The 125,000-nt window shown below is 39.8% G+C and overlaps 1 protein-coding gene across 1 annotated transcript; it reads left to right on the forward strand.

Moving 5' to 3' along the window:
• The first annotated feature begins 40,019 nt into the window (after positions 1-40,019).
• mchr2b (melanin concentrating hormone receptor 2b) lies at positions 40,020-79,895 on the forward strand. The gene is made up of 2 exons (XM_062043758.1): positions 40,020-40,581; positions 79,170-79,895. The coding sequence occupies exons 1-2, from the start codon at positions 40,190-40,192 to the stop codon at positions 79,807-79,809; spliced, it is 1,032 nt and encodes a 343-aa protein (XP_061899742.1). The 5' UTR covers positions 40,020-40,189; the 3' UTR covers positions 79,810-79,895.
• The last annotated feature ends 45,105 nt before the right edge of the window (positions 79,896-125,000 follow it).

Below are 125,000 nucleotides of genomic sequence, written 5' to 3' on the forward strand. Positions count from 1 at the left end.
GTCCCATCAGATTCCGCCCGAGAGTCAACCTGGCAGGGGTTGAACCAGTCGTCTCATGGACATTAAGGGCAAACCGGAATTCAGGCAGCCACTTATCCCAGTCTTGATGATGGTTCCCTACGAAGGCGGCAATCATAGTCTTGAGGGTGCGATTGACTCGTTCTGTCATGTTGGTTTGGGGGTGGTAAGCTGTGGTTAGTTTATGGGTTACCCCCCAGGATTCGCACAGACGGGACATCAGTTGGCTTGTGAACTGTGGCCCTCGGTCAGACACAAGATATGTGGGAACTCCCCAGCGAGTGAAAATGTCATTTTTGAGAATTTGGCAGACCTTGGGAGTTTTGGCGTCTTTCAGGGCAAAAAGCTCTACCCACTTGGAGTAGTAGTCCACCACCACCATCAGCACAGAGTTCCGGTCCTTACTGAGGGGAAAAGGTCCCATGAAGTCCACCCCCAGCATCTCTCCTGGGGCGTTGACAGTAGAGGACTGGAGTTGTCCAGCTGGCTTGTCGTTGGGGTTTTTGTATTGTTGACAAGTCCTGCATGCTTGGACGTGACTCCAGACGTCTTTCCTTACTGTCGGCCACCAAGCTACTTCCAGAATCTTCAAGAGCGTCTTCATTCTCCCCAGATGTCCTCCGAATGGACTGTCATGAAAGTAGGCCAGGAACTGCGGCACCAGAGACAATGGCACTACCAGCTGATAATTGAAGCCGCCATACTTAGATGGTACTCCCCGGTACCACACCCCTTGCTGAAGTTGATAGTGGATCCGGCCAGGTGTAGGTTGGTCAACAGAAGGTCCACATTCCAGACATGTTGTATCAGTTTTTTGAGCCTCAGAAAGATCTTGCAGTGTGCTGGGGAGATCTGACCAGTAGGTTTTCGGAACAACAAGGCAAATCTTCCCTTCTGGTGATTGGGGTGCCCGTGACAATGCATCCGGTACCACATTGCAGCAGCCCTTCTTGTAATGGACTCTGAATGTGAATCCCTGTAGTCTCAGCGTCCATCGTGTAAGTCGGGACGAAGTCTTAGGGCAGTTGAATGCCCCGGCAAGAGCACTGTGGTCCGTGAAGACATCAAAAGTTGTTCCCTCGAGGAAATGTCTCCACTTCTCAACTGCCCACACCACAGCCAAGCACTCTTTTTCGGCAGTGGAGTAGCGGACTTCAGCTCCTTGGAGCGCTCTGGAGGCAAAGGCAATTGGCCGTTCTTCACCTTCAAGGCGTTGCATCAGGACCGCGCCAAGGCCCAAGTCACTGGCATCACAGTGAACCTGGAAACTGATTTGTGGATGGGGCTGAGCAAGCACTGGTGGAGACTGTAAAAGGGATTTGAGGTGGTCGAAGGCCTCCTGGCAGGTAGGACTCCACACCCAAGGAACATCCTTCTTCTTTAGTTGGTTTAGAGGAGACGAAATGTCGGCCAGCCTGGGGATGAACTTGTGGTACCAGCCGACCATGCCAAGAAACCTCTGAAGACTCTTCAGGTCTGTGGGAGGGGGGTATGCAGTTATTGCTGATATTTTTTCCGGATCTACTTCCACTCCTTTGCCTGATATTAGGTGTCCAAGGAAGTTGAGCTGATCTTGAAGCAGGTGGCATTTCTTGATGTTGAGTGTAAGGTTTGCTTGTTGTAATTTTGCAAACACCGCTTCAAGGTCAAGCAGGTGTTGTTCTTCTGTTTGTGAAAACACAATGATGTCATCAATGTACACGAAACAGATCCTTCCCCTAAGCTCACCCAGAACTGTCTCCATTAAACGCTGGAAGGTCGCCCCAGCATTGCGCAGTCCAAATGGCATGACTTTAAATTGATATAGGCCCAGATGTGTGATCATGGCAGTCTTTGGCTTGCTATCCTCATCCATGGCAACCTGCCAGTAGCCACACTGCAGGTCAAGGGAGCTGAAATATTTTGCACCTTGCAATGACTCCAGGATCTCATGTATGAGGGGCATGGGGTAGGCGTCATGCTGGGTTTTGGCGTTCAAGCCCCTGTAGTCCACACAGAATCGGGGTGTTCCGTCCTTCCTGGGTGTCAGAACAACAGGAGAGGCCCACGGAGATGTTGATGGCTCTATCACTCCAGTGCTGATCATTTTTTTGATTTGTTCCTCGATTATTTCTTGTTTTTGACTGGACACTCTGTAAGCCCGCTTCCTCACAGGCATCTCATCCATGGTGGTGATTTGATGTTTAATTACCCTGGTGGCCCCAGTAGTCTCAGTCCACACAGTTGGCCACTTCTGCAGCAGTGCCCATACGGGTACCGAACCCGCGACCTTGGCGTTATCAGCACCACAACTATTAAATAAAGAAAAAAAAAAAAAAAAAAAAAAAAAAAAAAAAAAAAAAAAAAAAAAAAAAAAAAAACAGAGTGGTGGCCCGTACGGGGGAGCGGGCTTAGTGTATCATTGATATCAGCGGCTCATATTTTCGTTGTTTTTTTGCGAAACACGTTAAGGGGAATAAGTAGTACATAAACATTATTTGTCTTGTTAAATATAAATGTATATTGGGTTCACTTTTTTCCTAAATAGTCAGCAGTGTGACACACACTCCTATTGTGTCACCATTTTTTCTACATTGTTATATATATATATACATATCTATTTTCTGGTACATAAATACATACCATTTTTTTTATACATTTACACACATAGACACTTACATATACGACAGTTAATAAATACTTACACATAATTAGGTTAATTGGAGCAATGTCAACCAGCAGCCACTCCCTAATGGAGGAAGATGACAGACAGGACTTTGCTGATGCAGCCCAGGACTCAACTCCGCCCCTTGACCCTTTCCGCCATGTCACCAGTAGGCCCAATCCAAATGGTGTTGCTGAGCTGACTAACTTGCTGGACTCTATGTATTTAGAACAGTCCAGACAGGAGGCGGCAGCAGAGGAAGAGGATGGGGTGGAACCAGAAGCTGTCCTGGAGCAACTTCTAACGCTGCAACAACGAGTGGACATTCTGGAGAACCGACTCACAGAAGCGGTCGACAGCACCCTTAACCGGGAGGATGGACTTAGGGCAGCGATGGAGGCCATGGCGGCAGGGATGAAAGCGTATGTGGACACGAAGGTGCAGAACTTCGACCAAGCTGTCGCAGCATGTCTGCGTCGAAGAGATGAAAGGTGGGGAGAGGAATTGAAAAATACCCTTGCTAAAACCCGAAGGTTTTGGCGACCAGCTAGCTTCTCCACTCCTGCAGCCGCCATACCAGTCCGCCACCACCCGCCTGTCAGAGACATCACCTTCCCTATTACACCTGCTGTCACCATCGCACCTGCTGTCACCACCATCGCACCTGCTGTCACCGCCATCACACCTGCTGTCACCGCCATTACACCTGCTGTCACCGCCATTACACCTGCTGTCACCGCCAGACCACCCATCAGGATGGAATTTCCCCAGTTTGGAGAGTCCAGAGGCTCAGCCGATGTCACCGATTTCATCGAACAGTGTGAAAACTTTTTAGCACTCCGCCCTCTGAGCGATGCTGAGCTGGTGGGAACACTCAATGCTGTCTTAAAAGGTCCTGCCAGGAGTTGGTGGGCGGCAGCCCGCAGTACCATAACCAGCTGGGCTACATTTAAGCAGTCTTTCCTGGAAGCCTTTTTGCCAACTGACTACCAATCCGAGATTGAGATGCAGCTCCACTCCATTCTTCAAACTCCTAATCAGTGCTTGCGAGATTTCGCATATGATTATCGTGCCCTCTGCCTGAAGTGGAGACATGACATGGAGGAAGCCGAGATCGTGCGTCGCATACTCGGTGCCTGCAATCCCAGGTTGGCCAGTAGTCTACGTGGAATCGTGACAACGGTAGAACAGCTGGTCAAGGTGGGATCCCTGATTGAACGAGATTGGACAAATAGTAAAGACTATTGGAGTCGTGTCCAACAAAGCAACCCTCCAAAAAGATCTGGCAAGAAGATGGAGCATGGGCCGAGTCGAAGTGGGGCCGACCTTGCTGCTGCTATGGGCGAACAATCCCTCCTGGTGGTCCCTATTAGCATGCGCGGCTCTAAAGGAGATGGAGTCCTGGACTCCGGATGCACGTACTCACTAATGAGTCATACGCTGTGGAAGGCTGTGAGGAAGTGCGGCGAGGTTCTGGAGCCAAGCGGCATTCCAAAGTTTGTCATGGCAAATGGACAAATAAACCAAGCAGTTGGAAAAGCCACCCTGCTCCTCAATCTGCATGACTGTCATACCACCCTACAGATTCATGTGATGGCTGATGGCCACTTATGTATGCCCTTGTTGTTAGGTCTCGACTTCATGACCACATCACAAATGGTACTCAAACCTCATCTCAGGAGGTATGTCATGCCCGGAGGGAGAGAATTCAAATTTCTCCCCAAAGGCAGAGAAATGCTTCGCTGGACTCACCCTGGTTCCTCCATTAATTTTTACATGGCCATAAATGAAGAACCCCAAGTTAATCAGTCTGCCATCCCCCTCCTCGAATCCCAACCTGAGGTGGTGCGACCACTGCTGCAGAAGTGGCCAACTGTGTGGACTGAGACTACTGGGGCCACCAGGGTAATTAAACATCAAATCACCACCATGGATGAGATGCCTGTGAGGAAGCGGGCTTACAGAGTGTCCAGTCAAAAACAAGAAATAATCGAGGAACAAATCAAAAAATGATCAGCACTGGAGTGATAGAGCCATCAACATCTCCGTGGGCCTCTCCTGTTGTTCTGACACCCAGGAAGGACGGAACACCCCGATTCTGTGTGGACTACAGGGGCTTGAACGCCAAAACCCAGCATGACGCCTACCCCATGCCCCTCATACATGAGATCCTGGAGTCATTGCAAGGTGCAAAATATTTCAGCTCCCTTGACCTGCAGTGTGGCTACTGGCAGGTTGCCATGGATGAGGATAGCAAGCCAAAGACTGCCATGATCACACATCTGGGCCTATATCAATTTAAAGTCATGCCATTTGGACTGCGCAATGCTGGGGCGACCTTCCAGCGTTTAATGGAGACAGTTCTGGGTGAGCTTAGGGGAAGGATCTGTTTCGTGTACATTGATGACATCATTGTGTTTTTCACAAACAGAAGAACAACACCTGCTTGACCTTGAAGCGGTGTTTGCAAAATTACAACAAGCAAACCTTACACTCAACATCAAGAAATGCCACCTGCTTCAAGATCAGCTCAACTTCCTTGGACACCTAATATCAGGCAAAGGAGTGGAAGTAGATCCGGAAAAAATATCAGCAATAACTGCATACCCCCCTCCCACAGACCTGAAGAGTCTTCAGAGGTTTCTTGGCATGGTCGGCTGGTACCACAAGTTCATCCCCAGGCTGGCCGACATTTCGTCTCCTCTAAACCAACTAAAGAAGAAGGATGTTCCTTGGGTGTGGAGTCCTACCTGCCAGGAGGCCTTCGACCACCTCAAATCCCTTTTACAGTCTCCACCAGTGCTTGCTCAGCCCCATCCACAAATCAGTTTCCAGGTTCACTGTGATGCCAGTGACTTGGGCCTTGGCGCGGTCCTGATGCAACGCCTTGAAGGTGAAGAACGGCCAATTGCCTTTGCCTCCAGAGCGCTCCAAGGAGCTGAAGTCCGCTACTCCACTGCCGAAAAAGAGTGCTTGGCTGTGGTGTGGGCAGTTGAGAAGTGGAGACATTTCCTCGAGGGAACAACTTTTGATGTCTTCACGGACCACAGTGCTCTTGCCGGGGCATTCAACTGCCCTAAGACTTCGTCCCGACTTACACGATGGACGCTGAGACTACAGGGATTCACATTCAGAGTCCATTACAAGAAGGGCTGCTGCAATGTGGTACCGGATGCATTGTCACGGGCACCCCAATCACCAGAAGGGAAGATTTGCCTTGTTGTTCCGAAAACCTACTGGTCAGATCTCCCCAGCACACTGCAAGATCTTTCTGAGGCTCAAAAAACTGATACAACATGTCTGGAATGTGGACCTTCTGTTGACCAACCTACACCTGGCCGGATCCACTATCAACTTCAGCAAGGGGTGTGGTACCGGGGAGTACCATCTAAGTATGGCGGCTTCAATTATCAGCTGGTAGTGCCATTGTCTCTGGTGCCGCAGTTCCTGGCCTACTTTCATGACAGTCCATTCGGAGGACATCTGGGGAGAATGAAGACGCTCTTGAAGATTCTGGAAGTAGCTTGGTGGCCGACAGTAAGGAAAGACGTCTGGAGTCACGTCCAAGCATGCAGGACTTGTCAACAATACAAAAACCCCAACGACAAGCCAGCTGGACAACTCCAGTCCTCTACTGTCAACGCCCCAGGAGAGATGCTGGGGGTGGACTTCATGGGACCTTTTCCCCTCAGTAAGGACCGGAACTCTGTGCTGATGGTGGTGGTGGACTACTACTCCAAGTGGGTAGAGCTTTTTGCCGTGAAAGACGCCAAAACTCCCAAGGTCTGCCAAATTCTCAAAAATGACATTTTCACTCGCTGGGGAGTTCCCACATATCTTGTGTCTGACCGAGGGCCACAGTTCACAAGCCAACTGATGTCCCGTCTGTGCGAATCCTGGGGGGTAACCCATAAACTAACCACAGCTTACCACCCCCAAACCAACATGACAGAACGAGTCAATCGCACCCTCAAGACTATGATTGCCGCCTTCGTAGGGAACCATCATCAAGACTGGGATAAGTGGCTGCCTGAATTCCGGTTTGCCCTTAACACCGCTGTCCATGAGACGACTGGTTCAACCCCTGCCAGGTTGACTCTCGGGCGGAATCTGATGGGACCCCTGGAACGACTGGTGCACAAAGCTCCACCACCACACACATCTGCATATCACACCATACTTACACACACACACCTAAAGGCGGAAGCGGAAAGTGACGTCACTAACCACCTGGAGCACCTGTCAGACGCAGTGTTTTTTGCCACGGAGCCACTTCTTGGAATAATCTGCCTTTTGACTTTTTTGGTGTGCTTTCCATTGGCCTGTGGAGAACCGGGAGAACAGGGACTCTTTCCAGGAGGACTTTGAGTTGGATGCGCAGTCTCGGTACCGTGAGTACACTGCTGCGGCTTTCAAACATTCATCGCTTGCCCGTACCATGTCACGTACGTAACTTTTGGGACTTTGGGGAAATATATGTGTTGTATGAACTTTGGGCTGTGGGATTTAGTGTGTTGTGTAGGTGTTTGATTTATATTGGCGGGTTATATGGACGGGAGGGGGGAGTTGTTTGCTATGCGGGATTAATTTGTGGCATATTAAATATAAGCCTGATCGTTTTGTGGCTAATAGTTATACATGTCTTGTGTTTATTTAATATATTAATCATTCCCAGCTGAATATCAGGTCCCACCCGTGACTCCTTAATTGCGTAGTGGCAAAGACACCCGGGGAACTTGGGTGCGTTTGTTACAAAGGATTGTACATTGCTTCAACAATCGAAAAAACTGTTCTTATTTTCTTTTTTGATTTGTTTCAGAATTTTGCGTTTTTTTGATTTTTATTACATATGGCAGATTTTAATACAAACAAAAAAGGGTTGATTTTCATTAAATATTACCATAAAATTGGATTTTGTGCTGTTTTCTTTTTATGAATTTTTAGTTTTCCAGATAAACACAAACATCGAATATATGTTCATCCAAAATGCAAATAAACAAAAAAACAATGTGTGGTTATCTGTGTGATGACAAATTGAACCGGAAGCAGTATTTTAGCTTTTCCTTTGCATTCAACATGTTTTTAGCATAACACTAACATCTTTGTTTCAGCAGGAGTCCTATTTAAAAAAAGTGTCATTAAATAGTTGTCCAACTTTTGTTTCAGAAATGAAATAGAAAAAATGGCCCGAAATGTGTTTTTTGATTTGCATTTAAGAATTGGAAATAGTATGAACCACCTCTGTGGTTGGGTCAGCATTTTTGCAGTTTTTGCAGTCGGATGGCTTGTTTTGGTGTTTTTTATGGCCATCATTTCTAACGAATTGGGCATTCTGGTTATTGAGCTACACCTAACTCACTCGAAAAAAATAGATTGCTACTGATATAAAGGATTGCTGGTTGGAATCCAGCTTCCACCATCCTAGTCAGGGCCATTGTGTCTTTGGGCAAGACACTTCACCTGCCTTGCTCCCAGTTTGTGGCGCTGCTTATGTGGTGAACCATCAGTCATCAGTGCGCCTTTTACTGAAAAACAAATCCTTTTCACCCCCGGGTACAAATAAAGTTGAAAAAAATAAAGAAATTTAAAAAAATTATGACCAGGCAAACCCAATCAAAGAAGTCAGAGGTCAACAACATAAATGAACATGTATCCTATGCAGAAACAATATGTAGTGTCTTCAAGTTCAATTACGTAATAATATGAAAAAAACATGTCTTTGACAGTAATTGTGTGGAATAGGTCTGACTGGAACATTTGTCTCACCATCTTGTCCCTGGCTGCGAGATAACAAACATATTGTGCACACTAGTATCTTTGGACAATCATAAGACCTGCATCTGCAGCTCCCGCGGGTATGCAGCAAGACAAATTCACATATTGTGATGAATAAATTCCTTCAGGAATAAAGCACACATCTATTCTGGTTTTACAAAAACATCACTGTGCTCAACCGTGGAGACATCACAGCAATATGCATATTATATGGCATTTTCACCAGCACAGACACAATGCCAATAGAACATCTCAGCTCAACTACAAGGACGGGACAGAGGCGATAAGAGTTGATTTACCAATGTGAAGCAGTCAAGCTACTGGGATAGTGTAATTTCCTTAGTGTGCTTGAAGTTTTTATTTATATGTTAAGGAATAGCTGTAGACATATCTCATGTTTCCTTGTACAACATTTGTGGAACATATTTTATAACAAACGCAACCAAGTTCTGCGGGTGTTGCTACCAGTACGCTAATGAAAGAATCACGGTTAGGACCCGATATTCAGCTCGGAACGTAGTGTTGTCCCGGTACCAAAAATGTATTTTGATACTTTTTGGTACTTTAATATTTTTCTGAATAAAGGGGACCACAAAAAATTGCATTAATGGCTTTATTTTAACAAAACATCTTAGGGTACATTAAACATATGTTTATTATTGCAAGTTTGTCTTTAAATAAAATAATGAACATACAAGGTCAGTTAGAATAAAACATAATGTCGGATGTAGAGAACATACAAACCCTGTATTTATTGAATCAAAAATATTGAGATTCAATGATTTTGTGCATTTCTAAAACTATGTACAAAGCAAACTATAACCTGCTAACCAAGAATGTACAACAAGAGGAGAAATATAACCTTAGAGAAAAAAATCTCATTTAAAACATTTTTATGCATGTACAACACTTAAAACCTTTAGTATATCAGTATGTGGAATTTAGTAATGGAATAGATTAAGCAAAGAAGTCTAACAAAGTAACAAGTACCAGAACAAGGAAATGGGATAAAATTGCTATGGTATGAAAAGGGGTACGATTAAATAAGATCTGCTTCTTCCTACTCCTTTTCGGACGTGCTGTAATGAAACAACTGGACATATGTGATGCATTACTTTGTATCGTATGCATGTTCGAAATAAACTGAAACTGAACTGAACGATATGATCCAGTTTAATCAAGTTTTCAAACTCAAAGTGCAAAGACAAAGAATCCTGATAAACATCTTGAACCTTATTAAAAAATAAAAAAAGATTATCTAATTCATCTCATTATGTGAACCACAATTTACTTAACTATTTATTTACTCATTGCTATGTTTTGCAGGAGAAGTTGAGATGGCACAGACACAAGGGGGAAGTAAAGCTCTATGTTTTATTTATAGGTATATATGTAAAATATATATAATACTAAATAAACTAGAGAATGGAGTGTGACTAATTTAAAAGTGTGTGTGTGAGGCTGTGTGTGTGATTAGCTGTAGTGTTTTACCAAATGTTGAATGAGGAGAAGGAACAAGGCATGAAGGCAGTCCGTGGGGCAGGCAGATGATCCAGGGCGAGAGAGAGGCATCAGAGTCCGTGTCCATGCGAGGGGTCGAGGATCGAGGGTGGCAGTCCAAAGTCCAAAAGGGAAGTTGAGGCACATAGCTAGATCACGCGGGGACGAAGGCAGATTGCTGGGGAGGACGACAGGAAAGAACAATGAAACACTGAGGGGAAAAAGCAGAGAGAAAGAGCATAAAGCTGGGTTGTCAGCTTACGGTACAGAAGACTAAGTTCCGGCGAGGATCCTTGGGTCCACTGGTCTAAATACAGCTTGCCCTAATCAGTCCCAATTGTGTTGATTGCTGATTGCCCACATGCGGCCAGCGCGAGCAGGGGCGTGTCTCGGTGCGCTGCCAGCGGAGGTGCCGGCAGACCCAGCTGCCGGACACAAGCGGGGTTGAGCCCGTGCCGTGACACTCATTTATTTATTCATCCACTGTTTGTGTTACAGCTTGAGTACAAACAAATGGAAAAGGGGTAAGATTAAATAAGCTCTGTTTCTTCCGACTCCTTTTATGGACATGTTGCAATGATAAAGTGGAAATATGTAATGTGCTATATTGTACCGGTATGTCTGTTTGAAATACAATTATTACCATAACCATTCAGGAATAGTCCAATCAAAATTAATGAGAGTCTTTGGCCCTGTCTACATTAAGCCGGATAACTCATTAAACAAAGAATTATTTAGCCTAAGCCGCGTTTCAGCCACACTAAACCATCGTTTGAGGTCCCCCTCCTTGGATAATTTTTTACACGGGTAAGTGCGCCGTCTATTTCTTGGATCTCCGGCTCTTAACTCCGTACGGACTCATTGATCGTTTACAAACTGAGTTCGTAGAGGAATTGACGCCAGAAAGACCGCGCCCCACACAGGAAATGACGTCAGAAAGAACACGCCACAGCCAGCTTCATAATAAAGCGGTTTCGGAACTTGGAGCTAACCACTGGAAATATGGAGGCGAGTCATCCAGACATGCCCGTGTTTCTCCTTCTTCTACATGTACAGACACTTGTGGAAATCACACATGAATACCTTAAGAGAAAGCGATTGCAGCTATTTGGGATACAACACTTCTCAGACGGCAAGAGAACTTTCCAATGTCCAGGTCAGCTGTGATTCTACTTACTGAAAAACTGTGTCCATTTGTCAAAGGGGAGACAACGAGAATGCGGGTTCCTGTGGATGTGATAAAAAATGTAGCGTGTGCTTTGTATTACCTGGCCGTAGAGGGAAGACTACGGAAAACGACGAATGCTTTTGGACTGGCAAAGCAGTCAGTTATTGTCCGCCATGTATGTCGCGGACTCAACGTCTAGGTCCAGAGTATATAAAGTCACCAAAAACGAATGGACAATGAAGGTGAAGGCAAACGAGTGAGGAGTGTCCTGACCAGATATCTAGATCCCTAGATTGATAAATGTAAAATTATCTTTATCACATTGTGTACTTTCACGTGTCCATGAAAGATTGTATTAATTTATGATGGCTCAGGTGTGTTCACTACAATAGGGCCCCACAGCACACTGGATTCCAGTTTATTGAAATACCACAACACTGGATATTGTTCAGATAAGTTAAATTTAATAACTTGCACACAAAGCAACACTGGAGGTGACTATGACGTGTGCATTTTCCACGCATGCGTACTAGGTCTTAAACGACCATTGTGTGTATGTGGATAAGGATAAGGTTAGGTGGGATTTACCCTGGATAACCTTAGTGTAGAAGGGGCTTTAGAGTTTGTGTTTCTAGAGTGTCACTGAACTCATCACACTGCTACAGTAAGTCAAGAGTCTTCATTAAACATCAAAGTGACGTTAAATATTTCATCCATTTACATTTGTCATTTGTACGCATTTTGCATTGTTTTCTGCCTATAAAATAGTAAACAATCTTTAAAGAAAAGTGCTTTGTGAGAATATGTTCTGGGTGTCTGGAACAGAGTCATTGGATTTGCATTATTTCCCATGGGAAAAATTGTTTTCGTTTCCATACAATTGGGACCCTTTCAAACAGATTACTAAAGAAAACTGTAACCATAAACAGAGCAGCTACAATACGGCTTTTACACAGTTTTATTCACCCAGGCCCGAATAGTCATTCTTAACTTGATATTTTAACAGTGTTGCCATAATTTTTTAGGATTTTTGAGGCTTTTTCTATGCAGGGTAGAAAAGCAATGAGGAACCCTACGAGTGGCTAGTAAATGAGGTACAGTGGATAACAGACTGCTTCAAATAAAATAGTGAAATGTTGTGTTGTCAACATGCCGCTTTCCTTTTCATCACAGCTCAGTGGGCTGTGTTTACTGTTTGATCACGGAATGCTGGTGGAAATATTTATTCTGCCTTTTAAAGGCCTACTGAAACCCACTACTACCGACCACGCAGTCTGATAGTTTATATATCAATGATGAAATCTTAACATTGCAACACATGCCAATACGGCCGGGTTAACTTATAAAGTGCAATTTTAAATTTCCCGCTAAACTTCCGGTTGAAAACGTCTTTGTATGATGACGTATGCGAGTGACGTCACTAGTTAAACGGAAGTATTGGTACACCTTTGAATCCAATACAAAAAAGCTCTGTTTTCATCTCAAAATTCCACAGTATTCTGGACATCTGTGTTGGTGAATCTTTTGCAATTTGATTAATGAACAATGGAGACTGCAAAGAAGAAAGTTGTAGGTAGGATCAGTGTATTAGCGGCTGGCTGTAGCAACACAACCAGGAGGACTTTGACTTGGATAGCAGACGCGCTATCCGACGCGCTATCCGACGCTAGCCGTCGACCGCACAGATGATCGGGTGAAGTCCTTCGTCCTTCCGTCGATCGCTGGAATGCAGGTGAGCACGGGTGTTGATGAGCAGATGAGGGCTGGCTGGCGTAGGTGGAGCGCTAATGTTTTTATCATAGCTCTGTGAGGTCCCGTTGCTAAGTCAGCTTCAATGGCGTCGTTAGCAACAGCATTGTTAAGCTTCACCAAGCTGGAAAGCATTAACCGTGTATTTACAGGTCCATGGTTTAACAGTATTGTTGATTTTCTGCCTATCCTTCCAGTCAGGGGTTTATTTATTTTGTTTCTATCTGCATTTAAGCATGATGCTATCACGTTAGCTCCGTAGCTAAAGAGCTTCGCCGATGTATTGTTGTGGAGATAAAAGTCACTGTGAATGTCCATTTCGCGTTTTCGACTCTCATTTTCAAGAGGATATAGTATCCGAGGTGGTTTAAAATACAAATCCGTGATCCACAATAGAAAAAGGAGAAAGTGTGGAATCCAATGAACCCTTGTACCTAAGTTACGGTCAGAGCGAAAAAAGATACGTCCTGCACTGCACTATAGTCCTTCACTCTCACTTTCCTCATCCACAAATCTTTCATCCTCGCTCAAATGAATGGGGTAATCGTCACTTTCTCGGTCTGAATCTCTCTCGCTGCTGGTGTAAACAATAGGGAAATGTGAGCAGCACTCCAGCTTGTGACGTCACGCTACTTCCGGTAGGGGCAAGGCTTTTTTTTATCAGCGACCAAAAGTTGCGAACTTCATCGTTGTTGTTCTCTACTAAATCCTTTCAGCAAAAATATGGCAATATCGCGAAATGATCAAGTATGACACATAAAATGGATCTGCTATCCCCGTTTAAATAATTAAAAAAAATTCCAGTAGGCCTTTAAGCCAAAGAAGACACCTCTGAAGGGTGGAATGAGGATCAGATAATTTGTGTTTTCTTGTCAGGAGGGGCTGAAAGGTTTTTGCATACTCAGCTGTGGAGACAAAAGATGTCCGTAACAGACTTGTGGGGTGTGGCGCCAAGACCTACACATCCACCCTGATTGGTATTTCACTTGAAAGTCGAGTGCCCTGTTATGTCCAAGGACACACGGACATCCACTATGTGCACACACAACTTGTATTTACATAATGTGACGGTGTGCTCTTTTCACGCCGGAACGAGGACGCACCTGCACGCTGACAGCGGAAGCAAGCAGGCCATCACAACGACAATGTCACTTGTGACAATATCACTTTTTGAGTGGCACGTAGTCGGGTGTGGACGACAACGCGAGACCCAAGCGTGCACACAGTAGAGACTCAACGAGCACTTGGCTGTTGTCAGGGCGTCCCGTTGAGTTCGGTCAAAGGGATGCGGTACGTTCAGATGACACCGGCTTTGCGAAGGTCAGTGGACCACTCCAAGTGTGGACTTGTTATTTAATCATGGAGTTGTTAAATCTACTAAGTTTCATTAGAGATATGTATTGGATATATATATACATATACTGAAACATGTTTAGCGTGAGATATTGTTAATTATTATCTAGTTGTGTACATTAAGGGTACTTTTTCCTTGTCAGTGGTATGCCCGAGGGAGGGGCTTGGACTATTTAAGGGAGGCTGCTCCTTCAGTCGGGGTGGGAGTAGGTAAGCAGGTTGGCTGTGTAGAGTTGGAGTATAGTTGTTACGTTCGACGGGGGAAGGAGACGACACAACGACAGGATAAAGCTCAACAGGTTTATTGAGCTTAATTATGTGTTGGGGTCATACTTGTCAACCCTCCCGATTTTCCCGGGAGACTCCCGAATATCAGTGCCCCTCCCGAAAATCTCCCAGGGAAACCATTCTACCGAATTCCTCCCGATTTCCACCCGGACAACAATATTGGGGGCGTGCCTTAAAGGCACTGCCTTTAGTGTCGTCTCTCACCTGAAAAGGAGACTTTTATATATGTCTCCGTTATCCATAGGTTTATCTATAACCCATAAAGTAGGCAGGCACGGAGTTATTTCTCAGCGTGTGTTTATTCCAGCCGGCACGTTAATACACTGACACACAACATCCGGATTCCCATCATGCATTGCTTCAAAACTACGGCAAGTAGTAATGTCCAAAAACATGACAGAGACGAAGTAGAAGAACGAAGAAGAGACATGGCGACGACGAGTAAGAAGAAGAAGTACGCATGCAAGTTCCAAAACGATTGGAAAAAATAATTTCAGTTCATCCAGGACAGCTCGAAGGGGAAGGGGTATGCTGCCTTCACATTTTGTAGATCAGGGGCCGTACTTATCAAGCTTCTTAGAGTGCCATTTTACACTTAAGTCCTGAGAATTTGCGAAATTTAGTCCTACTCTCAAACTTAAGAATAAAAGCTTTTTATCAACGTTCTTAAAGGCCTACTGAAATGAATTTTTTTTATTTAAACGGGGATAGCAGATCTATTCTATGTGTCATACTTGATCATTTCGCGATATTGCCATATTTTTGCTGAAAGGATTTAGTATAGAACAACGACGATAAAGATTGCAACTTTTGGTATCTGATAAAAAAAAGGCTTGCACCTACCGGAAGTAGCGTGACGTAGTCAGTTGAACATATACGCAAAGTTCCCTATTGTTTACAATGATGGCCGCATGAAGTGAGAGAGATTCGGACCGAGAAAGCGACAATTTCCCCATTAATTTGAGCGAGGATGAAAGATTTGTGGATGAGTAAAGTGCAAGTGAAGGACTAGTGGGGAGTTGAAGCTATTCAGATAGGGAAGATGCTGTGAGAGCCGGGGGTGACCTGATATTCAGCTGGGAATGACTACAACAGTAAATAAACACAAGACATATATATACTCTATTAGCCACAACACAACCAGGCTTATATTTAATATGCCACAAATTAATCCTGCATAAAAACACCTGCGTGTTTGTTATGCTAGCTCCTAGCTCCTCTGCTAGCTCCTAGCTCCATAGAACACGCCAATACAATTCAAACACCTGATCAACACACACAATCACTCAGCCCAAAAGACTGTTTACCTAACCCAAGGTTCATAAAGCTTATATATTTTTAAAAAGTTACGTACGTGACGCGCACATACGGTCAAGTTATCGAATGTTTAGCAGCCAAGGCTGCATACTCACGGTACCTGATATTCAGCTGGGAATGACTACAACAGTAAATAAACACAAGACATATATATACTCTATTAGCCACAACACAACCAGGCTTATATTTAATATGCCACAAATTAATCCTGCATAATAACACCTGCGTGTTTGTTATGCTAGCTCCTAGCTCCTCTGCTAGCTCCTAGCTCCATAGAACACGCCAATACAATTCAAACACCCGATCAACACACACAATCACTCAGCCCAAAAGACCGTTCACCTAACCCAAGGTTCATAAAGCTTATATATTTTTAAAAAGTTACGTACGTGACGCGCACTTACGGTACGGTACGTGTTATGCTAGCTCCTAGCTCCTCTGCTAGCTCTTAGCTCCATAGAACACGCCAATACAATTCAAACACATGATCAACACACACAATCACTCAGCCCAAAAGACCGTTCACCTAACCCAAGGTTCATAAAGCTTATATATTTAAAAAAAGTTACGTACATACGCAAAAAAAAGCCAAAGCTGCATACTCACAGTAGCACGTCTGCGTCTTTGTCATCCAAATCAAAGTAATCCTGGTAAGAGTCTGTGTTGTCCCAGTTCTCTACAGGCGTCTGTGTATCCAAATCAAAAGTCCTCCTGGTTAGAGTCTCTGTTATCCGAGTTCTTCCATCTTGACTGCATCTTTCGGGAATGTAAACAAAGAAGCGCCGGCTGTGTACTGTTGTGGCTGACTACGTTCGAAAAATACGTCCATTTCGCACCGACAACTTTCTTCTTTGCTTGCTTGGCTTCCTTCTCCATAATGCAATGAACATGATTGAAACAGATTCACGAACACAGATGTCCAGAATACTGTGGAATTATGAAATGAAAACAGAGCTTTTTCATATTGGCTTCAATGTGGAAGGCATACCCGTGTTCGTCGGGCTACGTCACGCGCATACGTCATCCTCAGAGGCGTTTCGAACCGGAAGTTTAGCGGCAAATTTAAAATGTCACTTTATAAGTTAACCCGGCCGTATTGGCATGTGTTATAATGTTAAGATTTCATCATTGATATATAAACTATCAGACTGCGTGGTCGGTAGTAGTGGGTTTCAGTAGGCCTTTAAGTCTATGAATCACTCCTACTCTCCACGATATTTAAGAGACCTTCAGAGGTGTCTTAAGTGGTTAGGAGTTGCCAGCAGGGGATGGCACTGAGGCGAGAGAGACGTGCGCGAACGTTCAGGGAACGGAACAATGTTTTTTTTTTTTTGATGACGAGCAGCTGATCAAACGGTATCGTTTAGACAGAGCGGATATTATTTTTGTCACAGATTTAATACTTTTCGATTCCTTGTTGATTTCTGCATGTGTCTGCAGTGGGCTAGTATATATAGAGCCACCCACACCAGTTTCAAATTAGTTGCCTAATTAATGAATTGGAAAGAAAATGTTATGACAGTATACTGTCATAACATTTTCTTGATGTAACGCCCCGCCGCGGCGGATCAGCTACCCGCCGCCGTGGCGGATACGTTCCTGAGTGCAAATGGACGCCGATGCGGGTCCGTTTCGCGGTTCCGTTCCGGAAAGCGCGATACCTGCGCGGGGGATCCGCCGCGGAGTGTTTTTGCTGTGTGGGTAGCGTATGTGTGTGGCCGTGAGGTGAGTGACGTCAGTGAGTGTGTGGGCGATAGAAGAGAGCGTGAGTGCCGGCGGGGACTAGTTTGTTTTGTATTATTTTGTAGTTTATTGTCAAAATATACACTCCCATTGTCCACTTAAATATTTCCTAGATATTTCTTTATTCTTAGACAACGGATTCCATTCTGTGATTGGTCATTTCTATGGACACAGAAATGACGTCACCTAAAATTCCGTTTACGGCACATAGTAATGTCGTAATTCAGCTCTGAGTGTGACACTTAAGATTCAGTCCTACACTTCGCTGAAAGTGTGAGTAAGACGCTTGATAACTAACTTTTAAGTGCAGCTTTCAGCGAAGAATTTATTTACTCTTAAGTCAACTCTTAGCAGACTTCTTAGGAGTAATTCTAAGAAGCTTGATAAGTACGGCCCCAGACTTCTCCATTGAACGGTGGCCGAACAGATATACTCATTCATGAACGGATTATTTATATATATATATATATATATATATATATATATACACTACCGTTCAAAAGTTTGGGGTCACATTGAAATGTCCTTATTTTTTTAAGGAAAAGCACGGTACTTTTCAATGAAGATAACTTTAAACTAGTCTTAACTTTAAAGAAATACACTATACATTGCTAATGTGGTAAATGACTATTCTAGCTAGGGATGTGCGTATCGATCCTGTGGTATCGATATATCGATACTCACACGCTACTCATTTGGCATCACTTTTCTGAAAAAAGTATCGATATAAACCAAAAAAATGGCGTGTCGGGGGTGCAAGCATCACTTTCAGATGTTTTTGATGACTTACTTAACTTACTATGTGCTGGGACACCCCTGTACCTGGCAGAGTATAGAGCTGGCCCAGTCACGTGACAGGAGACAGCGAATGAGCGTCGTCAACGTGCAACACACACACAGCCAGCCGACAGCGATGCAGCCAGGCATATCCAGTGTTGTCCAATTGTTGACTTAAAACAGGCATTGTTTTTTTTTTTTTTTTAGTAATGTTTACTGAATATTTTTGTTTAAATGATTATCCTAAATTCAAATAATTTCCACACAGGGGAATTTACTGTTAGTTAAAAATTGCTTGAGTATTTAGAACAAGATAAGAAAGAGATACAATTTGGAGATTCTTCATCTTTGCATTACAGTTTTATTTTTTTCCAAGAAAATCTTGAAATATATGATTGAATGTGATTTTGGTTTTAATCTGTAACATGATTTCTTACATTTTGAAAACATCAGCCTATTTCATATTTCATTAATTACTAATTATATCACAAACTTTAAGAAATAACTGCAGCTTCTTGCGATTCGGATTCGACAGTTAATTGGAAAGCCCTAATATCTAATTATTATTACATATAATATATAATTTTTATTATATATAATATTTAATTTATTTTTCATATTTATGTTATTTATTTTAATTTTACTTTTATTATATATTGACCATAATACATGTGGTATAAATGGTCTGTATTTGTCTTGTGATTTGTCTTAAATAATAATAGTAATAATATTTTTGACTGAAAAAAATTGCCAATAACAAATTAATGGTATCGGTATCGGTATCGGTATCGATGAAAATGCAAGAAAAAGTATCGGTATCGTATCGAATCCTAAAAGTGTGGTATCGCCCATCCCTAATTCTAGCTGCAAATGTCTGGTTTTTGGTGCAATATCTACATAGGTGTATAGAGGCCCATTTCCAGCAACTATCACTCCAGTGTTCTAATGGTACAATGTGTTTGCTCATTGGCTCAGAAGGCTAATTGATGATTAGAAAACCCTTGTGCAATCATGTTCACACATCTGAAAACAGTTTAGCTCGTTACAGAAGCTACAGAACTGACCTTCCTTTGAGCAGATTGAGTTTCTGGAGCATCACATTTGTGGGGTCAATTAAACGCTCAAAATGGCCAGAAAAAGAGAACTTTCATCTGAAACTCGACAGTCTATTCTTGTTCTTAGAAATGAAGGCTATTCCACAAAATTGTTTGGGTGACCCCAAACTTTTGAACGGTAGTGTATATAAGAAATACTTGAAAATATATACTACACCCCCTGCTAAGTTGTTCGTGCGTTTTGGATGAATTGTCCAAAAGTCCAGAGGGGCAAGGCAAGAAGGAAGTCCGTAAGCAGGCGAGGGGTCGAGGGCTGGAGAGAGGTGTCGAGGTCCGTGTTCAAGCGGGGGTCGAGGGTCGAGGGAAGCAGTCCAAAATCCGGACAGAAGTCCAGTGAAGCGAGGCACACAGCTCGATCACAGGAGACGGAAGGAATACTTCGGGGAACACAGCGCCTGGTGTTTGGACATTAGTAGATCAGGCCCAGACGGTATGTAAGAACCTTGTAAGATTACACTACTATTCACCGACAATATTCATAGTCTTGGCCGCCCCTGGGTCATTTGGGCCCCTCCCACCCACAGGGCATGATTTGTTCATGATGTACTTAATAATACTGTAATTATGATATACTGTACCTTACATGACTGCCCCCACATTCCCTGCAGTGTGACACAAATGAAACTATGAACTATGATGCCAGTGCTACAGTAAGCTCTTCTAAGGCAACAATTGTTGGTTTTTCTCATGTGTGATGATCAGATGATCCCGAAAAAATTTGCAAGTTGAAGATTTAATCAAGGACTCTTGATTATAACTATACGTGATTTGAAACTCGTCCGTGCTTGCTAATGTCTCTGTAGATAATGGGGGTGCTCGGGTTGCCTCACATTCGAGAGTAGGGGCAGACGCGAAACAGCGTAGAGCAAGAACAGATCTCACCTTAGGGCAGCTTGAGCGAAAGAATGCTCACTGATATTCCCTTCCACTTGTGATCTGAGTCCTGCTCCTGCACGGCTGCATCAAACTCCTCATCAGCCTCTGCCCAGTACAACTGATTGCAGGTTTTGCCAGGAGAAAGCTGCAAGTGAAATCACATCTTTATGATCAGGTTGTAAGGCAGCCTTAAGGGTTCCTTATAACCTGATAATGAATTAGTCTAATTGCCGGTGACAGCAAGAATCACTCCAATTTCCAACTAATTGTAATTCAGAGTGGGTGCAACACCCCTTGGCCTTTTATTAAAAAAAAAAAATAAATAGAAAAAAGCTAAACATAACTCCCATTTTGTACAATAACTAGGCCAACTAAATCCCCTGTATTACACTTGCAGAATTTAAAACATTTGAACACGTAATGAATGAATGGTCAATTGCAGTGCTATTCAACTGGGGGCCCGAGGGCCAAATCGGAGTTAAAGACTAGGGAGACAAACATTATTGCACACAATTTCTAAAAACGCTAGTGTTCCTGTTGTATGGATGAACTCGGACCGGAGTAAACACATTGGCAGGTCTTTGCATTGACATTTTAACCTTACTGGCAAACATAGAACATTCAGGTAATAACTTGTGATTTACACAGCTGTAACATTTTGGTGGTCACACATTTTTTCGTAATGCAATTTGTGTAACTAATGGGTTGCTGTTGCTTGTTTACTTCAGATGCAGTCAGTAGTCCTTTGTTCAACTTCTTTAGTTGTACTACTGGTGTTCCTCAGGGTTTCATTTTAGGTCCTCTCCTTTTCCATCGTTTGGGCTATTCCAGTGGTTCTTAACCTGGGTTCGATCGAACCCAAAGGGGTTCGGTGAGTCGGCCTCAGGGGTTCGGCGGAGGTCAAGACACACCCGACTCATCGTGTAAATATAAACTTCTACGGATACGGCAACAGCTGACTGGTTTGCAGGTGAGTAATTTGTTGTGAGTTTATGCACTGTGTTGGTTTTGTTGTTTGAACAAGGTGATGTTCATGCACGGTTCATTTTATGCACCAGTAAAAAAACATGGTAACACTTTAGTATGGGAACATATTCACCATTAATTAGTTGCTTATTAACATGCAAATTAGTAAGATATTGGCTCTTAACTAGTCATTATTAATGTACTTATTAATGCCTTATTCGGCATGGCCTTATTATAACCCTAACCCTCTAACCCTGACCCTAACCCTAACCAAATAACTCTAAATTAAGTCTTTATTACTTAGAATATGTTCCCTTAGTGTCCAAATAACACTAAATTAAGTCTTTGTTACTTAAAATATGTTCCCCGTACTAAAGTGTTACCAAAAACATATGACTTTGTCTTGAATTTGAAAAAAACAAACATTTTATTTTTCACTGAATGCGCATATGAAACTGGTGGGGTTCGGTACCTCCAACAAGGTTAAGAACTATTGGGCTATTCAAATAGTGGCCTCTGGCTGACCAGTGCAATGGATGTCGAGTGGATGTAGTTAATAGTGTGAGAGTCCAGTCCATAGTGGGGCCAGCAGGGGATCATCTTGAGTGGAGACAAGTCAGCAGCGCAGAGACGTCCCCAACTGATGCACAGATTAGTGTTCCACCCCGGGTCCTGACTTTGAACAGCTAGCGCATCATCTGTGGTTACCTGATAACCTCTACATGCAGGAGAGGGGGGCAGAGCAGAAAAGAGATGGCAGATCAACTGGTGTAAAAGGGGGGTCTATTTAAAGGCTAGAGTATACAAATGAGTTGGTATTTTATGACTTTTTTCTTAATACTTGTGTATAATTTTATTGTCATAATTGTATTGCATGATTTTTGTATCCCTTTAATTTAGGTAGCCAGGGACTGCAGATGGAAATTAGCTATTTAGCTATAATCTGGTACAGAACATATCTGTCTTTGAGCTTAATGTTTCTGTACATTGTCCCTTCAAATAAAGACAAAACTAAATGCTTCTACTGAAGCTCTTGTAACGCTGGCAAAACAAACAGATCAAAATCAAATGTCTTCTGTATGGATGCTAGTTCTTTGGAATATACAAAATAAGAACAATAGTGAAGAGAGAAGTCCGGCCCCTGGGTACTTCGCTTTCTGGAAATGTGGCCCCCAAAACAATTTATTTGATTATCCCTGGTCTATTAAAATGTTTGGTATGACCGGTCATGTTTTGAACATAAAAAAATAATTTAGGGATGTTAGCACCTCTTAAAATACCACTGGTGATCATAGTATCTTCTGGGGCAGGGTGGGCAAACTACGGCCCCAGGGCCACATCGACCTGTTGGTCTTTTTGATCCGGACCGCTAAAAAGATTCAGCAGATTTGAGTAATAATTAGGACCACATTAAATGTCCTGTAACACCAAGTAATTAATACAGTGGTTCTTAACCTTGTTGGAGGTACCGAACCCCACCAGTTTCCTATGCGCATTCACCAAACCCTTCTTTAGTGAAAAATAAAATGTTGTTTTTTTTCAAATTCAAGACAAAGTTATATGTTTTTGGTAACACTCTAGTATGGGGAACATATTCTAAGTAACAAAGACTTAATTTAGAGTTTTTTGGACACTAGGGGAACATATTCTAAGTAACAAAGACTTAATTTAGAGTTATTTGGTTAGGGACCCCGACTTAAATAAGTTGAAAAACTTATTCGGGTGTTACCATTTAGTGGTCAATTGTACGGAATATGTACTGTACTGTGCAATCTACTAATACAAGTTTCAATCAATCAATCAAAGAAAGGGTTAGGGTTAGAGGGTTAGGGCCAGAGTTAGAGGGTTAGGGTTATAATAAGGCCATGCAGAATAAGGCATTAATAAGTACTTAATAATGACTAGTTAAGACCCAATATGTTACTAATTTGCATGTTAATAAGCAACTAATTAATGGTGAATATGTTCACCATACTAAAGTGTTACCATGTTTTTTTACTGGTGCACAAAATGAACCGTGCATGAACATCACCTTGTTCAAAGAACAAAACCAACACAGTGCATAAACTCACAACAAATAACACACCTGCAAATCAGTGTGACTTCTGCTGTTGCCGTATCCACAATACGCCGATAGGGAAAAGTTTTTATTTACTCGATGAGTCGGGTGTGTCTTGACTTCTGCAGAACCCCTGAGGCCGACTCACCGAACCCCTAGGGTTCGATCGAACCCAGGTTAAGAACCACAAAATTTAAAAGGACTGCAGAGTGTTTGATTGATTGCACATCCCAGGTACACGTTTTCTACTGCTACTGCTCTGACAGCAGAACCAATTTGCAACAATGAGTGGGGCTAAAGAGAAGAAAAGTTGACAGCAGGTGTTTAATAAGGAATAGACAACTAAATACTTTTTCACCGAAGTCCCGTCAAAATCTGTGTATCTTACTTGCCAAGAAACCGTCACGTTTTTGAAGGAATACAACTTAAGTCGTAATTTCTCCACCAAGCACGCTAATTGTGCAAACAACCAGTCAATGCAACAACAGGCCGCTACTGCTCAGAAGTCAGAAGCTAATTTGCAGGCTCAGCAAAACGTCTTTATCTGACGAACTACCATCCAAGCATCAAGCACAAAGGCAAGTTATCTACTGGCATTTAAATTAGCCAAGAGGAGTAAGCCTTTTTCCAAAGGACAGTTTCTAAAAGAGTGCATGATGGAGACAGCAGGTGTTTCGTGCCCTGAGAGCAAGGGTACATTTGAAAAAAATAGCTTATCACGCAGGACAGTGACTCGCCGTGTGGACCTAATTGACGAAGACTTAACGAGCAATCTAAACAAAAAACAGAGTCATTTACATGATATTCTTTGGCACCGGATGAAAGTAATGACATTTGGGATACCACTGAGCTTTTGATTTTCATCAGAGGGATTAATGACAATTCTGAGATAACATAGGAAAAACACAAGGACTTACCAAATTTTCCGGACTATAAGGCGCACTTAAAATCATTTTTTTTTCTCAAAACTCGACAGTGCGCCTTACAACCCGCCTAATGTACAGAATAATTCTGGTTTTGCTTACCGACCTTGATGCAATTTTATTTGGTCCATGGTGTAATGATAAGTGTGACCAGTAGATGGCAGTCAAACATAAGAGATAAGTGTAGGCTGCGCTATGATGGCAATATGGCTCAGGCAAACAACATCAACATTTTATATGTTCTATTGAAAATATAGAACATTACACAAGGCGCTCAAAAATCTATCACAATGTTTTTGTAGTGGAATTTCTGCCCTTTTCACCTTTTCTATTTTGTTGTTTGATTGATGCATACGCTGGAAGGAGAAGATTGCCAAGCATGTAGAGTTGAGCATATGGTCGCCCTGACATTGTAGAAGATATCTTGATTGTTTGTTAATGCGAAGGGATCCAAGAATGTTGCAGACTAAGCGGATCCAAAACAGCTGGCCCCTGACCCACCAGGGAAACATATAAATAACCAAGTTAGACCAAGTCTGGCGCTTTTTATTTTTTTCCTGCTCAGGGACGCATCATCCAACGTCTAGTAGAGACCACCGTAGTTTCTCCAGAAAAACTGTCTGTGTGCATGGCAATTCAATCCAACCTTGTACCATTTGATTATGAGTAAATAAAACTCTTGTGATAAATTCACTTTTGTTCCTGTTTAAGACTTGGACTTTCTACTACATTTTAGTACCACTGGGTAAACTGTGAAGCCACACCGCTTGATGTTCTTGAACATACGAGTATTATTACGGTGTGTGTATAAGGTATAAGGTAAAACATATAATCTGGCGTTTTGTTTCGCAATATTATGCAAGAGCAACTTTTCTTACCTTTTGGTACTTGCCGATCTGTATTTGGGATCTGCATAAATCCTGAAAAATTGTGCGCGTCCGCCTTTGTAGTAGGTGCCGAAAGATCAAAAATAGACCATTCATTGGCCTTATAATCCGGTGCGCCCTACGGTCTGGAAAATACGGTATTTAACAGCGTGGCGGAAGTCGTCATGAAGCACAAACTGCCTTGGAGTAAGATAGCTAACGTTACTACAGATGGGTCGCCAAATCTACCAGGAAAAAACATGGGGGTTACTAAAAAGAATCCAGGAGAGGGTGAAAGAGGACAACCCCCAACACGAGGTAATTTTTTTACACTGCATAATCCACCAGGAGATACTGTGCAAATCTGTATCGCCGCTTGACCACATAGTGAAGCCAGTTATAAAAGCTTGTTAACTTTATTCACCATCGTCAGTTTATTACATTTCTTGAAGAGACTGACGCCAACCACCAGGACTTGCTTTACCATTCGACGGCGTGGCGCAGTCGGAAGAGTGGTTCCTGGTTCAATCCCCACCTTCTACCAACCTCGTCACGTCCGTTGTGTCCTTGAGCAAGACACTTCACCCTTGCTCCTGATGGGTCGTGGTTAGGGCCTTACATGGCAGCTCCCGCCATCAGTGTGTGGAAGTTTGTGTGGATGGGTGAATGTGGAAATAGTGTCAAAGCGCTTTGAGTACCTTGAAGGTAGAAAAGCGTTATACAAGTATAACCCATTTACCATTTACCATTACCATTCCAAAGTCCGCTGGTTAGATTTTGGGTAAAGCATGTCAACGTGTGTGAGAGCTAAAACAGGAGAATATTTCACTTTTGGAGCAACTTGAAAAAGCTGACACTTTCCCTGAGCTGAGTGACATCGATTGGCTTTGTGATTTATAGTTTGCTGTGGACTTACTGGCACACATGAATGAGCTGAATGTGAAGCAACAAGGCAAAGACCACTTTGTACATGACATGTACACAAAAGTCAGATCTTTCAAAACCAAGCTGCATTTATTTTCAAAACAAATGCCAAACAAGTCATTCAATCATTTTCCCACACTGGCTAGATTGAAATAGGACCCACAACATGTGAACAAATACAAGAAGTCACTAAATGACCTGCATGGAGAATTCTGTCGTTGGAAAAATTGACAAGTCACTCCAGCTGGTGTCCTGAAACGGTGCCACAGGAGCAGCAGTTTGATCTCCAGTGTGACTCTATTTTGAGGGAGAAGTTCCACTCGCTTAAACTGGATGAGTTTTATCTTCATTAGGCCAACTAAAAGTTCCAAACATCAAGAAGATGGCACAGAGGATGCTGGTGCTCTTTGGATCTACGTATGTCTGTGAACAGACTGTCAGTGTGATCAACACCAATAAAGCACCCCTCAGATCCCAGTTGAGTGATGGACACCTCAGGTCTGTTTTGAGAATTACCACAACAAAACAGACACCAGACTTTGACGCACTGGCAAAAAAGGGTGATCAACAACCAGGATGTGTGCCGACACCTACCAGCGTTTGTTCGGGAGGGGGAAAAGCTGAAGACAAGACCTTCAAATCCTGATCTAAGCCCATTGAATGCAGCCAGGGACTGGCAGATGCGAGTCGACTTAGATCAGAGGCTAATTTTCCCCCCGGTGATCGCAACGACCACCCTGCGTCCAGACCTCGTCCTATGGTCTGAAACCTGCCATATTGTCTATATCATTGAACTGACAGTTCCGTGGGAGGATGCCATCGAAGAAGCGTATGAACGCAAGAAGCTGCGGTACTCCAACCTTGCAGCTGAGGCACAGGACAGAGGCTGGAGGGTAAGGGTGCGCCCAGTGGAGGTGGGCTGTAGGGGCTTTGTAGCTAGCACAACATCAAAACTCCTTAGGGAGGTTGGAGTCAGGGGGCAGGCTCACAGACAGGCCATTAAAGAGCTGGCCAACACAGCAGAGAGGACGATCCATTGGTTGTGGTTGAGGAGGAGTGACACCAGCTGGGCTGCTAAGGCTAACACCTAATGGGACACACACACCCAGGGATTTGATCACCCTGGGGTGGGCCCTTCCTCAGCAGAGGGTGTCTTGTGGTAAGCCGGGCCGAAACACCCCGTGACGCTGAGGCACACAACTGAAGATGTGTCCCAATGGTGGAAAAGCCTCCCAGCAGTGTCACCTAGCCTCACTTAGGTATGTGGTCAGGTGCAAGCCTGGCTCAGGGAGGAGGACGCCCCTGCCATGCAGAGTCCCCAGGGATTGTGCCAACTAGTCCTTTCAACAAATTATTGAGGGAGAAGTTCCACTCGCTTAAACTGGATGAGTTTTATCTTCATTAGGCCAACTAAAAGTTCCAAACATCAAGAAGATGGCACAGAGGATGCTGGTGCTCTTTGGATCTACGTATGTCTGTGAACAGACTGCCAGTGTGATCAACACCAATAAAGCACCCCTCAGATCCCAGTTGAGTGATGGACACCTCAGGTCTGTTTTGAGAATTACCACAACAAAACAGACACCAGACTTTGACGCACTGGCAAAAAAGGGTGATCAACAACACTGCTCCCACTAAAAAAAATGTTTAAGTCCATCCGTCCATTTTCTACCGCTTGTCCCTTTTGGGGTCGCGGTGGGTGCTGGAACCTATCTCACCTGCATTCGGGCGGTAGGCGGGGTACACTCTGGACAAACAAATGTAAATGTTAACCATAATACAAATTGTATGTTTCTTTAAAGTTCTGATATACTGTTGTTGTATTGTAAACCTGAGGGCACTACAGACTGCGGATGCTTTTAAAAAAGGCTTAAAAACCCATCTTTTTAAAAAAGCTTTCTGTTAGATTTATGTGTGCTAATTCCAGCTATTAGACTGTTCTAGAGTTGTATTTTATTTTACTATTTATCTTACTTGTTGGGGACAGCTATTTGTTGTTATAGCTTTGTTTTGGTTTTGTTTGTTTGTTTGTTTTTTTAAATGCACTGTAGCACTTTGAGATTGTTTGTTCAATGTAAAATGCTTTTGCAAATACAAGCTATTATTATTATTATTTTAATAATAATTAAATAGACCATCTTTGAGAAGTCTACTCTTAGTTCCAACAGATATGATATGCTTTGAAATGCATCATTGGCCCGCGTATTAAATTTTTTTTTAAATTTTTTTTGTCCTGTCCAGCTACTCAGGCAAATCATATAGTTGATGTAGATGCCCATATCGACTGTACAAATTTACTTTACAAAAGAGAAGTGTGGGATACTTCTCTTGTTGCCTTATTTGTATTTGACTTTATTAAATTTGTATTTGACTGTGTTAAATTTTATAAAAGCCAATGTGGCCCCTGAGCCAAAATATTTGCTCACCCCTGTACTAGGGTTGTCCCGCTATCAATATTTTGGTATTAGTATTAGTATAGTATTTCGATAGTTTTTGATATGTTTTTGGCTTAATTTTAACAAAAAAATCTCACGATACATTAAGCATATGGTTCTTATTGCGCTCAAAAAACAATTTTAGAAGATTCAAATAAAATGTAAAAGGCATTCAACACATTAGGATTTTCTTATTGCAATTGTACAATTGTATACTTTACATATAGTTTGCCATAATCTAGGATTAGGTTATGATAGAATAAAAAGCTTTACTGACATTGTATTGAATCAGGGGTGTCAAACAAATTTTAGATACGGGTAGAAAAATCTACGCCCAAGTGGGCCGCACTGGTAAAATCACAGCACGATAACTTAAAAATAAAGACAACTTCAGATTGTTTTCTTTGTTTGAAAATAGAACAAGCCCACTCTGAAAATGTACAAAGAAAATCTGTTTTTTTTACACTTACATGTTGCGGTTAATAGTATTTATATCTTTGTTTGTTGTTATTTATACTTTCTGAATAAATTATGTGATACTGTTCATCAGTCAACTCATTGGTGTTAATTTTCAGTCTAACAAGATAAAAAAAAAAAATCAAAATCAAATTACAGGATGTTATTTACGTAGTTTGCTCATTTTACTCGACTGGTGCACTAACATCCTGTGTTTTTTTTTGTTTGTTTTTTTTTACATATGTAGCATCACCTACAAAGAATTGCTATTGCAACATCTAGTGGACACATTTAGAACAGCGGTTTCTTTCATTCGAAAATTTCGGCTCATTTTTATACTCAAATTCATCCCGCAGGCCGGATAAAACCTGTCCGAATCAGACCCGCGGGCCGTATGTTTGACACCCCTGTATTAAATGCTTCATGATTTATGGTCGCCACCCATGGTCAGTGCTTTCAGACAAATACAATCATTATTAAATACTAAAAACCATACTATGGCTAAAAATACACTTATAAGACATGTAGCAGGTAAAACACACATTGTTAAAGATAAAACACAAATTGTAGCAATTTGGTACAAAATTCAGTCAATTCACTTGCATTAGTTTTCGCTACATGGGCGGTTTGGACTGTGCTATAATATTTGGCATCAAGCCCAGCAGCTGTGCACAGCAGGGGAGCTAGTTAACTACATAACCTTTAAAGTCATTCTGCAGGTGTCGATGATTGTTATTAAAATATTTACCTAAGTTTGAAGCAAAGATTACTTTAATACTTTGATCACGCCGCCTCTGCCGAGGCATGTTTTAAAGCACTGCTTTTGTGTTTAAAGCGTCATCTTAAAACGTCATCTTGATCGATCGTTTTGAAGCCCGAATACCACACAATTACAATGCATTTGATTCACATTTTCTAACCCAGACAAACATTTTTAATTGTATTGCAACATAATTTTATATCTCGGGCTCCGGATGTTGAGATCACACATTCAGGCATACAAAGGCCATTGTGGCAGGACAAATGTGAGTGACTGACATAGTTTTTTCCGTGTGTTTCAGAGTCGTTCAAACCATGGTAGGCTGACGACATGCAACAAGTTGCCAGGACAAACAGGGAGTTGGAAAGGGAGCGCATTTAATTACATTCCCAACGAGCCCGAAAGATGGCATGAGGAGATTACGGCCATGAATCCAGCAAAAAAGCTCTCGAACATCGGCATAGTTATGGAATATCAGTTATGGCAGTGGTCACCAACCACCGGGCCGTGGCCCGGTACCGTTTTTTTATTTATTTATTTTTTAAATTAAATCAACATAAAAAACACAATATATACATTATATATCAATGTAGATAAATACAGTCTGCAGAGATACAGTCCATAAGCACACATGATTGTATTTCTTTATGAAAAAAATATATGTATATTTATTTTTTTTATTTCTTGTGCAGCCCGGTCCGTGGGACAAATTTTCAAGCGTTGACCGGTCCGCAGCTACAAAAAGGATGGGGACCACTGAGTTATGGGATATACTGCTTGCCACACTATAATATTGTGTATTTCATTATCTGGCATTATGGTTAATGGCAGTTTTTTTTATTTATTCAAAGGCGAGTGGAACCCATGTGTTAACAGGCTAACAAAAAGTAAAATACTTGTTGCTTGGCTACGAGCATTGAAAAAAAAAAAACATGTGAAATTGAATTAAATTATAGGAATGGATTATGTTCAATATTCCTGTGACTAAAACGTGCAGTAAACTCCGAAGGCTGGAAGCCATTCATTTTGGCTGCTGCTTCTCCTGTCGACATGTAAACAAAACTAGTCACGTGACAATCGTATCTCTATCGTGTAAAATATACGGCGTAAATATCTGAAGGGGGGGATTATTTTCTAGTCAATTTCCTTTTTTTGTGGAAATATTAAAACCTGGATGCTCTCAATATGAATTCCTGACAATAAATCTTTGTAACACACTTTTTTCTTCCTCCCGTAGACAGGAATGTAGATTGTTTGTATACTGCATTATTTAATTGGTTGACTGACTCGTTTAATTTGACTAGTTAATACAAATATTACATATAATTACTGCGGGGTCTCTGGGTTTGGATGAATTAGTATGGCCTTGATACAGTTTAGTCTGTTGTGCACATGGGACTTCCACTGAATGTCCATCCAATTTGCCTGTTCTACTGCAATTCTCTCCTCAGAATAGAATGTGATTTTGCCCCTTTTTAATCAGTTGTGTTAAATGCATTTGACAACCCTAAACTGAACGAGCCAATTGGTGTTTTGAAAGTGTTACACTGTGGCTATTACTATGCACTCAATGGGACCGGTAGTCTCCCACTGCTCTTTTGGCACGCTCATTTATTAGCGTTGTGATGAAGCGCATTTGAATTTTTTATTACACACTCAGCGGTGGCGCAGAATGTAGATTGGAACCACAGGCGTTCGTGTATGAATTAGATGCGAGTCGGAAAGGTGTCAGCCCCTTCACTTGAGTTTACTTCACCGAGAAGTATGGTGGCCTTTAAAGGTCATGTGGTAAAAAAAAGTTGAAGGCGTGTTAATGAAAATTCCTCGGTAATAAGTTTGATGTTTCAGCTGTTACACAGAAGTGTAATGTAGACTAAGAGATCTATCAGGTTTTACGGACAAGATTTGCTTATGTACTGATTCATTGTCAGAAGTGTTCCACTAAAGTGAGATCATTTAATTATAGTAGCTGTGTCCAAGGTTTACCCTTGCAGGAGTGTCCAAACTTTTTGACTTGGGGGCTAAAAAAATTTGGCCGGGGGCCGAAAACCGACTGCATGTAAAATAACTATATAACCTATACATATATACAGTACGTGTACATAATATTATAATATAATGTATATGTAATAATTGGATATTAAGAGTATGTGAAAGTTCTATGACAGCCTCCTTAAAGGCCTACTGAAACCCACTACTACCGACCACGCAGTCTGATAGTTTATATATCAATGATGAAATCTTAACATTATAACACATGCCAATACGGCCGGGTTAACTTATAAAGTGACATTTTAAATTTGCCGCTAAACTTCCGGTTCGAAACGCCTCTGAGGATGACGTATGCGCGTGACGTAGCCCGGGGAACACGGGTATGCCTTCCACATTGAAGCCAATACGAAAAAGCTCTGTTTTCATTTCATAATTCCACAGTATTCTGGACATCTGTGTTCGTGAATCTGTTTCAATCATGTTCATTGCATTATGGAGAAGGAAGCTGAACAAGCAAAGAAGAAAGTTGTCGGTGCGAAATGGACGTATTTTTCGAACGTAGTCAGCCACAACAGTACACAGCCGGCGCTTCTTTGTTTACATTCCCGAAAGATGCAGTCAAGATGGAAGAACTCGGATAACAGAGACTCTAACCAGGAGGACTTTTGACTTCGATACACAGACGCCTGTAGAGAACTGGGACAACACAGACTCTTACCAGGATTACTTTGATTTGGATGACAAAGACGCAGACGTGCTACTGTGAGTATGCAGCTTTGGCTTCTAAACATTTGATCGCTTGACCGTATGTGCGCAACTTTTTTTTGCGTATGTACGTAACTTTTTTAAAATATATAAGCTTTATGAACCTTGGGTTAGGTGAACGGTCTTTTGGGCTGAGTGATTGTGTGTGTTGATCAGGTGTTTGAATTGTATTGGCGTGTTCTATGGAGCTAGGAGCTAGCATAGGAGCTAGGAGCTGGCATAACACGTACCGTACCGTACGTGCGCGTCACGTACGTAACTTTTTTTAAATATATAAGCTTTATGAACCTTGGGTTAGGTGAACGGTCTTTTGGGCTGAGTGATTGTGTGTGTTGATCAGGTGTTTGAATTGTATTGGCGTGTTCTATGGAGCTAGGAGCTAGCAGAGGAGCTAGGAGCTAGCATAACAAACACGCAGGTGTTTTTATGCAGGATTAATTTGTGGCATGTTAAATATAAGCCTGGTTGTGTTGTGGCTAATAGAGTATATATATGTCTTGTGTTTATTTACTGTTGTAGTCATTCCCAGCTGAATATCAGGTCACCCCCGGCTCTCACAGCATCTTCCCTATCTGAATAGCTTCAACTCCCCACTAGTCCTTCACTTGCACTTTACTCATCCACAAATCTTTCATCCTCGCTCAAATTAATGGGGAAATTGTCGCTTTCTCGGTCCGAATCTCTCTCACTTCATGCGGCCATCATTGTAAACAATAGGGAACTTTGCGTATATGTTCAACTGACTACGTCACGCTACTTCCGGTAGGTGCAAGCCTTTTTTTTATCAGATACCAAAAGTTGCAATCTTTATCGTCGTTGTTCTATACTAAATCCTTTCAGCAAAAATATGGCAATATCGCGAAATGATCAAGTATGACACATAGAATAGATCTGCTATCCCCGTTTAAATAAAAAAAATTCATTTCAGTAGGCCTTTAAAGTTTTGTAATCAGTCAGAAATATCAATTAGCTAAAATGGGCCGAACATAGATACGTGTGGAACGAGTGTTTTGCATTCTCCCATCTTGCATTGTAATTAGGGTCGCAAAGGGGTGGAAAGTTTCCGGTAAATTTCCGGAAACTTTCTGGAAATTTACCACGGGAAGTTAAGCTCGGGAAGTTTGGAAATATTGACAATTTTTTCATTATTCAAAGTTGGACACCGTCCATGGGAATTAATGGGAATATATGGGAATTAACGGGGAATTACAATAATTATATATTATTGGGCACTTGTCTATATGCTGCTGCATCTTTGTGGCATTTTTTGACGTAGCTCTTTGCACAGTATTTGCAAATGTACACAGCCTTTCCGCCTACATTGGTTGGGGTGAAATGTCTCCACACATCATATGTGGCATTATAATGTTTGTATTTATTTATTCCTGTAAAACACTAATGCGATGCCACACACATATATAAATACTCAACTAAACAATTGGAGTAGTCTTTAAAAATATTTTACTGATGGACAAATGATTAGAAATAGTATAGATGAATAAATGAACACTCAATCAGCATGCTAAATTTAACTATAACCTACATTATTGTATGACAACAGAAAACTACACGTTTTGATTTAGTATTTAGTATTTACAGATCACAAAAAAGGTTATTTCGGATCACTAACGTTGTTAGCATAAATGAATGGGATTTAACATAGAGAAAATTAGCATCACGGCTAACAGACAAATATTTTTGGTTCATTATGAGACAGTGGTGGTACATAAACCTAGCTAACTAGAGATATTGGCCCCAAAATCATTTAACAAGTACAGAAACAGATAGCTAGCTTGAGTGGAAGTCTGCTGGAGTAGTCTGCAGTCATACAATAACAAGCAATTACACCTCTATTAAACTTAAATACCATAGATCAAATATAATTACCCCAGTAATATCATCAAAACGTACCTGACTGGATGACGTCCTTGGGCTCAAATACTAGTGTGGCCTCAACAGCCCTGCTGTAGTGTGTAGCATGCTGGGAATTATCTGTGCATGTGATGGAAGAATGCACTGCCCGAGCTCATCTAAGATAGACTGATGCAAAGTGGAAAAGTGTTCTGTGGTCTGACGAGTCCACATTTCAAATTGTTTTTGGAAACTGTGGACGTTGTGTCCTCCGGACCAAAGAGGAAAAGAACCATCCGGATTGTTATAGGCGCAATGTTGAAAAGCCAGCATCTGTGATGGTATGGGGGTGTATTAGTGCCCAAGGCATGGCCTACTTACACATCTGTGAGGGCATCATTAATGCTGAAAGGTACATACAGGTTTTGGACCAACATATGTTGCTATCCAAGTAACGTTATCCTGGACGCCCCTGCTTATTTCAGCAAGACAATGCCAAGCCACATGTTACATCAGCGTGGCTTTATAGTAAAAGAGTGCGAGTACTAGACTGGCCTGCCTGTAGTCCAGACCTGTCTCCCATTGAAAATGTGCGGCGCAATGTGGAGCCTAAAATACCTCAGCGGAGACCTCGGAATGTTGAACAACTTAAGCTGTACATCAAGCAAAAATGGGAAGTAATTCCATCTGAAAAGCTTCAAAAATTGGTCTCCTCAACACGTTTACTGAGTGTTGTTAAAAGGAAAGGCCATGTAACACAGTAGTAAAAAATGCCCCTGTGTCAACATTTTTGCAATGTGTTGCTGCCATTAAATTCTAATTTAATGATTTTTGCAAACAAAAATTAAGTATCTCAGTTTGTCTTTGCAGTCTATTCAATTGAATAAAAGTTGAAAAGGATTTGCAAATCATTGTATTCTGTTTTTATTTACGATTTATTAACACAACGTGCCAACTTCACTGGTTTTGGGTTTTGTATAGTATCCACAAAATTCAGTGATTACGTTGTGTTATGTGTGACCATGCCTGTTGACTTTTTGTATTGGTTGCAATTCTTTATGAGCTATGAGTAGGGAAGGTTGTTTGGTTAAATTCTGTGCTGTAGTCACCTCAATACACAATTATTGGTCATTGACCTGATTTACTTGTTCACAAGATGTTGGCAAATGTGCAGCTATAAGGCTGAAATGTATTTAAAATTCATTTGGAAACTCCCTGCAGGCCGATCCCTTATCAAATCCATGATGTCTCGCGGTCCAAACTGAGGACGCAGGCTGCCGCACTTGGCCCACGTGCCGTAGTTTGGACACCCCTGGTCTACGGCTTGGGACTTTCATGGGTAAATAAAAGTTACAAAAAAAATATATATATATATATATATATATATATATATATATATATATATATATATATATATATATATATATATATATATATATATATATATATATATATATATATATATATATATATATATATATATATATGTATATATATAATATGAAATAAAATAAGCACCAACACACTAATAATTAACAAGAATGTCTCACCAGCTTGTCATACTTCAACTTAAGACCCATCTTTTATCCTAGCAGGTATGATGGTATGCGTGTCAGAGGAGACGTACTGCAGACTAATGATGTTTGTGCAGGGGCTCAGCACACATGAGGAGGAGGGGTCCGAGGCTTTAGGGCAGTTTGGGGAGAAATTCTTACAAAAACTAAAATATACGCCCCGTTTGTTATCAAAACTACTGCATAGTTTCTCTTGTTATATTCTTATTTTTACTGTTATATTTCTATTCTTATTGTTGCTTTTTTCATTTTATTCTTATTGTTATATTTTCTATTTTATTTCCATTTATAGTCCCATTATTTAGTTTTTACTTTTTAAATTCAATCTTAATTCCATACTTTGCTGCTGGAATTTTAATTTTCCTGAGGGACCTCTCCTGAATGAATCCATAAAGTACTGTGAATGAACACACGTGGAGTTATGTACTTAACAAACAAAGGTGAAATAACTGAAAACATGTTTGATATTCTAGTTTCTTCAAAATAGCCACCCTTTGCTCTGATTACTTTTTCGCACACTCTTGGCATTCTCTCGATGACCTTCAAGAGGAAGTCACCTGAAATGGATTTCACTTCACAGGTGTGCTTGAAGCTCATCGAAAGAATGCCAAGAGTGTGCAATCCTCAAAGTGGAAAAGTGTTCTGTGGTCTGACGAGTCCACATTTCAAATAGTTTTTGGAAACTGTGGACTTCGTGTCCTCCGGACCAAAGAGGAAAAGAATCATCCGGATTGTTATAGGCGCAAAGTTGAAAAGCCAGCATCTGTGATGGTATGGGGGTGTATTAGTGCCCAAGACATGGGCTACTTACACATCTGTGAAGGCGCCATTAATGCTGAAAGGTACATACAGGTTTTGGAGCAACATATGTTGCCATCCAAGCAACGTTACCATGGACACCCCTGCTTATTTCACCAAGACAATGCCAAGCCACGTGTTACATCAACGTGGCTTCATAGTAAAAGAGTGCGGGTACTAGACTGGCCTGCCTGTAGTCCAGACCTGTCTCCCATTGAAAATGTGTGGCGCATTATGAAGCCTAAAATACTACAACGGAGACCCCCGGACTGTTGAACAACTTAAGCTGTACATCAAGCAAGAATGGGAAAGAATTCCACCTGAGAAGCTTAAAAAATGTGTCTCCTCAGTTCCCAATTGTTTACTGAGTGTTGTTAAAAGGAAATGCCATGTGGTGAACATGCCCTTTCCCAACTACTTTGGCACGTGTTGCAGCCATGAAATTCTAAGTTAATTCTTTTTTGCAAAAAAAAAAAAAAGTTTATGAGTTTTAACATCAAATATCTTGTCTTTGTAGTGCATTCAATTGAATATGGGTTGAAAAGGATTTGCAAATCATTGTATTCCGTTTATATTTACACTACCGTTCAAAAGTTTGGGGTCGCATTGAAATGTCCTTATTTTTGAAGGAAAAGCACTGTACTTTTCAATGAAGATAACTTTAAACTAGTCTTAACTTTAAAGAAATACACTCTATACATTGCTAATGTGGTAAATGACTATTCTAGCTGCAAATGTCTGGTTTTTGGTGCAATATCTACATAGGTGTTTAGAGGCCCATTTCCAGCAACTATCACTCCAGTGTTCTAATGGTACAATGTGTTTGCTCATTGGCTCAGAAGGCTAATTGATGATTAGAAAACCCTTGTGCAATCATGTTCACACATCTGAAAACAGTTTAGCTCGTTACAGAAGCTACAAAACTGACCTTCCTCTGAGCAGATTGAGTTTCTGGAGCATCACATTTGTGGGGTCAATTAAAAGCTCAAAATGGCCAGAAAAAGAGAACTTTCATCTGAAACTCGACAGTCTATTCTTGTTCTTAGAAATGAAGGCTATTCCACAAAATTGTTTGGGTGACCCCAAACTTTTGAACGGTAGTGTACATACATAGGTACATACGCTCCCACATACATACACAAATACTGTACATACATATACACTCAAAGTTCGTACATCTACACGCACATTCACTGTACAAACATACATACACACATACTGTACATATACATTCACTGTACAAACATACACATACTGTACATATACATTCACTGTACATCTAACACAATTTCCCAACTTATATGGAAACAGGGTTTGTATGTTCACTATTTTATTTAAGGACAAACTTGCAATAATAATAATAATAATGATAATACCTGGGATTTATATAGCGCTTTTCTAAGTACCCAAAGTCGCTTTACATGTTTAAAAACCCGTCATTCATTCACACCTGGTGGTGGTAAGCTACTTTCGTAGCCACAGCTGCCCTGGGGTAGACTGACGGAAGCGTGGCTGCCAATTTGCGCCTACGGCCCCTCCGACCACCACCTATCATTCATTCAACATTCATTCACCGATGTGAGCGGCACCGGGGGCAAGGGTGAAGTGTCCTGCCCAAGGACACAACGGCAGCGATTTTTTTGGTAAGAGGCGGGGAGCGAACCTGCAACCCTCAGGTTTCTGACACGGGCGCTCTACCCACTACGCCAGGGGTCACCAACCTTTTTGAAACCAAGAGCTACTTCTTGGGTAGTGATTAATGCGAAGGGCTACCAGTTTGATACACACTTAAATAAATTGCCAGAAATAGCCAATTTGCTCAATTTACCTTTAACTCTGTTATTATTAATAATTAATGATATTTACACTTAATTGAACGGTTTAAAAGAGGAGAAAACAAGAAAAAAATGACAATTACATTTTGAAACATAGTTTATCTTCAATTTCGACTCTTTAAAATTCAAAATTCAACCGAAAAAAAGAAGAGAAAAACTAGCTAATTCGAATCTTTTTGAAAAAATAAAAACATTTTTTTATGGAACATCATTAGTCATTTTTCCTGATTAAGATCAATTTTAGAATTTTGATGACATGTTTTAAATAGGTTAAAATCCAATCTGCACTTTGTTAGAATATATAACAAATTGGACCAAGCTATATTTCTAACAAAGACAAATCATTATTTCTTCTAGATTTTCCAGAACAAAAATTTTAAAAGAAATTCAAAAGACTTTAAAATAAGATTAAAATTTGATTCTACAGATTTTCTAGATTTGCCAGAATAATTTTTTTGAATTTTAATCATAATAAGTTTGAAGAAATATTTCACAAATATTCTTCGTCAAAAAAACAGAAGCTAAAATGAAGAATTAAATTAAAATGTATGTATTATTCTTTACAATAAAAAAATAAATTTACTTCAACATTGATTTAAATTGTCAGGAAAAAAGAGGAAGGAATTTAAAAGGTAAAAAGGTATATGTGTTTAAAAATCCTAAGGTTGTATTTTTTCTCTAAAATTGTCTTTCTGAAAGTTATAAGAAGCAAAGTAAAAAAATTTATGAATTTATTTAAACAAGTGAAGACCAAGTCTTTAAAATATTTACTTGGATTTTCAAATTCTATTTGAGTTTTGTCTCTCTAAGAATTAAAATGTCAGGCAAAGCGAGACCAGCTTGCTAGTAAATAAATAACATTTAAAAAATAGAGGCAGCTCACTGGTAAGTGCTGCTATTTGAGCTATTTTTAGAACAGGCCAGCGGGCTACTCATCTGGTCCTTACGGGCTACCTGGTGCCCGCGGGCACCGCGTTGGTGACCCCTGCACTACGCCATGCCGCCCAATAAGAAACATATGTTTAATGTACCCTATTTTTTGTTCAAATAAAGCCAATAATGCAATTTTTTGTGGTCCCCTTTATTTGGAAAAGTATCGAAAAGTACTAAAACGGTACCAAAATATTGGTACCGGGACAACACTATAGGACTAATAGAAACACAAATGGAAAACACTGCCACATAAAGTAGTATTCCCATCTCTGACCTGGCTGCTCAGTACAATATACATGTTTACACTTGGTACCGGTATATCTGCACAACACTAGTGCTAAATAAATTGTATTAATGGAATGAATGGGGGAATAAAAACAACCTCTTGGAATACTTCTTGGCTGATTTGCATGATTTGTCCAAGAGCCATGATGATGTTTTGAAGGGAGGGAACTTTTTGCGAGGCGCGTCTGGTGTCACAATCCAACCAGCGCGCCTCTGGGTTGTGTCGGCCACTCCACTGTTGGCCCCCACAGAGATAAAAACATGCTCTAGAGACCAGCACAGTTGGATTCGATTAAATCGCGCCTGTTTCTCAATTGCGCAAAGAGGACGAGAGAAGGACCAGTGGAGAGTTGCCAGCTGGACGCGCCGTGCGCACTTCCACCCAGCACAAAGACGCGCGGGAGGACCTTAATCAGAACGCCAAAAAAAAAAAAACCAGAAAAGATGAACGCCACGGACATTCTCTGCCCAAACAACTTCACCGAGCCGTCATGTGGGAACGCCAGCTTCCCCCCGTACAGCTACATCGACATCACCACTTTTATGCACATCTTCCCGTCTATTTACGGCATCCTGTGCTCGGTGGGAGTCCTGGCCAACGGACTGGTCATTTACGCAGTGGCCGCCTGCAAGAAGAAGATGGTGTCGGACATCTACGTGTTGAACTTGGCCATAGCGGACATGCTCTTCCTGCTAGTGATGCCCTTCAACATCCACCAGTTGGTCAGAGACAGGCAGTGGGTCTTCGGGAACTTTATGTGCAAGGCGGTGGTTGTGGTGGACGTCAGCAACCAGTTCACCACCGTGGGGATTGTCACGGTGCTGTGCATTGACAGGTAAGTCCACTTCAAAAAAAAGAAAATCAATTTCACTGCTAATTTCAATAATGTAACTAGTTTCCATGATCTCGTCCTTAAAAGAATCATACAATTAATAATGTATTGTGTATTTAGGACAGGGGTGTCAAACGTATGGCCCGAGGGCCGGATCAGGCCCGCAAACAGGTTTTATCCGGCCCGCGGGATGAGTTTGCTAAGTATAAAAATTTACCTGAAATTTTTGAATGAAAGAAACAGCTGTTCTAATGTGTCCACTGGATGTCACAATAGCAATTCTTTGTATCTTTGTAGATGATAAAATGGCAACCAAGGTAATCAAAAAGGTTAACCAACGAACGAGATTTCTCTACAGAATTTCCTCTCTGGTCAACAAAAGCACCTTGAGGATTCTGGCGGGAACTCTCGTTCAACCCTTTTTCGATTACGCATGCACCTCCTGGTACCCTAGCACCTCCAAAACCCTCAAATCTAAACTCCAAACATCTCAGAACAAGCTAGTCAGGTTACTTCTAGACCTCCACCCCAGATCCCACCTCACTCCTACCCACTTCTCTAAAGTGGGCTGGCTCAAGGTGGAGGACAGAGTTAAACAACTTGCACTGAGCCTAGTCTATAAAATCCGCTACACCTCCCTGATACCGAAGTACATGTCAAACTACTTCCTTAACGTAAATGACCGCCATAACCACAACACCAGGGGGTGCTCCACTAACCACGTTAAACCCAGATTCCGAACTAACAAAGGTCTTAACTCATTCTCTTTCTATGCCACATCAATGTGGAATGCGCTCCCAACAGGTATAAAAGAAAGGGCATCTCTATCCTCCTTCAAAACCGCTATAAAAGTTCACCTCCAGGCAGCTACAACCCTAAACTAACACCCTCCCTCCCCGTATTGCTAATAATCAAATGTAAACAATCAAATGCAGATTCTTTTTCTTATGCCTTCTGATCTCTCTCTCTCTCTCTCTCTCTATGTCCACTACTTGATGTCCATATCCCCACCCCCCCCCCACCCCCCACCCCACCCCCCCTCCACACTCCTGATTGTAAATAATGTAAATAATTCAATGTGATTATCTTGTGTGATGACTGTATTATGATGATAGTATATATGATAGTATATATCTGTATCATGAATCAATTTAAGTGGACCCCGACTTAAACAAGTTGAAAAACTTATTCGGGTGTTACCATTTAGTGGTCAATTGTACGGAATATGTACTTCACTGTGCAACCTACTAATAAAAGTCTCAATCAATCAATGATGCTACATATGTACAAAATAAACCACATGATGTCGAGGAAAATTATCAAACTACGTAAAAAACATCCTGTATTTTGATTTTGATATAATTTTTATCTTGATAGATTGAAAATTAACACCAATGACTTGACTGTTGAACATTATCACATACATCTGCAGAGACTCCTCCCAGCCCCACCAAGGATTGTTTTCACTGCTGGACTCTAGAAAGAGGTTCCGCAGCCTCCGTAGCAGAACCTCCAGGTTCTGCAACAGCTTCTTCCCTCAGGCCGTAAGACTCTTAAACGCATCAAAATAATCTCCTCAATTCCCCCAAAAAGGGATTAACTCGCTGGAATATAAAGACAATATAACATACATCAATAAACGTGGATGCATATGCAAAAGTGCAATATACTGTATTTATCTGTACAGTAATCTATTTATTTATATCTGCACCTTATTGCTTTTTTATCCTGCACTACCATGGGCTAATGCAAGGACATTTCGTTCTTATCTGTACTGTAAAGTTCAAATTTGAATGACAATAAAAGGAAGTCTAGTCTTTAATTTATTCAGAAAATGTATATAACGACAAATAAATTACTAACCGCAAAATGTAAGTGTAAAAAAAACCTAACAACATTATGATTTGTATATTTGTGCTTGTTCTATTTGTAAACAAAGAAAACAATCTGAAGTCGTCTTTATTTGTAAGTTATCGTGCCGTGATTTTACCAGTCCGGCCCACTTGGAAGTAGATTTTTCTCCATGTGGCCCCCGATCTAAAATGAGTTTGACACCCCTGATTTAGGATGTTGATGTTCCTTTTCATTTTTTACACATTTATTGGCCAATTGAAATACATACCTCCACTGCTTATATTGTCTAAATCAGGGGTGGCAAACGTACGGCCCGTGGGCCGGATCAGGTTTTATCCGTGCCGCGTGATGAGTTTGCCAAGTATTTTTTTTTTAATTTGTTAATTTAGCTTTTATTTAAACAGGTAAAATCCCATCTCCAAGGGAGACCTGGCCAAGAGGGCAGCAGCAAGGTTTGATTGATTGATTGATTGAGACTTTTATTAGTAGATTGCACAGTACAGTACATATTCCGTACAATTGACCACTAAACGGTAACAACAACACCCGAATAAGTTTTTCGACTTGTTTAAGTCGGGGTCCACTTAAATCGATTCATGCTACAAATATACTGTATACTATCATCATAATACAGTCATCACACAAGTCAATCATCAGAGTATATACATTGAATTATTTACATTATTTACAATCCGGGGTGTGGGATGTGGAGGGGGGGGGGGTTAGGTTTGGTCGATATCAGCACTTCAGTCATCAACAATTGCATCATCAGAGAAATGGACATTGTAACAGTATAGGTCTGACTCAGTGACGTGCGGTGAGGTTCATGGCTGGTGAGGCACTGACTTCATCACAGTCAGATTTACAAACATATGAACCCTAAAGAGTATCTTATTCACCATTCGATTGGTAGCAGTTAACGGGTTATGTTTAAAAGCTCATACCATTATTCTTCCCTGCTTGGCACGCAGCATCAAGGGTTGGAATTGGGGGTTAAATCACCAAAAATGATTCCTGGGCGCGGCGCCGCTGCTGCCCACTGCTCCCCTCACCTCCCAGGGGGTGATCAAGGGATGGGTCAAATGCAGAGGACAAATTTCAATACACCTAGTGTGTGTGTGACAATCATTGGTACTTTAACTTAACTTTAACTTTACACATACAAACTGTAGCACACAAAAAAGCACATTTAATAAAAAAAAACGTTATTATGGTCTTACCTTTACTTATAAATGAAGTCCATGCGTCGCTGTCGTGCTGGATTAATGCACCCCCGCCGTAGAATGCACCCCCTAACGGGAGTGTTATATCAACTAAAGCCCACACTTAAACTTTCCACGTGCAAGATTTAATCTATTTAAAAAAGTTTTTTAATAACAATCCAAAAAGTGCAAAAACAATAATTTTTGTGTTGGAGGAGTTGTGAATGAATGAAATATGAAATCCGTGCTGCAGTCTGCAGGTGTACCTAATGTTGTGGCCCTGCAGTCATTGACTTTTAGGCAGGTGAGGCAGGGCCTCACCTGCCTCCAGTGACTGCACGTCACTGGTCTGACTTGGTAGGATATGTACAGCAAGTAGTGGACACAGAGAGAGAGAGAGATCAGAAAGTATAATAACAAGTATCTACATTCGATTATTTACATTTGATTATTTACAATCCGGGGAGGTGGGATGTGGAAGGGGGAGGGTGTTAGTTTAGGGTTGAAGTTGCCTGGAGGTGATCTTTTAGTGCGGTTTTGAAAGAGGGTAGGGATGCACTTTCTTGTACACCTGTTGGGAGGTTACATTAAAAACAGTAAACAACACATAAAACATTACATTTACAACATTACAACTGGCTCACATAACACATGTGCATACAGACAAGGTAGACTGCAATCCTTTCACGGAAGCTTTAAACTCATTTAATGTGACAAGGGTTTGAAGTTGAAGATTCAATCAATCAATCAATCAATCAATGTTTACTTATATAGCCCTAAATCACGAGTGTCTCAAAGGGCTGCACAAGCCACAACGACAGATCCCACATCAGGGCAAGCCAATGGGATAACAATGAGAAACCTTGGAGGTTTCATGAAACAAATGACATGTTGTATACCCGACAAGTGCACCAGTCATATATTCTCTCAGAATGTCTGTTGCCAAGCTGCACTATATAAACAAACATACAGCAGATGAATGAAGACTATTGGTTCGTGGATCATAGTATCAATGTCCAAAATGTGGTTCCGGGGGCTAGATTTGCCCCGGCACATAAAACGTAACGTGAAAGCCTGGAAATAATGTGCGTCAATATCATTAATATTATTTCTTAATAATTATATATGTGTTCCTCTAATTTTGACATACAACAAATAATATCAAGTATTTGAAAAAATGTTTGGGCTAAAATATAAATACTTACTTAATATCTGCTTGGCTTATGATTTCAAAGAAAGTTATCTTCAAAATTGTACATAAAACAATATAACTGGCATTAATGTAATATTGTCATGAGGCATTGACACATTTTCATATACCGTATTTTCCGGACTATAAGGCACACTTATAATCTTTTTTTCCCCTCAAAACTTGACAGTTTTGTTTCCATGTATACCCCCAGTATTTACTTTTTACTTTTTAAATTTGATCTCAATTTTGTACACTGCTGCTGGAATTTTAATTTTCCTGAGGGAACTCTCCTGAAGGAATCAATAAAGTACTATCTATCTATCTATCTATCTATCTATCTATCTATCTATCTATCTATCTATCTATCTATCTATCTATCTATCTATCTATCTATCTATCTATCTATCTATCTATCTATCTATCTATCTATCTATCTATCTATCTATCTATCTATCTATCTATCTATCTATCTATCTATCTATCTATCTATCCAAACAGCAGCTTGGAATTTGGGACATGCTCTCCCTGAGAGGTTGAGGTGGGCGGGGTTGAGGTGGGGGCAGGGGGGTAGCGGAGGGTGTATATTGTAGCGTCCCGGAAGAGTTAGTACTACAAGGGATTCTGGGTATTTGTTCTGTTGTGTTTATGTTGTGTTACAATCTATCTATCTAGTGCACCTTATAACCCAGTGTGCCTAATGTTTGGAATAGTTTTAGTTTTGCTTACCGACCTCGACGCTATTTTATTTGGTACACGGTGAAATGATAAATGTGACCAGTAGATGGAAGTCAAACATAAGAGATACGTGTGGACTGCAATTATAATGGCACTCACATACAAGAGATACGCATAGACTGCAGTATGACTCAAGTAAACAACACCAACATTTTATATGTTCAATTGAAAATATAGAATATTACACACGGCGCTCAAAAATCTATCAAAATGTTTTAGTACGACTTTGCTAAGCTATGAAGCCGTACCGCATGATGTGCTTCAACATACGAGTATTATTATGGTGTGTGTATAAGGTAAGACATATTATCTGGCGTTTTGTTTCGCGATATTATGCAAAAGCAACTTTTCTTACCTTCTGGTACCTGCTGATCTGTATTTGGGATCTGCATAAATCCTGAAAAATTGCGCGTGTTCGCCTTTGTAGCTGGTGACAATGCCGTAGTTGATAAGTTTCTTCTTTTTCTCTATCTTCTTGTAATGGGACATTCATACTCCGTTGTTGCCATTTCTAATATAAAGTAGTGTAAAGTTCTTACTTATATCTGTCAGTAAACTCACCATGAAAGCGCTTAAAAATACCGGTGTAGTGAGTTTACATTATTCACCCAAGGAACTTTAGTTATTAGAGAGTGCCGGTCGGACAGTTTTTCACAGGACAGGACACACAGGCCTTGTTGTTGTTTCCGGATGAGGAGATGCTGCTCTGTTATTGATTGAAGTAAAGTTTGAATGTCATTAAAACAGTTAGCTCCATCTTTTGACACTTCTTCCACTCCCGTCCTTGCACGCTACACCGCTACAACAAAGAGGACGGAGAAAAGACGCTGCCGAAGGTGAGCCACGTAAATAAGACCGCCCACAAAACGGCGCATCCGGAAGCGACTGTCAGAAAGCGACTTGAAGATGATTTGTAAAACATAATCTATGCAACATTTTGACCAAAGAACCACCATCACATGTTATATAGACCACAAGTAAGTGTTTTCAATTTAGAAAAAAAATCAAAATAATATGACTCTTTTAATACGCCCTATGGTTAGGAAAATAAGGTAATATTATTTCTTAATAAATATATTTGTTCTTTGAATTTTGACATACAACAAATAATATCACATTTTTTCAAACCTTTTTTTGGGGTTAAAATATCAATATTTACTTAATATCTGCTTGGCTTATAATTTAAAAGCAAGTTATCTTCAAAACTGTACATAAAACAATATAACTGGCATTTATGTAATATTGTCATGAGGCATTGATACTATTGATACTATTTTCATATATATTTATTATTGCAGACGGCCTTCCAAAGGCAGCCATAACTGCGATGGGGCCCTCAATGAAGAAAAAGGAGCTTGACACCCCTGTCTTATCGCATTTTCATCTAATCAAAACAACTGCAAACATTTGTTTAGTTAAATATGTTTCACTACACAGCACATATTGTCATATATTGCATGGGGCAAAATACGGCCCGCGGGCCACATGCGACCCATTAAGATTTTCAATCCGGCCCGCCAGACGTTCTACATAATTTTTTTAGACCATTAACATCAAAACTGTCGCCGCAATTATGATGTGCAGTGCTGTTTTTAAATGACCGTAAATCTTGAACTATAGAAAGTATTTCAATGGTTGAAATCTGTGTTTTTGAGTGATATTCGAGGTATTAAGGTAATCTACGTCACAGCAGCTCAGACGAGGAACAAAGCAGAGTGGGTGAGGTTTGTTTTCAGAGCTACCAGCCCCAAACGCATGTGTCAGAAACAGATGCGGAAACAGATTTTTACGTGATAATATATGATATTGTAGGTGTTTATTACACTTTGCATTCACATTTTGTTGTTTTATAAACTTTTGTTGTGTTTTGTTTGATTGTAAAAGATACACAACTACCGAGGAGCTGGTTTGAGAAGTAAAAGAGGAGTGATGTTCATATGTTGTTAATATTCAGTGTTTTATCGTTCATAGTTAATATTGTAAATCCCACTCTCTTTATTTTAATGTACATTTTGGGTGTCCCATTCAGTAAAAAAAACTGTAAAATTCCATTCCGTTTGTCTTAGGTGGTCTGTCATAACTTTTTTAGAACTCTATCGAAAATTGTGACTTTTGGTATTAGTGTTCTTGGAAAAAAAAGGGACCCAAACACGCATACTGTCCAGCAGATTTTTACAGCAGAATGTGTACCGTATTTTTTGGACTATAAGTCATCGGATTTAGCGAGTAGGAGTGACAGATTGTTTGGTAAACGTATATGTTATAGTTATTTGAATGACTCTTACCATAATATGCTACGTTAACATACCAGGCACTTTCTCAGTTGGTTATTTATGCGTCATATAACGTACACTTATTCAGCCTGTTGTTCATTATTCTTTATTTATTTTAAATTGCCTTTCAAATGTCTATTCTTGGTGTTGGGTTTTATCAAATAAATTTCCCCAAAAAATGGGACTTATACTCCAGTGCGACTTATATATGTTTTTTTCCTTCTTTATTATGCATTTTCGGCTGGTGCGACTTATACTCCGGAGCGACTTATAGTCCGAAAAATATGATATATATCATTTATACACACATACACATTGGCACCCAAGATACATTATTTTCTCTCAATGTGGCCTCTGAGTCAAAATATTTGCCCAGCTCTGGCATAACAATGTATATATATATATACAGTGTTTCCCATAAACCGCCAGGATACCTGTGGCGGTGGGGGTGTGGCCATGGGCGTGGTCACCATGACATCATCGAGTAATTTGCATAATTTACTACAATGATAAATAATGATAAATGATAAATGGGTTATACTTGTATAGCGCTTTTCTACCTTCAAGGTACTCAAAGCGCTTTGACAGTATTTCCACATCCACCCATTCACACACACATTCACACACTGATGGTGGGAGCTGCCATACAAGGCACTAACCAGCACCCATCAGGAGCAAGGGTGAAGTGTCTTGCCCAAGGACACAACGGAGGTGACTAGGATGGCAGAAGGTGGGGATTGAACCCCAGTAACCAGCAATCGGAGGGTTGCACGGCCACTCTACCAACTTCCCCACGCCGTCCCTATGATTTTCTCTAAAAAGGCTCAAAAAATGTATACTTACTAATTAATAATAACAGTTTTGTTTTAAACGTCCATCCATCTATCCATCCATCCATTTTACAATATAATTACAACACTTTATGTACATATTTATATACAGATTTGAACAATAAGTTATTCACTGAAATATATTTATTAATTGTGGTTCTTACAAAAAAATATATCTTATAAAAATATAAAAGCTAAAATGTCTCTTAGAGCTCTGCCACTTTAATTAGTGCATACTAAATAATTTAACTTTAGCCTACTACTAAAACCATATTATTTACCAGCAACATAAAGTGAAACAGAGGCAGAGGTGTCCTGCCACAGTCAGTAACAAATAAACAGAAAACAGTAGTGGTGGTAGATAGACACAAAGCTTCATCAAACATCTGATTCACTGAACAAAGAGCTCCAAAAATCTTGATCCTACACTTCTCTTTTGTAAAGTAAATCTGAACAGCCTATATGGGCATCTACATCGACTATATGATTTGCCTGAGAAGCTGGACAGGACAAAAAAATAAAAAATAAAAAAATAAAAATTTTTGTGGCGGCCCTAATTCTTTTGTGGCGGGCCGCCACAAATAAATGAATGTGTGGGAAACACTGATATTATCGATTAGAGTTAGTTTTTTTTGCTACGGACAATTTTTTAAATTAAAAACTTGTTTGTTTTTCCACATCTTGATATAGCCTCCCCCCAGACCCCCACCCTGTAGCTTACAACCTTCTCTTTTCCTTAAACGGGACCATATGGTGATTTTAATCTACATTGAAAACACTTCTTTTTAGTCTAGTACAGTGACTCTCAAACTTTTTTTCACCAAGTTCTACCTCAGGAAACACTCGTATGTCTGGAAAACGGTTATTTTCGGGACGACAGTCCTCACATGCAAATGAAGCCCTCAATTCCCCGCACCCTCCAAAAGAATCAGAATGTGTCTTCTGAAAACATACAGTGTTGAAATATATATCTTAAAGGCGAGCATCACTGGAGTTTTTTTTTTTTTTCCCAGACATGGTTGAAAATAAACATCATGTACCTCAACTTACGTGCTTAATTGGGTCTGTGCCAGAGCTCTTAACTCAAAACACTTTTATCTCAAATCGACATCTCCCATTGAAATGAACTGAAATCAGTTCAAATGGAAAACAAAACTGCACAATTTCAACATGTAGCATGCCTTTAAAAAAAACAAAAACACTTTTAGATAAGAAATATTGTATACAGACAAAACAATATAATGTACTACAAACAACTACAGTAGTTCTATGAAGTAATATATAAATAATGAACAGCATTTACTAAACAGTGTCTATAAAATTGCATGTAGTGTTAGTGGGCATGTTGCGGGTGATCTACTAACACTGCACATGCTGGGTTTTTTGTGTGCTGCAAATGAGGTCATGGAAGAAAAGCTGCACTTAATGTGCTCAAAAGACGCAGCCAGCAGACGGCAAAAAACATCATCTGAATTAGTTTCAATCAGCTCCTTAACCCACCCAGCATGCAGCTATACAATTATAAAAGGATGTTGCTGCATGGATGATAAGTCTAATATGAACTTTCTGAGAGACCATGCAAACATGTTGACACACACATTCTCTGTTCCTCGTCTGTTTTTGCATGCTATATAAAACGCAAAATAATGCTCGCAAAATGGTGATGAGTGTTGACTCACACTTTGCACACGTTAGTAGATCGGCTTTGCGTGTGCTATCATGTTTGCATGAGTTTTAGTACACATAAACCTTTAGTAAATCCTAGTCTATATATTCATAACTTAAAGTAAAACTGCACTTTTTTTATTTTATTTTGCCCATCATTCACAATCCCTATGCAAGGCAAGATTGTTTTTTTTTTTAATGCATTCTAGTACGTATAATACGGCAAGTACGAGGTAGCAAACAATGCAGATAATGGGAGTAAACCCACAGTGAGAAAGACACAAAAAAACGAGTGTTTTTTTTCCTGTTTTTTTACCTGTGTGAGCATTATGATTAACTCTTCATCTAAACGGGAAGATATGAACATCCCATCAGTTGGCATCCCCGTGAGAGCAGACATTGTACTGTAAGGGATTGGTTTATTGTGTTTCTCTGTTGCGGATCCCAAACTCTGGAACGATCTCCCTCTCCATGTGAGACAGGACCCTTCTTTGGCTATTTTTAAGACCCTTCTTAAAACCCATTTTTATTCACTGGCTTTTAACCCGGCATGAGACTTTAAACTGTTTTTAACTTTTTTAACTGTTTTTAACTTTTTAACTGCTTTTTATCTAACAAATTGATTTAAGGGTGATTCGTATTTGCTTTTTCAATGTGTATTTTACTTCTGTTTTAAATGTTATTTTTTAGTCTGTCCTTTGCCTGTATTTCTTTGTGGTGTACGGCCCTTTGTTCTTGAACTGTGGTTGTTTTTAAAGGGCTTTATAAATAAAGTTGGATTGGTTTTGGTTTGGTGTTTGTAGATTTTTTTTGGTATAGCACTTGGCAATACTGCTACCTGCTGTACCTGCCTATCATTAAACTTCTAACACTTGTAGATCGCCCTCTTTATGTTCAGGCTCAAAAATATAAGGTTCTTGATCATCATTTGTGCTAAAATAGTTGTTGTTGGCCTTCATGAAGTCTGTCATGATTGGCAGTGTTGTTGTTGTCGAAGGATACTGCAATCGTTGTGATTCCATGTGAAATTAATACTTCGCCATATGTTTGAAATGAGCAAAATATATAAATATTACATGTTATTATGAATGTGCCTGTTACATTGCATACAGTACATACCTTCAGCTTGTAAATGACGATGGAAGCTTTTGGATGGTTTTTAGAACCAGGGCCTCCATAGAAATGCCCCCCTCTACCTCAAATAACTACTCATCCCCAAATCCTCCACCTGACACCTTCGCTCCGGACAGGCTAACCTCCTCCAACCTCCGAGGACAAAGCTACGAACAATGGGAGACCGGGCTTTCTGCTCCGCCGCTCCCAGTCTGTGGAACGCTCTCCCTGACCACCTGAGGGCACCACAGACTGTGGATGCTTTTAAAAAAGGCTTAAAAACCCTTCTTTTTAAAAAAAAGCCTTTTTTTTAGATATATGCATACTAGTTTTAGCTATTTGGCTGTTCTAGTTTTTATTATAATTTTTTTTTTTATTATCTTTTTTTTTTTTTTTAATACACTGTAGCACTTTGAGGTTGTTTACTCAATGTAAAGGGCTTTTTTTACAAATAAAATCTATTATTATTATTATTATTTAGAGCGCTTTATGGGCGGAATAGAGCGACTCCCATTACATCCATTGTTAGCGGACTTTTGCTTTTTTTACGAGTCAGAATGCATACAAAAGAGAAAGACATATGTGCACTTTGAATGATAGACAAAATTCCACCCAAAAAAGTGCAGTTCCCCTTTAAAGCACTGAAAGACGTTGAACGAGACAATGATGAACAAACCTTAGAGATATGCTTCTGCCTCTTTGCTTTCCTCTCGATCCTTGCGCAAACATGTCAAATGGGATGCTAATATCATCCGCTGTTGAAATTTCTGGAAAAAATAAAAATAGTACCTCATAATTTGCTTCTAAGACAACTCGTTTTGAAGAAACAAACTAAAACACGAGCTTGAAGATGGTCTGTAAAACAAAATGTGTGCAAAATTCCGACCAAAGAACCACAATTACAGGTTATGTAGACGACAAGGAAGTGGGTTAATGTTTGATTAAAAATGTATATGGCCCCTTTAAAAAAATTAAAAAAATGTATCAAGTGGAATATCAAATAAAGTGGCGTTTGAACACCCCTGCGTTTGAGCATATCATATTTCAACCCTCAGGTGTCGTGCGAACATACAGTAGCTGCAGTCCATGATTTGGGGGCAATCAGCATACTTTTTAAACTACAGAGGCGCACTGTGGCCTTTGAATAAGTCACCTCTCTTCTGTAGAATTCCTTTCAAGACCATCCATTGTGAAAAATGACCCGTACCAGGTTGGTTATTGCAGACTATTAGAAACCATCTTGAACCATGGCACTCAGTCATGTCAAGAAAGAGAGAAAAAAATCAACTTCAAATTTCAATCCGAGACATTTGTCAAATGAAAAAAACTTTATGATCATTGATATCTAAATTTGATCAAAAATGTATTATCCAGCAGGTCACTACTGTACATACACTATTATTGATTAATAATGAAATATTAATTAATATATTATTAATTAAATATAATTATAGAAATATAATTTTCGGTTGCATTTTAAGCAGTAAGAAGACTACAAGTTGGCCAAAAGTGGCTTAAATATTGTGCTTTATTAACTTTGCTACTTCATTTTTCATTGCTGTGCCACAAATATCTTGTCTTTTTTCAGTGTATACCAGGCAGTTATTTAAAAAATAAAATAAAATACTGCGGCAGCAGTGTTATTTAAAGGCCTACTGAAACCCACTACTACCGCAGTCTGATAGTTTATATATCAATGATGAAATCTTAACATTGCAACAGTAATGTTAAGTAATTGCACTAGTAAAGTGCAATTTTAAATTTCCCGCGAAATATCCTGCTGAAAACGTCTCGGTATGATGACGTTTGCGCGTGACGTCACGGATTGTAGCGGACATTTTGGGTCACCATTGTGGCCAGCTATTAAGTCGTCTGTTTTCATCGCAAAATTCCACAGTATTCTGGACATCTGTGTTGGTGAATCTTTTGCAATTTGTTTAATGAACAATGGAGATAGCAAAGAAGAAAGCTGTAGGTGGGAAGCGGTGTATTAGCGGCCGGCTGCAGCAACACAAACACGTAGCGGCTATGTCGTAGCCGATGTTTCATTGTTTACATTCCCGAAATATGACAGTCAAGCTTTACCATTGGCCTGTGGAGAACTGGGACAACAGAGACTCTTACCAGGAGGACTTTGAGTTGGATACGCATGCTTGTGGAGATGGGACAACAGAGACTCTTACCAGGAGGACTTTGAGTTGGATACATGCTACCGTGAGTACACAGCTGCGGCTTCCAAACATTTGATCGCTTGCCCGTACGTGCGTGCCGCTATGTGCATGTCACTTACGTAACTTTGGGGAAATATATGTGCTATATGAACTTTGGGGAGGTGAACAGTACTTTGGGCTGTGGGATTGAGTGTGTTGTGCGGGTGTTTGATTTGTATTGGCGGGTTATATGGACGGGAGGGGGGAGGTGTTTGTTGTGTTGTGGCTAATAGAGTATATATATGTCTTGTGTTTATTTACTGTTTTAGTCATCCCCAGCTGAATATCAGGTCCCACCCGCCTCTCACAGCATCTTCCCTATCTGAATCGCTTCCACTGCCCTCTAGTCCTTCACTCTCACTTTCCTCATCCACAAATCTTTCATCCTCGCTCAAATTAATGGGGAAATCGTCGCTTTCTCGGTACGAATCGCTCTCGCTGCTTATGGCTATGATTGTAAACAATGTGCAGATGTGAGGAGCTCCACAACCTGTGACGTCACGCTACTTCCGGTACAGGCAAGGCTTTTTTATCAGCGACCAAAAGTTGCAAACTTTATCGTCGATGTTCTCTACTGAATCCTTTCAGCAAAAATATGGCAATATCGCCAAATGATCAAGTTTGACACATAGAATGGACCTGCTATCCCCGTTTAAATAAGAAAATCTAATTTCAGTAGGCCTTTAAACTCCAATTGTAGCTCACTCGCTTGATTTCTTTTTTGTTTGTGTTGGGTAATAAGCAGTTTGTGTTGCTTCCATCCGGCATTTAAAAAAAACAAACAAACAAACAAAAAACCTTGTTAGCTGGTGCGCTGATGTCACACAAAGCCCCCATCGTGTGTTAATGTTGAGTGCTGGGAATGGCAGCACTGAAATGGAAAACAGTGTAATTAAATGCTTTTAAGACAGTTCCCGCAAATAGCCATATTGTACTGAGCAGCCAGGGCCCATACAGCTTTCCTCAGATACTCACTCAGTAGAACCAAGCTTGTTGAATCAAAACATACACTACCGTTCAAAAGTTTGGGGTCACATTGAAATGTCCTTATTTTTGAAGGAAAAGCACTGTACTTTTTAATGAAGATAACTTTAAACTAGTCTTAACTTTAAAGAAATACACTCTATACATTGCTAATGTGGGAAATGACTATTCTAGCTGCAAATGTCTGGTTTTTGGTGCAATATCTACATAAGTGTATAGAGGCCTATTTCCAGCAACTATCACTCCAGTGTTCTAATGGTACAATGTGTTTGCTCATTGGCTCAGAAGGCTAATTGATGATTAGAAAACCCTTGTGCAATCATGTTCACACATCTGAAAACAGTTTAGCTCGTTACAGAAGCTACAAAACTGACCTTCCTTTGAGCAGATTGAGTTCCTGGAGCATCACATTTGTGGGGTCAATTAAATGCTCAAAATGGCCAGAAAAAGAGAACTTTCATCTGAAACTCGACAGTCTATTCTTGTTCTTAGAAATTAAGGCTATGCCACAAAATTGTTTGGGTGACCCCAAACTTTAGAACGGTATTGTATGTTACATAATAAAATAAATTACATAATGCATACAAGTACATTACTGAAGTCTCAAACTGCACTGTCGTCACAATTCAGTCACATGACAACAGTTAATAATCATGGGTTTATTTTATGTTTATGACACGGAATGTAATGGGCGTCAATTATAAACGGATTAGTGTGAACACGAACACAATCAAGATCTTAGTGTTATTAAAGCTGTGACATGGTGCGGCAATCTAACGCCCCCTTTTAACACCAGCGATTTCTTACGTCATTAAATTAATACTTGCCTCCAACATCATTTTATTAATCATCATGAGCCTCCTTTACCACTCGTGCTCTCTCTCCTAAAATAACATAGCATCTATTCCTTTTGCTGATATAATCAAACAACTGTTGGTCAGCTGGATGGTATATGACAATATGGTATTCCTTCCGGAAACAAATGCGAGTGTGTTCTAATCATAGCAGACTTGGTAACAGACGAATGAGTATTCACAACCTTATCTTTTTGAAGCTGAATATACAGAGGATGAACTGCTGATTATAGTAGCAAGCACGAAGAGAGTGTGAAACGTTGGAGCAGACGGAAGCCCGCAGAGTGAGGTCGGCGTGACTTGACGCTGTAAATGTTTGATTTATTGATTGATTGATTGATTGAAACTTCTATTAGTAGATTGCACAGTACAGTGCATATTCCGTACAATTGACCACTAAATGGTAACACCCCGAATACGTTTTACAACTTGTTTAAGTCGGGGTCCACGTAAATCAATTCATGGTACAAATATATACTATCATCATAATACAGTCATCAATCAATCAATCAATGTTTATTTATATAGCCCTAAATCACAAGTGTCTCAAAGGGTTGTACAAGCCACAACGACATCCTCGGTACAGAGCCCACATACGGGCAAGGAAAAACTCACCCCAGTGGGACGTCGGTGAATGACTATGAGAAACCTTGGAGAGGACCGCATATGTGGGTAACCCCCCCCCCCCCCCTCTAGGGGAGACCGAAAGCAATGGATGTCGAGTGGGTCTGACATAATATTGTGAAAGTCCAGTCCACAGTGGATCCAACACATCAGCGGGAGTCCAGTCCACAGCGGGGCCAACAGGAAACCATCCCGAGCGGAGACGGGTCAGCAGCGCAGAGATGTCCCCAACCAATGCACAGGCTAGTGGTCCACCCGGGGTCCCGACTCTGGACAGCCAGCACTTCATCCATTGCCACCGGACCTATGCAACTCCCCCTCGCAAGGGACAGGGGAGAAGAGGAGAGAAGAAAAGAAACGGCAGATCAACTGGTCTAAAAAAGGGGGGTCTATTTAAAGGCTAGATTATACAAATGAGTTTTAAGATGGGACTTAAATGCTTCTACTGAGGTAGCATCTCTAACTGTTACCGGGAGGGCATTCCAGAGTACTGGAGCCCGAATAGAAAACGCTCTATAGCCCGCAGACTTTTTTTTGGCTCTGGGAATCACTAATAAGCCGGAGTTCTTTGAACGCAGATTTCTTGCCGGGACATATGGTACAATACAATCGGCGAGATAGGCTGGAGCTAAACCGTGTAGTATTTTATACGTAAGTAGTAAAACCTTAAAGTCGCATCTTAAGTGCACAGGAAGCCAGTGCAAGTGAGCCAGTATAGGCGTAATATGATCAAACTTTCTTGTTTTTGTCAAAAGCCTTGCAGCCGCATTTTGTACCAACTGTAATCTTTTAATGCTAGACATAGGGAGACCCGAAAATAATACGTTACAGTAATCGAGATGAGACGTAACGAACGCATGAATAATGATCTCAGCGTCGCTAGTGAACAAGATGGAACGAATTTTAGCGATATTACGGAGATGAAAGAAGGCCGTTTTAGTAACACTCTTAATGTGTGACTCAAACGAGAGAGTTGGGTCGAAGATAATACCCAGATTCTTTACCGAGTCACCTTGTTTAATTGTTTGGTTGTCAAATGTTAAGGTGGTATTATTAAATAGATGTTGGTGGTCATCACACAAGTTAATCCTCAGAGTATATACATTGAATTATTTACATTATTTACAATCCGGGGGGTGGGATGTGGAGGGGGTTGGGGCGGGGGGGTTAGGTTTGGTTGATATCAGCACTTCAGTCATCAACAATTATATCATCTGAGAAATGGACATTGAAACAGTGTAGGTCTGACTTGGTAGGATATGTACAGCGAGCAGTGAACATAGTGAGCTTAGAAAGCATAAGAACAAGTATATACATTTGATTATTTACATTTCATTATTTACAATCCGGGGAGGTGGGATGTGGTGGGGGGAGGGTGTTAGTTTAGGGTCGCAGTTGCCTGGAGGTGTTCTTTTAGTGCGGTTTTGAAGGAGGATAGAGATGCACTTTCTTTTACACCTGTTGGGAGTGCATTCCATATTGATGTGGCATAGAAGGAGAATGTGTTAAGACCTTTGTTAGATCGGAATCTGGGTTTAACGTGGTTTGTGGAGCTCCCCCTGGTGTTGTGGTTATGTGGAACTTGGAGCAAAGCTATGCCGATATAAATGGCGTGCTTACCCAAAATAAACGGGAAAAAAAATTCCCCGGCCAGCTAGACCAAACGTACAACTGTTCATCGAGTGAGTCACTATAATATTGATCATGATACACGCAGCACATCATGCTTGTTATTACAACTACAGTACATGCGCTCTTGCGCTAGCTGTGTACAAACAAAACATGAAAAGTGGGCTAATACTTTACAGATACTGTGATATGACTGTTCATGTTTTTCAGTCAGTACAGATTGGTGTTCTATCGCACTGTGTTGTGCGTTACAAACTCAAAAGCCATTCAGCTGTTGACGCAGAAGCTAGCTTACAGTTAATGCCATTGCAAAAGAGTTGCTCTCTGTTCGCTCTTACAATTACAACGTCGCTGCAGCTTGGTTATTATACAGTATTGTTGGCGGTTTTTGGATGCATTTTCAACGTGACTTTGAGGCGGAATGGATTGATCCCATTAGCTGCATTGCTAGCCACCTAGAACGAGCCGATTATTAAAAAATAGATTGAAAAAAAAAAAACTACCTTTTGTCATCTTGTCTCCAAAAAAAGTGCAGTTCCCTTTTAACATGATCTTACCTAACCTATTTGACACGTAAAACCACAAACATCAAATACTATATCTTATAATGCACCTTTGCCCTTAAATAAACTGATAGCACAGCCACTTGGCTGTAAAGAGGCACCTGAGACAATGCACAAAGATCAGGCACCGAGCAGGATGCATCCTGGTAATGTTTGCTGATAAGGCACCCAAATATTATCATACATTACGGTGTTTCAGAAATGATTGCTCATGCACAGGGTTAAATTATCGCAAAGTTATGATACTTATCGTATGTCTGGCATTGCTGTGGTTACAATGAAAAGGTTTTAGGCTTAAAACTTAGCCTCCGGGAAGCAATGAGCAATTTATTCAATCAATTTGTTGCACTGACTCACCTCTGTCTGTTTCTTGAAATATCCTCTTCTCACCCAACTTGAATTTCCCTAAACTGCCTTTAGGAAGAATTGACATTAAATGTAATATCAATCTGATAGTTTGGCAATATGAGACACAGGACATAATAAATGGACAGACTACAGTATTGGGGGACTGTGTACCAGACAACTTTTCCAAAAAAAGTTGTTGGTTCACAGCACACTACCTACAGTATATACACAAGCAATAGAACCGGAGGCTGACAGAGTTGCATGATGGGACTTGGGCAAGAAGTAAGCCTGTCTATAAGCCATGACTAAGTACGACACGGTATTTATGGCACACCATTCCTCTAACTTTGAAGTAAATTTTACCCTTCTATTTTCGATAAGCTTTGTCGTTATCAGGGTCATGGTTAAGCTGGAGCCTATTCCAGCTGACTTTTAGGCTAGAGCAGGGGTGTCCAAACTTTTTCCACTGAGGGCCGTACACGGAAAAATTTAAGCATGCAGGGGCTATTTTGATATTTTTCATTTTCAAACCTTAACAAAATATATGGATTTTTTTTTTTTTAACCTTTAGGGCTCCCGGGGACTATAAAGGGTCTCAGTCATTAAACTATTAAAAATAAGTCAAATTATTATTATTATTTTTTATTTACTGCTTACAGTAAATCTCTATATCAATTTGAGGTTGATATAAAGTAAAAAAAAAAAAAGGTTTTCTGTCAAAGACAACTTTGTTTTTTATAGTAAAACTGAAATATGCAGTATTTAGTAATCAGAGCCTTAAAAGATCAATAATGCAGGACACCACTGATTTTAATTATTTAATATTTTTGAGTAATCACAGTGAAAAGTTAAATAAAATCCTACTAAATATATTTGGGATCCAAAAGGTCCTCCACTCATAAAGTGATTCATTTTTATTTATTTTTTTTTACTTTTAACACTAAAATTACGAGATCAACTTCAGATATATCTGTCGATATTACGTTTGAACTATTATTTTGTTTGTGTTATGCTCTTTTGTCGAATAAAACTTTGATGTTTTTATATGAAAACCACACAATATATGCAATATTTTTTCCACATAAAACATTTTAAAGTGATATTTTGTAACTAATAATTCATTATAACATAGATTTTTAGTCTTTTTTTTTATTTTAGCAATGGCAAAAAAAAAGAAAAAGAAACAAAGACAAAAGAAAAAAAACAGCCTGCCTGGCAGCTTTGTGTCAACATTGCAACTTTTTCTTGTTAGATTTCACCTCATTCCACTTTCTTAAAATGTTTTTTTAAATTTTTGCAATATTATCAATTTTGCAATTTTTGCAGAATATGTGGCGGGCCGGTAAACAATTAGCTGTGGGCCGCAAATGGCCCCCGGGCCGCACTTTGGACACCCCTGGGCTAGAGGCTGGGTACCTCAGAGAATTTTGAACTCCTGTTTTAAAGCCATCATTGTATTAGGCAGAATATCGCAGCTCAACTTCCTGTTTTTAGAACACAAACCAAGAATGAATATATAAAGTAGAATGCATACTTTTGGGATGCTGAGCATTGGATTTGCAAATCCTTTTCAACTTATATTCAATTGAATAGACTGCAAAGACAAGATATTTGATGTTTGAACTGAGAAACATTTTTTTTTTCGCAAATAATCATTAACTTTGAATTTAATGGCAGCAACACATTGCAAAAAAGTTGGCACAGGGTCATTTTTACTACTGTGTTACATGGCCTTTTCTTTTAACAACACTCAGTAAATGTTTGGGAACTGAGGAGACCAATTTTTGAAGCTTTTCAGGTGGAATTCTTTCCCATTCTTGCTTGATGTACAGCTTAAGTTGTTCAACAGTCCGGGGGTCTCCGTTGTGGTTTTTTAATGGGAGACAGGTCTGGACTACAGGCAGGCCAGTCTAGTACCCACACTCTTTTACTATGAAGCCACACTGTTGTAACACGTGGCTTGGCATTGTCTTGCTGAAATAAGCAGGGGCGTCCATGATAACGTTGTTTAGATGTCAACATATGTTGCTCCAAAACTTGCATGTACCTTTCAACATTAATGGTGCCTTCACAGATGTGTAAGTTATCCGTGTCTTGGGCACTAATACACCCCCATACCATCACAGATGCTGGCTTTTCAACTTTGCCCCTATAACAATCCGGATGGTTCTTTTCCTCTTTGTTCCAGGCGACATGACACAACGTCCACAGTTTGAAAATGTGGACTCGTCAGACCACAGAACACTTTTCCACTTTGCATCAGTCCATCTTAGATGAGCGAAGCCGGCGGCGTTTCTGGGTGTTGTTGATAAATGGCTTTCGCTTTGCATAGTACAGTTTTAACTTGCACTTACAGATGTAGCGACAGACTGTGGTTACTGACAGTGGTTTCCTGAAGTGTTCCTGATCCCATGTGGTGATATCCTTTACACACTGATGTTGCTTTTTGATGCAGTATCACCTGAGGGATCCAAGGACACGGGCATTCAATGTTATGTGCAGTGATTTCTCCAGATTCTCTGAACCTTTGGATGATAATACAAACCGTAGATGGTGAAATCTCTAAATTCTTTGCAATAGCTCGTTGAGAAATGTTGTTCTTAAACTGTTCGACATTTTTCTCACGCATTTGTTCACAAAGTGGTGACCCTCGCCTCGTCCTTGTTTGTGAATGACTGAGAATTTCACGGAAGCTGATTATATACCCAATCATGGCACCCACCTGTTCCCAATTAGCCTGTTCCAAATAAGTGTTTGATGAGCATTCCTCAACTTTCTCAGTCTTTTTTGCCAGTTGCGCCAGCTTTTTTGAAACATCAAATTCCAAATGAGCTAATAGTTGCAAAAAAATAACAAAGTTTTCCAGTTTGAACGTTTAGTATATTGTCTTTGTAGTGTATTCAATTGAATATAGGTTGAAAAGGATTTGCAAAACATTGTATTCTGTCTTTATTTACGATATACACAACGTGCCAACTTCACTGGTTTTGGGGTTTGTAGATCATCGAGGAGACCGTACATTGCTACTAAAACAAAAAGAGCTAACATTCAAAATGAGTCTGAATTATTTTTTATAAGAAAATTAATCGTAGAATATGTTGAATATATGTCAGATGTAATTAGCTCCACAAAACTTAATTTTACTGTTGACTTCTACTTATTTTAAAAAGGAAAAATGTCCCAGAATAATTTCTGGTTTACAAACAAACCTCAGCCAACAGGCCAGAAAAGGATAAAATGTAAACACACTGTATCTAAAATGTGTATCTAAAAGACAGAAATGCGCATCCTCACACACAATAAAACTAGCTCAAGACTATGCGTGAGGTGTAGAAGAGAGTAAACACCCATGACCGCCATGTGATGTTATTGTCGCCGTTGGTTTGTTAGTCAGTTAGTTAGGTAGTTAGCTAGCAACATAACTCAGAACTGCGTGGGTTTCATTAAACTTTTAGGAAGTGTAAAAATGGGATAAGGAACAGTGATACAATTTTTGGGGTAACCCACATCCCCGTCACCATGTTCGTGGTACAGCCATTGTGGGCAGCGTTGCTAAGTCTGCTTAATTTAAGCGACTTTGGGCTTTTTTTTTTTGTTAATGTCACTTGCATATGTCGTGACTTGTTGTTTTTGAACGTGTGGTGACTTATTTCGGCTTGCTTTTCTGACCCCACATCAAAGCAAAACACTGAAAGGTAGTACTTGGCATCAACTTTTGACCAGTATTTTAAGTGAATGCATGATATTTTTGTAACATACAAACCTTTTAATTTGTTAGCGCAGTTAGACCAGATGTTGCACACAGCACGTTATTGTGAAGGCTGGAAATGTGCTGCTACTCTTAAGGGCGCATGACAACTGCAATGTTTTTAGGTGGAGACTACTTGAGGCTGTGTACAAGTACAAAACCCAAAACCAGTAAAGTTGGCATGCTATGTAAATTGTAAATAAAAACAGAATACAATGATTTTCAAATCCTGTTCAACCTATATTCAATTGAATAGACTGGAAAGACAAAATACTTAATGTTCGAACTGGAAAACGTTGTAATTTTGAGCAAAAATTTGCTCATTTGGAATTACATGCCTGCAACGTGTTTCAAAAAAGCTGTTACTGACAGTGGTTTTCTGAAGTGTTCCTGAGCCCATGTGGTGATATCCTTTACACACTGATGTGGCTTTTTGATGCAGTACCGCCTGAGGGATCGAAGGTCCGTAATATCATCACTTACGTGCAGTAATTTCTCCAGATTCACAGGTCTAATTCATCAGGCTAATACCAAGTGGCCAAAAAGACTTGAAACATTTGAGGAATGGTCATCAAACACTTATTTGGAACATCCCACATGTGAACAGGCTAATTGGGAACAGGTGGGTGCCATGATTGGGTTTAAAAGCAGCTTCCATGAAATGCTCAGTCATTCACAAACAAGGATGGGGCGAGGGTCACCACTTTGTGAACAAATGCGTGAGCAAATAGTCGAACAGTATAAGAACAACATTTCTCAACGAGCTATTGCAAGGATTTAGGCATCCGACCATCTACGGTCCGTAATATCATCAAAAGGTTCAGAGAATCTAGAGAAATCACTGCACATAAGCGATCCATCAGGCGGCACTGCATCAAAAAGCCACATCAGTGTGTAAAGGATATTACCACATGGGCTCAAGAACGCTTCAGAAAACCACTGTCAGTAACTACAGTTTGTCGCTACATCTGTAAGTGCAAGTTGAAACTGTACTATGCAAAGCAAAAGCCATTTATCAACAACACCCAGAAACGCTGCAGGCTTTGTTGGACTTGAGCTCATCTAAGATGGACTGATGCAAAGTGGAAAATTGTTATGTGGTCTGACGAGTCCACATTTCAAAATTGTTTTTGGAAATTGTGGACGTTGTGTCCTCCGGAACAAAGAGGAAAAGAACCATCCGGATTGTTATAGGCGCAAAGTTGAAAAGCCAGCATCTGTGATGGTATGGGGGTGTATTAGTGCCCAAGACACGGGTAACTTACACATCTGTGAAGGCGCCATTAATGCTGAAAGGTACATACAGGTTTTGGAGCAACATATGTATATATGTTATACATATATACATATGTTGTATATATGTATATATGTACATATATCATGGACGCCCCTGCTTATTTCAGTAAGACAATGCCAAGCGACATGTTACAACAGCGTGGCTTCATAGTAAAAGAGTGCGGGTACTAGACTGGCCTGCCTGTAGTCCAGACCTGTCTCCAATTGAAAATGTGTGGCGCATTATGAAGCGTAAAATACCACAACGGAGACCCCGGGCTGTTGAACAACTTAAGCTGTACAAGAATGGGAAAGAATTCCACCTGAAAAACTTCAAAAATTGGTCTCCTCAGTTCCCAAACGTTTACTGAGTGTTGTTAAAAGGAAAGGCCATGTAACACAGTGGTAAAAATGCCCCTGTGCCAACTTTTTTGCAATGTGTTGCTGCCATTAAATTGTAAGTTATTGATTATTTGCAAAAAAAAAATTAAGTTTCTCAGTTCAAACACTAAATATCTTGTCTTTGCAGTCTATTCAATTGAATATAAGTTGAAAAGGATTTGGAAATCATTGTATTCTGTTTTTATTCAGGAATTAAACAACGTGCCAACTTCACTAGTTTTGAATTTACATTGAGCTTGCATTGGTGGTGTCATTCTCAACACTCTAACAGATGAAATGTGTTGTGGGAGAATGGATTGTCTTGGCTAGCATTCGCTTCGTTGTTCATTCGCAGACTTAGCCGTTGTTTGAAGTGGTAGTTTCGACATTCATCTTGCGAGGGGGCGATGACCGGACACATGATTTCCCCAGACAAATATTCCTTCTCCTCGCGATGACATAATTTCCGTGCTATTCCGTGTTCAACAGTAAATTGCGTTTGTATTGTCCAAATACGTGATTCTTTCCGCGAGTTGCACACGTATGATCAGAATTCCACGTACACTCTCAAACTGATTAGTAATGCAAAGAAGAAACACATGATCCCGGCATCACATGTGGATCGCACCGTTTTAGGGTGGAACATGTCTTGAGGCCATCCTGCTGATTGTGCAAGTGTGAAATATCTGCTCACAGGTCTAATTTATCAGGCTAATACCAAGAATCGTACAAAAGCACAGTGGGACTTAATGAGTAATATAAGTACTACATTGTGTACGTAAGTACTTGAATGAGTACTGAATTCACTGGAAAACCGTATTTTCTGGACTATAAGGCGCACTCAAAATCCTTTTCTTTTCTCAAAACTCGACAGTGCACCTTATAACCCTGGTATAATTCTGGTTTTGCTTTTTATTTGGTACATGATGTAATGATAAGTGTGACCAGTAGACGGCAGTCAAACACAAGAGATACGTGTAGACTGCACTATGAGGGCAAAATCACTCAAGTAAACATCAACATTTTATATGTTCCATTGAAAATAAAGAACATTACAAACGGTGCTCAAAAATCTATTGAAATGTTTTAGTACGACTTTGGTAAGCTATGAAGCCGCACCGCTTGATGGATTGTCGGCGCATTAAACATACGAGTGTTATTATGGTGTGTGTATAAGGTAAGACATATTATCTGGCGTTTTGTTTCGCAATATTATGCAAAAGCAACTTTTCTTACCTTCTGGTACCTGCTGATCTGTATTTGGGATCTGCATAAATCCTGAAAATTTGCGCATGTCCGCCTTTGTAGTCCGTGTCGACACCGTAGTTAATAAGCTTCTTCTTTTTCTCTATCTTCTTGTTATGGGACATTCATCCTCCACTGTTGCCATTTCTAATATAAAGTAGTGTAAAGTTCTTACTTATATCTGTCAGTAAACTCGCCATGAAAGCGCTAAAACATACCGGTGTAGTGAGTTTACATTATTCACCCAAGGAACTTTAGTTATTAGAGAGTTCCGGTTGGATGTTTTTTCACGGGACACATTTCCGGTGTTGTTGTTTCCGGATGAGGAGATGCTGCTCCGTTATTGATTTAAGTAAAGTCTGAATGTCATTAAAACAGTTAGCTCCATCTTTTGACACTTCTTCCACTCCCGTCCTTGCACGCTACACCGCTACAACAAAGATGACGGGGAGAAGACGCCGCCGAAGGTGAGCCACGTAAATAAGACGGCGCATCCGGGAGCGACTGTCAGAAAGCGGCTTGAAGATGATCTGTAAAACATAATCCATGCAACATTTTGACCAAAGAACCACCATTACATGTTATGTAGACCTTAAAGGCCTACTGAAATGATTTTTTTTTATTTAAACGGGAATAGCAGATCCATTCTATGTGTCATACTTGATCATTTCGCGATATTGCCATATTTTTGCTGAAAGGATTTAGTAGAGAAAATCGACGATAAAGTTCGCAACTTTTGCTCGCTGATAAAAAAAGCCTTGCCTGTACCGGAAGTAGCGTGACGTCACAGGAGCTAGTATTCCTCACAATTCCCCGTTGTTTACAATGGCGCGAGAGAGATTCGGACCGAGAAAGTGATGATTACCCCATTAATTTGAGCGAGGATGAAAGATTCGTTGATGAGGAACGTTACAGTGAATGACTTGAGAGGCAGCGATGGACGTATCTTTTTTCGCTCTGACCGTAACTTAGGTACAAGCTGGCTCATTGGATTCCACACTCTCCTTTTTCTATTGTAGATCACAGATTTGTATTTTAAACCACCTCGGATACTATATCCTCTTGAAAATGAGAGTCGAGAACGCGAAATGGACATTCAGTGCCTTTTATTTCCACGACAATACATCGGCGAAATGCTTTAGCTACGAGGTAACGTGATAGCATCTTGCTTTAACTGCATATAGAAACAAAAGAAATAAACCCCTGATTGGAAGTATAGATAGAAAATCAACAATACTATTAAACCGTGGACATGTAAATACACGGTTAATGCTTTCCAGGCTGGCGAAGGTTAACAATGCTGTGCTAACGACGCCATTGAAGCTAACTTAGCAATCGGACTGCACAGAGCTATGCTAAAAACATTAGCTCTCCACCTACGCCAGCCAGCCCTCATTTGCTCATCAACACCCGTGCTCACCTGCGTTCCAGCGATCGGCAGAAGGACGAAGGACTTCACCCGATGCGTTTGGCGGCCCGGAGACGTAGGAAGTCAAGGTGAAGTCGGCGGCTAGCGCTCCAACAAAGTCCTCCTGGTTGTGTTGCTATAGACTGCTGCTAATACACTGATCCCACCTACAACTGTCTTCTTTGCAGCCTTCATTGTTCATTAAAAAAATTGCAAAAGATGTCCAGAATACTGTGGAATTATGAAATGAAAACAGAGCTTTTTGTATAGGATTCTACGGGGTACCATAACTTCCGTTACTCTGACTTCGTCACGCGCATACGTCATCATACCGCGATGTTTCAGCCGGATATTTCCCGGGAATTTTAAAATGTCACTTTATAAGTTAACCCGGCCGTATTGGCATGTGTTGCAATGTTAAGATTTCATCATTGATATATAAACTATCAGACTGCGTGGTCGGTAGTAGTGGCTTTCAGTAGGCCTTTAAGGAAGTGTTTTCAATTTGGAAACAAATAATAATAATATGACTCCTTTAATGTGCCCTTTAATCAGGTGTGCCTTGTATATGAAAATAGATCGGAAATAGACTATTCATCGGCAGTGCGCCTTATAATCCGGTGCGCCCTATGGTCCGGAAAATACGGCAATTACCTCAGCCAGGATGTTATGTATTCACTAGACTTTGTCAGTTTGTGTGTTAGTTAACTAGTTAGCAACATACCTCAGAAAGTGATGGGTGGATTGCGATTAAACTTCCAGGAAATGCCAGAAATGGGATAAGGAAAAAGTGATTACCGTATTTTTCGGAGTATAAGTCGCTCCGGAGTATAAGTCGCACCGGCCGAAAATGCATAATAAAGAAGGAAAAAAACATATATAAGTCGCACTGGAGTATAAGTCGCATTTTTGGGGGAAATGTATTTGATAAAACCCAACACCAAGAATAGACATTTGAAAGGCAATTTAAAATAAATAAAGAATAGTGAACAACAGGCTGAATAAGTGTACGTTATTTGACGCATAAATAACCAGCTGAGAACGTGCCTGGTATGTTAACGTAACATATTATGGTAAGAGTCATTCAAATAACTATAACATATAGAACATGCTATACGTTTACCAAACAATCTGTCACTCCTAATCGCTAAATCCCATGAAATCTTATACGTCTAGTCTCTTACGTGAATGAGCTAAATAATATTATTTGATATTTTACGGTAATGTGTTAATAATTTCACACATAAGTCGCTCCTGAGTATAGGTCGCACCCCCGGCCAAACTATGAAAAAAACTGCGACTTATAGTCCAAAAAATACGGTACATTGCAGGGGTGTTCCAGATCATTCAGGATTTTTAAAGGATACTTTACCATGGCGAGATAAGGCCCGGCCGAGGTCTGCGCTTTCCGAATGCTTTTGCAATAATGATAATACAGCGGGGGCTAGTAAGAGCAGGAGTCCTAATCTGATGGCGTGTCTGCTTGAAAGTGTAAAAATATATTAGGTATGTGCGATTGAGAGTGTTGGATCGAGTTTTCCAATCATTGCTTCTGCAAAACGAAAGACAGTGGAGGTGTTAAGGATGATGGGTTTGATGTGGTTACTCGATCTTGTATGTCAGGAATTACGGGCAAAGAAGAGGAAGAAAGATAGTTTTTATTTTTACGAGTATTATGTACAGCAATATATGTTATTTGTATTTCACCCATCCTCTTGAGGAACAGTGGACAGCCATCTTGCGGCGCCGGAGGGACAGGATCCAGCAAATTGGTCAGTGAAACATTTGTGTGTTGGCCACCCTGCGGGCAATATGGGCAAAGTGTGAAATGAGTATAGCCAACGTGTGTCTAAATACCTTCTTTTTCGGACTATAAGGCACACTTAAAATCCTTTCATTTTCTCAAAACTCGACAATGCGCCTTATAAACGCCTTATAATTTTGGTTGTGCTCGAAGCTATTTTATTTGGTACATGGTGTAATGATAAGTGTGACCAGTAGATGGCAGTCACACATAAGAGATACATGTAGACTGCAATATGACTCAAGTAAACAACACCAACATTTTATATCATCATCATCAGCCGTTGTCAGTCCACTGCTGGACGAAAGCCTCAGCATGTTTCTGCCATAGTGAACGATCTCTTGGCGTACTCTTCATGCTGGTTATTAGCCTACACCTTCCACGCTGGCTTGGTGCGGGTTGGAAGGGGTATTTTATATCAGAGATCCTTCTCCTAGACTAATTGCCTTACTGGGCTGTTGAACTTAGTCTGTCCTGTTGGTTGTCCGCGCCCCAATTACCCAGGGACCCGCTCAGCTTTATGGCGCTGACCGCCCGTCAGTCACAAGAGAAGGTGCAAACGGTTCTTTGTGTGCATTTTATAGACGTTAGTTGGGACTCACTAACCCCACACACAACCTCCCATCTCATGCCTGGATGTAGTTTAACGTCATACCCAGGACATATATTCCATTGAAAATATAGAACATTACTCACGGCGCTCAAAAATCTATCAAAATGTTTTAGTACGACTTTGGTAAGCTATGAAGCCGCACTGCTTGATGTGCTTCAACATACGGGTATTATTATGGTGTGTGCTGAAGGTAAGACATATTATCTGGCATTATGTTTCGCAATATTATTCAAAGGCAACTTTTCTTACCTTCTGGTACCTGCTGATCTGTATTTGAGATCTGCATAAGTCCTGAAAATGTGCGTGTCCGCCTTTGTAGTCCATGAGCTTCTTCTTTTTCTCTATCTTCTTGTTATGGGACATTCATCCTCAGCTGTTGCCATTTCTAATAGAAAGTAGTGTAAAGTTCTTACTTATATCTGTCAGTAAACTCGCCATGAAAGCGCTAAAACATACCGGTGTAGTGAATTTACATTATTCACCCAAGCAACTTTAGTTATTAGAGTTTCGGTCGGATGTTTTTTCACGGGAAACATTTCCGGTGTTGTTGTTGGTGAGGAGATGCTGCTCCGTTATTGATTTAAGTAAAGTTTGAATGTCATTAAAACAGTTAGCTCCATCTTTTGACACTTCTTCCACTTCCGGAGAAAAGACCCGGCCGAAGGTGAGCCACGTAAATAAGACCGCCCACAAAAACGGCGCATCCTGAAGCGACTGTCAGAAAGCGACTTGAAGATGATCTGTAAAACATAATCTATGCAACATTTTGACCAAAGATCCACCATTACATGTTATGTAGACCACAAGGAAGTGTTTTCCATTTAGGAAAAAATAATAATCATATGACTCCTTTAATGGGCCTTTTGTAAGAAAATAAACCTGATGACCCGCTCATCTGCAGTGCGCCTTATGATCCGGAAAATACTCTATTCTACTTGGTATGACTATAGTACGAGATACATTTTCTTCACAGTGTCATTCCCGTCAATATTTCTGTGGTACATATCACTTCAAAATTGTGTGTTTTCCTCACTGGCAGAAGCAACAACAGAAAACCTTGTGTTCACTGACACTAGAATATGCTCGTCAGCATTGCACGGCATCATTTTCATTTTATTCCATGGCAGTTGAATGTCAACCATGTTCTGATTCCAGCATTTTTTTTTTTTTAAGTACAGATCAAGCCAGGTTATTATTGCGTGCTCTATGACCTCTGATTTGTTTGTACAGTGTCACGTCAGTTTTAGCACGGCCCACTGTTGTATGGAATATTTTCGGTCTGAAATTAGATTTGCAAATCCAAATTCTTCCGTTTTTGTCAAAAGGAAAAAAAAAAACGAAAACCAAGGCACCACTGTACTTCAAAATATTTGTTTTCTTGTAGCAAAATGGCACGGTCCAAATGTTGCCATAAACAAAAAAACATTAACTGTATCGTTCATTTCTACGTATGTACGTGTAAACATTTACACATTTCCATATAACAGGTTAAAAACGTAACTACTAACTAAATGAAATAAAACGACTCCCTCTTTGATAGCACATGATATAAACAGAGTTTTACTTTTTTTTTTATCCAAGTGTAAAAATGTATATTGTACTGAGCAGCCAGGTCAGAGATGAGAATACTACTTTATGTGGCAGTATTTTTCATTTGTGTTTCTTTTAGTCCTTCCTAGTGTTGTCCCGATACCAATATTTTGGTACCGGTACCGGTAAATTATTTCGATACTTTTCGATACTTTTCTAAATAAAGGGCACCACAAAAAATTGTATTATTGGCTTTATTTCAACAAAAAATCTTAGGGTACATTAAACATATGTTTCTTATTGCAAGTTTGTCCTTAAATAAAATAGTGAACATACAAGACAACTTGTCTTTTAGTAGTAAGTAAACGAACAGAGGCTCCTAATTTAGTCTGCTGACATATGCAGTAACATATTGTGTCATTTTCCATTCTATTATTTTTTCAACATTATTAAGGACAAGTGGTAGAAAAATGAATTATTAATCTACTTGTTCATTTACTGTTAATATCTGCTTACTTTCTCTTTTAACATGTTCTATCTACACTTCTGTTCAAATGTAATAATCACTTATTCTTCTGTTGTTTGGATGCTTTACATTAGTTTTGGATGATAGCACAAATTTGGGTATCAATTCGATACCAAGTAGTTACAGGATCATACATTGGTCATATTCAAAGTCCTCATGTGTCCAGGGACATATTTCCTGAGTTTATAAACATAATATACATAAAATAAAAAAAGAAAGAAGATGTTTTGATGCCAAAAAATATCGACATAATCTTAGTAGTATCAAATCGATAAGTTATTGTATTTGGTATCATTACAATGGATGTCAGGTGTAGCTCTACCAATGGCGTTTGTTTACATTGTGAGTAGTGAGGCATGTTTAGCTATTCCTCGTCCTGCAAGGATGATACTTGTAAGAAACATACTTTATTTGTCGCCATGGAGACGAGGATTAGTGATTTAGAAGTATCTAAAACACTGCTGACAGCGGCTGGACTTTAGCCGCTAGCTCGCTAGCCATGTCTTAAAGCGCCTCTTCTTGTGGTTGTCTCAGTGTTATAACTTCACCTTTATCGTTAGTTTTGAAGCCAAAATGCGTCCGTTCTCCCTTTTCTGTCTACACACTGTGTCTGTTTGTAAGTACTCTGTGATTGTGCGCTGCCGAACATGCTCGTCTGCTCGTAAACCAGCAAGGTCACAACGACGGGGGGGTGGTGGACCGGTACTTTTCAGAGGCGGTATGCCGTATTTTTTGGACTATAAGTCACACTTTTTTTCATAGTTTGGCCGTGGGTGCGACTTATACTCAGGAGCGACTTATGTGTGAAATTATTAACACATTACCGTAAAATATCAAATAATATTATTTAGCTCATTCACGTAAGAGACTAGACGTATACGATTTCATGGGATTTAGCGATTAGGAGTGACAGATTGTTTGGTAAACGTATAGCATGTTCTATATGTTATAGTTATTTGAATGACTCTTACCATAATATGTTACGTTAACATACCAGGCACGTTCTCAGTTGGTTATTTATGCGTCATATAACGTACACTTATTCAGCCTGCTGTTCACTATTCTTTATTTATTTTAAATTGCCTTTCAAATGTCTATTCTTGGTGTTGGGTTTTATTAGATACATTTCCCCCAAAAATGCGACTTATATGTTTTTTTTCCTTCTTTATTATGCATTTTCGGCCGGTGCGACTTATACTCCGGAGCGACTTATACTCCGGAGCGACTTATACTCCGAAAAATGCGGTAGTACCGAATATGATTCATTAGTATCGCGGTACTATAGTAATACCGGTATACCGTACAACCCTAGTTCTTCCAAGAGTTTATAACGTCCCGATCGTGCCGTTTCACCTGAAGTTAACCAATTTCTGCAAAAAAATGCACAACCCCGCAACTTAGTCCAATGCCTGCAACTTCCCCAAGCCGTCTGGGTAAACATTTAGCAAAACACCGGCATACTCACTTTCTAGCTTACATGTATTTGTATATTTATCTATTCATAATTATCCAGGGTAAGGCAATTAAGAACATATTCTAATTTTCAACGCTGACCTAGCAGAGGAGGCCACATTTACATGACAGAGACGCTGAAGTGTGATGATAATCTCTCATCGACCGCCGTTTAAAAACAAAATAAATTACCATTACACAGTATATTGCACTCAACAGTTCACTAATGCTCCTCACATGCGGGGGTAAATGGGTGAAAACATAGAATGTCTGCAACCTGTGGACGACAGAGCAGACAGTGGACTATAAAGAAGCCTTTGGTAGTGTTTTTTTTCTATAATTAAATCTAGTTATTACTACTTACTAGGGTTGTACGGCATACCGGTACTGGCATAGTATCGCGGTACTAATGAATCAAAAACGGTACTATACTCTGTTTGAAAAGTACCGGTGTCGTCACATCGTGACATTGCTGGTTTTGCGAGCAGAGGAGCATGTTCGGCAGCGCACAATCATGGAGTACTTACAAGCAGACACAGTGTGTAGACAGAAAAGGGAGAACAGACGCATTTTGGCCTTAAACTAAAGATAAAGGTGAAGTTATAACACTGTAACCCCCTCAGGAAGAGGTGCTTTAAGACATGGCTAGCTAGCTAGCGGCGAACGTCGATTCGCAGTTGGCAGTGCTTTAGCTACTTCTAAATCGCTAAACCTCGCCTCCGTGGCGACGAATAAAGTAAGTTTCTTGCAAGTATCATCCCTGCAAGACGAGGAATAGCTAAACATGCTTCACTACACATCGTAGGAGGATACAATAGCTAACCGCTAACAGCAAGCTATCACCCTGAATGTAAACAAATGCCATATGTGGATCTACACCCGACATCCACTATAATGATACCAAGTACAATAGCGTATCTAGTCGATAGTACTATGACTACATCAATAATTTTTATCGTCGCAAAATCTTTTTTCCTTTTTTAAAAATGTATATTATGTTTATAAACTCAGAAAATATGTCCCTGGATACATGAGGACTTTGAATATGACCAATGTATGATCCTTTAAATACTTGGTATCGGATCTATACATACATTTGTGGTATCATCCAAAACTAATGTAAAGTATCAAACAACAGAAGAATAAGTGATTATTACATTTTAACAGAAGTGTAGATAGAACATGTTAAAAGAGAAAGTAAGCAGATATTAACAGTAAATGAACAAGTAGATTAATAATCCATTTTTACAGCTTGTCCCTCATAATTTTGATAAAATAGAATGATAAATGACACAATATGTTACTGCATATGTCAGCAGACAAATTAAGAGCCTGTGTTTGCTTACTTACTACTAAAAGCCAAGTTGTCTAGTATGTTCACTATTTTGTTTTAAAGACAAACTTGCAAAAAGAATGTACCCTAAGATTTTTTTGTTAAAATAACGCCAATAATGTCATTTTTTTGTTGTCCCCTTTATTTAGAAAAGTACCAAAAAATATTTAAATACATTTCGGTACCGGTACCAAAATATTAGATGTCCGATAATATCAGACTGCCGACATTATTGGCCAATAATTTAATATTGTAAATTATCGGTATCGGTTTCATAAAGTAAAATGTATGACTTTTTAAAACACCGCTGTGTACACGGACGTAGGGAGAAGTACAGAGCGCCAATAAACCTTAAAAGCACTGCCTTTGCGTGCTGCAATCAAATATTATCTACGGCTTTTCACACACACACAAGTGAATGCAAGGCATACTTGGTCAACAGCCATACAGGTCACACAGAGGGTGGACGTATAAACAACTTTAACACTGTTACAAATATGCGCCATACTGTGAACCCACACCAAACAAGAATGCCAAACACATTTCGGGAGAATATCCGCACCGTAACACAACATAAACGCAACAGAAAAAATACCCAGAACCCCTTGCAGCACTAAATCTTCCAGGACGCTACAAATTACCCCCCCCCCCCCCCCCCCCTATTCCCTACCCCCAAATTCCAAGCTGCTGTTTTGAGGCATTTTAAAAAAAATAATGCACTTTGTGACTTCAATGATAAATATGGCAGTGCCATGTTGGCATTTTTTTCCATAACTTGAGTTGATTTATTTTGGAAAACCTTGTTACATTGTTTAATGCATCCAGCGGGGCATCACAATAAAATGAGGCATAATAATGTGTTAATCCCACGACTGTATATATCGGTATCGGTTGATATCGAAATCGGTAATTAAGAGTTGGACAATATCGGAATATCGAATATCGGCAAAAAAGCCATTATCGGATATCTCTATAAAATATTGGTACCCAGACAACACTACTACTTACAGTACAGTAATTTGGCAATGAGCTCTGACTATGTGCTTTTACGGCCATCTGGTGTATACTTTTGAGTCTGTGTGATATAAAATGAGTAACACATATAGTATTTATTTTCACATATTTGTTCCAATTGTGTCTTCATCCAAAAAAATTCCGAATTGATTAAATAAGCCTCAAAACTTTCGTAACGACTTTCTGAAAAAGCTGCTGCAAATTCACACATTTTGGGCCCCAAAAAAGCCTGTAAAATCTGGGAGGGACGTATCTATTGTCATCATTAAAAACATAGAACAAGCTAAACACTAGTTGAATGAATCCATTAGTTCAAAATGTCCAAACTGCAGCTGGTGTCTTCACTTTGGCCCGTGTCATGAGTGCAAAAAGGAATCTGGCCCGCAGGGTGTTTCCAAATGAACTTTAAATATCTAAAAATGTGTATCTTGCGGCCTGTTGTCATTAGTGCAGACAAGGCTATCATTTCAAATCAGTAACCACAAATTTCAATCCGAAATCTGTTCTGAATTGCATACTTTATATGACCTATTCCAAACAACCTTCCCTACTCGTGGTGCAGAAGAAAAAAAAAGCAACCAACACAAAAACTCAACACACGTGGTCACACAAACCTGCTCACTGAACTTTGCGGATATTATAAAAATATACATGCACCATAATTTTTTTTTTAATTGCACCCATTTAAATAATTTACAATGCATGATGGGAAACATTTAAATCACTCTCTCCACACATATCCATGTTTGGCGCTTTATAGCTGCTTGATAGTAAACAAGGCAGGAGTCAAACTTTCACATACTCTTCATATCCATCCATCCATTTTCCACCGCTTGTCCCTTTCGGGGCCAATTATATGAATGATTAATTATATGGGATGGATATATATATATATATATATATATATATATATATATATATATATATATATATATATATATATATATATATATATATATATATATATATATATATATATATATATATATATATATATATATATTAGGGGTGTGGGAGAAAATCGATTCAAATTCGAATCGCGATTTTCACGTTGTGCGATTCAGAATCGATTCTCGTTTTTAAAAAATCTATTTTTTTTAATTTTTTTTAAATTTTTTATTTATTTTGAATTATTTTTATTTTTTTTAAATTAATCAATGCAATGAAACAATACACAGCAGTACCATAACAATGCAATCCAATTCCAAAACCAAACCCGACCCAGCAACACTCAGAACTGCAATAAACAGAGCAATTGAGAGGAGACACAAACACGACACAGAACAAACCAAAAGTAGTGAAACAAAAATGAATATTATCAACAACAGTATCAATATTAGTTACAATTTCAACATAGCAGTGATTAAAAATCCCTCATTGACATTATCATTAGACATTTATAAAAAATTTAAAAAAATAGTGTCACAGTTGCTTACACTTGCATCGCATCTCATAAGCTTGACAACACACAGTGTCCAATATTTTCACAAAGATAAAATAAGTCATATTTTTGGTTCATTTAATAGTTCAAACAAATTTACATTATTGCAATCAGTTGATAAAACATTGTCCTTTACAATTATAAAAGCTTTTTACAAAAATCTACTACTCCGCTTGCATGTCAGCAGACTGGGGTAGATCCTGCTGAAATCCTATGTTCTGAAAGAATAGAGAATCCTTTTGAAATCGGGAAAAAATCATTTTTTGAATCGAGAATCGTGTTGAATTGAAAAAAAAATCAATTTTGAATCGAATCGTGACCCAAAAAAATCAATTTTGAATCGAATCGTGACCCCAAGAATCAATATTGAATCGAATCGTGGGACACCCAAAGATTCACAGCCCTAATATATATATTGTTCCTTCAAATGCAGTTGACTTTCGGCCCCCCGGCCCAATTTTTTTCAGCCCAAGCCAAAATGTTTGGACACCCCTGCATTAGATGTTCAATCAACTATGATATGTGAAAGTCTCAAGAGATCTACTGAAGCCTCTGTGCAATCTATGATGACTGTTTTGGCCAACGGTTATGGCCTATTTTTCCTGACAATTCTGGTGGAACTCCACATTGTACAACTTCAGCAGAATTCTTTGGACACTCCACTGCATCTTTATCTTGCGTAATGTGTGAATATAAGGTGTCTGTAAATGTATTCAATGAAGTGTGTTGGACCTTATCGAAAAAAGGTACTTTGTCGATTTAGTGGCAGATCAGTGCACTAAAGTATTACTAAGCCTGCACTCACCGTCCATCCATCACGAGTACTACAACGCATGAACTTGAAGGGCATTTTTGGTGAACAGATTGTTCCATCCATCCATCCATTTTCTACCGCTTGTCCCTATCTCAGCTGCATTCGGGCGGTAGGCGGCGTACACCCAGGACAAGTCGCCACCTCATCAAAGGGCCAACACAGATAGACAACATTCACACTCACATAGACAACATTCACACTCACATAGACAACATTCACACTCACATAGACAACATTCACACTCACATTCACACACTAAGGCCGATTCTTAGTGTTGCCAATCAACCTATCTCCAGGTGCATGTTTTTGGAGGTGGGAGGAAGCTGGAGTGCCCGGAGGGAACCCACGCAGTCAGGGGTAGAACATGCAAACTGCACACGGAAAGACCCCGAACTCTGGGATCGAACCCAGGACCCTCGTATTGTTCCACGTAACTAAATGTATGTGAATGCCCTTTAGACAATTGCAAGAATGTCAATGCTTTAGAAGTACATTGCACACACACATGCAGTCACATGAATATTCTTATTCATGTCAAATACTGTAAATGGCTAATACTCTAAGGCAGGCAAGTTTTTTTTTTCCATTTGTAAAGCAAATTAACAGTCTCCTCTTCATTACAATTTGTGTCTGTTTGTATTGAATGCTATTTGCTCTGGGTTATTGAAACTGGCGCATGCACGATACTAAGGGTCCTCTTTTGCCGCACACCCCACTCGAGATATCTGGGTTCCAATCGCATAATGCAGGTGTGTTAGTCTGACTTTTCAAAACCGAACACGAACGGATTAAGGTGTTTCTGTTGGTTGTAGGATTCTTATTTAGAACAGAACTATTTGAGAATTGGGACTAACTAAAGCAGAGGTGTCAAACTCATTTTAGCTCAGGGGCCGCATGGAGGAAAATCCGTGCACACACGGGGCAGACTATTAAAATCATGGCATTAAAACTAAAAAATGAAGACAACTTCAGATTGAGGGCAGCACGGTGGCACAGGGGTTAGTGCATGTGCCTCACAATATGAAGGTCCTGAGTAGTCCTGGGTTCAATCCCGGGCTCGGGATCTTTCTGTGTGGAGTTTGCATGTCCTCCCTGTGACTGCGTGGGTTCCCTCCGGGTACTCCGGCTTTCACCCACCTCCAAAGACCAGTGACGTGCTGTGAGGTTCATGGCTGGTGAGGCACTGACTTCATCACAGTCAGATTTACAAACATATGAACCCTAAAGAGTATCTTATTAACCATTTGATTGGCAGCAGTTAACGGGTTGTGTTTAAAGCTCATACCAGCATTCTTCCCTGCTTGGCACTCAGCATCAAGGGTTGAAATTGGGGGTTAAATCACCAAAAATGATTCCCAGGCGTTGCACCGCTGCTGCCCACTGCTCCCCTCACCTCCCAGGGGGTGAACAAGGGGATGGGTCAAATGCAGAGGACACATTTAATTACACCTAGTGTGTGTGTGACAATCATTGGTACTTTAACTTAACTTTAACTTTACACATACAAACTGTAGCACACAAAATGTCACGACCTGAACAGGACTCTGGACACAGATGCAGGAGTTTGACAACAAATATTTATTCCAAACAAGGGAAAGGGTCAAAAACGGGAGAAACTTAACAGGCTATCAAAAGCCGAGCTTACCTAACCTCTAAACTAACCAAATTCTCAATGAACTCAAAACGCTCCAGCTGTGGAGGGAAAAAGGTTGCAAAGAGAACAATATGCAAAATATAACAAAAGTCGCTCCAAGGTTTAACATCATTCAGATCCGGCCCTCGGGCCTTGACTTCGACACATAGGAACTAAAGTGTATGGACACGTACTATGTGTCAGCTTGTGATGCTCATGGCAAGTCCACCGGTGTTCCTCTTATCACCCAAGTTACAGACTGCAGTGTGAATCTAAAAATATCCCTTCTTCCCCACAGGTACATCGCTATTGTCCACCCCACTTCAGAGCGGAGGACCATCCAGTGGACTATCATCATCAACATGCTGGTGTGGATCGGCAGCTTCCTCCTCACCGTACCAGTCATGATGTACGCCAAGGTCGTCCGCAGACAGCATTTTGAGGTCTGCATGATGTATCTGGACGGGCCAGAGGACATGTACTGGTACACCCTCTACCAGTCCATCCTGGGCTTTATCATCCCCCTGGTCATTATCAGCACCTTCTACTCTCTTACGCTCTACCACGTGTTCAGCTCCATCCGCCGGGTCAAGCGTAGGCAGTCTGTGTGGGCCAAGAGGGCCACGAAGATGGTCCTGATGGTGATCGCTCTCTTCCTCATCTGCTGGTCTCCCTACCACGTCATCCAGGTGATCAACCTGAGCAACAACTCCCCGACCATCGTCTTTATCTACGCCTACAACATCAGCATCTGCCTCAGCTACTCCCACAGCTGCATCAACCCGCTCATGTTGCTCATCTTTGCCCAGAATTACCGCGAGCGCCTTTGTCGCAGAAACAGGCTGTATGGTTCCCAGCAATCGTCCAAGGTGACTGTGATCAAAACAGAAGGTTCCAGTATGGCCGTGGAGCCGAATAATCGCTGTACGGCCATCTAAGCAATGGATTAAATATCGATGTATGTGAACCACGTATAGCAATGGTCCCCAACCACTGAAACAAAGAAATAGAATAAAAATAAAATAACAAGAAATAACTTTTTTTTTTAAATTTATTTTATTTATTTATTTTTTTAATAAATCAACATAAAAAACACAAGATACACTTACATGTATTGCACCAACCCAAAAAACCTCCCTCCCCCATTTACACTCATTCACACTCATTCGCACAAAAGGGTTGTTTTTCTTTCTGTTATTAATATTTCTGGTTCCTACATTATATATCAATATAGATCAATACAGTCTGCAGGGATACAGTCCGTAAGCACACAGGATTGTGGGACAAATGTTCAAGCTTTGAACGGTCCGCAGTTACAAAAAGGTTGGGGACCACTGACGTAAAGGACATATAAATTAAGTTATTGGCAGGATGACCAAAGACAATGTGCCTCTGGAGGGAATACTAGCACCGCTTTCCAACTGTACAGACAATGGAAGAAGTGTTGTGAAATTTAGTGGATGCCACCACTAAAGTGAATGATAAATATTGGATCATCTAATGTTGTTATTTTGATGGTTTCACGATATTATATAATTGTTTAAAAGATCTGAGATGGTGCTTTCATCTAAACAAATGTTTATCTGTACAGACAGAAATGGGTCAACATATTAGACGTTCGCATGGAGCTTAAAAGAGTGAAAATGCTGTAATGTTCATGCCAGGCCAGTAGTTGGCGATGGCACTTTTCTTTAAAAAAAAAAAAAAAAAAAAGCAAACAGCTTCTATTGGCACATGTTGAATATGAATGAAGAGTTAAGGTAAGTTATGTTAGTCGGATGCAGTAGCGGTGTAAATATATGCATTATTTATGACAAAGAAGTGGAGAATTTCAGACAAAGACAAAAGTAAAATGATGGTTGCGTCAATGTATCGCCTTAAACAAGAGGAAGAAGAACTGTGGTTGTGAAATGAAATTGTTGTGTAAACAATGTCAATATTGCTCAATGTGTCAAGCAGTCTAGAATAGAGCATGAATGCACACTTCAACAGTGTTGCGTTACACCACTACTTGTTGGTGTTTGGTTGTTATTCTATGTAGAGGGCTTCGGATTTTCTATTATTCCCACAATGCATTGCCGGTGGCCATATCGGTATGGTTCATTTGTAAACACGCTCATTGTCGCTCATTATTCATCTAGCGATACTCATAATGCCAACACACACTTTGTGTGCGATTGTCAACTGCCACTAGTCGATGTAGGAGAGGTAGTACTATCTTTTATCAAATTCCTAAGCGTATTTCTGGACGGACGGAAGTGGCTGAACAGAAGAGTAAACGGCAAAGGCGAGCATGGATTGCTGCGATTAACCGAGATGTGAAGTGCAATCATTAAATTCCAAGTACCGTATTTTTCGGACTATAGGGCGCACTTAAAATCCTTTCATTTTTTCAAAACTCGACATTGCGCAATACAACCCGGTGCGCCTAATTTACGGAATAATTTTGGTTGTGCTTACCGACCTCGAAGCTATTTTATTTGTTACATGGTGAAATGATAAGTGCAGTCACACAAAGGAGATATGTGTAGACTGCAATATGATGGCAGTCCCAAATAAGAGATACAGCACGTGTAGACTGCAATATGACTCAAGTAAACAACACAACAATTTTAGGTGTTCCATTGAAAAGAACAACATGGCGCTCAAAAATCAATCAAAATGTTGTAGTGCGACTTTGGTAAGCTATGAAGCTGCACCGCTTGATGGATTGTACTGTGCTTCAACATACGAGTAATATTATGGTGTGTGTATAAGTTAAGACATATTATCTGGCGTTTTGTTGCGCAATATTATGCAAAAGCAACTTTTCTTACCTTCTGGTACCTGCTGACGTGTATTTGGGATCTGCATAAGTCCTGAAAAATTGCGCAGGTCCGCCTTTGTAGTTCGTGCCAACACCGTAGTCGATAAGCTTCTTCTTTTTCTCTATTTTCTTGTTATGGGACATTCATTCTCCGCTGTTGCCATTTCTAATATAAAGTAGTGTAAAGTTCTTACTTATATCTGTCCGTAAACTCGCCATGAAAGCGCTAAAACATACCGGTGTAGTGAGTTTACATTATTCACCCAAAGAAATTGAGTTATTATATAGTTCCGGTCGGACGGTTTTTCACAGGACACATTTCCGGTGTTGTTGTTTACGGATGAGAAGATGCTTCTCCGTTATTGATTTAAGTAAAGTCTGAATGTTATTAAAACAGTTAGCTCAATCTTTTGACACTTATTCTACTCCCGTCCTTGCACGCTACACCGCTACAACAAAGATGACGGAGAAAAGACGCCGCCGAAGGTGAGCCACGTAAATAAGACCGCCCACAAAACAGCGCATCCTGAAGCGACTGTTAGAAAGCGGATTGAAAATGATCTGTAAAACATAATCCATGCAACATTTTGACCAAATAACCACCATTACATGTTATGTAGACCACAAGGAAGTGTTTTCAATTCAGAAAAATAAATAAAAATGACCCATTTAATGCGCCCTATAATCCGTTGCGCCTTTTATATGAAAATGTATCTGACGAGACCCGCTCATCGACAGTGCGCCTCATAATCCGGTGCACCCTATGGTCCGGACAATACGGTAATTAAGAAAATGTTGTAAGTAGTAATGAATCTAAAATGAATGATAGCCCCATTTTGCGTTAACTTGATGTGCTTGGTCGAAGAACTTAGATACTAGTTGTATTGATCAAATAATAGTACTCACTTCTCTCATCTGGATTAAGGCCTCCACATAAAACAAAAGTGAAGCGACATGAGAACATCATTCTCCCAATCCTGCCTTACAGTCACAGTTACAGCTGAGATGATATTAGATTGGTTATCCGTGACCACCCAGGGTGTCAAACTTGGCTCGGATCATTTCTGAGAGTGCTTCACTTTACCCTTGACAACACGATAACCACTGGGTTTGTACAGATTTACACAGATGTCACAAACCCATCCGCAAACAAACCAGTCATAGCTTTCTAAACTCTTGTCATTTTGAAAGTCTTTCGAAGTGTAAAATGGCCTGGGTTTAAAAATTAAGTAGTTCACTAAGTCTGGGTATGAGACATCGGGGAAGATGTTGTGGTCTCTGCTCGACTCAGACTTGTCGATTTGGTACAGATCCTTATATTTATCGTATCATAGCCGGTGCAGTGTTATTTTGTACGGAATAGTTTCGCAATATTTCCTGTAGCGCTATTGTAAACAATGACTCGAGCCTTCCAATATGGCTGCCAGAAATGCATGGGTGGGATACAAACCCTCAACACAGTAGTATCTCAACTTAAGAGTGTTTTAAAATAACTGCTGTCTCTCGGCTAATTGTTATGGTTTAAGTGACAACTAAGAATTTGAGTTACAAGCATCCCGCCTTTATTTGCCGTAACAAATGTAGCAGCAAACCCTGTAAGTTCCAACCATAACATCTGGTCTTATTAGCTTATAGTTAGAGATCGACATGACTTTGTTTTTATAACCATGGGAAGGAAGAAAGTGAGTGTGAAGGACAAGGGCTCAGGAGAAGAAGCGGAAAAGAAATAAATGATCAAAAGCATGAAAAAGCAAATGGCAGACATTTATCCATGAAAATATGGAAAAGCTGCTACTGACGCATTTGACGGAGAAGCAGCAAGAAGGAGATACCATAGAAGTTCACTCTCCAAACATGATTATGACATTACTTCATAAAACGACTTTGTTTGTAGTACATTCTATTGTATTTTTTAGACAATATTTCTTGTGTAAAAGTTTATTTTTCTTTTTAAAAGGAATGTTGCATGTTTAAAATGGGCTGTTTTGGGGGGCCAAGCACCAATTATTATTTGTATTTGTATTTTTTATTTTTTTTATTTGACAGGGGCAGTACAATTGAACATTGCTACCAATCGGTAACCGATGTCAAAGTACATAAGACTTGCCCCGTTTGTACAGTTCTAGTGGTCGCGCTACTGATTTTCCATAAGCCCCTTTTTCTGTTTTGTGGACAAAAGTTCAATTCAATTGATTTTGATTCATTTCAATGGGAGACGTTGATTTAGGAACTCTGTCACAACTCTGTTGTTGAGGTACTACTCATGAAAACCAGCGTCCTCTGCAGTTTTTGGTCTCTTACTCTTGTCCGAGAAAAAACATAGCCTGGTTATTCAAATCACAAATGTCCACTGCAGAGGATGCTGATTCTCAGGAGGTAATGTTAAACACTAATTAATAGTCCAGGAAAAATGTTTTTAAACAGAATCCGTCATCAGAACTGTTAGCTTTCATACTAAAAAGTGCTCTAATAATGACGTTTTTAGAGGTTTTGTAATTATCAGCATACTGTAAAAAAAAAAACAGTAAAAGACACAAAGACTGCTGTGTTGTAGAAAGTAAACATTATTTTAAAAAAACAAACATGTGGCTATTCTGTGAAATTGTAAAAGTGGTCTGTACAGCAAAACCACCGCTAGATTCTTTAAGAAATGTTCTACTTATGTACATGTTCTGCAGCTCATATAGAAGAGGCTCGATACGTGCTTTTACGTTATGGATTGTCACAAGAAGTTGCAGCTAATTAGTGAGACAAACAGATAGCGAGAACAAGCAGTCTCTGTTTACTGAGGACTGAAAATTGCTGTATAAAATTCATGCTTCATTTCCAGCTCGCACAATAGCTTGAAGAATATCAAGAGTTTATTTTCTGAGCTTGGCATTAGAGAGACTGCGCAGACTTGCTGCTTTTTTACTGCGTCGGTACTGACTTTAAAGAGGAACCCCGCCTCTGCCTTTTTCGCCAACAAGGAAACTATTTGTCACATTTTTAGCCAAACTTTTGTGACAACTCTTCAACAGAGGACTGTGTACAACGAAGAACACAAATACGTAGTTGCAATGAAGTTGTCATGGGTATCATTTGAAATGTTATTATTCAAATGAAAAAAGAAATGACTCGAAGTTGATATTGAATGTTATTGTATGTCTAATTGTGTCATATAAAAATGATGTGTTATGTGTTAGTAATTTTGCCTAAAATCTCCGATGCCCATCCTGTCACATTGGTTTTTAACACAAATAAAACAAAAATCAAATATATGACATGCCCATGCAAGCCAGTCTCTCCAGTTTATTTTTATTTGACACATTCATTTTTTTTTAAATTGTGCATCAGGAAAGTATTCACAACGCTTTACTTTTTCCACATTTTGTTATGTCCAAGCGTTGTTCCAAAATGGAAAAAAAATAAAAAATTCTCCTCAAAACTCTACAAACAATACCCCATAATGGGTTATGGGTTATACTTGTATAGTGCTTTTCTACCTTCAAGGTATTCAAAGCGCGTTGACACTATTTCCACATTCACCCATTCACACACACATTCACACACTGATGGCGGAGCTGCCATGCAAGGCCCTAACCACGACCCATCAGGAGCAAGGGTGAAGTGTCTTGCTCAAGGACACAACGGACGTGACTTGGTTGGTAGAAGGTGGGGATCGAACCAGGAACCACTCTGCCAACCGTGCCACGCCGTCCCCGTAATGACAATGTGAAAAGTTTGTATTTTTATTTTGCAAATGTATTGAAATTAAAAAACTAAAGAATCAAATATACATAAGTATTCACAGCCTTTGCTCAATATTTTGTTGATGCACTTCTGGCAGAAATTACAGCCTCAAGCCTTTCTGAATACGATGCCACAAGCTTGGCACACTTATCTTTAGGGTAGTGTTGCTCATTCCTCTTTGCAGCACCTCTCAAGCTCCATCAGGTTGGATGGGAAGCGTTGGTTTTCATCCAGGATGTCTCCGTATAATACTGCATTCATATTTCCCTCTATCCTGACTAGTCTCCCAGTTCCTGCCGCTGAAAAACAACCCCACAGCATGATGCTGCCAACACCATGCTTCATTGTAGGGACGGTATTAGCCTGGTGATGAGCGGTGCCTGGTTTCCTCCAAACATGACGCCTGGCATTCACGCCAAAGAGTTCAATCTTTGTCTTGTCAGACTTTCATCTGGAACATGTATTGACCAATGCACGGACGGTCTTTTCTTTCCGATTTAAAACTCCTTCCATCAATCCACAGAGCCTTTTGAATGAACTCCAAGACATTCGAAAGTTTTTATTTCCATGATTCTTTGTCCAAAAATTCATTTGAAACAACTCTCTCCCCCCAGTCTTTATTTGCTTCGGACCTGCATCCGCTCAGAGACCTTAGCGTCATGTTGGAAGTGCAATCTAAGATCACTTTTGATGCTGTCTGCTATTTAACAACAGCATTTTAATTAGTGACGTAATATTTGTAATCTGAACCAATATTACTGCGGACAACAAATACAGCAGATTTGTAAGGAGCCGCAGGTTCCTGGTGTGACGTTATAGTCAACTGGAAAAGCAATACATGAATACATGCTAAAAGAAAATAAGTGCCCCCCAGTGTACGGGAGACACATGGCGTTTTTACCAATAGATGTGCATGGACACTGGGACTTCACATGTAGGTATGAAAATACCAAAAAAAAAAACAATTTGAGAAATCTGATTAATTTAGTGCATTGAAACGTAGTGCATGTTACCTATTGAAAACAAGTGTTTACCTTTTAACTGATGCTATAGCATACGTCGATCCACAGTGTAACTTCAAAGCCACTTCTAAGACGGCAATCCTCGTCGCAATGACAAAATTAAACTGTTTCTTACTAATATCATCCCAGTAGGACAAGGTATTGCTAAAAAAGCTACACTACACACCGTAGGAGGACATGCTAGCCGCCAACCATAAGCTTGAGCTCTTGAATGTAAACAAATGGTGGGCGGATTCATACAAATATCGACAGTTGATTAATTGAAACTTTTATTGGTAGATTGCACAGTACAGTACATATTACGTACAATTGACCATTAAATGGTAACACCCGAATAAGTTTTTCAACTTGTTTAAGTCGGGGTCCACATTAATCAATTCATGGTAACAATATCAAGTTGTCTAGTATCATATATACTGCTGTGGTTAAATCAGTATTTGTTTTACCATCAAAACATATTTTGTCCTTGTTGTTATTGTTTACGAGCTCAGCAAATAAGAGGGCTTTAATGGCACAAAAGGATTTAAATCAGAGCTAATAGCATGAAATAATTTAAATTTTTTATTTGATATCGTTATACCGCCATTCTGTGTTTTTGTCTGATTTAATGTAATTAAGTAATTTAATGATCTTGAACGTTTGAAGTATCAGTACCAGCATTGGTGTGACCCTTACTGCCCTTGTAACTACCTGGCATTTGCATTGCCCAAAAGTAATGTAAAGTATCCAATTAACAAAATAATAAGTGCCTACTACACTTACACAGAAGTTTAGATAGAACCATGTTTCAACAGAACGTAATCAGCTATTAACAGTAAATTAACAAGTAGCTTAATAATCCATCCATCCATCCATTTTCTACCGCTTGTCCCTTTTGGGGTCACGGGGGTTTCCGGAGCCTATCTCAGCTGCATTCGGGCAGAAGGCCGGGTACACCCTGGACAAGTCGCCACCTCATCACAGGTTCAACACAGATAGACAGACAACATTCACACTCACATTCACACACTAGGGCCAATTTAGTGTTACCAATCAACCTATCCCCAGGTGCATGTCTTTGGAGGTGGGAGGAAGCCGGAGTACCCAAAGGCAACCCACGCAGTCACAGGGAGAACATGCAAACTCCACACAGAAAGATCCCGAGCCCGGGATTGAACTCAGGACTACTCAGGACCTTCGTATTGTGAGGCACATGCACTAACCCCTTTTCCCACCGTGCTGCCCCTAGCTTAATAATAGTTTTGAAAAAAAGAATACAACAGGAAATTATGTAATGTCACCACATACAGTATATCTGCAGCCAAATTTGTGGAATTTGTAACATATTTTTAAACGCTTATGTTAACTTTGAAATACCAAATTATGTATTTTGACGTATATCGTTATTGTAGAAGGCTCCAATATACTGTATACCGCGGTATAGATTTTAGGCCATATCGCCAATCCCTAGTTACGATAGCATACTAGCATTTGTTTTTTTCTCATTTTGCAGGTATACACTTCAAAGTCATATACAGTATCTTAACACTCGACGCATGCTTAGCTAATGTTAGCATTAGCAGTCATTATTAGCATGTTAGCTTTTTCTGCCCATTTTGCAGATATACACCTCTGAGTCATATAAGTACATATTTAGCACATGTAAACAATCAGCATGTTAACATTTTAAACACATTTTACAGATGTAGCCTACATCTCAGAGCCATATCATTTTGTTATTGATAAACTTTTTTTTTTTCCCATATTGCAGGTACTCAACTTGTAGTCATATATTTTGTTACTAGACGCTATCTGGCTAGTGTGTTACATGTTTGCATTTCATTTTGGCTTCAGCTTTACAGCATTCACACGCAATTTTTACCTAAATTGCTTATTGTAGTTATTGCAGCAAAAGGCAATACAGAACATAGACATTGTGCAAAAAAAAAATCTGCGTGTTTGTTCATAATCACAATTCATGAATGCACCTTGATCATAATTGGTGCATTATAAGAAAGTGCTGTGTTGTTGTGTCCGCGGAAGTAGCAGTGGTGTAGCTTACAGCTATTGTTGGTGTGTTAAAGCAGCACTAAGTAACTTTTCAATCTTCATAACATATTTTCATAACTTTTGAGATGATACATCGACTTACAACTAGTTGAATGACACCTCTGTCATGGCATGAGAAATGGAAATGTGGTCTTCCTTCGGGCAAAACATTACCGCTTTGGTCCACTAGTGCCGCCAAAATCAACCAAAAGTGAAAGTTCTTAAGTGGGGCTTTAAGGTCATTAATGAAGTTTAAAAAGAACGTCAGACGGTGTACTTCTTTTGGGAACTACATTACTTATGTCAAGCACTTGTTGCATTGTCTTAGCACCGAAATGAGGCACTTTTTTCCCCCTGGGTGTCAACACGTGGACTATGGGGTGTTTTGTTTTCCCGGAATGCAAAGGAATGTTGGCGCGGGCAAGACGTGAATGTAAGTACATATTTATTAATAACACTAACAAACTACCAAAAAGGAAGCAAACAAAAGGCGCGCACAATGCGGAGACAAAAACTTGGCTAATGAAACAAAACTTGCACAAAGGCAGAAACTATGAACAATAAACAGAAACTTACTTGGCATGGAACTATGGTAGCATGACGATAAACAGAGGTAGCAGGGGTGTCAGAAGTAGCATGGTATGATAGGATAAATCATGTCACCAGGACGATCAACAGAAACAGACAGGCTTAAATAGCAGTGACATGATTAGTGACAGGTGTGCGAGTGCAAAGCGTGAGACAGGTGCGTGACATGACAGGTGAAAACTAATGGGTTGCTATGGTGACAAAACAAACAAGAGTGCACAAAGGGTCCGAAAACAAAACCGAACATGACTAAAACAAAAACATGATCAACAGACATGACACTGGGCTACTTTCTACAGTTTATGTTGGCAGTTGTGCTTTTATGGAACCTAGTTTGGGTACACATCCCTACTGTCACTGTATATATATATATATATATATATATATATATATATATATATATATATATATATATATATATATATATATATATATATATATATATATATATATATACACCACCGTCAAGCTAGGTGGTGGTAGTATTATGCTCTGGGCCTGTTTTGCTGCCAATAGGACTGGTGCTTTACAGAGAGTAAATGGGACAATGAAAAAGGAGGAATACCTCCAAATTCTTCAGGACAACCTAAAATCATCAGCCCGGAAGTTGGGTCTTGGGCGCAGTTGGGTGTTCCAACAGGACAATGACCCCAAACACACGTCAAAAGTGGTAAAGGAATAGCTAAATCAGGCTAGAATTAAGGTTTTAGAATGGCCTTCCCAAAGTCCTGACTTAAACATGTGGACAATGGTGAAGAAACAAGTCCATGTCAGAAAACCAGCACATGCAGCTGAACTGCACCAATTTTGTCAAGAGGAGTGGTCAAAAATTCAACCAGAAGCTTGTGGATGGCTACCAAAAGTGCCTTATTGCAGTGAAAATTGCCAAGGAACATGTAACCAAATATTAACATTGCTGTATGTATACTTTTGACCCAGCAGATTTGGTCACATTTTCAGTAGACCCATAATAAATTCATAAAAGAACCAAACTTCATAAAGGTTTTTTGTGACCAACAAGTATGTGCTCCAATCACTCTATCACAAAAAAAAAAAAAAATTGTAGAAATTATTGGAAACTCAAGACAACCATGACATTATGTTCTTTACAAGTGTATGTCAACTTTTGACCACAACTGTACATACATACATATATAAAGAACAGCACTGGCATGCATATGTTATATTTAGTGGTTTAAAAGAACAGTGAAGAAAAAAATTCTATATTTTCCTCACAATTACAAATTGGATACAAATTGTTGTGAGAGCTGGATGAGATAATTGGCTTTCATGATTAATGGCTGTCATCCTCGGCGGCTGGCAAGCCCGTACAATCCAACAGACCAACAATTTGCACTTATGCTGTTTTTGTGCTAGTAGTTACATCCAATGATAGCTAGTAGCTAAACTTTGCAAAATTGCTATCATTAACCGAAAACAAACAAAAGTAATGTGTGTGCGTGTTTCCTGGGTCCTAATTGTTGCGCCAAAAGCTGGAAAAGCTGCCTATCGCTTTTATATGCGAGGTCCTACACATGTGATTATATATAACCTTTATGTTCTGTTAACATTGTTTTGTATTTTCTCGAGGTATGAATCTTGAATGCGACGTAAAGCTACACTGCTATACAAGCTCTAAAATGACTACTTTAAAGTATATCCAGGTTAAAGTTTGGTGAAATGTGACTTTGATTGAACAATGTGTGCAAAAGTTAGGTTATATTGTAGGTTTTGTAAAGAGAAAAATATTCTGGGAACGGACTGTAAAAGCCAAAGAGTTCATTTTGTAGCCCACGGGACAGTTTTTCCCTTTATTACGTGGTCACAACAAACTGCAATTGCTTAGTGTTCATTATTACTGAGCTGTGGTCACCTGTTTTTTGTTGTAGTTGAGTTCACATGTCTGGTTCGCAATCAATCAACCACAATTAATTAATTCAGCCCTTAATCACAAGGGCCTCATAGAGCATCACAGACCACAACAACATCCTTGGATCTGAACCCACATTTGAGCAAGGAAAAACTTCAAAAGCCTGAACTAGGAAATGAGAAGAAACCTTTTTTTTTTTTTTTTTTTTTTTTTTTAATGTCCTGCCCAGCTTCTCGGGCAAATCATATAGCAGATGTAGATGCCCATATCGGCTGTTCAGATTTACTTTACAAAAGAGAAGTGTAGGATACTTCTCTTGTTGCCTTACTTGTATTTTGACTTTATTAAATGTATTTATATTATCATTTGGTGCAGCCGGGCCGGAGCAGGAGGGGATAGAAAGAGAGAAAAAGGAAGACAGAGGGGGGAATTGTGGGGACAAGAGGGGGATTAGACAGAGAGACAAAAACAACAACAGCAAACACAACAACAACAACAACAACAACAACAACAGAGCAACATCAGCAAATACGACATGTACAAATATGATGGTAAAAGTAATAGCAAATAAGCAGTTAGCGAAAATTTAAAAAAAAAAAAAATACAGAAATGACAATGAGCATTATTACACTAAAAATGGAGCAATATGAATACCAATAGAAATAGTGCTATTGATAATAAACAATACCAGTACTTTACCTTTATTATCAACAATACAATTGTTCAAATGCAACAATACATATACGTAATGATAACTTGAGATACGAAAGAATGCAGAAAAATGGAGGGGAAGAAAGAGAAGCAACCTTAACCTTGTAGATTGTTATAGTAACAATAGGTTAAGCTTTGTCAGTGTGCCATGTGTTATACCCAGTTTACCCTAGGGCAACAACGTTAATATATGTTTGATGAAACGTGATTATGTGCATGAGTGTATGTGTGCATATGTACTTGTATATGTACAGTATGTGTATGTGTGCTTGTACAGTGAATGTATATGTACAGTATGTGTATACAGTATGTGTGTTTGAACAGTGAATGTATATGTACAGTATGTGTAAATGTGTGTTTGTACAGTGAATGTATATGTACAGTATATGTATGTGTGTGTTTGTACAGTGAATGTATGTGTAGTATGTGTATGTGTGTGCCTGCACAGTGAATGTATATGTACAGTATGTGTATATGTATGTTTTTACAGTGAATGTATATGTACAGTATGTGTATACAGTATGTCTGTATAATGAATGTGTGTGTGGATGTACGAACTTTGAGTGTGTAAATATGTACTGTATTTATTTGTATATGTATGTGGGAGCGTAGGTAAGAAGAAACCTTGGCAAGGGATGTGGGGACCCCCTACAGAGTGACCGGCTGCAATGGATGCAGAGTGGGTTAACATGTAATGTGAGGGTCTAGTGACATCTAGAAGCCAAAAGATGGTTCTAAGGCAGTGGTTCTTAACCTTGTTGGAGGTACCGAACCCCACCAGTTTCATATGCGCCTTCACCGAACCCTTCTTTAGTGAAAAATAAAATGTTGTTTTTTTTCAAATTCAAGACAAAGTTAGGTTTTTTTACTGGTGCACCAAATGAACCGTGCATGAACATCACCTTGTTCAAAGAACAACACAAACACAGTGCATGAACTCACAACAAATTACACACCTGCAAATCAGATGGAAAATTGTTTGGGGGTTTCCATAATACGCCGATAGGGAGAAGTTTTTATTTACATGATGAGTTGGGTGTGTCTTTACCTCAGCGGCGGAGGCTCCGCCGAACCCCTAAAGGCCCACTCACCGAACCCCTAGGGTTCGATCGAACCCAGGTTAAGAACCACTGTTCTAAGGGGATCTTCTTCCATATGGACAAGTCGACAACGCAGACACATCACCAGCTGTACATTGAGGAATGGTCCGTTGTTCCGAGTTGATACAGAGACATTTTACAATCTAAGTGACGAAAATGAACTTACCCTTCTTGATGGACAACCGCTGGTTAAGACCGACAATAACATTGAAAAAGGTCTTTGGTGTCTGACAGCTTGGTCTGGTTACTACATCAGCACCAGTGCTGGAACTGAGTTCCGGTACCCAACCAAAAAGATACTTGGTAGGCACTTCAGTGCAAATGATCGTAGGACTTTTTTCTACAGGGGAATTTTCACCAGCCGTAATGAAGATACGGTATAAGACGTCAAGGCAATTTCACGGCACTGCAACGATCAACACAACTTCTTGGTTGAAAAGAACCAGATATGTTTAAAGTACTTACACTTCTGAACTTATTTAATTATTTGTTTCCCTTTTGTTGGGTGTTGCTCTGCATCGCCTGGTTATGCTCACATTCAGAGGCATCATACTCTGCATTCACATTAGCCTCACCTGCAAGAGGGCTGTCTATATCGTTGTCCGTAGGGCTGTTCGGTCTTAAGTACCGCGTTGACATTTGCTCTAACAATAGCAGTTGATTTATGTCACTATTGTTTCTCCTTTATGGAGGTCTGTTCTCTACTGTTGTTATTACGTTCTTGTTTTTCTTTTTCCTTTCTTTGTTTTATTATTAATCAGTCCGACAAAACAATACACAATAATACAATAATAATGCGATTCCAATTCCAAAACCAAACCCGGCCCAGCAACATTCAGAATAACAATCAACAGAGCAATTGAGAGGACACACAAACACGACACAAAACAATCCAAAAGTAGTCAAAAAAATGAATAATGATAATATCAACAACAGTATCAATATTAATAAGAATTCCAACATAGCAGTTATTAGAGATCCCTCATTGACATTATCATCACAGCCATTTAAGAGAAATAAAATAAAAACATTTGAAAAATGAACAATAGTGTCACAGTGGCTTACACTTGCATCACATCTCATAAGCTTGACAACACATTGTGTCCAATATTTTCCACAAAGATAAAATAAGTCATATTTTAGGTTCATTTAATAGTTATATAGGACTCATTATTATTTAAACTAAATGCATTTTTTTCTACAGATATCATTTCCATAGCTTGTGTATCAGTGGCGTGCGGTGAGGTTAATGTCTGGTGAGGCACTGCATCATCACAGTCAGATTTACAAACATATGAACCCTGAATAGTATTTTATTCACCATGTGATTGGCAGCAGTTAACGGGTTATGTTTAAAAGCTCATACCAGCATTCTTTACACAACTGTAGCACACAAAAAAGCCCATTTAATTAAAAAAAACATTATTATGGTCTTACCTTTCTTGCTGGACATCCACACAGCCAGCCTTTGCGTGTGTACCACGTCGTTTGAAAAGAACGGGTCTTCTGTCCCGAAGTCAAAAGCAAACCTTTTAGCTCCGGCATTGGCCTACCTTTAATTATTACCTCCTGCTTCGATTGAAAGTCCAGTTTAGAAAACTGTTTTATTTTACATATGTAATCCTCCATGTTTTTAATAAAAGTCCAGGCGAGAGGAAATAAACAATTGACTTGCAAACTTTTTTTTTTTTTTTCCCTTCTGCGGCGAGGAATGATCTCTGGGATCACTACCGCCCTCTACCACCAGGAGGCCGGATTACTGCGAGCCTCAGACAGTACGTTTTTTGCAGCAGTTTTATGAATGCTCAGCACAAGAAATACGTTACACACATACAGTTGTTGACAAAATACACTGTACATTATATACCTCAGCTAACTAAACTATGCCATAGTTTAGTTAGCTGATATAATTCATATAGCAATACAGTCTCACTGCACAGCAGCTCAGCAGTTAGCCGAGTCATTGTGCACAACCCATGTTAAGTTAAAGTTAAAGTTAAAGTACCAATGATTGTCACACACACACTAGGTGTGGTGAAATTTGTCCTCTGCATTTGACCCATCCCCTTGATCACCCCCTGGGAGGTGAGGGGAGCAGTGGGCAGCAGCCTAGCCACGCCCGGGAATAATTTTTGGTGATTTAACCCCCAATTCCAACCCTTGATGCTGAGTGCCAAGCAGGGAGGTAATGGGTCCCATTTTTATAGTCTTTGGTATGACTCGGCCGGGGTTTGAACTCACAACCTACCGATCTCAGGGCGGACACTCTAACCACTTAAGGCACAAATCAGTGACGTGCCTCAACTGGCTGCTGATCACCGCACCGTCTCTTCTCAGTATTTGAACGGCAAATGTGAAAATAAAAATACAAATAATCTAAAACTGGTGGAGTTAAATGGAAAATAACTTTAGTATAATCACTGGATATATATAACAATTTAATTTTTTTTTTTTTTTTTTTACATTTTTTTTCTTTCCATGATGGCTGGTGAGGCCCCGCCTCCCCTGCCTCTAGTGACTGCACGCCACTGTTGTGTATAGCAGTCAGTATGAGTTGGACTGTCAACATCTATCCATTTTTTAATATTACCCTTTTTGTTATGATGCATATTGAAAGAAATGCATTTTTACTCTTTGATGACGCGTCACTAAATTGATGCAGATCCACAAGAATACAAGTTTGCAGTGTCATTGGGATGTTTACATTCAGGAATGTGATTGCGTCATTTGTTGTTTTCAACCATAACTCTTTTATTCTCTGACATTCCCACAATAAATGAACAAGAGTTCCCTCAGCTATTACTTACTTGATTTAAACATTGTTTCAATTAGAAATTGTTCTGTGATTTTTTTCCGTTAACTCTACCTTTCTCCTTCTGCTCCAGCCAACCAGTTCTCTGGACAACAATATCATCTACTTAGCATCTCATTAAAATGTATTAAGTTGCAAAGCTTCTATTCAGTTTTGACATCATTTAATTCCACTCAGGCTATCTTTATTTTGTCCTTGTCACGTTCATGCCTGCCTTGACTTGCATCCACCTCCTGCACCGCAAACATTTAAACGAGGATGCACAAGCTACAGTAGAATATGAATCATGGTGTAACTTAGGTATTGTATGGTTATTTGTTCCAGACATGCTTAATACATTTCATCAAATAACCTACTTTTCTCTGGCTCTCAACGAAGGCGGACGCTTCCCTTCCCTCTACCTTTTGCTTCTTTGTCTTGTCTTGTCTTGACTTTTTAAGAGCCTCTCTTTTGCACTGTACTCTGAAATATAAAACACAGATTTGATCATCTGCTCATCTCAAAGCAATTGAAAAGATCTCCAGGCTCTCCTGACCGAATTTTTGCTGCTGAATAATTGATGGACTTGTGGGAGAAGTGGAGGGTTGCGTGGCAGGCCATTATTTTCATCGAAGACATAGACGATGTTTATCTATTTGGAGCTGTGATAACAGATCGTATGCTGATTGGATTAAGCGTAGCTCTGGTCTTTTGGTAAATTCGGAAGACGATGGCAGACGTTCAAGCAGCCCAGAGGCTGCCCGTTGTGATTGATGGGTTGGACAACCAAAACAATCCTTAGCTACAGTTCTGCTCCTTCTGCACTGGCACTGTAAACACACCCAGTGAGACCATTGCAGTGAAAGATGGACACCTGGGATGTTTTTGACTCTGTTGGACTCTGCGGAATGAGGCAAAAGGCTACCATGCCGATCAGAGCGACTTCCAGGCTTTTCTACACTCACACACACCAATGGAGTACTATTACTCAGATCCGCATACATACACCCCACTCCCCATCCCACGCCTTTGCAGCCAGATGCCACCCCAATAAGAGCTTAGTTTGCATGTTGCTTTTTTTCCCCTCCCCCCATGTTTAACTTTCCTACCTACCACTTCACGGGGCGCCGTCGGGTTGTACTGAAAACAAATTTTGTTTTACTTTTTTAAGTGCAATGACAATGAAGTTCTATTCTATTCTATGATGCGGTTACATTTAAAATTCAGAGCTCATTTAATCCAATCTATTACTGATAAATCCTTCACACCATAACTTTCACATGTTGACACTTACAATATTTTGATTACTTCAAATCAAATCAAACTTTATCTATACAGCACTTTTCATACACCGGCAAGCAGCAAACACAAAGTGCTGCACAAAAAAAATAAAAAAAATAGACGAGAACGCACACACACCCAGCACTATTGACAATAACAAAGAAAAAACAAAACAAAACATCGCATGGCACTGGGAATTTGATATCATTTTTTTAATTGGGATTTGTAGACTTGAGTGAAGAAAGGAAGGAAGTTGTTTAAAAATAAAAAAGTAAACAAACGCTTAAAAAGGAAGGCAAATAGCCTGTGCAGTGTTTATGGAAATGAAAGAATACCTTTATTTTAAATAAGGAATTTAGCAAGTGCAATAAATTATAAAAAACACAATTTTACAAAACCCGAAACCAGTGAAGTTGGCACGTTGTGTAATTTGTTAATAAAAACAGAATGTAATGACTTGCAAATCCTTTTCAACCTATATTCAATTGAATAGACTGCAAAGACAAGATAGTTAATGTTCCAACTAAGAAAGTTACTTAAACGATGTCAACTCACTGAACCGTTTTGGATCGTATTGTTTTAAAGAAAATAATATCGTCCCTGAATCGTATCGGCAACCAAAAATATCAAATAAATATATATATATATATATATATATATATATATATATTTTTTTTTTTTTTTCTTTTTAAATAGGGGTGTAACAATTTGTTTAAACAATGATTCAATTCGATTTGATATTTGTGGTAGCCGATACGATATATATATATATATATATATATATATATATATATATATATATATATATATATATATATAGTTAGTCGAGGTTACTGTGGTTTATCCGTTATACAGTGCTCAATACCGGGATAGAGCGGAATATACGTTAGGTAAGGAAAAAACACGGAGGCTATTTCATCCCTACAAGCCTGTTTCGCAGTTTTCCCTGCTCGTCAGGGAATTTAGTAGATCAGCTTTGCGTGTGCAATTAAGTTTGCGTGTGTCTTAGTACATGCAAATAGATCAGGCCCCCCCTAGCTGTATTTTTGCAGGCAGTCTGAGTATTTTTGTCTGACAAACCACAATCACTTATTGGGACAACATACGCTATATGGTACGGCTGGATCTAACTTCTCTCAGAAGATGGAAGGTGCTGTCCGAAATCCATAAATGGACACCTTTTCCAAAAGGCGTAGGTTGTAGGACATATTGTATAAATAATCCTCGACTTTCCATTCATTCATTCATTACCTTTATTGTTGATGATGTCATATTGTTTCATAGTTACTGTACTAAAGGGTAATAACTCCACCCATCCCACCTCCTTCTGTGTAAGCCAATCAGCTCCTTGCAATTTTCCATTTTTATGCAGCAAATTTTCCATTGCGTCTAATAATTTTCAGTCCAAGTGTTGCCATCGAAAATATGGATTGGCTTAATTACAGCAGTGTTTTAATTAAAACCCAGTATTATGTATATTATAGTGCAGAGGTGTCAAAGTCATTATCACTGAGGTCCACATTGTAAAATGATAAATGATTGCAGTTCTGTTTGGCCCCAGAGGGCCGCGTCTGACAGTGATTACTATTACTACACAATCTTTTTATGCATTTTTTTAAGTAGATTTTTTACAAACTAAAATGTCAAAAAATTATGGTAAATTGCAATAATTTTACCTCAAAATGTAGTGTATATTACTGTAAATGGAAAAACAGTACTGCTGTTTTTATGGTAGAAAAAGGCAGCTCAGTTGCCAGAATTTTACTGTAAAATGTACATTTGTTTTTTTTACTGTAAATTAAAAAAAACTTCAATTTTACAGTAAAAGTTTGTCCCCTGAGCTGCCAGTTTGGTGTTTTGTGTCGTTGTTTTTGTTTTACCGCAAATCAACAACTGTCGATTTTTCGGTGTTTTACTATAAACACCAAAACGGCACCACAGTTAATTACAGTAAAAAAAAGTACTCTTTTTTTCATTTAGAGAAAAATGCTGTAAAAACCACAGTAAATTTCACTGTTTTACCATGAAATATATTGCTACTTTTACATTGCCCAATTTGATGGATAACTTGCTTCGAAATCATCATTAGTATTAGTATTTATTTCTATTTACAAAAATGGTTTTAATATTTGATAATATATGTTTTGCATAATTAGACAATATTTAAGTTAACATAATTTTGTTTTCTCCCAAAATAGAAAGAAAGAATACATTTAGTAAGAAAAGTTACAGTACTTTATTGATACATGTTATTTATAGGCTTTCGAGGGCCAAATAAAATGACGTGGCAGGCCACATCTCGCCCCCGGGCTTTGAGTTTGACACCTGGGTTATAGTGTGTTATATGATATAACTTTTTTTTTTACAATTAACATTGTTGACTTATTGAACATTATTTTTCCATTGTACTGCGCAGCCTGAGCAAAGATATGTGTATGACATTCCTACGCCACAATAAGTTCCATTCCCAGTTCTACGGTTATTATCACTTTTTTTCTCATACCCATCTGTGGTGGCATCGAAATCAACAACAAAAAATACATAAAAGCTAAAGAAAAAGCAAAACAAGTGGTGGAGTTAAACTATTTGACGCTTACTAAACATATGTTTTTGTTTGTTCAACTTTAGCGGCTCTCGCAGGTTCCGCGGTTGTTGTTGCCCCTGCCGTCACAAGATGTTACATTTCTGCGTAAATCCAAATATTTCAGGAGTCATTGGAACCCACAGAAATGTTCTAAAGTTGTGTTGCTTTTGGGCAAACGACCTACAAGGAAGGTCAGTTGAGAAGGTTAATTAACAGTACATCAGACTTTAATGGAGTAAATAAACAGACAAAAGAATTATTGTGGAGCAATAATTTTCTGGAATTAGGCTACCAGCTGATTCTTGCCTTTGTGATAATGCTGAGGTTTGTGGAAATCAGCAGTTTTGTTTTTAAACCACACACTTTTCTTATCTGGTGATGCTCTCGTATATATTTTCCTGTGGCTACTAAAGGAAAGCAACACAATCCAAAGCTCATTGCAGTTAATTGTACTTTAACTGCAATGATGCACGGTATGGCCGATGGCTTTGATGTGATAAGCTTCTTGTGTTAGTAGTATTGGATAAGATAACATCATCAGAAGCTACCATTCAAAGTGTCTGAAAAGGGAATAAATACGGTACTAAAAAAGAAACATACAGGTCTTTAATAACAATGTTTATGTCCATAAAAGACAACACATAGTAGATCCACTTTAAACGTAAACTAGCCTCAATCATTGTGACAGAAGACGGACTTTACATTTTTGGAATGCGGCCTATCGTTCACAATCATTACGAAAAGACATGACATTGGACTTTATTTTATTTTTTGCATCCTAAATATTAAACAATGCAATCAAAAGTCTGTTTACAACGGAGCCTATGGTAGATACTCTATCTGTAATAAAAAAAAAACATCCAAACATCTCCATTGAGGTTTTAAATACACGATGTAAGTATATATGTAATGTAGTAACAGGCACATTTACAATAACATTTAATATTTACATATTTTGATCATTTTAAGCATACGCTGCGCATTCATTTTAAAAGCGCATCACGTATTGCCAAGTGTCTTTTCGTGTCATCCTCGCCATTTCCAGGTCCTAAAAGGCCTACTGAAATGAATGTTTTAAATTTAAACGGGGATAGCAGATCCATTCTATGTGTCATACTTGATCATTTCGCGATATTGCCATATTTTTGCTGAAAGGATTCAGTAGAGAACGACGATAAAGTTCGCAACTTTTGGTCGCTGATAAAAAAAAAGCCTTGCCCCTACCGGAAGTAGCGTGACATCACAAGCTGGAGTGCTGCTCACATTTCCCCATTGTTTACACCAGCAGCGAGAGAGATTCGGACCGAGAAAGCGACGATCGTGGATGAGGAAAGTGAGAGTGAAGGACTATAGTGCAGTGCAGGATGTATATTTTTTCGCTCTGACCGTAACTTAGGTACAAGGGTTCATTGGATTCCACACTTTCTCCTTTTTCTATTGTGGATCACGGATTTGTATTTTAAACCACCTCGGATACTATATCCTCTTGAAAATGAGAGTCGAGAACGTGAAATGGACATTCACAGTGACTTTTATCTCCACGACAATACATCGGCGAAACACTTTAGCTACGGAGCTAACGTGATAGCATCGGGCTCAAATGCAGATATAAACAAAATAAATAAACCCCTGACTGGAAGGATAGACAGAAAATCAACAATACTATTAAACCATGGACATGTAAATACACGGTTAATGCTTTCCAGCTTGGCGAAGATTAACAATGCTGTTGCTAACGACGTCATTGAAGCTAACTTAGCAACGGGATTTCACAGAGCTATGATAAAAACATTAGCGCTCCACCTACGCCAGCCAGCCCTCATCTGCTCATCAACACCCGTGCTCACCTGCGTTCCAGCGATCGACGGAAGGACGAAGGACTTCACCCGATCATCCGTGCGGTTGGCGGCTAGCGTAGGCTAGCGTGTCTGCTATCCAAGTCAAAGTCCTCCTGGTTGTGTTGCTACAGCCAGCCGCTAATACACCGATCCCACCTACAACTTTCTTCTTTGCAGTCTTCATTGTTCATTAAACAAATTGCAAAAGATTCACCAACACAGATGTCCAAAATACTGTTGAATTTTTAGATGAAAACAGAGCTTTTTTGTATTGGATTCAAAGGTGTACCAATACTTCCGTTTAACTAGTGACGTCACTCGCATACGTCATCATACAAGGACGTTTTCAACCGGAAGTTTAGCCGGAAATTTAAAATTGCACTTTATAAGTTTACCCAGCCGTGTTGCAATGTTAAGATTTCATCATTGATATATAAACTATCAGACTGCGTGGTCGGTAGTAGTGGGTTTCAGTAGGCCTTTAATGGCTGTCAAAGTGTACCGACTTGTCGGAATACGTCCTCAGATTTCTTCTGTCCAGGTGAGACGCATGATTTATGAGCTACAATAAACTTCCAGGGAGCAGGGAAGCGAAGAAACACCTCGCCGGTCGATCATGTCGAAATTGTACACAGGCTTGCCACAGCGCCGCTGTAAATAGTCTGTCTGCGTTAGCGATTATAATAACAATATCACTAATACTTAATATTAAACAAATCACATAATGTAAATGGAGTATTTTTGGCGGTTTTTGAATGGTTATTTATTGGATTTTATCAGCGAAATGGAAAGCAAACTTTTATTTACGTTTATTTACGAGTTAGAATGCGTTTTTAAAAAATCCATCCGTCGTCATGTCTTTTATAATGATTGTGAACGATAGGCAACTTTACAAAAAAGTGCAGTTCCCCTTTAAGTTGTACAGAGGACGTCATAAATACTAATAATATAATATAATACAGCCGTGAAAGTGCAATAAAGATATTGCTTAAATCAAATGAAAAAGTTACTTAAACGATTTAAACTCACTGAATGGTTTCGAAACGGCAACCACAAATATCAAATAAATAAATAAATATGTTTATATATATATATATATATATATATATATATATATATATATATATATATATATATATATATATATATATATATATATATATATATATATATATATATATATATATATATATATATATATATTTTTTTTTTTTTTTAAACTTTTTTTTAAATAGGAGTGTAACAATTAGTTTTAACAATGATTCGATCCCATTTGATATTTGTGGTTGCCGATACGATTCAGGGAAGATATATATATATATATATATATATATATATATATATATATATATATATATATATATATATATATATATATATATATATATATATATATATATATATATATATATATATATACCGGTATATATATAGTCGAGGTTACTGTGGTTTATCCGTTATACAGTGCTTAATAACAGGGTAGAGCGGTATATACGTTAGGTCAGGAAAAACAAGGAGGTTATTTCATCCCTACAAGCCTGTTTCGCAGGTTTCCCTGCTCTTCAGGAGTTAAAAAATCATGTTCCCCTGCTCTTCAGGGGATTTTATCCCCTGAAGAGCAGGGTTTTTTTTTTTATCCCCTGCCTGCGAAACAGGCTTAAATCAAATGAAGAATGTCTAAGACGACCTTCACCCCTAATCAAGAATACAAGATGGTTTGTTCTACCTGGATAGCAGCAAGTCTGACTTCGACCACTTCACTCAACATAATGTCATCAAAGCTCACATTTAAGCATTCACACACTGCAAGCACCAACATTTTGGAACAAGGATGAGGTGAAAATATAGAAAGGTAAAAATATACTACATCTATTGGTGGCAGCCTAACAGAACATTTTGTACAAGTTTCACTTTTGCATCTCATTGCACATAACTGGTGCGTTCAAAGACCATCAGTTAAATTTAGAAACAGAGGCTTCAGTAGTTTTTTAAATGTTTTTGTCCTGTCCAGCCACTTAAGCAAATCATATTTTTGATGTAGATGACCATATCTGCTGTACAGATTTACTTTACAAAAGAGAAGTGTGGGATACTTCTGGCCTTATTTGTATTTGACTTTATTCAGTGGATTTTTTTATGGTTGGTGCAGCCGGACCGTAGCAGGAGGGAATAGGAAGAAGAAATAAAAGAAGACTGAGGGGGAATATTGCGGGGACAAGAGGGACATGATCACAAAGACCACCAATAACAAGATCAAACAAGAGCCAGCATTGTGTTGAAGGAATTATGTCATTTGGCCATGATATAAACTATGCATGTTTATATGTGCTCTTACAATGCAACATCTGTATATCAAACATTTGTTCCGCTATTCTGATCGCCCCAGAGTTATCGTTTTCATATCTTGAGTTAATAGAAACATCATTGTCCAATTACATGAAAAGAATGGGAGACTTTATCTTGGCTCTCGTATGTACTAACTATGTGTGTCCCCAAGCGAGTGCGGCGTTTTGTTTTTTTCTATTGCTTATCCTGTTCAGGGTGAGCTGGAGCCTTTCCCAGCAAACTTTGCGTGAGAGAGGGGGAAGTCAATTATGAGGGGCTGTTTGGGACATTATTCAGAATTACCTCTTACATCAGGGGTGGGCAATTAATTTTTACCGGGGGCAGCATGAGCAAGCCGAGCACTGCTGGAGGGCCACATCGACTATATTTCAATTACATTTTGCTCAATATTATTTTTGATATATACCGTAAGATAAATAATAATAATAATAATAATAATTTATAATAATAGTAATACTTCAACATAGTGTGTGTAACAGCATTCCATGACTAATATAGATAAATTAACATTAATAATAAATGACAGTAAAATAAGCACACGTATGACTGAGGAGTCATAGTGTAACTTTGTGGGGTGTTTGAGTTGTCCGACTTTTTGTGTGGCCATAAACGCACCAGTGGTTTAGTGGTATGCGTGTTGGTGACAGATGATAAGTTGGTCTTGGCCTGGTTTGTACGGCAGAAAATGACTAGTTTTTCGAGATAGAATTGTTTTACTCATGTTTTCGGTGTGGTTATGTCCGAATATAAACAGTTTTGCTCAATAAAGTGATCGATATAATTCCTGTCCTCGAAGCATCTCGATAGACGTTACAATAATTGAACGGTGTTCAAATGAACGGTGTTGACGAACACCGTTAGGGCCGCTTGTTGTCACTGTCACTCAAAGTTGCATTGCAAAATTACATAGAATAAATATGTTTATTTTGTTTAGAATTCAGATGGGATTTGATTTGGTGCGCGGCATATATTTGCTGCGCGCAGCGGACGCTTGAGCAGTGCGCAATTGCGCAGGCACGCACCTTAGAGGGGACGTTGCTTTGCAGTTCATGTCTTGTTGAAAACACGGCATTCCTCATCAACTTTTCTCTTTTTAGCGTCTCGGGTGTAAACCGTGCATCACTTGTCGCTGCATGTGCACCTTCACTCGCAGGTTACACACGGACACACGCCCATAAATAATACTTTTCAAAATAAAAGCAGCACAGTTGTATTGCCAGCACGACATAGATGTTTTTTCAACTTTACAGCAGCTGTTCACATTCACTCACAATCACGCACACGCATACGTCCACACGGAAGTAATACAAATAACGATTTTCAAAACAAAAGCAGCACCGTTGTATTGCACACTCGACATAGATACTTTTTTAAATGTATTTTGTAATTTATAAATGGCCTCACGCGGGCCGGACAGGGACGCACAAAGGGCCGGATGCGGCCCGCGGGCCGCAGAATGCCCAGGTCTGTCTTACATGCATTACTGAAACACTCTCACATAAACAACTGAAATGTATTCTCTCACACACATTACTGAAATGCTCTCACATATTCAAGTGAAACGCTATCATACATTTAACTGTAATATTCTCATACACACTACTGAAACGCTCTCATACACACTACTGAAATACTCTCATTCATACTAGAGAAACACTCTCTCACACACTACTCAAACACTCTCATACAAACAACTGAAACGCTCACACTCACTACTGAGTACTACACAGTGTGTGAGAATAATTTTTCAGTTGTTTATGTGAGAGCGTTTCAGTTGTGTGTGTGAGCGTTTTACTAGTGTGGGAGTGTTTCATTGTGTGTATGAGAGCGTTTCAGTTGTGTGTATGAGTATAATTTTTCAGTTGTTTATGTGAGAGTGTTTTAGTTGTTTGTATGGGAGCATTTTAGTAGTGTGTGTGAGAAAGTTGTAGTTGTTTGTATGAGAGTGTTTTAGTTGTGTGTGAGATAATATTTTTTCAATTGTTAATGTGAGAGTGTTTCAGTTGTGAGTGTGAGAGCGTTTCAGTGTTGTGTGTGATATTGTTAACTGTGTGTGACAATAATTTTTAGTTGTTTATGTGAGAGCGTTTCAGTTGTGTGTGCGAGAGCGTTTCAGTTGTTTGTATGAGAGCGTTTCAGTTTTGTGTGTGATAGTGTTTTAACTGTGTGTGACAATCATTTTTCAGTTGTTTATGTGAGAGCGTTTCAGTTGTGTGTGTGAAAGTGTTTCAGTTTGTATGAGAGGGTTTCAGTTGTGTGTGTGATAGTGTTTCAGCTGTCTGGGAGAATCATTTTTGAGTTCTTTTAAGTGAGAGCGTTTCAGTTGTGTGGGAGAGCGTTTTAATTGTTTGTGTGGGAGCATTTTAGTAGTGTGTGTGAGAGTGTTTTAGTTGTTTGTATGAGAGCGTTTCATTTGTGTGTGAGAGAATAATTTTTCAGTCGTTTATGTGAGAGCGTTTCAGTACTGTATATAATAAGTAATTCTGAATAATGTCCCTGATGGCCACTCATAGTTAATCACAAGGCACAAATAGACTAACAAGCATTCACACACATAACATTGGACAATGTGGACTGAAATGTCCAATAAACCTAATCAGGGGCGTGTGGTCAGGAGAGGCAGTTAAGGCATTGAAATGCTCGAAAAACATAACACTTTCTATTTGAAAAGGCTGTATCCATCCCTGCTGTACTTGTCGTCATGTTGATGTAGTGTATATATGCACAATACCACAACGGCGCCTTCTTCCTGGCTGGATGTAAATAATAATCCGTAGATGAAACTTTGCTTCACATGTTATTTTGATCGATCTGACGTGATTTGTGATGTTAACAGTTCTGTTTAATACAATTTTTTGTGAATCCAAAAGGAGCTTGGACAGTTGTCCGTGCGTGTGTGTACTTGTGTGTGGGTGTGGGCATGTGAGGTGGAGAGTGACAGCAGACAGTTTGATCAATTGAAATCAAATAATTTAATTAAAATGTATTAAAAGTATTTGTTATTATGCGTGATGCATTCTTGCTGATCATTATGTTCAATACAGCAATTGTTAAGTTAAAGTTAAAGTACCAATGATTGTCACACACACACTAGGTGTGGCGAAATTATTCTCTGCATCCGACCCATCACCCTTGATCACCCCCTGGGAGGTGAGGGCAGCAGTGAGCAGCAGCGGTAGCCGCGCCCAGGAATCCTTTTTGGTGATTTAACCCCCAATTCCAACCCTTGATGCTGAGGGAATTAATGGGTCCCATTTTTATAGTCTTTGAACTCACAACCTACCGATCTCAGGGCGGACACTCTAACCACTAGGCCACTGAGTAGGTTGATGATGTTGATGATCACCTTCTTTTCTATTTTAGACGATACATCATATATGTATTTTCCATTGAATGGTCACATAGTTCAATGAAGACTGAACATACTGAACGTTCGCCCCAGAATGTCCAAATGTGGTCGATATGCTCTACCACCTTGTCCCCCACTCGAGCAGAACCACAGGTAAATTATGGTGTTTTTTTTTTATTATGTATCTATACATAGTGCAATCATTAAAGCGCAATATGTATTATACATTACTCCATCTTGCAGCCACAGCTCCGATCAGCCGTCTCAACAATAGAGGTACGGAACATGGTCCACTCGGACTCAATGTCCAGTGCCTCCCTTGTGACAAGTTCAAAATTCTTCCAGACGTGGGAATTGAAACTCTCTCTGATGGGAGACCCTTCCAGACATTCCCAGTAGACCCTCATAATGCCAGGTCTTTCCGGCATTCAGAATCTGTGGTGGGGTCTCCTATTTCTGGGGCTGAGGTTGCCGAGGTAGTTAAAAAGCTTCTCAGTTGCAAAGCCCCGGCTCTGGATGCGGTGGAGCTGTCTTCGTTGACAAGACTCTGCAACACTGCGTGGACATCAGTCGTGGTACCTCTGGATTGGCAAACCGGGGTGGTGGTTCCTCTCTTTAAGAAGGAGAGCCGGAGTTTGTGTTCCAACTATCATGGGATCACAATCCTCAGCCTTTCCAGTAAGGTCGATTCAGGTGTACTGGAGAGAATGCTACGTCGGATAGTCGAACCTCGGCTGCAGGAGGAGCAGTGTGGCTTCATCTGGCCAGGATCTTCAACTCTCACTGGATCGGTTAGCAGCTGAGTGTGAAGCGACTAGGATGAGAATCAGTTCGAGTCAATGGTTCTCACCTGGAAAAGGTGGGGAGGAGATCCTGCCCAAGTGGAGGAGTTCAAGTACCTCCGAGACTAGTTCATGAGTGAGGGAAGAGTGGATTCTGAGATCGACAGGCGGATTAGTGTGGCGTCTACCGTAGTGTGGACACTGTATAGATCCGTCGTGGTAAAGAAGGAGCTAAGCCAGGAGATAAAGCTCTCAATTTACTGGTCGATCTACATTCTTATCCTCACTTATGGTCATGAGCTTTGGGTAATGACCGAAAAAACAAGATCACTGGTACCAGAGGCCAAAATGAGTTTCCTCCGTCAGGTGGTGGGGCTCTCCCTTGGTGATAGGTTGGGAGGCTCTGTCATCCGGGAGGAGCTCAAAGTACAGCCGCTGCTCCTCCACATCAACAGGGGCCAGATGAGGTGGTTTGGGCATCCGGTCAGGATGCCCCTTCAAAGCCTCCCTGGGGAGGTGTTTAGGGCACGTCCGGCCGGTAGGAGGCCACGCTGAAGACCCAGGACACGTTGGGGAGACCGTGTCTCCCGGCTGGCCTGGGAATGCCTTGGGATCCCCCAAAAGGAGCTGGACGAAGTTGCTCGGGAGAGGGAAGTCTGGGCTTTTCTGCTGCCCCTGTTACCCGACCTCGGATAAGCGGAAGACAATGGATGGATGTTAGATTTTTACAGTGATGGGTGAGCTACTTGGAAAATTTAGTAAGCTAAGCTACAAGTTACTCTTGATTAAATGTAGCTAAGCTACAGGGGAAGCTAGCGCCAGAGAATTTTAGCAAGCTACACTACAAGCTACACGTCAAAAATAGATTGTTACATCAAAGCTACAATTAACAGCATTTCTATCTATGGGCCCACATGTATAACATCAATCGTAATGTAACGAAGAGTGTACAAATGGACCCAATAAGGTTAAATTACTATTAACTATCTGCCATTTAGCTGGGGACACCCTACAACTACTTCTGGGAGTCCCCACACCCTACTGTATGTATATATATATATATATATATATATATATATATATATATATATATATATATATATATATATATATATATATATATATATATATATATATATATATATATATATATATATATCATTGTTATTATATATTTGCCTTTTCTTTGGCCCACCCCTATAATGCATCTATCTATATCTTGACAAAAAAAACAAAAAAACAATGATTGTGTGTTGTGTGGGAAAAATTGGTAATAGTTATGTGCTTTAAAACTTTTCATGAAGTCAACTCACCTTAATGTGCTCCTAAATTTGTGTTCCACGTCTTCGATGAAGAGAGCAGTTATGATTTTGGTTTACAGAATAAACAATTAAAAACTAAGGTTTTGGGCATTATTTTCTCTAAACGCATACATTTGTCTAAATATGGCCAAGGAAATGCATCATTGTGGGTTTCCTGCACGTCATCTTCATCATGAAAGGAAAAATCTAATCTGCGAGAGAGAATTCCTCTGCCATTTTTAAGTATGTTTCTTTCTTTTTTGAGTCGTCAGCTTGAAGCGCCCCTCTGTCTCCGACTCCCTCGTCGTCATGTGACATAAGTGTGTGTCTGTGATGATTTTGCCTACTAGTTTCGATGACACGCATTGAAACTGCCTCTGATTGGCCACTCCGTAATGTTTCGCCCTAACCTTAGCCAATTGTGACTCATCATACGAACACCAACCAATCATGGATTTTCATCTGTGGATGTTCTCATTCTCATTCAAAAGTATGTACAGCAACCGCATAACCTGTGTAGGATAAATAAAAGTATATCTTGCCTTACTGTATCCTATTTTAGTTAATAACTCAGAGTGACATTGCTCATTTGTCATCCTCATCTTAATGCATGCTTCTAAGTGTTTCCAACTGATGCAATAAGAATACATTTGATAGCTTTTTAGAAGTCTCTTATATGATTTTATTAAGTGTGATGAAGAACTGCATCCAAACTTTAATTGCAATATAAAGTTTCACCTTCTCAGGACGCTGGACTTATTGCAGCCTCAGAGGCACGTAGGAGCAAAAGCAATTAAAGAGCCCCTCTGATGCTGAACAACATTGGCACTTATTTCATAGTTCTGGACCTAAAAATGATGTATTCAGGTGCAATTCCCTCCGAAATAGACAGAGTAGTGATTTTAGGCTTGTTTTCTAAAATGTTTCAGCACATTTTGGAATGCCCCACTTTTAGATGAGAGGATTGGAAGCAATTTCATATTGTGTAACATGTGTTTTGGTGGCATCTTCATCCCCAATCATGTTATTTTCACCACAGAGTTTGAAGGAATCAGCAATTGCATTGTTGTTGTTGTTGCAGGTTGTAGCAATACAACTAAAGAAAGGTTCAGCCTGCATACATTTCTAAATGATGGGAATATAAGGAAAATATAAACTCTTGCAAAATGAGCGAGATGTTGTAATTTGCATTGTGGCCAAGTTGGCTGATTTTTTGCTAAATCTGGTGACTTTCCAAGTCCTATTCGCAGCTTGTTTCTTAAAAAGTCACTCGCGACAAATCGACCAATTTTTTCGGATGTTTTGGAGACGCAGCTGCAGTCAGAGCAGAAAGGAGACACACACACACCTCAGCGTCCAGACTACAAAATGCCTTGTTTTACAGAAGAGATGTATATATGCAAATGTTTCTTTACTATCCCACTATAAAAAACTCACTGCAGTGTCCCAATCCAATTGTTCATGGCAATGGGCCAGCCAATAGATTCGGTTCATTCACGAATGTTGCAACTCTCCAGTCTTTTTTGTTGCAATGTGATGCTTTTTAACATTTAAAGCGGAACTGCACGTTTTTTGGAATTTTGCCTATCGCTCACAATCATTATGTAGGACAAGAAGTCAGATTTATTTTTTTAATGCAGTATAACTCGTACATAAACATAAATAAAAGTCCGCTTACAATGGAGTCAATGGAAGGTCCTCTATCCCGCCTATAAAGCCCTCTAAATAACCATCCAACTCTATGACTTTAATATTAACCAAGTATTACTGATATTGTTATTATAAGCGGGAACGCAGACAAACCATTCATAGTGGCGCATTGTCACAGAGAGTTAACAAGCTTGTTGCTGCTATGTTGACGTCATCGGCTGATGAGGTGCTCTCTCGCCTCAGAGCTCGTGAAAACGGCGCTCGCCAAATACTCGAATCAGTGAAGCATGTTTAATAGAAACAGTGTGCTTTATAACAATTAGGGAGGTTTGTGTCATGTTTGTCCTCCTACAGAAACCATATTAAAACAAAAAATATATTTTTTTCCCCTCATCTTTTTCCATTTTTCATACATTTTTGAAAAAGCTCCACGGAGCCACTAGGGCGGTGCTAAAGAGCCGCATGCGGCTCTAGAGCCGTGGGTTGCAGACCCCTGGCCTAGACCTTCCCACCTTCAAAAGCCTTCTCAAAACACACCTATTCAGATTTGCTTTTAACCAGTGATTAGTGATTAGTGTTCTGTGTCTTGTAATTTCCTGTCTTGTAATTGTCCTGTATTATTATGTATTTTACAATGTACTGCTTTTATATTTCCTGTATTTTATGTTATTACTTTGAACTGTTTTATATTTAGTTTTTTTTATCCTGTAATGCATCTTTGAGTGCTCTTAAAAGCGCTATACTAAATAAAATGTATTATTATTATTATTATTACTAAAGACAAAAGGCGATCACAGACACGCTGACATACAAGGTCACTACCCCAGCAGCTGGCCGCCTTGCAACACTGCAGAATGCCAAGCAGCGCACCGAGCTAACACGATAGACGCTGGGACGAGACCCAACCAATCCGGAAAGGGTGGTTGGGGCCCTATAAAAAAAAAAAATATATATATATATATATATATATATATATATATATATATATATATATATATATATATATATATATATATATATATATATATATATATATATATATATATATATATATATATATACGTACACTGCAAAAAGTCAGTGTTCAAAAACAAGAAAAAAAAAAATAAAAAATTTGGGGTATTTTATTTGAACTAAGCAAAATTATCTGCCAATATAACAAGAAATTTTGGCTTGTCAAGACTTTCCAAAACAAGTACAATTAGCTGACCTCAATGAACCCAAAAATACCTTAATATAAGTATATTCTCACTAATAACAATTGTACTACTATAATAGTACGTATTTTCTATTGTTTCATTGAAAATAAAATAGCAAAGTCCATTTGGCTGTCATCTGTTTTAATTATGAGACACAATTGTGTCAAAGTCATAATTTTTTTTTCATGCTTGAAATAAGAAATTATTACTTTAAAAAAGTACTTTTATACTTGTGAGTGTTGATGACACAGCTTTGCAACAGTTGATATTCTAGTTTCAAGCATGTTTTACTCAATATAGGTCAACATTTCAGCAACAAGCTGTAATATCTTACTGAGACCATTTAGGACCAACACACTTAAAACAAGTAAAACACTAACATAAAATCTGCTTAGTGAGAATAATTATCTCATCAGACAGAAAATAAGCAAATTTCACCCTTATTTGAGATAGTTAATCTTACTTAGATTTCAGTTTTTGCAGTGTCTTTCTGATAGTCACACACACACACTAAGTGTGGTGAAATTACTCTCTGCATTTGACCCATCCCCTTGTTCCACCCCTTGGGAGGTGAGGGGAGCAGTGAGCAGCAGCGGTGGCCACGCTCAGGAATCATTTTGGTGATTTAACCCCAAATTTCAACCCTAGATGCTGAGTGCCAAGCAGGGAGGTAATGGGTCTTTGGTATGACTCGGCCGGGGTTTGAACTCACGACCTACCGATCTCAGGACGGACACTCTTACCACTAGGCCACTGAGCAGGATAAACACACACATGCAAACATACACAGACTTATATACATACATGTGTATACATGGAAAACATTCAAATTCCACAATAGATGTTCGCTTAATTTAAACCTAGAACCAACTGGCTGCGAGGCAGACGTGCTAACCACTTGCTGCCAAATTCTCATTTCCTAGAATTACAATAGGATTTTGAGAAACCCACATTTTTCATTGATTGCAATTTAACAAAATACGAATGATGACTTCTACATCACCAAAAAACCTGGAGGACAACTAGAAATGATGGTGGCATAAATCTTTCCCCTGCGAATAACTATGTCTTTCAAAACAAAAGCTTGGTGTGTCCTTGCCAAAGCCCACAATACAAGAGATGCTTTCATTACTACACACATAGTCAAAAGAAACATTTAAGCAGAAAAATGCTCAACTGGACCAGAAAATATACGTTGGAATATGAAGGTAAAACGTTTACAAGATGGATGGGACAATTATGAAGACAGAAGAATGACGATCTTAACAGAGATTAGGTTAACATGGCTGGTTGTTGGGGTTCATGCAAAAACATGTTCTTATTAATCCTATTCAATTCAAAAGGGGTCATATTGTGCACAACTCACTTTTTTTGCCCGTCGGCACAGTCCTTGTGTATAGTCGTGCCTTGTTCATTGCAGTTACTTGGCACCGGACAATTTCCAAGAAGTAGGATCATTATTGCCTGCTCAGTGGCCTAGTGGTTAGAGTTTCCGCCCTGTGATCGGTAGGTCGTGAGTTCAAACCCCGGCTGAGTCATACCAAAGACTATAAAAATGGGACCCATTACCTCCCTGCTTGGCACACAGCATCAAGGGTTTGATTTGGGGGTTAAATCACCAAAATGATTCGCGGGCGTGGCCACGCTGCTGCTCACTGCTCCCCTCACCTCCCAGGGGGGGGGGATCAAGGGTGATGGGTCAAATGCAGAGAATAATTTCGCCACACCTCGTGTGTGTGTGACAATCATTGGTACTTTAACTTTTAACTACATGTATGTTCAGATAGATAGAGCACGAACATGCTTATGACCTTCTGAATACGTTTCACACGATTTGAGTCCTCTAAACATGAAATAACACCCATATAGTCACTTTTACACTCGTTTCACCCAACATTGTAGTCCAGAGGATTCTCCAATGCTGATTATCGGTCCTGCTAGACACCAGCATCTATTTAATAATACCACCTTAACATTTGACAACCAAACAATTAAACAAGGAGACTCGGTAAAGAATCTGGGTATTATCTTCGACCCAACTCTCTCGTTTGAGTCACACATTAAGAGTGTTACTAAAACGGTCTTCTTTCATCTCCGTAATATCGCTAAAATTCATTCCATCTTGTCCACTAGCGACGCTGAGATCATTATTCATGCGTTCGTTACGTCTCGTCTCGATTACTGTAACGTATTATTTTCGGGCCTCCCTATGTCTAGCATTAAAAGATTACAGTTGGTACAAAATGCGGCTGCAAGGCTTTTGACAAAAACAAGAAAGTTTGATCATATTACGCCTATACTGGCTCACCTGCACTGGCTTCCTGTGCACTTAAGATGTGACTTTAAGGTTTTACTACTTACGTATAAAATACTACACGGTTTAGCTCCAGCCTATCTCGCCGATTGTATTGTACCATATGTCCCGACAAGAAATCTGCGTTCAAAGAACTCCGGCTTATTAGTGATTCCCAGAGCCAAAAAAAAGTCTGCGGGCTATAGAGCGTTTTCTATTCGGGCTCCAGTACTCTGGAATGCCCTCCCGGTAACAGTTAGAGATGCTACCTCAGTAGAAGCATTTAAGTCCCATCTTAAAACTCATCTGTATAATCTAGCCTTTAAATAGACCCCCCCTTTTTAGACCAGTTGATCTGCCGTTTCTTTTCTTCTCTCCTCTTCTCCCCTGTCCCGTGCGAGGGGGAGTTGCATAGGTCCGGTGGCCATGGATGAAGTGCTGGCTGTCCAGAGTCGGGACCCCGGGTGGACCACTAGCCTGTGCATCGGTTGGGGACATCTCTGCGCTGCTGACCCGTCTCCGCTCGGGATGGTTTCCTGTTGGCCCCGCTGTGGACTGGACTCCCGCTGATGTGTTGGATCCACTGTGGACTGGACTTTCACAATGTTATGTCAGACCCACTCGACATCCGTTTCTTTCGGTCTCCCCTAGAGGGGGGGGGTTACCCACATATGCGGTCCTCTCCAAGGTTTCTCATAGTCATTCACCGACGTCCCACTGGGGTGAGTTTTTCCTTGCCCGTATGTGGGCTCTGTACCGAGGATGTCGTTGTGGCTTCTACAGCCCTTTGAGACACTTGTGATTTAGGGCTATATAAATAAACATTGATTGATTGATTGATTGATTGCTATGACCGTCGTTCGGCCACAAAAACGCGATCACAATGTGGAAAAACTTTAACTAGAACTGGGCTTCTATGTGCCGAAGCTACGCTGTTTTGCAAAAACTATGCAAACTTGACAGTCGCAGCATTCGGTGTTGTTAGCATTACGCGTCTGCATTGTCATTCCTCATCGCTCGAGACAAAGCTGTGTTATTGATGTCGAAGATGAAGTGCATCAAACGAGTTCACCTCCACTTTGGTAGGCCAGCTGTTGACAGCTGATAGTTTGTAGCTGTCATGTTAGCTTCCAATGCCATGTCCTGCTGTTGTCTTTTGATATCGCTCACATACCAAGTCTCACTGATGTGGAGATGTGTGATTGATGAAGCGGCCTTTGAAGCCGAAGTCCATCAAAAAGATGTTCTGTCAAAAGTCGGTCAACCCATTTTTTTTGCGGCGAGGATACAGAAGCACCGAGATTAGTTGCTCGTGTTGTTTTAGAAGAAAAATAATGTTTACATATATTAGCCCCAGCGGACTATAAACCGCCGATATATACTGGAACGAGAGATTATGTAAATGTTTATTTACCTACCTTAATTGTCTCCAAACGGTGCCTGTCACACGGCATTAAAACGGCTGATCAAACAAAACAGAAGTCATTGTCATGGACCCACTGGCTGTTCTGTTTGAGTTTACTTTGAAGCTTGGTTTGTCTTGTTTTTGGTAGTTTCTTAGCTTCGCCTATGCTTTTGTGCACATCCAGCTGCACGGGCCCTTGTTTTTTTTTTTGTATTTTTACTACCATTTTACCTGCAAGATGTCTCCTGCTGACCTCTGCATTCTGGGATCACAACCACTATTGCTATCATGTGACCCAAGCGTCAAAGACGTAGCCTGTATACTTATAGCTTTATGCCACTCAAAGACGTTAAAAGACAAAACTTACAAACAAACCATCGAGCTAATTTCAAGCGTTGGTTCTGAGGTTTCTTCTTCGCCTTTCTCTCGCTCCGGGTCAGACTCTGGCTCGTTAATTTCCGTTCGGAGGTTGACCACCTCCGCTGCTGCCAGAATCGGAATCAGAATCAGAAATACTTTATTAATCCCCGAGGGGAAATTAAGATTTTAAAGCTCAGTCCATTCAAGAGCAGACAAACATTACAAGGTGACAGAACAGGATCGCTGATGGGTCTGCCAACTTCCTTACAAAAAAGGTGAGTAACAGGTCAACGCTGGGGGGAGAAGTAATTCGGTCTAAGCCCGTGCCTTTGGAGAGGGGGTCCAGACTGAGGCCATGGAAGAAAATAACCTCATAGCCATAGCACACATAAGTATGTGTGTAAGAGGGTAACATCAAACATCAAAGAACACGAAGGGCATTAAAGACATTAAAAGAAAAGAACTGATGCAACCAGCCATTTTTACATACAGCTACAAAAAAAAACAAAAAAAAAACATATACACTGTGGTGGCCTCTGCATCGTCTGCTAGGAGACGATGGCGACAGGAGCAGACCCAACAAAGCAACCAAGAGAGCCGACTCCACCCTCGGCCGCCCACTAACTCTTGGCCAGTGCTCAGTCTGCATGGATGAGCGAGGATACGTCTAAGGAGACCGAGGCGTCCGATATCTGCTCATTCAGTCAAGACACTATGAAGCTACTGTTGGGTGTTGCATGGTCGAATGAATGTATGTGTGTATGTGTATGCGTGCTTTAGTACTATTATCTTGTGTTTATCATATAGCGTTGTTGTTTGTTTTTTTTGTTGTTGTTGTTGTGCTTGCTACCATTTTTCATCATTCCATGTACTGTATATACTCTCCTCTGGACCCCCTGTCAAAAGCTTCGTCTAGCTTATTTGGGGGATCCTTTCACTTACCAACATCTTTAAATGATATTCACTACTATTGTAATTGTTCTATGGTGTTGTGAATAAACTTGAAACTAAAACTAAAAAAGCTTGTCCGTCCGCTGCCCTGTCTCTTCATCATCTTTATCATTTCTGATAAAACATAGTTTATGGTATTTTTCTTGAGCTCATGAAATGCGTACCTCAAACTACAACAATTTCTTATGGTGTGACGAAGCAGTCTCAGTCAGCTGTAAGGGAGCGAGGCGTGGAGGAGTTAGTTTGCATCTAAAAAGACGACTCCTTTTCAAGACACAGCCTGAAAGGGGCTTGAAGATGGTCGATAAAGCAAAATGTTTGCAACGTTTCGACCAAAGCACCACAATTACATGTTTTGTAGACCACAAGGAAGTGTGTTAAATGAATAAGAATATGTATATGACCATTTTAGTGATAATCCTTAATTACATACGGTTTCATTTCAAACCATATGTAAATCAGTACAGCAACAAATTAATCTCTGAATGGCACACTACAACTTTTCAGTACCTTTGCTATTGTGCAGTGGACACAGCATGTGTATATAGTTGTGAATTGGACCTGCACTGCTGCAGTGGATTCTGGATTGATAGAGTCAGCAGGGGATGGAATTCACACTCAATAAGGCAGACACAGAATATTTGTCTCTTCAAATGTTTGGGTGTCTAGTATTGATGTTTCACATATTTTCAGGTCTTTTATACAAACATTTTGACACATGGAGTCATCAAAAGTGTGTTCTTCTATATTGTATCCGACTTTCATGTTCAGACATGTATCCAATGGCCATTGTCTGATGACTTTAGAGCAGGGGTGTCAAAATCAAGGCCAGCGGGCCGGATCAACCCTTTCTAAACAACTCTGTTCAGAGCAGCGGGTCTTGGTGTGTTGTCCTGTTTCATGCAAATCCATCTATTCAGGACCAAGCACTGCAATCTGACCCTGGGTAAGCAGAATGAAATGGATGGATGAAAGTATAAAAATTGATGAGGTAGAGCCTTTGCAGTGATAAAGGGGGAAAAATGTGTTTGAAAATAGAATAAAATCATCTGAAAAGGATCAGCAGCTCTTACCAGGTGACTGAGCCCCTCAACGTATCTCTTAGAGTGAGTCCAGTCACTCCACAGAGGGAACTCATTTGTGATCTTGCACTTTTGGTCACTACACAAAGTTTGCGACCATAAGTGAGGCTAGGAACATTGTTAATTTGAAAGTTTTGCCTTCTGGTTCAGATCTCTCTTCACCACAACAGTCCGGTATAACGACTGCATTACTGCGGAGGTCACACTCATGCTCCAACCTTCCCACTCTTGTGAACAGGATCCAGAGACACTTGAACTTCTCCGCGTAAAGAAAACATCTTAAGCCTAACCTGAAGTGTGCAATTAACCTTTCTATGGCCTCACATTTTTAAATTAAAACTCACAAGTATTAGGTAGGTAAATACACTACCGTTCAAAAGTTTGGAGTCACATAGAAATGTCCTTATTTTTGAAGGAAAAGCACTGTACTTTTCAATGAAGATAACTTTAAACTAGTCTTAACTTTAAATAAATACACTCTATACATTGCTAATGTGGTAAATTATTATTCTAGCTGCAAATGTCTGGTTTTTGGTGCAATATCTACATAGGTGTATAGAGGCCCATTTCCAGAAACTATCACTCCAGTGTTCTAATGGTACAATGTGTTTGCTGCTTGGCTCAGAAGGCTAATTGATGATTAGAAAACCCTTGTGCAATCATGTTCACACATCTAAAAACAGTTTAGCTCGTTACAGAAGCTACAAAACTGACCTTCCTTTGAGCAGATTGAGTTTCTGGAGCATCACATTTGTGGGGTCAATTAAACGCTCAAAATGGCCAGAAAAAGAGAACTTTCATCTGAAACTCGACAGTCTATTCTTGTTCTTAGAAATGAAGGCTATTCCACAAAATTGTTTGGGTGACCCCAAACTTTTGAACGGTAGTGTAGGTAGGTAGGTCGTTAGGTCTTTATTGTCATTGCACAAGTACAACAAAGCGTTGTTTTCTGCACAAACCCGTTCAAGATTAGACAAACAAACAGTGTACAAGGTTACCTAACAGGAACACTGATGAGTTGCCACAAGGCGCCCCGTAAAAGATGGGAAAAAGGTAAACGCTGGGGGAGGATGAGTAAAAAAATACAATCTAGACTGGGCTCCTAAGGGGGCCAAGTCTGAAGTGGGGAAAAAACTCCATAGCAAAGCACATATACATATTACAACATACAACTCGAGACTTGCAACAGAGGGGAGGGAATGGGGCTTCAGTGGAAGGCTGCAGCTCTTCAAGAGCTGCCCAGCCGTCAATCACCCCTAAGGAATTTGCGTCAAGGGCGTTGGATGGGTGGTGGTGTATGTGTGTGTGGCGTGTATTTTTTGTGGATGCATGTGTGTGTGTAAGCCTGCCGTGTGTCTCTGTTCCACGGCCTTGGTGTTGTTGCAGCCGCCAGTCAGTCCAAAATCAACAACAACAAGTGTGTGTCCATTAGAGACAAGAAGAGAGTTTGTTGTGTCTTTGCCGCACTGTCCTTTGGGAGAGTCTCGAAGCCAGGGAAACAATCCAAGTTAGAATGTTTTGTATGCGAGTGAAAATTAAATTTGCTTTTCACTCTAAATTATCTATGACTGGTACTCAAATTCATCCTGCAGGGCAGACAGTCCAATGTTAGCCAAATCACAATGTGTCAACAGTTCTGCCCGCATCCTCCAATCATTTGTGGCAGCTTTGGGGTACTTTTAAGACTGCCAGCAACTTCCAATTTGTCGACAAACCAGAGCAACGCTTACTCCAATCAGCAGATGTCCTGTTGTCATAATTCCGAATAGGTGGATATCTTCACGTCCTCGACTGGAAGGGTCGCCAGGCACGCGGCACTCCTTCTTCTCCCAAGAGTCCGTCGTGTGTCCAGCAACAACCGCTCCGTCAAGAAAAGCAGGTTCCCCCAAACCCAAGATCTAGTCAAATTTCGTTGAGGCCAGTTAATTAGTTTCAATGTTTAGATTTGGAGAGCAGTGCAAAAAGAGGCAACCTTCAGACAAAAAAATAAGCAGGAGCGATAAGGGAGAGGAAAGGGGAGTGTCCGCCCTCGATGAGTGCCAGAGAGGAAAGCCATTATCAACTGAAACACATATGCAGAGTGTTAATATACTTTTGTATATGTCATGATCCAGTGCATGTGCCTCACAATACGAAGGTTCTGGGTTCAATCCTGGGCTCGGGATCTTTCTGTGTGGAGTTTGCATGTTCTCCCCGTGACTGCGTGGGTTCCCTCCGGGTACTCTGGCTTCCTCCCGCCTCCAAAGACATGCACCTGGGGATAGGTTCATTTGCAACGCTAAATTGTCCCTAGTGTGTGTATGTGAGTGTGAATGTTGTCTATCTGTGTTGGCCCTGCGATGAGGAGGCGACTTGTCCAGGGTGTACTCCGCCTTCTGCCCGAATGCAGCTGAGATGGGCTCCAGCACTCTCCCGTGACCCCGAAAGGGACAAGCGGTAGAAAATGGATGGATGGACGGTCTTGTCATACTTTTGTTGTTATTCTCCTAGGTTTTGTGTTTAGTTGTGTTTTTAGCGCTCCTTGCCCTCTTTTGTTTACTTTGTTGTTGCTAGGAGCACTGAGTATACACACCAGACTCAAGTTTATTGATTAATGTTGCCACCTGCTGCCGTCTCTAATCACACCCTCTTTAATACCCGTCTTGCCATTCATTCAGGGTTCAATGTCCGCTCCACACGACAGTTTCAGTTTATGGTATTAGCTGTATGCTACGTTTTTTTTCTTGTGTTTCTATGCTATGAGAGTGAAATTTTCGCCTTAGGCTCTGTGTGTGTAGTCCAGCGGCACATTTCCTTGTGTCTGGCTTATGGAATTAAATACTAATTTTACCTCCCTGCTGTCCTCTTTGGAATCACAAATGTAACAATGTATGCAGACTATTTATCTACGCTACATATATCACTCATGCTATACCAACATGTCTGATGACAACCTCGTAAGTCCAGTTTTTTATGACTTTAGTGTTTTGATGTCAATAGGTATTGAAAGTCATTAGTACGTTCACACATGTGGAGACACTTATACAATATACAATGATGGGAGACAAGATTTATATTTCTGGTGCTAAAGCCGTCTAATAACCGTTGTTTGTGTGTTTTTACGAGACTTTGTTGTAAAACTGTTTTATGGGGCAGCTGATGTGACATACATGATTGTCATCAGACCGCAACAATATTTTTGCTGTAGTTCAGCGAGGTTGTTATCTGCCCGTGATTGTCATTCAGCATTGTCTGCACACTTTATGGAGGAGGACGTTACAAGTGCTGCATAATAATCAACGCCTTTCAAGCGAGGCTAAAGTGTAAAAAACCATCTAATGTATAATCTATAAAATCCAACTGCATCGATGGAGCCTTGCAAGCACCGCTTCATCATTTTCTTTTAACAATGACTGCATTACTTTTTTTTAATTCATCAAAGTTCCAATCATTTAAGTTTGAATTGAGGGTACTATTATTGCGCTCATTATTGGAGGTTTCAAGTTGATTGGGAGCCAAAAGGAGCTAAGCTCCCATAAATAGTTCATTTAGATGTGTCAGTCACATATTTTTTATGTAAAATGTGACTCACTGAACTACACTGAACACAAACACACACCATGACATATGAACATGTTTAGATTAATATGACAACAGGATCTTGTTTATAATAACCTCCACTTTGAGACTTAAAATTTATAGATTTGAGTCAAAAATGTTTATTGTGTAAATCAACACTGAGTCACGCCTCACCCTCTTTATGCTCCATGGTACAGGAAGTTGTTATTTTATTGCATCTGTACCTCATCGACATGAAATACTTAAATTTGATCATTTAGCACTGGATCAATCAATTAGTATTCATTCAACACTCACATTGTTTTTTTCTAAAAAGTTACTGAATCCATATCAACTCACTGAATTGTATCGTATTGTTTTTTTAAAATAATATCGTCCCTGAATCATATCTTCAACCACAAATTCTGAATCGTTACACCCTTACAGATTACATTACCCAACATCTTTGACTATCAAGCCATGATCAGAACAATCCGCATTTTGCGTTATTAACGGGCTAAACGTGTGTCTTAACACGAAAATGTTGCCTTTCTCCTCTGAATGCAAGTGCTCCTACAGCAGGAATTGAAATTCTGTTGGGAATACACCAACACACTGCAGGTCCTTTTCAATATTGTCATTAAAAGCGTGCTTACGTCCATTTTGTGTTGAGCTGTTTAAAAAGCGTAGGGTTGATTTAACATTTCATTAAAGCAAACAAATTGTCCAGTCATTGTTTTAAAAAATAAAAAATAATCTGGCACTTAGTAATGGTAAAAAATGAAACCTGTCTGCGATTATTGCGATTAATTTTGAGTCAGCTGTGAACAATGCGATTAATCAGGATTAATCAATCAATCAATCAATGTTTATTTATATAGCCCTAAATCACAAGTGTCTCAAAGGGCTGCACAAGCCACAACGACATCCTAGGTACAGAGCCCACATACGGGCAAGGAAAAACTCACCCCAGTGGGACGTCGGTGAATGACTATGAGAAACCTTGGAGAGGACCGCATATGTGGGTAACCCCCCCCCCCCCCCCCCCTCTAGGGGAGACCGAAAGCAATGGATGTCGAGTGGGTCTGACATAACATTGTGAAAGTCCAGTCCACAGTGGATCCAACACATCAGCGGGAGTCCAGTCCACAGCGGGGCCAACAGGAAACCATCCCGAGCGGAGACGGGTCAGCAGCGCAGAGATGTCCCCAACCGATGCACAGGCTAGTGGTCCACCCGGGGTCCCGACTCTGGACAGCCAGCACTTCATCCATGGCCACCGGACCTATGCAACTCCCCCTCGCAAGGGACAGGGGAGAAGAGGAGAGAAGAAAAGAAACGGCAGATCAACTGGTCTAAAAAAGGGGGGTCTATTTAAAGGCTAGATTATACAAATGAGTTTTAAGATGGGACTTAAATGCTTCTACTGAGGTAGCATCTCTAACTGTTACCGGGAGGGCATTCCAGAGTACTGGAGCCCGAATAGAAAACGCTCTATAGCCCGCAGACTTTTTTTTGGCTCTGGGAATCACTAATAAGCCGGAGTTCTTTGAACGCAGATTTCTTGTCGGGACATATGGTACAATACAATCGGCGAGATAGGCTGGAGCTAAACCGTGTAGTATTTTATACGTAAGTAGTAAAACCTTAAAGTCGCATCTTAAGTGCACAGGAAGCCAGTGCAGGTGAGCCAGTATAGGCGTAATATGATCAGACTTTCTTGTTTTTGTCAAAAGCCTTGCAGCCGCATTTTGTACCATCTGTAATCTTTTAATGCTAGACATAGGGAGACCCGAAAATAATACGTTACAGTAATCGAGACGAGACGTAACGAACGCATGAATAATGATCTCAGCGTCGCTAGTGGACAAGATGGAACAAATTTTAGCGATATTACGGAGATGAAAGAAGGCCGTTTTAGTAACACTCTTAATGTGTGACTCAAACGAGAGAGTTGGGTCGAAGATAATACCCAGATTCTTTACCGAGTCGCCTTGTGTAATTGTTTGGTTGTCAAATGTTAAGGTGGTATTATTAAATAGATGTTGGTGTCTAGCAGGACCGATAATCAGCATTTCCGTTTTCTTAGCGTTGAGTTGCAAAAAGTTAGCGGACATCCATTGTTTAATTTCATTAAGACACGCCTCCAGCTGACTACAATCAGGCGTGTTGGTCAGCTTTAGGGGCATGTAGAGTTGAGTGTCATCAGCATAACAGTGAAAGCTAACACCGTACTTGCGTATGATGTCACCCAGCGGCAGCATGTAAATACTAAAGAGTGCAGGGCCAAGAACCGAACCCTGGGGAACTCCGCACGTTACCTTGACATAGTCCGAGGTCACATTGTTATGGGAGACGCACTGCATCCTGTCAGTAAGATAAGAGTTAAACCAAGACAAGGCTAAGTCTGACATACCAATACGTGTTTTGATACGCTCTAATAAAATATTATGATCGACGGTATCGAAAGCGGCGCTAAGATCAAGAAGCAGCAACATAGATGAAGCATCAGAATCCATCGTTAGCAATAGATCATTAGTCATTTTTGCGAGGGCTGTCTCCGTAGAGTGATTTGCCCTGAAACCGGATTGAAATGGTTCACAGAGATTGTTAGTCACTAAGTGTTCATTTAGCTGCTGTGCAACAATTTTTTCGAGAATTTTGGAAATAAACGGAAGGTGGGAGACCAGTCGGTAGTTTACCATGAGGTCAGGATCGAGGTTAGGTCTTTTGAGCAGAGGATGAATAACCACTTTTTTGAATGCTAGGGGAACAGTGCCGGAGGAAAGTGATAAGTTTATAATATTTAACACTGATGGACCTAATAATACAAACAGTTCCTTGATAAGTTTCCCAGGAAGTGGGTCAAGTAAACATGTTGTTTGTTTTATCACACTTACACGCTGTAATAATTCCTCTAATGTTATTTCATCAAAAATAGAGAGATATTTTGGAGGGCAGTGTCCGTCGTATATACAGTCGTATTTGTGTTAATAGAACCCAGTTGTAGCTGGGATGCGTTGTCTTTAATCTCCTTTCTAATGAGTTCAATTTTCTTATAAAAGAAATTCATAAACATTAACATAAACATTTAACATAAATTCTTGTTAAAAATTGTCATTGTTTGACAATCTTATATGTATATATATATATATATATATATATATATATATATATATATATATATATATATATATATATATATATATATATATATATATATATATATATATATATATATATATATATATATATATATATATATATATATATATATATATATATATATATATATAAATCCTATATGTATATATATATATATATATATATATATATATACAAATAAAAAAATAAATATATATATATATATATATATATATATATATATATATATATATATATATATATATATATATATATATATATATATATATATATATATATATATATATATATATATATATATATATACATATAGGATTTATATATATATATATATATATATATATATATATATATATAT

Source organism: Entelurus aequoreus, linkage group LG04 (assembly GCF_033978785.1).
Source record: "Entelurus aequoreus isolate RoL-2023_Sb linkage group LG04, RoL_Eaeq_v1.1, whole genome shotgun sequence".
Classification (NCBI taxonomy): Eukaryota; Metazoa; Chordata; class Actinopteri; order Syngnathiformes; family Syngnathidae; genus Entelurus; species Entelurus aequoreus.

What these genes read in the sequence shown, in the direction of transcription:
- mchr2b (XM_062043758.1), top strand. Translation starts at nt 40,190, where the DNA reads ATGAACGCCACGGACATTCTCTGCCCAAACAACTTCACCGAGCCGTCA. An exon ending in ACGGTGCTGTGCATTGACAG is followed by an intron (nt 40,582 to 79,169) that starts GTAAGTCCACTT and finishes TCTTCCCCACAG; the next exon opens with GTACATCGCTATTGTCCACC.